General features: G+C 49.0%; 1 protein-coding gene and 1 long non-coding RNA gene across 4 annotated transcripts; both read left to right on the forward strand.

Moving 5' to 3' along the window:
• Positions 1-2,802: 2,802 nt before the first annotated feature.
• On the forward strand, positions 2,803-78,486 carry LOC149325250 (uncharacterized). 3 transcript variants are annotated; one of them, XR_016286595.1, is made up of 4 exons: positions 2,803-3,203; positions 68,995-69,125; positions 76,797-76,905; positions 78,310-78,486. It is a non-coding gene; the product is annotated as an uncharacterized LOC149325250 (long non-coding RNA). The 3 variants fall into 3 exon arrangements; XR_016286596.1 differs by having other exon boundaries at positions 78,315-78,486; XR_016286594.1 differs by lacking the exons at positions 68,995-69,125; positions 76,797-76,905; positions 78,310-78,486 and adding an exon at positions 8,606-12,334.
• Positions 54,274-68,933, forward strand: LOC149325251 (uncharacterized). Its single transcript, XM_089563322.1, has 2 exons — positions 54,274-55,128; positions 68,812-68,933. Exons 1-2 carry the CDS (start codon positions 54,768-54,770, stop codon positions 68,931-68,933), a joined length of 483 nt encoding a protein of 160 aa, XP_089419448.1. The 5' UTR covers positions 54,274-54,767.
• Positions 78,487-144,179: the final 65,693 nt, after the last annotated feature.

Consider the following 144,179-nt stretch of genomic DNA (forward strand, 5'->3'; position numbering starts at 1 on the left):
CATGTTTATGTCGTCCGCGTACATGCTGAATTTTAGATCAGGGATCTTGCTCAGCATGGCCGGGAGACCTCTCATCGCTATGTTGAATAAGAAGGGGGACAGTACGGCGCCTTGCGGGGTACCTTTGCTGCCCAGCCTTATGCCGGGGGACTCTGCGTCGTGGAATTTAATCACCGCCTTCCTCCCTTGGAGAAAGTCCTTGATGTAGTCGTATGTTCTCTTGCCCACGTTTACCTCCTCCAGACCTCTGAGCACCGCCTCGTGTCGGACGTTGTCGAAGGCCTTCGTGAGGTCAAGACCTAGGATCACCTTGGCATCTAATCCTTTCTTGTCTACAATGTCATGTTTGAGTCTGAGCATTACATCCTGCGTGCTGAGCTTAGGTCTAAAGCCCACCATCTCGTGCGGCCATAGGTTTCCATCTTCCATGTATCTCGTTAACCTCGTTTGCACTACGTGCTCCATGAGTTTCCCCACGCAAGACGTTAGCGAGATCGGTCTTGGGTTTTCTAATTTTGGTTCTTTTCCCGGCTTGGGGATGAGAACAACCTCTGCCTGCTTCCATTCCTCTGGCAATTTACCTTCCGTCCATACTTTGTTCATGTACCGCGCATTTGCATCTATCGAGTCGTTGTCTAGATTCCTGAGCATGACATTGGATATTTTATCCGGGCCAGGGGCCGAGCGATTTTTTAGCTCAGCGATAGCTGCTCTGATCTCCGCTACCGTAATGTCCGCGTCTAGATCTTCATTTTCCGCTCCTCCATATTCTGCCTGTCGTACTTCTGTCGCGTCCCCTATGTAAATGTCCCTGAGCCTGTCCATCAGCTGTTTGTCCGTCCCCTGGGAAGCGTGTCTCGCTTTCACTTGGTTAGCGCTCGCTGCCTGTTTAGATTTTCCCGGGTCGACGCGATGCCGCAGTATATTCCACGTCTTTGCTAGGCTCATGCCCCTTTCCATTTCGTCGCACCTGGCGTACCAATTTTGCTCGTTTAGTTCCCCGTCTCTCCTCTGCTGTGATGTCATGTCACGTGGTGTCACGTGGTCACGCTAAAGGTCAATGGTAGCTCCACCGCCGTGCTCGACGGGCTGTAGTGTAGCTCTAGTAATATGCTTCGCATAAAACAAAATATGAAAAATAAAAAATAAATAAAAACAGTGCGCCAGGAAACGCTTTCGCCTTGCAGCAAGAGAGCCAAAGTGCCCCCTGAATTCATTTTTTTAGTCGGCGTTACTGGCATGCTTCAGGCATCCGCCGACAAAGTGCGCTAGCTATGCACCTTTCGTTTTCACAAAACTGACAGACGTTTCACACCACGAATAAGAAAAAAAGTTCAGGGGGCACTTTGGCTGTCTGAAGTGCGTAGGGGCGGAAGCGTTTTCCGCACCACTTTGCTTCTGTGGCACTGGTGGCGTCATATATAATTGAGTGCTAATTACTAAGTGATGACAAGTCATTTAATTAATGGTTATTTGCTGATCAATACCTGAATACTAACTAACTGCTAATTAATGACGCTTAAGCTTCGCCATTAGGAGTGGAACGCGACGGCGTGTTGTAGCGCTGTCAGGGAGTCCACGGAACACCACCACCCGTTAGGCGTGATGCCTTGCCCTTTGAACGCAACGCTTTTTGAGGAAAGGAATTGACGCAGTAATTCTCTGACATCTCGGTGGACACCTGAACCGCACCGTTGAGGAAGGGAGGAAGTGGGAGTGAAAGAAGAAAGACAAAGAGGGCCCGTAATGAAGAAAATGAAATTTCTATTTGAGGAAACGAAATTATGCAGTAACTGTCCCACATATCTCGGTGGACACCCGTCAAAATTCAGGGGGGAACTTTTTTGACCTAAATTGCGGTCACTGATGAGTGGTTAAGATGTTAAGCTTCGCCTCTAAGAGTGGAACGCGACAGCGTCTTGCAACGCTGCCAGGGAGTCCATAGAACGCCATCGCCCATTCGGTTCTGCGCAACGTTTCTAGATAAAGACAGTTGGGAAACTGTGCCGGCGAGCCAGAGAGCAGAGCGGCCCCACGCGATCGCCGTCTAGGCGGTGGCGCTGCGGTCGCTTTAGGATGAGCGCGTCGTCTGCTACTCCCAGCTCAACGTTTTTAGATAATATTATCAACGTAAACTACGAGGAGGCAAGCGGCACGTCATGTTTCTCTAAACCGCGGAAAGAAGGGCTTCCAGTTTTTTTCCGGTATTTACAGCCAGAAGCTCAACCTCGAGCATCCTGGGGCCCGATTCTCGATATTCGCCAATCCGCCATGAGCGGGGCGTCCCCGTGACGTGTGAATCGGGGCGGTGCGAAAATGCGTAACAGCAGAATAGAATGACGACATTGAAGAATAAAGAAAAAGGTATGACAAAAAAATAAACAGTGTCGTCTGCTACTTGGCGCCAAGTACAAAAAATCTCTGCCTATCCCGTAACCGAGAGTAGAGTAAGCATGAAATGTTTACGGGCCTAATGTCATCTCGGTGGACACCCGAACCGCACCGTACAGGAAGGGAGGAACGCCACCACCCGTTCAGCGCGATGCCTTGTCATTTGAACGCAAGGTTTTTTGAGGAAAGGAAATGGCGCAGTAATTCTCTGCCATCTCGGTGGACACCCGAACCGCACCGTAAAAAAAGGGAGGAACGCCACCACCCGTTCGGCACGATGCCTTGCCCTTTGAACGCAGCGCTTCTCCCCCGGATCACGTACGACAACGAAGTGCAACATGCAATTTATGTGGTTTTTGCACGCGTTATTAGAAATCGGAAATTATAATTCCGTGCGTTATCAAACCCACAGCTCCACTGATATCTTGATAAACATTGAGAAGGCACTGGCAGCAGTTATTTTTTGTCTCGTTTGGAGACCAACCAGCGCTTGCATGCCGGTCGCGTAGGAGGGCTTACGGAGTCTCGTTAAATCTCGCTAAGTCTCGTACGGTGCCCGGATGTTCTCGTTTCAGAGCCCGGATGACTGGAATTCAGTGCCCGGATGAGTGGATTTCAGTGCCCGGATGACTGGATTTCAGTGCCCGGATGACTGGATTGCAGTGCCCGGATATCTGGATTTCAGTGCCCGGATGACTGGATTTCAGTGCCCGGATGATGGCTCTCGGTCTCGGCGTGACGTCACCACACTGCCGACAACGGAGGCTAAAAGCATTTCATGCTTAAAAACACCGCCGAGTTGCGGCGCGAAGGTGAGTTAGCACAGTAGCGCCGTAGAGATGGACGGTGAAATGCGTTGCGGCGGCGGTCTCGGCGTACTCGCCGCGCACATTAGCTGAGTGATGGTGCTGAATGCGACGCTAAAGACCCTGTGGCCGGTCGTCACGGAAATAAGAGCGACCGCTTATTGCCCGAAGCCATCGCGCAGCGCGTCGCGTCTCCGCACTTGTGAGATGCGATCAGCGTCACGGGGAGAGGAATTGGCGGAGAAACGGCTGGCTCTCGATCGTAACCTCAACGCGTCAGTGGCGTTGGAAAGCTTTACCTCACCGCGTCACTTCTTCAGGTGCTTAGAACTTAACGCTACCCTTGGTTACGTTTGCAAGCGGCCGCGCACGAAACGCGACTGCGAATCGCGTCAAGTGCAACGCTATGAGCGCGTACTTCTTATCAAAAGCGTCAAATGCGAAAGCAAAATAGGGAGATATTGTTTCCCACCAGTACTTAAAGAAAAACAGACACAGCTAAAAGTCCACTGTCAACAGAAGCATGTATTTCACAGTGTTGGCGTTTCACTTAATCTGAATAGGACATGGCACTCATCTTTTGCTTTGTGAACATTAACTAAGTCTGCCTGCAAGCAGACTTCACGGACTTTATATAAAAGCACCTCACGAATGCATGGCGTAGAGTGGCAGGTACATTATTTCATTCAAATAAAAAAAGGCTCTCAATAATACTATTTAATTTCAATGTTTGAAAAGGCCCTCAATCTCTATAATTCTGTCTAACAATGAGCACACAGCACTTACCAAGGGCATATAGGCAGCTACGCCACTCGTGTGATGCAAGTACGCACCAAAATGTGAGAGGTGAAACAGAATTTGCCATGCCCATCCCTACAATTCCTTTGCTGCAGGACAACAGTAATGCATCTACAGCAGCACCAGGCAGCTCCTTTCAATGCAGCAAGATTCCTTATAAGAGGGCAACGTGTGATGCCAAGACAGGTGAAGTCGGCTGGAAAAAGATATCTTCACATATGCTGCTCAACATTGGGGAGTGGGATGAATATAGAAGATGATAGTGAAAGTGGAGGGTGATGCCACATTACAAACAGCTAATGCAGTGTGCAAGACACTTGCTTTATTTGCTTCATGCAAGTTATTGGTTTGGTTTATTGGGGTTCAATGTCCCAAAGCAACTCGGGCTATGAGGGACGCTGTAGTGAAGGGCTCCGGAAATTTCGGCCACCTGGGGTTCTTTAACGTGCATGCAAGTTATTATCATAGGATGCACATACACGCGTATTATCTAGTGCACATGTCATATTAAGCCTGAACATGCCTCGGTGTCAGGTCAAGCTAGGAGCTGAAGGAGAATAAAAACAATGGTGAGTTAAGAAGGAAGAACAGCAACACAACAAGAAAAGCACAAGCATGCACAGCAGCAAGATAACACACAAAGGGGGCAAGAAATGGAAGGCTAACATGGCCCACAGTATTTGAGGGAGGCAGCATCACAGACAAGCAGTGGTATTCTGGCAGAAGGTCCATTAATGCAGCATGATAACACTGGATGATGTGGATTGGTTTTGGCAAGCCCTGTGCACTCCACGAGCAATCTACAAGAGGCCTCAGTCATGTTTCTAGCCTGATGTGCAAGTGCATGACTTTCCCTCTGTGCACACTCCTGACCACATACATATCAGGGACATTGTTGGTTCTCTTTGAGTGGTGAATCACAATGCTGTTAGGCAACATTTACACCATACACTGATGCAATAAAGACCCTGTGATGCCACTATTGTGCACTACAGGAGAGTAATGCTCAATGAAATGCGTTCACTCTCAAAGTAGTTTCCTTTACTGTGAACTAAAATAGACAACCCTCTATGTACACTCAAAATATGACATCTACAGTTCCGTGAAGGGAACCATACCAGATGTAGGTGCTGAAATGTCGGCAAATGTCTGAAAGGACACTGAGGACCAATCGAAGTTGCTCTGCAGCAGTAGATTACCACATTCCAATAACAAAGGGCTTACTGAGAACAAAGCTTGTGTACAGCTCAGAGATTATTTGTTCAATGAAGCAGTTCAAAATTACTGTGGTGAAGCGCGTTGGCAGGAAGGAGCCCTTGGTTGGCAATAACTTTATTAGTCCCACTTCAGTGGATCAGGTGAGGTTGGGTGAAGGGGTGTTGAACAGGTTGGCGACGCCCCTCAGGCCACTCTAGGTGACCAGGCACTGTTTGGCTGCGGCGACCTTCAAAGCCCAGGCCATGATGCAATGCGCAGAGCAGCCTCCCATCGCTCCTGTGATTCCATCCCTTGGAAAGGAGGTTTCGTTTTGTTTGGGCAAGCCTGATAGGTGCATTTAAAATTACGCTCTGGTGCTTGAGCATAAGTGACAGGTTGGAGATTTCTCCCTTCTATGTATGTATTACACTCTACTGCATGAAAAAAAATAGAACACATAAAATGCCTAGTGGTGTGTGCGCATGGAGGGTAAATTGTTTTTTTGAGCATGATAAAGGCAGCTTGAAAAATGGTAAGCGAGTTTGACTCAGAGTTTCCATGAGGAGAGTGTTAAATTAATGAACCGGAACTATTCATCACCAATATAATGATATAACAGGTAGCAAAATGTTGATGAAATTGGAGTCATTGCAAGTGCCTGTGCATAAAATTTAAGCCCCCTGAAAAATTACCATCTTGTACAGCTTTGCTGGCTAATTTCTCTTTAAGTTCAAGCAGAAGTATGAAACCAAACCAAGTCAGGTGGAAACAGGCTGCTATTGTTTTTTCACACTATAAGAATAATTTTTTTTTTCTGACTACCACCAAGTAATATTATTAGTGCTGTATGGTATGTGATGGCATCACAATTAGTGCTAAGAAGTTATTGGGTGCCATGTGCAACCAGAAAAGAAAGGTACGGAAAGCTTGCACACACCACTGTCAAGGAGAGAGGCTGCGATTCTGCAGAAGACCCAGTGTTATCCAACCGGCATTGTGTCAAAAAACAAGCTTCACGCGTGGATGTCCGCAGTGAAAGTCACTGAAAAGAGGATTTGTAATCTGAATCCAAACGTCAGCACATGTCTGAAACTACTTCACTTTATAAAATAATAGATTTTACGTACAGAAAATTAATAAATTTCTGTCTGCCTTGAAACCCATGACCCCTAGATTGCCAGCCAGGCACGCTACCAACTAGGCCGTGCAGGCACATTGACTTTACTGAGGTACAAAGTGGGAGGGAGTGATGCGCGGGTGCTGTTGGCTTAATTTGAAGCCTAGCATTGTAATTACTGCAGTGAACTAGAGATGTGCCAATTAGTGAGAAACTAATTACAATAACATTATGTAGGTGAACTGCAGTGTGGAAGAGTTCAAAGACAAGAATTAGGAACCTGTGTTGAAGCAACTGTGATAAATGTGTGAACACGAATGAAGAACAGTGACTGTGTGTGTGAAGAGAAACCGCTGCAGGGAGCCATAAACACTGTCGTGTCATACCCATGAATGCTGAGCTTAAGTGTGCCCCTACATTTCTGGGGAGCGAGACAAGTTGCATTGCCTCTTAGGTGTTGCAATTTGCTCAAAAAAAGTGAGGTGTCTTTTACATGCAGAGTGAGAAGTTTGTGGAAGCCATTATTGGCAAAATAATTTATTTCCATCACTGAACTTCATGCATCCTAGAATTAATTATGCAGCCTAACTGCAAATCATTACCTAGTGCAACAATACACATTGACGAATGTGTCTCATCTACAGAGATAAGAATTTTTTTGGGACAGGCCCGTCTTTCATAACCGTTTGACAGTAGTATACATGCACATTAGTGTTGCCTAGTTCGCAAACTTAAGTAGCTAGCAGTCGCCTTTGCTAAACTGAAAAATGGCAGCACGTACACTGATATGGTCCAGTCACACTAAGAGTTCAGGGGGTGAGCAGGTTGTCTCGGATTTTTCATAAAATGACCAAACAGCATCCCCAATTTGCATGAAGCAAAACGCAAGGGAACATGTCAATGAAAATGGGATCTAACAGAGTTTCACTGGGAGGAAAGGAGGGCAGTGATCTTCCAATGCATGCATTCAAGGTTGATGGCCCAGCACAGAAAAAGAACACAGACCACAAATCCTGGAAAGAGAAAAAGATCCCGAACCTGGGAAGACCGCCTGAGTAACCCAGAAAGATGAACAAAGTTTACTACTACTACGACTATTATGATCCATTTCCAGTAGAATTATTGAACCGGATTATGCCCTTCCAACTACAAAATGCCATTTGGAGCTTTATTATTGAAACACAAATTACGTCCAGCTGCATAATTTATACCTCCATTTACCTTCAACTGAAATAATGTACAATTTCTAGGTTTTCGTCACAGGTACAAATTTGAGCTAGAAGATGGGAATGGGTAGACGTGTGAAGACGCTGGCCAGGCCTTGCATTTTCATCTGGGAAAATGACCATGAAACAATTACGTGACTTCTCCTTCAGGAAAAATAGTTCACTGCTGTATAACTACAAGCAGCATGTGAAAGAGGCAGTCAAAAGGAAGCACACAGAGGCAACCAGATGCCAGATGCCATGAGACAAAGCATGTTGCGATTTATCACACAAACAGTGCCACACAAGGCATGTTGCACCCTGAAGAACAGATGTTGTAAATGACTAGAGACACAGCGACCATGCTGTATGTTGAGGATGTTGTGGACTGCTGGCTCTCAACAAACACCAAAGCAAACAGAAAAGCACTGGTGAACGCATGTGCAGTGAACACCCTGGTGCTAGAAGGAAAACATTTTGGTGGTTTCCTGTCTTTCACTGAACTTAAGCACCAAATAAAATGTGCGCTGTGTACACGCAGAACACATAGGGAGGCACCACACGAAGGAAAGCACTTCTTCACAATCACCAAAGCATGTGTTGAAGCACGCACTCAGCAAGTTGGCAGACGGTAGGCTGAAAACACTTGGGACACTTCCTGACTAACAAAAAACTGCAGCACCAGACAAAACTGATTTCTACTGTAATGGATACCACTAATATGGTACAGTTTAATGAAGAACACCAAAATGATGAAGACTTCACTGGCTTCCTAGCAGTATGCCATCAAACTTGAAGCAGAGCAAATGTACGCTGATTACTTGTGGCATAGCTACACGTGAAAACCGTGACAGTGAGTGCAATTCCTGCACGCAGCTGCTGATCATGCACTTCCGGTCTGTCAGGCAGAATCCAAATGGTGCTGTGTCCTCCTCCTTGTTGTAGATGTTGGTGCTCCTGCTATTATCACCACTTGCCAGTGGTGTCATGGTCCTGCAGCTGAGTGTGGATGAATATGTTGGGTTGCACAATGCAAGCTGTGGTGACGTTCGCAGAGAACTCTTGATCATGCTGTACCATGGCCTTTGCAGACACCTCAGGAGCCCGGTATGGCCACCCAGCTGGGTAACCAGTCCAGCTGAGAGGTGACCAAACATGAATCTGGTATCCTGGCTCCAGAGCACATGAGACCCCATGGTGAGGGTGGTCTGCCACATCTGCATCAGATGCACACCATCACCTGCACACTAATCAATGCTGTGCACTGAAATCTCCCAACGAGCTAAGCATTGTGTTCAAAAATAGTCTAGTTTTACGTACAAATGTGAAATATGCTCACTCCAAAACCAATCATTAGTATCAAAACACATTGTTTCTATATAGCTAGAGGTACTTGATGGCAGATTTCCCAAACTGATGCTCAGAAATAATTACTACAGTCTTTTTATACTCAAGAAAACCACAACAGAATGCACTGCAAGGAAGGGCACATGTTTAACTGTTTATGACTACCTTGAGTTTTTTAGTATATGCATGCTTTCGCATTTTGCACCAATCGAAATGGGGCTACCTTGACATTGCGGTCACTGAGAGAAATTGAAAACCACAGAACAACACTGCGTGTCATGCACACCTATCTCCGCTGTCACCTGAAAAGTACAGACATGATTAATTCACATTATTTTCATATGTGGTTCTATTTACACTGTTCTTCCTTGCTCAATAAACTATATATAAATGCAGACAGATATCATTAGCCGCATGCAATCTTACTGCAGGCAAACATGCTATCCCTTCATGCCTGCCACAGCACACTAAGCACGTGCTCACCAGTTTAACGATTTCCATGCGGGCAGCACATGGAGAGAGACTGCACATAAATGGGTCATGGATGGATCCCGCACAGATTCTTGTGAGCTGGAACCTTCACCGGCAGGAACACCACACCTGTAAATAAAATGTACAAGACTCATATATATTTGTTTTCCGTGTGCCCTTAGAGAAATAATTTTTTCCACCCTCCTACGGTAATTTCCACGTGACTGCTGCGTAACTGATGATGTAACACTGTTATGAAAATTTCAGCTTGAATAGCGAAATCACTTTAGTGTGCTTCATTAATAATGCTTAAGACAGGTTATAGTATTCTTTTACAATGTCACGCATTTTTTTTCACACTTAAGGAAACGACGCCTTTCAGCTGATTTCACCGATGCTGCCTTTCACATTCATCAACACCAAACACAAAGAAATCGATCAACGTACTAGCATGCTAGGCTTTGTTTTCTCAACTTGGCGCTGTGTGCAAAAACTGAAACACAGTATGAAAAAAGCAACGCGAAGTGCCGAATACAAATTTCGGATTCTTGTTTTAAAGTCATCTCCAGCATGCATGCGAAAGGAATGAGAATGATGCTACACACACACGGATGTCTCGTCAAGAAGCCCGACACATTCCTGGAGTTTGTTGCTCGGCCGTGCGAACACCTCTCGTGTCATCCGCTCATCACGCGAGGCAAAGCCCATCCGTTCAGCGACGTTTCACAGCTGGCGATCGTCCCTCAGAGCTCGACAGTTCGGCACTGCTTCTCGCCGCAATGCATCCTTGCATAGCCACCACATATATGCCTCGTCAGATGATTGCACAGACGAGCTGTCTAGTCAGAGACAACTCGAAAGCATCGCGGTGACCTCGAAAGTCGCTCACCTTTCCCACTTCTAGGGTTTAACAAACGACGAATGAATGCAAGGAGCAGCAAATCGCAGCGCCGGCACCGCCATTCGAGCAATTTTCGCGCTTCACTAACCGCACGGACGGATGATTTCTCACCGCGAGCGAAGGGTTTGCAACGGGAGAGCAGTTAGCGCCCCCATGCGGCTGTACGCTTAAGCCTTCACTATTAACGCTCTCGAGGGTTGCTTATTTCAGATGAGCTCTCACAACGCGATATCATTACATTGTGCAATCAAAACAAGACTTTTGTAAGCTTAGTTTTGTCTTGAAATAAATACCCGTTAAAATGCGGCTACCTAACGCCGTATAAATCAGCATTTCACTTACTCATTTGCATGATTCGGGTACCTTTCGCCGGGCGAAATGATGGCGGCGAATTTCAGCCATTTTTTGCAATGGCGGCACAACGTAAACGTGATGAAACGTCATTCTGACATCACTCCAAAATGTGTGCCTATCACGTGATTTACGTGATATTGTTCCAACCAATCAGATTTTAGGAAGTTGCCATTTCCGGTGTGCAGCTATTTTCTCCGAATTGGCAAGTCAAGCGCAAGTGCTCTCGCACGGACCGCTTGTAGCTTCTTTTCCCTTCACAATCACATATATGTACCAGCCGGGGACCAAGAATAGCGCTACGAAAATGCATTTTCAATGCCACGTCAAATCGACGTCACCGCGAAAAGTGCTCGCGTAACCGACCCTGATTGACACGCCCATTGACGGCGATTGACACTTCTGACAGCCAATCAGAGAGGCAATATGGCGCCGACAGGCGAATGTGAATATCGAGAATAGGGCCCCTGCCCTCACTTACCCCAGACATAGAGCGCACGCGGACTTCGCAATTCATAGATGAGCGTCTAGAAACAGCCGCCCCCGGCGCAGGCGATGCGAGCCGCGAGCTAACGGTAATCATTCGCGCAGCAAACTGTGACCAAGCGTAGCCAATGGGCGCCGCATGGAGGTGAAGAGAAATCGTGGCCTCTGAGATCAAGCGCGATGATGCTCGGCTGGTCACGGAGGCCATAGGAAAACAAACGCGGTACTCCCACCACCCGAGTGATGGCGCTGGCATCTCTTTGAGATTAAAGTCACTGGAACTCTGAAAGTACCGCAACCAGCGGGCGGCGCGCGGGCAACATTGGGGTGTTGTTGCCAGAGGTGGTCCAGCGCGGCGAGCGCGTCGTCTGCTAGGCAAAGAAGGTCTCCCTTGCGGCCGCCTTGCTCACCGGTTTTGCGCGAAAATTAATCAATGAAAGTATTCATGATTGAGACCTTAGATGAGGTGAGGGTTTCGAAAACCTTGAAAGCGTCGCACGACAGCTGCGCAGCCTCTCGTATTCTTTAGCCCACGGGTGTGAGCTAACAACGTAATAAGCAGGCTTGTCCTATTTTGCTTCCGTGAGAGGCTCGCAAATGCATGTTTTCGGGGCACGGAAAACTTTAAAGCCGGCAGGCTGCGTACATACGAGCGAGATATAGCAAAACGTTTAGTAAATCGGTTCACTTGGAAGTCTGATGCGTATAAAACGTTCCCTGTGCGCTTGCTGTTTCCTGCCTCCTGTTCTTCCCTCCGCGTGGTCAGTCGCCGGTCGGAGGTTTGTGGGAGGTAGTTGGGCGACCCCAAGGTCGACGACGGGTCCAACGCTCTAACTGTGCGGCCAGATAGCCAGATAGCATGCGGTCGCGCTGTGGCTGTATTTCGATGGAGGTGAAATGCAAAAACTCCCGTGCGCAGTGCGATGTAAGTACGCGTTAAATAACTCCAGGTGGCATAAATTCTCCCACTGCGCTCCACTTCGGCACCCTTCATAGCTATCGTGTCTCTTCGGGACGTTAAACTCTGCAATTTATTATTTTTTATTTAATCCTCATTAGGCAATATCGATGACGAGCAGGGAAAAAAAATCTCGTAAAGCGACGTCTTCGAAGACATTTATTGCTGTCACACTCACACAAACACACGACGCACACAGACACACGCGGTGCACAAAGGCACACGCGCACACAGATACGCACGCAGACACACGCACCGACAGATACACGCATACACAGACACACGCGGTGCACAAAGACACGCGCGCAGACACACGCACTGACAGAGACACGCATACACAGACACACGCGGTGCACAGACACGCGCGCACACAGATATGCACGCAGACACACGCGGTGCACAGACACGCGCGCACACAGATACGCACGCAGACACACGCACTGACAGAGACACGCATACACAGACACAGCGGTGCACAAAGACACGCGCGCACACAGATACGCACGCGAAACACACGCATACACAAACACACGCGGTGCACAGACACGTGCCCACAGATACGCACGCAGACCCACGCATACACACACACGCGCGCTCACAGATACGCATGCAGACGCACGCACTGACAGACACACGTACGCACACAGACACGTACGCACACAGACACGCACGCACACAGATAGAGGCACAGGCACGCGCGCACACGCACACAGACACACACACACGCACACAGACGCTATATGAACGCGCTACTTCATAAAACACGCCGTCCAACCACCTCAGTTCACTATAACCACCTCGGAAGCACTGCGCCCCGTCGGCGAGTGGACCATCTATGGAGGCGCCTAATCACGTGATCGCAACTGGCCAATAGGCGGCGCGGCGGCGAAGAGAAAACAGCTGCGGTACTTTCAGAGTTCCAGTGACTTTATTTGAGATGAAATCGGCGACAGAAAGGGGCCGCATACCCGGAGCAAGTTTTCCAACTGTCTTTATCTAGAAACGTTGGTTCTACGCCTCGCTCGTCGGTAAACTGATTTTTGAGGAAAGGGAATGTATCTGTCTATCATATCTCGGTGGGCACCTAAACCTCACCGGAAGGGAAGGGAGGAGGATGGGAGTGAGCGAAGACACCGTATTCACTAGACGCGCCTTTGTTCATTCCAAACCATCGAGCTGGCATGGCGGAGTGGATAGCATGCTCGTCTCGCACTCCGAAGACCCGGGTTCGTTTCCCGAGCTCGACCAATTTCCTACTCGGTTTTATTTATTTACATGGCCTGACTAGAAAAGTTAATTAGGCTATTTGGGTAATTAAGCAATTAACTAAGCTCAGTCCCACTTACTTGGAGCACCACTATACGATCCCTTCAATTGGTTGCATGGTTACTAGCCAAAGTATAATTGGCCCCGTTTGAAATTCGCGCACTGTGACGTCACGACCGTTTCGACCAACTGAAAAGCGTGACATTTCTGTCGACAACTGCTGCTTACAACGATGATACATTAAAGGCTTCCGCCTTAAAAAATTAGCGGAGGCTTAGCTTTGGTTAAGCTTGGTAGGTTGCGAAAGCAAAAGCGTAGCGCCCGCCGCTGAGTGACGATTCAAAGCGTCTTGAACGCAGTGCGCCGCGCCTACAGGTCACGCGCGGCCACCGCTGCGCGACGACTCAAAGCGTCTTGGGTAATTTTAAGGTGAAAGCCTTTAATGGCTCATGCTGCGGTGTCCGTCCATGCTCAAGGTGTCCGTCCGTTCACGCTCGCGGTGTCCGTCGTTGCTCTGGAATCGTGCCAACTGTGGCCTCTCCTCCGCGCAGCGGCGAAACCGCCTCTGTTTTCCTTTCCTCAAATTCATTTTCTGCGCTTCGGGCCCTCTTTACGTTCCGCCTTTTACTTCCACTTCCTCCCTTCCTCTGCAAACGGATGAAGGGTGTCCACCGAGAGATGCGAGACAGTTACGGCGTAATTTCCTTTCCTCAAATAGAATTTTCGTTTTCTTCTTGCCTTTCTTCTGTCACTCCCACTGCCTCCCTTCCTGTACGGTGCGGTGCGGGTGTCTACCGCCACGGTTGCTAGGCAGCGGCTCTTGCAGTCGCAACAACACAAACGCGCGATTCAGGCGTCCACTCACCCAGGGAGCCAGTTATGAGCGCTTCTTATACTTAAAATGATCGCAGTGTAAGACGTCAATGCCATCGCCAATGAACACAATGAACGCCGAGCGGACAACGGCGACGGCGGCGCCGCGAAAGGGGGGCCAAAGAGCACGCTCTAAAGCACTGCAATCAAAATAGAGACCGCAGTCACCAAAGACACTAAAATTCAGGGGCAGTTTGTTGACCTAAAGTGCGGTGAGGCGAAAGCCTTAAGCGCGGTGTTGCTGCTTGTGTCACTGATTCGTTGTCAAGACGTTAGGCTTCGCCTCTAAGACTGAAACGCGACAGCGTCTTGCAATGCTGTCAGGGAGTCCATAGGACGCCATCGCCCGTTCGGTTCTACGCCTTGCTCGTCGGTAAATTGGTTTTTGAGGAAAGGAAATGTATCTGCCTCGCATATCTCGGTGGACACCTGAACCTCGCCGTAAAGGGAAGGGAGGAAGATGGGAGTGAACGAAGACACCGTATTCATTAGACGCTACTTTGTTCATTCCAAACCATCGAGCTGGCATGGCGTAGTGGTTAGCATGCTCGTCTCGCACTCCGGAGACCGGGGTTCAATTCAAGTTTATTTGCATCTATACATGTACAGATGACGGGAGTGCAGACAAAAAGCCAAATGGATTTGGCTTGACGGGGTCTGTACCCCCTACAGAAATTTCACTATGCACAATAAAGAGAACGCAAAGATACAATAATGGATAAACGAAAAAAAAGTATTAGTGAACATTCTATAACATTCTATGCTATAACAGAAATACATACGGCCAAAAAAAAATCAATGATAGAATGCTGAAAGGATTTAAAAAAGCAGAAAGCATAAAATTATACAAATAAAATAGCTTTGAAATTCACAAACATAAATAATAAGTTACTAACAAGCAAAGAAAATTGGTTAGACATTCATGGCGTCAGTGTATACTACAGCAAAGCAAACAAAACAAAAAAACGAATCCACAATGAGCCCATAAAAGGAGAGCTACGTTGTTATTAAGTTTCTAATGAGTTTAACAAAGATGGCAGTGTGTGGCGTAACATTTGTTGACCGTAGTTAGTGCGCGTTTTAGGAACGTACCATGTTTCTCTGTGACGTGTGTTGTAAATGTTAGAACTCATTGTCAATAGAGATAAATGCTCGAAGAATTTGGTGTTCTGTTTTTTCGCAGTAGTGAAACGCTTGAGTAAAATACTACGATATATGGAGGTGACCGGCTGTAAGTTAAGGGCACTGAAAAGAGGCTGCGTATGAGCGTCATATGAGGAATTAGCGATAGCGCGCACTGCTTTCTTCTGCAAAAGATAAAGCTTTGTGATGTTAGACATTGTGGTGTTTCCCCACACTAAATGGCAGTAATTCAGATGGGACAGGAAGAGACAGTTGTAAAGCAGCTTTTTCACGCTCAAGGGAAGAAAAAATCGAAGTTTCGTTAGTATCCCCACAACACGAGCGATTTTGTTAGCAACTGAGTCTGTACAAAGATTCCAAAGTAAGTTCTCTTGAAATACGACCCCGAGGCACTTAATGGATGGCACAATGTTGATAACCGAGGAACCCATTTGCAAATGGCCGTCAATGTGGACATTTTTGTTTTTAGGTTGAAAAAGTACAGCCTTTGTCTTGCTTTTATTTATAGACAGTGAATTCAATGAACTCCATCGATTGAGTTCGCTTAAAGCAGCGTTCGCAAGAGCCAACAGGTCCCTTGCACAACCAGATGTAAAAAACAGACTAGTGTCGTCAGCGTATATGATGAATTGGGCAGTGGTGTCAATATTTATTATGTCGTTAATGTAAATATTAAATAACAAAGGTCCAAGAATGCTTCCTTGAGGTACAACAGAATGAATGGGTAAGTTATCTGAAAGACAGTTATTTATTGAAACCCTCTGACACCTGAACTGCAGATAGCTTTTGATTAAGCTAAGGAATGGGCCCCTGAAACCATAAATTTCAAGTTTTGTTAGCAGTGTGGTGTGATTAATGGTGTCAAAGGCCTTTGAAAAATCGATGAAAATGCCTAGTGTCACAAAATTTTGCTCAAATGCTTGTAATATTAGTTCCTTTTGTGTTAGTAGAGCTAACTCTGTCGAACGACCCTTTCGGAAACCGAACTGACAGTCAGTAAGGATATTGTGTTTTTCGCAGAAAGCGGTCATTCTGAGTGTTATTAATTTTTCTACGCATTTTGAAAATACAGGTAAAATGGATATTGGTCTGTAGTTAGACATGTTGTTTCTATCACCGGCTTTGAAGAGCACTGTAACCCTTGCGAGTTGCATGCGCTTAGGAAATATACTGTTTACAAAGCACAAATTATACACATGCTCAAGAACTGGACATATCAGATCTAAAACGTGTTTTACGGGGCGTATTTGCAGGTCATCAATATCGCAGCTTTTACTGTTTCGCAGAGCGGAGAACGTGAGACAAATTTCTTCGGCGCTAGTTGGATGCAGAAAAGCACTATCGCAAGTTTTGGAATTGACGTACTCTGCGGAGCGAGGATCGTGCAAACTATTCACTAGGGACACAAAATAATTATTAAAAGCGTTTGCTAAATGCGCGCCTGATGAAAGTTCCCCATTAATGATCAATTCTCGTACGCCCTCTGGATGCTGACGTCCAATGTTAAGCACTGCGCTAAGGTTTCTCCACGTGATGTCCGTCCGCTTTACAGCTTCAGGATCAAACAACCTATGAAGGTAATCTTTCTTAGCTTGTCTGAGGGTTGCAGTTAACTTATTCCGAAATTTCTTAAATTCGGATAGATGGCACGTGTCTCTTGTGTCCAACAAACGTTTGAATAGAGCATCTTTTTGCTTGATTAGTTTCAGAAGTGCACTGGTTATCCAAGGTTTTCTAGCTTTTCTAGGCTTCAGTGTTTTAGGGTGAAAAGATTCCGAGTAAGCCTTTTTGAAAAGACACAGAAATGACTCGTACGCGGCGTCTGCGTCAGACTGATTGTACACGTCGAGCCAATTTATTTTTGATATTCTTGTATGGAAATCCTCGAGTGTAGCTGGATTAATATCTTGGATAGGGATCGGGGGACACTGCTTTGGCTCTTTACTCGAGACATACGATTCCAAGAGAAGAAATACTGGCAAATGATCGCTAATATGAGCGCTGATTACTCCGGAGTTAATAGTTCGAGATTCAGTGTTTATAATGAAAACATCAAGCAAACTTTCACAGTCCTTGCTAACGCGAGTTGGAGCAGTAATTGTGTTGAAACATGCATTAGCTTCTAAAAGTCGAGTGAAATCAGTACTCAGCTGCGTTTCGTTCAACATGTTAATATTTATATCGCCGCCCAAGACGAGTTCATACCTGTTTTCATTTATCCAGGACAAGAAGTTTTCCATAAATGTGAAAAAGTTTGCAACGTTCCCGCCTGGAGGGCGATATAGAACAGAAAATATGCTTTTGTTGTGAACGACAGTCAAGATTTCAAAGTCCGCTGTAACCGACGTAAACTCGTCGATTTTTTCACACTGAAAATTCTCCCTGGCCATGAAAAGTACGCCTCCACCGTTCCTGACAGAGCGATTTAAGTAGTGTCTTGTGTAACCTGGGATCTGTATAACTTCGTGGTCGTGTCGGTACCATGTTTCACAAAGCATAATAACATCAAATGAAAAGCCAAAACATGAAAACAAGGCACACAGGTCATCAGACTTATTGCGCGCTGATTGAGTGTTCAACAGGAAGAAAGATGTGCATGGCTTTTCATGATAAATTTTAGTCACATCCGCAGGGTTCACCGATTTGCCAGCCATTGACGGGAATGGCTGTTGGCAAATTGCTCAGAATCCTAGTTCCTCACTTCATCTTATCGATGTCCGCAACGCAAGATATGCGCAGCACATTCGACGTGTCTGTCTTGCGCGCGAAAATTTTGCCGCCCTTTGTCCACGCGTACTTCCATTCTTTTGATTTCTTTCGCTCCACAACTTGTCCAAGAAGTTTCTTCAAGGCGGGGCAAAGGTGCTCATTAATAAATACCGGGGGAGAACTGGAACCATCAGTACTCTGGTAACCAAAATCAGAGGTATAAATTCGATTTTTCCTGGCCTTTTCAATCACCGCTTCCCGTTTCGCACGAGAGCGGAACTGCACGACAATGTTAGGGCATCCTTTGTCTTTCCTTGGCACACGATGACACATTTCTACATCGGAATCAGAAATGGGTTCGCTTATGACGTCTCCTAGTTTGCTCAAGATTGAAGATACGTTCTCGTCGTCGCTGACCGGAACGCCTTTAATCTCAATGTTCCGGTTCCTCGAGTACTGTTCTTGGTTTGTCACCCGGTCTTCAAGATCAGATAGTTGTTGTTTCAGTCCTGTGCATTCCTGTGATAGTTCGGCATTTTCTTTCTTTAGCGCTGAGTTTTGCTTTTCTAGTTTTGCGCAGCGCTCAGCCATAGCATCAAACTGTTCACTAAAGAAATCAACGGATTTTTTCAGTTCTTTGTATTCCTTTCGAAGCTCTTTCTCTAGTGCACTGCGCATATCTCGCATTTCCTGTTTAAAATCTTTCAACAGCTTTGTCACTTCAGTAGGCATTTCAAATTAGCAGTTCAGCAAACACGTACAAGAGCTTGGCAGCAGCGGCAGAAAGAAAAAAAATAAAAATTGGTTACAAATGATTGCACAAACCTGTGTGTAAGATGCGCAGATTTAGTGAACCGGTCGGTACAGCCGCTGCTGCCAAATGACGATCAGCTGCGAGGTGCAGTCCTTTTGTAGTCGGTGCCTCTTTACGGCAGCCAATCCTGGTCCACGGCTCGCTGACGTCACACTGGAGGCCACGACAGTTTATAGATGAGCGGCGATACGTGCGATAGTCGGAGATTCGGCACGTGCAACGGTGATCCGCCGAAGATGCAGACCAAAGCCACCGGGAAAGCGGGTGGTGTCCTGTGTGTAAGATGCGCAGATTTAGTGAACCGGTCGGTACAGCCGCTGCTGCCACGAACTCGGCGAATTTCCTACTCGGTTTTATTTATTTACCTGACCTGACTGGAAAGGTTAATTAGGGTAATTGGGTAATTAAGCAGTGAACTAAACTCATTCCCACTTTCTTTGAGCATCACTATACGATCCCTTTAATTGGTTGCATTATTACTAGCCAAAGGACAATTGGCCCCGTTTGAAATTCACGCACTGTGACGTCATAAGCATTTCGACCAACTGAAAAGCGTGACATTTCTGTCGACAACACCTGCTTACAACGATGAGGCATTCAAGGCTTCCGCCTTAAAAACCGCACATGCGTGAAGCCCACCACGCGCCAAGCGGTGTGGGAAAGCGGCAGTGGGTTGACAAGCCCACTTCAGAATTTTTAATGTGTCTTCAGCAATTTCTTTATACCCACCTCTTGTGGGAGGAGCGCGGCGCGCCGTGCCAAGCGCCGCCGTTACCCGACGAGACGAGTTGGTAACCCGTCCCACGATGATGATGATGATGATAACTTTATTTTCCGCCAGATAAGGAAGCCCCCTACTCCCCGTCCCTGCCACGCAGGCCTCGGTGACGGGGGCCCGGACCTCCGCGATTAGGAGAAGCAGGCGAAGAGGTCGTGATTACTCGCGGCTTCTTCCGCCCGGCGGATGGCTTGTTGCTGTGAAGCAGGGGCCTCGCTCGGCAGCAGGGTTTCCCAGGTTTCTCTGCAATTTATGTTTTCGTTAGCCCCTGGGGAGCTAGCGCATTCCCAGATTATGTCGTCGAGGGTCCCTCTCGGCCCACAGTGCTTGCACTTATCGTTTTCGTTATCTCTATGAACATGATAGGCCCAGACCGGGTTTACGAAGTTCCCAGCTTGGAGGCGTCGCCATGCGATTGCCTCCCTATTGTTTAGACTTTTATCCGGTGGTGGCACCAGTCTCCTCTGTAACCTATGCTTTTCAACAATTTCCGCATAATTTTGCAGACGCTCGTCCATGTTCCGGCAGTCGTGCGGCTCCATAGCTACCCGGAAGTAGAGAGCTCAAGCTAACTCGTGGGCCGCGTCGTTGCCAGGAATGGACGCGTGTGCGGGAGTACAAAGTAGGCTAAATTTTCTGCTTAGCTGTCTACTAGCCAGAATCCTTGCCACTTCCGGCGAGATCCTAGCCTTTCCAAAATTATAGATGGCAGTTTTGCTATCGCTAATTATAATAACTCAGGGGCACTTAGGCTGTGAAAAGTGCGTATAGGCGAAAGCGTTTTCCGCACCACTTTGCCTTCGTGACACTGGTGACGTTACCGCTGGATGACGTCACACATAATTGATGAGGAAGTAATGACAAATTACTAATTAGTGACTAATTACTGATTAATGACTATATACTAATTAACTGCTAATTGATGACGCTTAAGCTTCGCCTTTAGAAGTGGATGGATTGATGGAAACACCTTTATTACACAAAAAATAAAAAAAATCTTCCAGGGTGGTCTCCTACTGGTCCAGGAGTCCACGGGCTTGTGCTTCACTTAAAGCCCGATCCACCAGCCATTTCTGGCCGGCGGGCTGAGCGGTCCGTAAAGCAGCCTCCCAGGAAGAGTGAGTGGGATTGGGGATGGGGGTACTGCCTTTGGGGAAGGACATTCCCAAAGGTAGTGGAAAAGTGTGGATCTGGGCACGCCAAAGGTTGTACAATCAGGAGGAAAGGTGGGGTGAAAGCATGAGAGGCGATGGGGGGAAATGAAAGAGCCTGTCTTTAACTGTCGCCATGCGGCGCTGGATGAGGGCGACAAGGTACTGTAGGGTGGTGGCAGCGTCATGCGGCTGAGTTTGTAGAATGTTGTGATTTGATGATATGTAGTGAGGACCGATGGGGCCTCCTTCGCAGGGTTGGGTGCCTGATCATCCGGGGCCCGGGAGGAGAGTTCTCGGGCCAGCGCATGAACGCGCTCATTACCGGGGATCGAAGCATGCCCAGGGACCCACGACAGAGTAACCGTTCGGTCGAGAGAGGTGACTGTGGCAAGAATACGATGTGTTGCCGGCATCGCCACGCCCTTTAGGTAGTGGCGGTACGCGGCCTGGGAATCTGTACAAATTTCGGTTACGTTTTTGTCAATGGCGGAGTGGGCCACAACAAGTGCGATGGCGGCTCCTTCCGCTTCTGCATGCGAATAAGTCCGGATAGTGGCGGCGGCCCCCACTGTTCCGTCCTCATAGGATGCGACTGCCGTGAAATATCCTGGTTTAGAATTTTCTTCCCCGTCGACATAAAGGATATCCGAGCGGTTGCTGTATGTTTTCGTGTAATAGGTCGCTCGTGCCTGCCGCCTACCCTGATGGAGACTAGCGCTCATATTGCGCGGTAGGGGCTTCTCATATATATGATCGTGACAGCGCAGAGAAATCATGTAAGGTGTAGGACTTGCTGGGGTGGGAATGGGTGGATTGAGACGTAGCTGTCGCCGTAGGCGTTGTCCAGTTTCTGTGCGACTCAGGCGGATTAATTGGTTGGTGCGTTGAGCCTCTATTAATTCGATCACTGTATTGTGGGTACCAGTGGCCAGGAGACGTTTCGTGCTAACCGTCCGTGGAAGACGTAAGGCGGAGGTGACAGCCGTGCGTATTAGGATGTCTGCCTGTTGTGTTTGCCGCTGAGTGAGTATGTGGTATGGGAGGTGGTATATAATGCGGCTAATGATTAGTGCACTTGTCATATTGAGGGTCTCGCGTTCAGACAGCCCATGATTGCGTGCTGCCACTTACCTGATAAGTGCAGCGACCTGTTTGGTCTGTTTTTGCAAGAGCTGAAGGGTGGCGCTGCATCGAGTGTGTTGCTAATGAGAAGGCCGAGAATGTTCACCTGAGGTACAATGGGCACTGGATTCCCGTACATGTGCAGTTCAATCTGGGGTTCACTGGGGAGGGGCTTCAGCTGCAGGAGTTCCGATTTATTTGGAGAGCAACGGAGGCCTGTGTTTGCTAAATGAGTGGTGGTCATGTCTATGGCAGATTGCAGGATATCCTGGGTGGTTCCAAGGGATCCTCTCGTTGTCCAGAGGGTTATATCATCTGCGTATATGGCTGTGTGGAGCCCTGGGATAGCAGCAAGAGCCTTTGTCAGTGGCGCTAGGGCCAGGGTGTCGAACCGGAACCGAACCTGAACCCGAAACCGGAACCGAACCCTAATTTTAGCCCGGAACTGGAACCGAACCGAACCCAAATTTTTTTCGCCATCTTGGAACTGAACCCGAACAGGAGCGATTCAAAGGAACCGTTCCGAACCGGTTCGAGACTCGGTTCAGCCGCCCATTTTTTGCAACACGGCATACTTTTTTTCTTTTTTTCAGGCCAAATGGCATATGCCAGCGGGTAGGTTTATCCAGCGAAAGCTGTCGGCGCTATTGATTGCGAAATTGGCATCCAGTCGAAATGGCATCCAGGTCAACAACAAAACTGAAAGAAGTCTCGTGTCTAGGAAGAAAGCTAATTCGAGTTTCTGCAATGTGCTCTTGGTAATTCTGAAGTATTTTAAATCAGACTGACGTGGAATGCTGGATTTTATAGTATCCCGCTTTGACATGCTTGCGTACAGCTTTGCTCGAATTGTTAACACTGCTTTAACTCGTAAAGCACTGAGTGAGAATGATTTCCTTATTTTGTGTCGAGTACCATAAATATGTGAATCATAGGCGCAATGACCAATCACGTTGTGCAACGTTTACTTTCTGAGGTATTCCTTGTCTCAGATAGCAGATAATGAATAAGACCCCTCACGATGGCTCAGTGGCTGTGGTGCTCGGCTGCTAATGCCAAGGTCGCTGGTTTGATACCGGTGGCGAGGAGCGTTTTTTTAGCGACGAAATGCAAAAAATGCGTGTGTGCTGTGCGATGTGAGTGCACGCTGAAGAACCCCAGCTGGTCTACGCTAATCTGGAGTTCTCCACTAGAGTGTTCCTTATAGACTCCACGCCGCTTTGACGCGTTAGAACACACACAATACTATTATTACAAAACAAAGAAATATACATACGTGTTTTTTTAAAGAATCCGAACAGTATTTGTCGCACGCGACGAAAATAAACAATGAAAAGCGGGCATGTAGCAGCGATACGATACTTAGAAAAAAAAATAGTGATTACACAAAGAGGCAATGCGGAAATACATGCGGTCGCTGAGATGTGAAAAACGCCTAGAAAGGTGCTACTGAAATGAAATGTAACTGCGATGAAGTGATTTTCGTTTATGTCGATGCATTGAAATTGTTCTGCTGATATAAAAAAAATGCTAATCGCTAGCGGGCAGCTTCGTCACGCTGTTTTCAGAATGCTGTATCTTGAATTCTCTGACGGGCCTATATCTGCCTCTCTGCCGCACATGAGGGAAGCCAACAATGACCGAAACCAAGGAGCATAAAGGATGTACTTTTTTAAAAGTAATTTGTGGTGTTCATCAGTAGGAGCTTAATAATAATTAATTTTAACGGTAATTGATTAAACAGAAAAAAAACACATGCCGCCAGTAGAATCCGATCCCTTGACCTTCGAATTTTGCGTCCGGTGCTCTACCAACAGACCTACGGCGACGATTTTTTTCTTTATTGCATGGAAATAGTGCCGAAAAGAAAAACTGGAGTAAGATAATGCCACAAAACACCAGGCTGTGCAATACGAGCCCACCATACCCCTGCACATCCCCACCTCCCTAAACATCAGAAGTCTGAGAGGCACACCCATGCACCTATAGGGGAGCCAGCAAGGCGGCTCTTCCAGGGCAACGTATACTCCCCTCACCAAAGCGCACTGCTCACGGAACAAAGAGTTCCATGACCACGGTGATTCGGCGGCGGTCCATCACACGGCTCTTGACACTAAACAATCACAGCAACACAAATAGATCGCACGGCACAACACAGTTTTTCAGCACTGAAAAAAAAAACTGGTACTAATCCGTGTGATTTCAATGCCCTTCTCAAGTGCACGTTCGCCGTAATGTCCCAGAAGAACGTAGCATCATTGCACAGAATAAAAGAATGGTCAATAGGCTTTGGCGCATTCTGCAGGCGGCAATTTACCGTCCATGACACAAACATCTTCTCAGCATGAAGTAATGCCTTGACAGGCAGCGTCGGTGTGTGAATTTTAGAGAAGAACGCCTTTGCAGCAGAAGCAGGCGAGCGCTCGCGGCGAGGCACGCCAGGGCCCGTATTACGCAACTGTCAAATCAAAAACTTGTGAAAAACTTGTCAAAAATTGGCTGTGGCTTCGCTTGGTTAAGCCCGGTAATTGCGAAAGTAATATCCGTAGCTGCGCCATGATTCAGCTCGTAGTATAGCTGGTGGTGGTGCTTGCGGTTAGACTTTTGGTTATGCATCGGTTATATAATCCAATCCAATCCAATCCAATCTAATGCAATGCAACCCAATCCAATCCAATGAAATCCAATGCAATGCAATGCACAGCAGCTACCAAGCGCGGCCTCGCCTCGCGACGGCACAAGTTGGAGCCCCGGGTTTTGCGGCAGGTGGTATGACGTCATAGCAGAGGTCAAGCTAAAGGTCAATGGTAGCTACCGCGGCCTCGCCACGCGAGCAGCTGAAAGTGAAAGTAGTATTGCTTTCGCAATAAAAAGTGTCAATTAGCCCTGCCATAGCCGCGCTCCTATTGGTCGGGCGTGGCCGGCGGCCATGTTGCTTTCTTGCCTCATAGGTCGCTGTCGTTTACGTCACGGACATGACAGAAGTGGTGACGTTGCTCACCTAATTATGCAGGCGCAATCTGATGTTTTTGTTTTTTTTTAACCGCTTCGAGGCGGTCAAAATTCGACCGTTGCGTTTTTGACAGAAAATGGCGGCGGCGGCGCGCGGTGTATGTGGCGATGGCGGCTGCGCCAGCGCGAGCAAACGGCGAAGGAGGGCATACGAAGACGCGTTCAACTTGCCGGACGAGCTCTTTCGACGCCTTTTTCGACTAGAGAGGCAGACTACGGAGTAGCTGCGCGACGAACTAGGCGATGAACTGAGAGGTGTGCGTGCGAGTGCGCTGTCGGTGCAGCGGCGGGTGCTGTGTGCACAGCGGTTATTCGCGACTGGCGGCTTTCATGCAAGCTCCGGCAGCCGACGTCACCTCTGTGCCACAGCTACATACGATTAAAACATGCTTATGCTGGAAAAGAACTCTATTTTCCCCTGCAAATCGCACTCGTGGTCGTCTTCTGTTTCCCGATCGAGGAAAAAGAAACAGACAACCACACAGCACAAACTGCAACCCGCTTTGACTTTGGTGAGCCACGAAAACGGTGCGAGTTGTTCTCGTCGATTGGGGACGACCATCGAGGGAATTAAATGCAGTGTTAATTCACAAACGCGGCTCGAGTTTGCAACCTGCTTCCCGAAACCTACCTGCCGGCCACACCAGAATTGGCAGGGAGGAGAGGCACCGCTCGCACGCACTCTTCCCTTCAGTTCGCACATGACAATGTGAGCGAAAGGTGCTCGAGAGTAATGCGGCTTTAAAATCCCAGAAAGCTGTAATGCACCAGCGAGAAAGCCGGCGGTGCCTGTGAATGCGGCCGTGCTTGCGGTGGCGGCAAGCTGCGACCCACACGAGCGTCTGCATGCCAGTTGGCGTGAGCGTGACGAATGGCGGTACCGAAGGTCAGTGTCCTCCTGGCTGCTGTGACCTGTGCGTCTGGCCATGTAACATACTGTACCCACTACCACAAGCAGAGAAAAAACTAAGGGCACATATACGCGTCGCCCAACGACGCGTAATGAGAGTAACCTAGTAAAGTTCACAGGTTCTTTATCTTCCTCGCACCAGAGGTGCCCCGCCAGAGACAGTTGGTTTAACTCGAAGACTGAAGCTTGATCTTCGCACCAGAGGTGCCCCGTCAGAGACGCTGAGACGCAGGGATAAAAAGGGAATACTTGGAGATTTATGTACAGATATTTACAATCATATACAAGTTTAGGCACTAGAGACGAACTAAACGGCACAAAGATACAAAACAACGAAAAGATGGAACTGGCTACCCCTAGGGGAGGCCCCTACTCGGCGTAGCTGAAGATGCGTAGCATCTCACCTTAGCGCAGAACCTCGCTTCCGGCTCCGGGGCCCGGTTTTAAAGCTCTAAAGGCCCGGCGCACATTTGGTGGCTTCCAATCATGCTACAATGTTCACATGATTGGTTTATCGAGAGCCTGGCCAGTCCTCCAGCTCCCGTAAGGTGAAGAACCCTCTCCACCACAAAATAAAAATAAGCACAAATACACATTCGTGCCAGTACGTGCGCGAATCGGTACCGCGGGGCGGGGTACACGTACTTCCTGGCGCGTTCAGGAGCGGCCGCGTTCCGAGAAAGGAGACGCTTCGCTTTGAGCGCCTCCAGCCGCATTCCGATGACCCCGCGTACACTAACGATCCCTTACACGCCCTTCCCAAGATTCTACAAAGGGCTCAAATGCCACTTTTAGAATTATAACAAAGGGATCGGTACGGGTCACAAAACCACCCTGTGGGTGGCATAGCGCAGCTACACTAGCACTGGCACCAACAAAACCAAAAGCAAAATAATGCACACGGTCACCAACACAACATTACGGAAAATGCTTACGGGCACCAAGAAAAGATAAGCAAATTGCACACTAAAATACACACTGTGGCATGCCTGCCGTGCGCCGTAACACGGCGTCCAAGTTGGTGGGTTGCACCCAGTACACACCCTCGTCCTGTTCGCGAACGAGCGCACACACACACAGACACTCGCAACTGGAGCGTTCAGTAGCACTGATATGGGGTCCGTTAGCGGCCACGTGAGCGTCCTTGGTCGCACCGAGCGTCCCTGTGTGCGTTCGAGCCCCCACGTGTCTCAATCGACACGATTAACACCTAACTGCCACTCGGCTCATTAGGCTGGTGCCACAGTGGGGCGAGAGGTCGAAAGCCGGTGCCCTACAGGATCAAAAACGTCGCGGTACTCGATGGGTCCAAATCCCTGACCACGCAACGCCCTTGAGGGCACGCTCTCTCCGGCGTACCGGTACGAACCGCGTGCTGAGCAAGGAGCATAGCCCCTGGCCCGTCCAAATATATCAGTACGGTCAGTCTCGCTACACTTGATTTGGCGACCTGTAGCACGGAGCATACTGTTCCTCGCACCGACTTTCAATTTGAAAGCCTCGCCCTTGCCGTCTGGCACTTCGCCTCGCTTAGAGCCATTTGCCCCGTTCCTGCTCGGGCAAACACTGAAATCGCCGCTCCCTGCTTGATAGGCTCTTGCCGGCCTCGTGGCATCGTCTGCTGCACGAGCTGACTCGCCGTCGCATGACCCGAGCTTGCCTTCTGGCAAGTCGTCAAGCATGTCCTTCTCCTCGAATGACCTGGTCGGACGACCATCGGGTACGTTCGACAATTGCGCGGCGCTCCGCCCAGTAGGCGCAACAGGCCCACCTCCGTTCTCTGGCTCAGATGGAACGCTCCTGCCCTCACTAACGCTACGAGGCACTTCCTGCCACCTGCCCGACACCGTCTTCCGTTGCGGCAACGTTAGACTTCTTCCTGACACTAGCTCCGTGTTGAAGGTCACACTCTCATTCATAGAGCCTGCAGGAATTATATCGCTGCCCTGATTGCTATCGGACAACTTGGTCTCGATTGGCCCTAGATCATGAAAATTGGGCTGCTCCTGTTCTTTGCTGGCCGCCCGCGTTGGCGGAAAAGCTGTGATATTTCCGCGTCTTTCAGGAATCCTGTTTTCACTTCCTGAACCTTTTGCGGCGTTTCCTAACAAAGATGCATTCCCGCATGCCGGCTGATTGCTTTCAGCGTCCTCACTGCTCTTTCCCTGACCTGTGCATGACAAGCATACTCCTTTGTCTTCCAGCACAGGCGGCCTCACCTCTCGGGACTCGGAGCAGTTCTCCCTGGCTGATTCACTAGCTTTCCTAGACTCCTTTAGCTCAGCGAGCTCCAGCGCTAGCTGCTGGCGCTTTGCTTCTAATACCTCCAAGACGCACTTAACATCCTGAGGTTTTTCCTCGCACAGCGGCGCCTTTCCTCCATTCACTTTCGCAAGTTCAGCCTGAAAGTACGCTAAGCGCGGCTTCGCTAATTCCACTTGGTACCTCACATCGAGTGAGGGCCGGCATGGATAACTCTCCATACCGCCGTCTATACCCCTCAACTGTCCTACCGGCTCGAACACATGCACAGGGACGTGAACAATCCGACGAAGGAAACTCACAGTTTCGATGCGTCGATCCGCATTGCCAGCTCCTTGGCGTCGCAGTCCACCGCCACTTTCACCGGACGCTGCCATGAGCTGTCGCACGCCGCTGGTCCTGCGCACGTTGTCGTCACTTGCTGTGACCCGCCGGTGACCGTCAAGTTCTCGACGCGCTGCTTTTCTTGACCGGATGCAGTCCCACGTCGCTGGACTACTGCCGTGGTCCTTGCGTCCTCGCCGCCGTCTCTCCGCAGGTCCTTTCTCGAACGCTGCTGTTGCCTGATCGTCGCCTTTCTCCTTGCGTTCAATCTTCTTCCTGCGCCGTTTTCCGATGGCCGCAGGATCCTGTCGGCTGGGCCAGTAAAGTTCACAGGTTCTTTCATTCCTGAGACTGAAGCTTGATCTCTGCACCAGGGGTGCCCCGTCAGAGACGCTCTCGTGATGAGTGGAGACGCAGGGGTAAGGCGAATACTTGAAGTTTCATATACAGCTATTTACATTGCATATACAAGTTTAGGCACTCGAGACGGCAAAGAGATACACAACAACAAAAAGGTGGAACTGGCTAATACTAGAGGCGGCCCCTACTCGGCGTAGCCGAAGATGCATAGCATCTCACCTTGGCGCAGAGACCTCGCTTCCGGCTCCGGGGCCCGGTTTTAAAGCCCTAAAGGCCCGGCCCACATTTGGTGGCTTCCAATCATGCTACAATGTTCACATGATTGGTTTATCGAGAGCCTGGCCAGCCCTCCAGCTCCCGTAAGGTGAAGAACCCTCTCCACCACAAAATAAAAATAAACATAAATACACATTCGTGCCAGTACGTGCGCGAATCGGTACCGCGGGGCGGGGGACACCCGTACTTCCTGGCGCGTTCCCAAGCGGCCGCGTTCCGAGAAAGGAGACGCTTCGCTTTGAGCGCCCCCAGCCGCGTTCCGATGACCCCGCGTACACTAACGATCCCTTACAAACCTGATCGCCAAAAATCTGGAAGATTACTCGCAGTAATCGTCCTGCTATCACAAAGGCAGCATGTATGTACATGCACGCTTAATGACCTGTCGTCTGTATCAATATTCAAGGTGGCTCTGATATCAAGTTTTAACGTTTCAATTTTGTAGCGGCGCATGCTGCAAGCTTATCATAAAATATGAAAAAAAAATGGCTGAGGCTTAACTTGGTTAACCCTGGTCAGATGCGAAGCATATTGATGGCTAGGCTTGGTAATACATGGCTTTCCTTGGTTGAATACTTGGTCATTTTAATACAACCACTAGAAGCCTTCGTCGTGGGGGAAGACAACGGCATGGCTACAGCGGAATGCCGACTAACCCCGAGACGCGCGTTGGGTGGGCGCCTGGATTGCCACGGAAGCCGCGTCTGCCTGCTGGTGAAGCGAGCGTTTCACCTTGATTGTAAAACATTTTATTCGCCGGGAAGAGCTTGGCAAGAGGTCGCGTTAAGTGGTCGAGAGTACATAGCCCTCGACGACTTTGTCAGCCCACTCCACCGCCAAAACTTGCGTTCTGGGGTCAGAGCTAGCCAGCACGGTCTCCCACCGCTCGAGAGAAGGAGCTGTAACTAGATCACCCGGAGGTGGCTCTATTTTGCAGTCCCACAGGATGTGATCGTAGGTAGCACGTTGGCGCACATTTATCCAGATATTTACAACCCCAACTGCGTTTCACCTACACCGAGTGTGAACGCCCGTTCGAAATGCGCGGGAATGCCGCTCGAGGACATTCCGGTGTCTGTGCGATGGCATCGTTCTCCCTCTCCCAGCGCGTGACGGCGATCTGTCGTGACGTCATGCGTCACATGGTATGTCACGTGGTGTGTCGTCACTGTACCACGTGGTCTGCACGGCATGCAACCACAGCGACGGCGCGAGGTGGACCCTCATCTTCCTCTGTCGTGACGTCATGTGTCACGTGGTATGTCACGTGGGGTGACGTCACTGTACCACGTGGTGTGCACGGTGTCTAACCACGGCGAAGGGCTGTAGTGTACCTCCGTGTTCCTCTGTCGTGACGTCATGTGTCACGTGGTATGTCACGTGGAGGGACGTCACTGTACCACGTAGTGTAGGGCTGTAGTGTACCACGTGGTGTGCACGGCGTGTAACCACGGCGAAGGGCTGTAGTGTACCTCCGTCTTCCTCTGTCGTGACGTCATGTGTCACGTGGTATGTCACGTGGTGTGACGTCACTGTACCACGTGGTGTGCACGGCGCATAACCACGGCGAAGGGCTGTAGTGTACCACCGTCTTCCTCTGTCGTGTCATGTGTCATGTGGTATGTCACGTGGTGTGCACGGCGCATAACCACGGCGAAGGGCTGTAGTGTACCTCCGTCTTCCTCTGTCGTGACGGCATGTGTCACGTGGTGTGACTCACTGTACCACGTGGTGTGCACGGCGCATAACCACGGCGAAGGGCTGTAGTGTAGATAGATAGATAGATCTTTATTTAGACAAGGTCCCGGATACAGGGTCCCGGATACCTCCGTCTTCCTCTGTCGTGACGTCATGTGTCACGTGGTGTGACGTCACTGTACCACGTGGTGTGCACGGCGCGTAACCACGGCGAAGGGCTGTAGTGTACCTCTAGTAATATGCTTCGCATAAAAAATATTGTTGCGGCTTCGCTCGTTACCTCCGCTTAAAATTTCATGACAGTGGCACAACCATCTCGCTAAATATAGAGGACAGCTTACGCAGCCTAAAGCCCAATACAGCCATGAGCGTGTTTGAACAGGAACGCCTTGAAAGGGCGCGCGCGTGTACCTCTGCCTCGCGCCTTCGCTGTAATTTCCCGGAGGAGCAAGAACCCGAATATTTGTTAGTCGACGTGGCGTTGTACACCGCGACGCCAAGGATTGGGTGGCGAGTTCTGCGACATGAAGTCGCGCCGCAAGAATTCGGTCAGTGAGTGACTTCCCCATGAGGATGTACTTGTTCGGGGCTCCCCCTCCGTTACCAAGGGGCTTAATTAACTCGCGCGAACTCTGTGACTCCCTACTGTAAACGTGCGTTTAATGCCCATTAACACTTGCAATAGCAAAGGGCATGCGACCAGCAGTCGCTTGCGATTGGGCAGCAGCTCTACGACACTTCCTCACACCTACAAGAGTGACCTGCAGCTCGCCTGCCCGTTTCATTCTCGCGTGAAATGAGAAGTCTTGGGACTGACGTCAGTCGATCGCGCGCTTTGGTTCAGTCTCCTGCGCCCTCGCGCTTCGTCCTCTAAAGTGTTCTGGTCCCTCACGCTCGGTCCACTAAAGTGTTCTGGTCCCTCGCTATTGTGTGCTACGACAACCTGAGCGAAGAGTAGAATGTCGGGGCAGTTTTGACGTGCGCCACTGCCATGCAAGCGTAAGGGCGCTCTTCTCGGGACCGGCCTGCCAGCCTGGATGCCGGCGTCAGAAAAATGCACTGGTATTGTTTGTTCACGTTCATATACTAAGCTCTGCGATAGAGTATCGTTAGCCAATATCGAGTTGTTGGTAGAAGCGATAACAGCAAAACAAATTTTCTCCCCAAGCCGCTTATGCTGCCCATTGCAGCTCGCCTGGCCTCTGCTAGCTCCGCTCCTGAAGGGGTCGCGGAAACCGAGCATATTTCGCTATGACGCGGAGCTCACAGTAAAACGGCGGCGAGGATAGCATCTCAGTGCTAGCCAGTTCCGAATCGCACTCAGCTTAGGCGTCGATGTGCAATCGGCTAAGCTTAGCAACGACAAGGGTAGCTAGAGAGCAGCGCGCAGTTCGTCGGCCGGCCCGCCCGCGGGCGGCGTCGTTACCGAAATCTTGGCTCGCTGAATGATTGGCTGAGTAGCTTGCGAACTGAACAGGCAAGGCTGAAAAATCGAGCAGCGAGCGTCTGTCCTGCGACTGAGCGAGACTTTATTCTCACGTTTGCAGCATAGGTGAACAAATTTAGCACACATATATGCATCGAATATCTGCTGCCTTACGGCGTTTATTAAGCTCGTCCTCGACGTCACCGTTAGCGCGGAAACCGCGGATATCTTTATTTCACTACGAGACATGGTTCACAGTACAACGTACAGTGAAGAGAGTAGCCCCGCAGCGCTAGCCAGTTCGAAAGCACACTCATCTTGTGGGTTTCTACGTGGACACAGGCCACCAACCACCGCGGGTTCGAGCTTCGCGCGAGCCAAGGGCCCCGATCAGCCGTCACCACACACCACTGGGACACCGATGCGGTGCACTCAACCTCCGCTGGGAGGAGAGCGATTCGCCGCAAAGAAATAGGCCTCCAAGTTCACAAAGGAGACGTTTATTCACGTCGTCCTTCAGCAGGTACACAAACACTCAATAGTCACCCCGTCCCGGGGGCGCACGAGGAGCAAGGCTCCGCTGCGCGCACGAAGCGACTAGAGCAATGCGCGCCGCTAACACGCCGCTGCAGGAGAATGTCCCCGCGGCAGTGCTGTGATCTCTCTCTCGTGTCGACCGTTGGGCCGGTTGCGAGAGAGAGTAGGCAATCAACACAAGGTACGCCTGTCGGAGGTCGCTGGACCCCGCTTGACAGGCTCGAGCCGCTGCAGGTCAGAGGACACGTGCGGGCGAGCTCGAGTATGCACTGGTCCGAACGGCAAAGGCCGGCACGGACAAAACAGTTGCGTACGCACCTTACGCTGTCTCGGAGGGATCTCTCTCTCTGGGCCCCGCTCGGACGGTCGCGCGGTGCGCGGCCGCCCAAAACGGGTCCCGAATTCCCGCCAAAAGGCGCCAATGGCAAAGGCCCTTGGGGAGCTGGGGCGGAGCTGTGGCTAAATGACAGTGATTAGTCACCCAGCCGCCTCTCCACCGCCTGAGGCGGGAGCAAGGGAAAGAGGAGAAACAACGCAGGAAGCCGGCACAGCCGCGCAAAGGCAACGCGGAAAGCCAGGATTCCCACATCCCCCTCTCCTTAAATGTCCTCCTACCCATCGGCAAAGCACGCGGCCAAAATAAAGAAATCAATAAACAAAAAATAAGCTACACTTCAGTTCCAAAATAAAGAAATGAATACACAAAAAAAACTAGCTACACTTCAGTTCCAAAATAAAGAAATGAATACACAAACAAAAAAAAACTAGCTACACTTCAGTTCCAGCCAGAACAACGTAAAAAAAAACACTTGCATACGCTTCAGTAAATCAAAACAGCTTGCAGATTATATACACGGTACACAAGAAGATGTGAATACAACTGTACAGCTATGTGACAGGTGGATGTCAGCCTCAAAGTTCGATGGCGCGGCCCAATGGGCCGGTCGGCGACTCACCGCTCGCAGGCTTCAAGTTGAACGGGTTGGGAGGGCCGACGACTGATGGCGGTCTTTCCGTTGATGTAGGGTGCGTTGATGACGACGGGGCCGCGGCAGAGCACTGACCTCGCGCCCTTGGACACGACATCACGTTCGGCACAAGACAGTTAGTACACCCCCTTCACGCCGGCTGAAACGGGCGAGGACGTTCGGCGGCGTCCTGATGTGTAACCTTGGCCACAGCGAGGGGTCCTTCTCATCCTCGCGCTCACGCAGAAGCACAGCAGCACAACTCACAGGCGTCGCCTTGGCTCATGGTTACGCGCGCACACAGCCACAGCCACAAACACGCATACACCGGCACGTGCGCGGACGCTGGTCGGCGACAACGATCCCCTCATCAGAAGCGTCCAGAGGCGCCGCGGCGAGGGTCAAAGGGTGCACTTTCCGCCCCCCATCGCCCCAAACGCCCCGCCAAATTCCCCTCCATGCGGGCCGCACAAAACTCGCACCGCGACACACGGCTCCTTAACGAGCCCACCACCCACAGTCGGGCCGGAAATGAGAAGAGGCGCGCTGTACAAACGACACCTAATCCAATCTATTCCTTCTAGAAGATAAGAGCAAGCACGAGCGGGCTGAAGTTTGCCTATGTACATCTCGGTACGTTAGACAAAAACAGACGAGCAAGCGGGAAAACGAAAGTGGCTAGAAACTGACTCAAGCAAACAAATAAATAAACTGATAAACACACAAGGCTGGAACTGAGCATGCTGCAAAAACAAAAAAAAAAATAACACACCGTGCTTCACCTGGGTAGGGCCTGACGAGAAAGCTCGCCAGCTAGCTGAGGCTGCGTGCCTTCGGTTGCGGAAAAGTCCGCCGTCCGGCATCAATCACACCGGTGACCGTCGCCTCAGATTGTACCGGTGCTCCGTACGCTTGCGTTCCGAAGCACCAGTTGTGCCTTTGCGCTTGCCTTTGATACCAATGGGTACCGGCGCAAGCTCGTCAGACCGTGACGCGTAGGCCTTCAGGTCTGCGATGTGGGCACGGCTGGTTTTTCCCGTAAGGGGATCCTCCAGCAGGTACGCGAGTGGCGACCAGACTCTGACCACTCGGTACGGACCAAGCCACTTAGGAGCGAGCGAGGCTGAGAACCCCTTGCTCGCATCGCTAAGAACGTGGTTGCGCTTCAGGACAAGATCACCCACCTGAAAAGTCAGGCGGCGGTGCTTGCGGTCATATTGAGCCTTCTGTTGGGCTCTGGCTGCCGCCAAACTCTGCCTTGCTCTGTTGAGAGCCCGACCAAGCCGGTCCCGAAGCGTCGACGCATAAGCAGAGCAGTCTGCCCGCGTCTGCTCATCCCCCAGCTGGCTCTGCACGACGTTTGACATCGGATTCGCCAGCTCCCTCCCGAAATTGAGGAAGGCGGGAGAGAAACCAGTTGAGCGATTCTCAGCTGTTCGGATGGCGAACGCAAACTCGCTCAAATGGTCTGCCCAATCCTTTTGACACTCGGCAAAGGCCGCAAGCATTGGCTTGAGCGTTCGGTTGATTCGCTCGGTCAAATTGGACTGGGGGTGGTAGGGTGAAGTGATGTAGTGCTCGATTCCGAGGGAACGGCACGTGTTACCGAACACCCGAGCGGTGAAATAGGACGCATTGTCCGTGATCAGTCTTTCCGGAAAGCCGAATCGACAGAACACTTCCTGGAGTTTATCCAGCACCGCTCGCGCTGACACTTTCCGAAGGGGGTACAACTCAACCCATTTGGAAAAGTGGTCAGCGACTACCATCAGGTAAATGAACCCCTGCTTGCTCCTGGGGAAAGGCCCCATCAAATCGCAGGTGGCCATCTGCCACGGACGCACACTGTCAACCGGTTTCATCATTCCAGTCGGCTTGCCGCCCCGTGACTTCACCGCTTGACAGACATGGCAGGAACGGCAATAGCGGAAAATGTCACGCTTCATGCCGGGCCACGTCACCGAATGACTCAGTTTTGCAAAAACTTTGGAGCCACTCAGATGACCGGCCAGTGGTTCGTCATGAGAGAATCTCAACAGTGCGCCTCTCAGACTTTTGGGGATAACCACCTTGAACGGGTCGATGGACTCGTCATCGGTGGCTATGTATTTCAGCACGAGCCCGTCATGGTCCAGCAAATATGAATCCCCGGGGTTAGCCGCGACACACGCTACCTTCTGCCCCCCTGCGCCCGCTACAATACCAGTAGCGTCACGGCGCTCCGTCTCCCTGAGACCGTCGCTCACCTCGCGACAAAAGGGGTCATTTTGCTGGGCTTTCAGTAGCTCTTTCCGGCTGAAAACGATTCCACTCATCCCAGAGGGGAGCCTGGTCTCGTCCCCACTCAGGTTTGCAGCCAAAATTTCCCTTCTCGTCGGCAAGTCCGAGGCGCTCACGAAGAGCTTTGCCTCTCGTCCGCTTTGCGAAGCGCTGCTTGCCTGGTTAGCGGAATGGGTTAACCCCTTTGCGGCTCCCCCTCCTTGCCGCCCGGCGGCTCGTCCGCTGTTTCGCCCCCTCCGCCTACAGGCGTCAAGGCGCCGCTGGCGAGTGGGGCACGGGATAGCGCGTCAGCTACCACGTTTGTGCTCCCCTTTCGATACTGCACCGAAAAGTCGTAATGCTGTATCAGGAGAGCCCAGCGCGCCAGCCGACCCGCAGGCTCGCGGAGCCGCATCAGCCAACTGAGCGCACTGTGGTCTGTCTGCACCACGAATTGCGTTCCATCAAGGTAGACGTCAAATTTGCGCAGTGCAAACACGATGGCGAGGCACTCCTTCTCGGTCACGGAATAATTCCTCTCCGAGGGCAGCAAGGAGCGGCTGGCAAAGGCCAGCGGTTGCAGCACGCCATCGAATACCTGTAGGAGAACTGCTCCTAAACCAAGATCGCTCGCGTCAGTCTGGTCTACGAACTGTCTGGTCAGGTCGGGTAGCCTGAGCTGCGCTGTCTCGGCAATGGCACTAGACAGGAGGCGAAAGGATCGGTCTTGCTCGGGCCCCCATCGCCACGCTGCAGTCTTTCCCAAGAGCTTGGTCAAGGGTGCCTGCACGCGGGCACAGGACGGGATGAACGACCGATAAAAATTGGCCATTCCCAGAAAGCGGCGGAGGCCACGTACGTCCTTGGGCGCGGGAAATTCGAGTATGGATCGAAGTTTCTCCGCATCAGGCTCAATGGAGCCCTCGCCCAGCGTGAACCCTAGTAACTGAACCCAGGTCCGCGCTATTTGGGCTTTCCCAGGATTCAAAGTCATCCCAGCAGCCCGTACCCTCTCGAGCACGTCGGCAATGTGGCCTAAGTGCTCATCGAAGGTTCGTGAATAAATCACGATATCGTCCAGGTAGCACATGGCGTGGGACCATTTCGCTTCCCCCAGGACGCGGTCCATGAGCCTCTGAAAAGTCGCAGGACCATTGCAGAGACCAAAGGGCATACGAGTGAACTCAAACAGCCCTCTGTGACACGTGAACGCGGTCTTAGACCGGTCAATGTCAGCCATCTGGACCTGTAGGTAACCTTTGGAGGCATCTAGCGTGGAAAAGTACCGCGCGCTGCCCAGGTTTCCTACGATTGAGCTGATCGTCGGGAGCGGATAGGCATCCTTGCGAGTCAGCGCATTTAGACGGCGATAATCCACACACAAACGGTGGCTGCCATCTTTCTTAGGCACCAACACCACCGGAGACGCCCAGGCGCTGGACGAGCGGCGGATAATGTCCGCCGACAGCATCTCATCCAGCAACCCATCAATCACCTGCCTTTTCGCAAGGCTGACGGGTCTAGGGTTGCACTTCAAAGGAAGCGCGTCTCCAGTGTGGATCTTGTGGCTCACTAAAGTGGTACAGCCAGGTTGATCCGTGAAGAGCTCATCGTACTGACGCAATAGCGCTGTCAAACGAGCCTTCTGTGTGTCATCCAATGTTACCGCACTGGCGGCCAGCGGATGTGGTGCCTGGTCGTGCCGCGCCGCTCGGTCCCAATGGGGAGGCTGAACGACGGAACGCTCGACACAAGGGCGTGGCCCTGTCCGCTGAGCGTGGCACTCTCCGAACGCCTTCACTGCGCAGGCAGATAGTGACGCCGGTGGGCTAATGAACGACTTAAGCTGGGAAAATGGTCCGTCGCGATAGCCGCCATTCGCAATGTCCACCACGATCCCGGTTTTCAGGAGAAAGTCCCGTCCGAGAATCATGGGCACACTGAGCCCTGGGAGATGGATGAAACGCGTGCGTCTCGTCCGCTCTCCCCACCTGACAGTCAGCCTCGCGGCGCCAGCCGAATGGGCTACGCCTTTCGCAAGGTTTAATGCCGTACGGCAGTCCCGCAAGCGCACAGAGTGCTTTTGCAAGTGGGACAACACCTCTTCACCGAACAAGGAAGCGCTGGCTCCCGTATCCAGTAACGCCGAATATTCGCGGCCAGCAATGGTGACCGGAATAAACGGCGTGTACGCATTAGCAAGGCAGCTTGCTCTGTACGCAGAGGGAATTACCAGAGATTGGGCCGGTGATCCCTTTACGACCGACCCCCGCCGCCGTTTCCCTGCCTCGGAGGAGGCCTGGCTACGGTGCATTCTCTTGCTAAGTGGCCCCTCTCTTGGCAGCGGAAACAGCGCACACCGCCGCGAGCTTGGTCGCGGGACAATGGCGCCTCTCCCTGCCTGGGTCCGCCCGCTGCACGACCAAAGGGTCGGCCGAGTCGGGTTTCCCCCTCCGCTGTGCGTTGGAGCGCTTGGCGCCCCTCAGCACGCGCTTCAGAAAACGGTGCAGCGCAGGCTGCCCGTCTCCCGTACGAGTAGGGATCGAGAGCTCTGTCGCTCAACTCCCATGCCTCGTTTTGCCCGCTAAAAGCTGCAAAGGCAAGTTGTGCGGGTGGTCGCCGGTTGGGTAAGGGCAAGGCCCCTCTCCATGCACAGCGTGGCTCAAGGGCCTCGCTTGCCGGCGGTGGCGGACGATAGGCGCGCGCGGCGAGAATGTCGCCTTGAATGCGCTTTGCCTCGGCGGCCAGCTCCCCCAAATCTCGGAATCGGCCGCCGCGCAGGTAAGCCGAAAAGGTCGGATGTGCCTGCCTGATCGTCCTTTCGGCACGCTCCTCGTTCGAGGCTCTCGGCTCGGCGATTGAGAAAAGGTCTTCCATCGCACGAACATACTCTTGCAGCGACTCATCCGGAGCCTGAGTACGGAGCTCCAGCTCTCGCCGCATCCTACGCTCGTAGTCAGCGGGCAGGAATTCCCGCAGGAATGCTGCACGGAACTCCTCGAGAGTCGCTGCCCGGTGGCCGGAAAGCCGATGCCACCGAGCTGCCGTGTCAGTCAGCGCTGCGGGGATGATGTGTGCAAGCACCACCTGCTCAGTGAGACCCATAGTTCTTTGATAATGGGTGAGGGACTCAAGGAAATCCCGGGCACTGAGTAGGTCATCACACCCGCGGTATGTTGGCATGGGCAACTTGACCGCGGGGTGAGAAAACTTCGGCGTGGCCAAAAGTGTCCCAACAGCCCCTGACAGCGACTGGATCATCTGGGCAGCACTGGCTAGCAGCGCCTGCGCCCCGGCCTCAGCGGAGGTTTGGGCGGGCTGCACGAACGAGGGAGGCAAGGCTCCTAGTTCGATGAGCGGTGCGGTTTCCACAGGGAACCGGGCCAGCGCCTCGCCGTTCCCAGAGCAGAATTGACTGCTCGCGGGGCACGGCTGCTGCTGTTCGAAACTGCCGGTTGCGGCAGCGTGACACGAACTGCTTTCGCACTCGGCGGAAAGTGTGCACAGCTGAGGCATGTGACCAGCGGATGCACCGCAGGGTGCTTCCGATACTGCTCCAATGGGAGCCGCGTGGTCGACATTTTGGGTTGTGTCGCCGTAAACCCCAATGGGGGCCGCGGCCAACCACGGTGTCTGGCTATTCGAAGGAACAGCAGCCAGCGGATCAAACGACGCTACAACTCCGTAGGGAGCCGACATGTAGCTGCCGAGTGCCCCGCTGGGGCTAGACATGGTGCGTAAGCGTGATCGGCAAGGCGACCTGCTCGGCTAATGTATCATCAAAGGCGTAAGCGCCAATGACTTAGCACGTTGGGCGCCAGTTGTGGGTTTCTACGTGGACACAGGCCACCAACCACCGCGGGTTCGAGCTTCGCGCGAGCCAAGGGCCCCGATCAGCCGTCACCACACACCACTGGGACACCGATGCGGTGCACTCAACCTCCGCTGGGAGGAGAGCGATTCGCCGCAAAGAAATAGGCCTCCAAGTTCACAAAGGAGACGTTTATTCACGTCATCCTTCAGCAGGTACACAAACACTCAATAGTCACCCCGTCCCGGGGGCGCACGAGGAGCAAGGCTCCGCTGCGCGCACGAAGCGACTAGAGCAATGCGCGCCGCTAACACGCCGCTGCAGGAGAATGTCCCCGCGGCAATGCTGTGATCTCTCTCTCGTGTCGACCGTTGGGCCGGTTGCTAGAGAGAGTGGGCAATCAACACAAGGTACGCCTGTCGGAGGTCGCTGGACTCCGCTGGACAGGCTCGAGCCGCTGCAGGTCAGAGGACATGTGCGGGCGAGCTCGAGTATGCACTGGTCCGAACGGCAAAGGCCGGCACAGACAAAACAGTTGCGTACGCACCTTACGCTGTCTCGGAGGGATCTCTCTCTCTGGGCCCCGCTCGGACGGTCGCGTGGTGCGCGGCCGCCCAAAACGGGTCCCGAATTCCCGCCAAAAGGCGCCAATGGCAAAGGCCCTTGGGGAGCCGGGGCGGAGCTGTGGCTAAATGACAGTGATTAGTCACCCAGCCGTCCTCTCCACCGCCTGAGGCGGGATCAAGGGAAAGAGGAGAAACAACGCAGGAAGCCGGTACAGCCGCGCAAAGGCAATGGCGGAAAGCCAGGATTCCCACAAGCTCTGGCATCGATATGAAACCTGCTAGGCTTAGCGACGAATACGACATCCAGGGAGCAGCGCAAACTTCGTCGCTCGGCACGCTCGTGGGCATTGTCATTGCTGAAAGCTCGGCTCCCTCAATGCTCAGCAGCTTGCGACTTGGGCGCGCAAGGCTGGAAAACTGAGCAGCTAGCGGCTGGACGGCGACTGACCCCACGTTTGCAGCACAGGTAAACAACTTTTAGCGCACATACGCTTGGGATACCGGCTTCGTTGCGGCCACCTTAAGGTGATTTTTACGCTCGTCCTCGACGCCATCGTCACCGCTCTTGACGCACTGGCTGAGAACTACTATTCGAGTGCGTGCTAAAACAAACTGCTCGTATTTCTCGGAACAATCTGAACTCGAAAACACAGTTGCTTCTATAGGCTTCCATGTGGGCTCTTGCTTAATTGTGAAAGTACACGCGAACAAGATGCGGCGAGTGCGAGCCGCTATTGCATATCAGCTAAAGTGTGACGCAACTATCGGTGTAGTTTCGTAAAGCAGTTGATATCAAAGAAATCCGCTTGTACGGGTCACAGTTAAGCTCTCAGTTTCAAGTAAATCTCCGACGAGCATTCCCGCATCAGTCAAAGTAATGCGTCGCAGCTGCTCTCAGTCCTACCGCTCAAGTCCAACAAATCCTTGATATGCACCAGCTTGAGATACGGTGCATTTCTTTGCCCTTTTTGTCGCAATTAAAAGATTTTAGCTGGCAGCAAACGAAATTTCATTCCGTCAACAGCGTCGTCTGCACCGTCGTCTGCTCCGTCGTCTCTGCTAGGACATCCGGGGCACCCTGGGTGATGGGATCACAGGATCGCAGCTTCTACAAACGTCATGTCAGCAAAAGTATTTAAAAGCGCTTTAGTGCTCGCATTTAATAAAAAAATAAATTTAGAAAAATTAGGATGTTTTTGTTCTGAACATAATTTAAATATTGAGAATAAGGGTGAAGAAGAAGGATGGCTCGATACGATTTTGCGTGGACTATCGCAGGCTCAACAAAATTACGCGCAAAGACGTCTACCCGCTACCCCGTATTGACGACGCCCTTGACTGCTTGCAAGGCGCCGAATTCTCCTCTCTGGATCTCCGTTCCGGCTATTGGCAAGTCTCGATGTCTGAGTCCGACCGTCCTAAAACGGCATTCGTTACCCCTGACGGCCTATATGAATTCACCGTAATGCCATTCGGTCTCTGTAACGCTCCCGCCACGTTCGAACGAATGATGGACAACATATTGCGCGGCCTCAAGTGGAACATTTGTCTCTGCTACTTGGGTGATGTTGTGTTTTCGCCCGATTTTCCGACGCATCTCCAGCGCTTGCGCCAGATATTGAGCTGCCTCACCAATGCTGGCCTTCAACTTCTCAAGGAATGTCACTCTGGCTCCCGGCAACTGACAATACTCGGCCACCTCGTATCCAAAGATGGCTTCCTACCTGATCCTGACAAAGTCCGTGCTGTGGCTGATTTCCCTAAACCGACCTCTACGAAACAGGTGCGCCGATTTGTGGGCCTTGTTACGTTTCGGGCGAATCGACGAACGACGAGCAAGCGGCGACACCGAAGGTTGTCTGGAACGCCTTTATTCCAACTCGGCAGACGGGCAGGAAAGAGCGGCGCAGCGCCGTGGCGTTTAAATAGCATCCCCAGAACGCCGGCGCGCGTCCCACACGGCTCGCCTAGAACGCCAGCACGGGTCCCACTCGGCTGGTCCAGAACGCCGGCGCGCGTCTCACTCGGCTGGCCCAGAACGCCGGCGCGCGTTTCACTCGGCTCGGCCAGAACGTAGCAACTCCTCCCCCTTTTAGGAGGGGGCACCACATAAACTGAACAAATTCTTCGCTGTTATGCCAACAGCTGTGAAGAGCTGCCTGTCACCAAGACTTCGCGCATATTTAGTGGGAAGCTCCCAGACACCCTTAGAGCGTGTGGGGGTAGCGGTCTCGGACTCGAAGGAGATGCCCTCGACTCAGCGTGGCAAGCTCAGCGGAGACCAGCTACCAAGTGACAAGAGGTTTTTGGGCGTTCGGTGCCCAGCTTTCGCTGGTCGCAAGCCAGAGAATGGGTCGGAGCCAAAGGTTCACAAACAAAACAAAGTTTATATAGCAATTGAGACGATACAGAGGGTTTCACAAACACTAGTACAAACACATACCAAGTGATTAACAAACAATGCAATTCGTGCAAAGTTAAACTCGAGAGAGAGACTACAATACAGAGGAATTATTGCACCTAAAGTGCACTAACACACGAGAGAGAGGTAAACAAACAAAACACAATTTGTTCACCGGGCACTCCGGCAGTCCGACGAACACAGTTCCACGACGATGCCGTCCCGCAGACTGGCGACCGTTGCCTCGTTGGTCCGATGCTGGCCGAGTGGTGTTTTCCCGGGACTCGAACGGGCGCGCTTCGATGAAGCTTAAACGGCGGTCCGGACTGACTTTACAGTTGTTGTTGTTGTTGTGACTGAGAGAAGGATGAAGACGAAGTTGCACGGGCCTGCTACTGGCTCGAGCCAAGCCACTACCGCTGCCACGTGCAGATAGAGGGGAGTTAAAAGATCAGAGGAAAGAGAAAAAGGAAAGAAAAGACGCGCGTCGCAGCTACAACTGCGTCCGCCGGAGCGGACGCTGCTCAAAAAGAAGCGGCCGAAGCCGCGCTCGCCGAAGCGAGAACAGATACTCTACTCCTGACTTTACAGTTGTTGTTGTTGTGACTGAAAGAAGGATGAAGAGGAAATTGCACGGGCCTGCTACTGGCTCGAGCCAAGCCACCACCGCTGCCGCGTTCAGATAGAGGAGAGTTAAAAGATCAGAGGAAAGAGAAAAAGGAAAGAAAAGACGCGCGTCGCGGCAACAACTGCGTCCGCCGGGGCGGACGCTGCTCAAAAAGAAGCGGCCGAAGCCGCGCTCGCCGAAGCGAGAACAGATACTCCCACGCCTGACTTTACAGTTGTTGTTGTTGTTGTTGTGACTGAGAGAAGGATGAAAAGAAAATTGCACGGGCCTGCTACTGGCTCGAGCCAAGCCACCACCGCTGCCACGTGCAGATACAAGAGAGTTAAAAGATCAGAGGAAGGAGAGAGAGGAAAGGAAAGACGCGCGTCGCAGCAACAACTGCGTCCGCCGGAGCGGACGCTGCTCAATAAACAGATAAGCGGCCGAAGCCGCGCTCGCCGAAGCGAGAACAGATACAACTTTTTTACAGGGTCAACGTCCTTCTTTTATAGGCTCGCTCTCCCGTCTGTTTGTTGCAGGCGCCAAAGTAGGCGCGCACATACACGCAGCCTTTGCAGTGCTGTCTCCCTTCCTTCTTCTCACTGGCCGCGCGTCCCATTGGTCAGAGGTCGGGGGTCGCATCTCGAAGTTTCGAGCGTGTTCATGAGCGGCGCCGTCGCCGACGGCCGAGGGGGACGTGTCTTAGTGCACGCAAGGCTACGCCCTTTCCCCCCGTCAGCTGCAGAAGCAACTCGTATGTTCCAGAGAATTCGGCGTGGATGACTCATTCCTGCACGCCGTGGCGGTGGAGAGAGAGGCACGCGCTCGGCGGGGGCTTTCCCTCTCTCCCGTTGGTCTCGCGCCGGCGAGACACCGTGCGCGCGGCGGTTTTTCTTTGTTTGTTTTTAAAATGCGCCGAATTTTGTGACACTGCCCCACAGTCGCAAGTCAACAATAACGTAGTTCGTGAGTGCAACACGCACCGCTGCTCCATATAACAGTCATGACAACCAGTTCGGCGCTGTTGAAATCCTGCTTCCGAGATCTGGTGCGGCGGAGTCCACAGACGAAAACACCAGCACAGCACAGCAGCACACCGTTCTGAGGTCTGGCTGGAGGAGGGGGTTGTAGCACGAGGATGAATTCACCCACACATCATTGTGACGGCCTCCATGCCGTTGAAGAGATGTGGACTGCACTGGTCAGGCATCAAGGGTTGCCCGACGGTGCCTTTTGGACCTCTGGCAGAAGCCACCGGTGTCCCATTCTTGAAAGAGGCTGATGGCTGGGCAGACGGGGAAACAAACAACAACCAAGCCCCACAGAAGCCACCGAGGTGCCCAATATGTGAATTCTGTTCACCGAAAATGGCTTTGTTTGCCTCATTATACTGCCCAAAAGTCTTCCTAAATGCAACCAGATTTTTGCCCTAAAAGAAAAATATTAGTAGCGAACATTTGAAAAGAGGAATAAGCATGAATGATTGTCTAATGAGACTATGTACAGCGATGCAGATGCGCCAAAAGAAACAAGAACTCTAGATGGCGTACTTATTCGTGCGCCCGACTTAAGAAGTCTGCGTTCGCATGAAGTTTACCTCTCTTATGCTTTACCACAAAAGCATATTCCTGGGGAGTTAAATTCCACCGGAGCAATCTGCCGTTCTTTTGAGACAGTTGCTGGAGCCATGTCAACGGTCGATGATCAGTACTATAAATTCAGAGCCCAAAAGGTAACAGCGAAGTTTCTCGACAGCCCACACCAGGCAAGAGTATTCTTTTTCAATTGTGCTGTAAGCTTGTTCCCTCGAAGTAAGCTTCCTGCTGACAAACAACATCGGGTGTTCTTCCCTTTCGTCGTTTTCTTGGCTTAGTACCACGCCCATACCTCATTAGCCAGCGCAACACTGCACCAGGAAAGGCCTCGCGTAGTCTGGGGTGGCCAGCACAGGCTGAGCTGTCAATGCCAGCTTCAGGGACTCAAACGCTGGACGCTTACGACCGTCCCATACAATGTTATTGGGCTCCCTTTTCTTGAGGGCATCCGTAAGTGGACTTGCCTTTTCCGTGGGCCTGGGAATGTACTGATGGTAGTAGTTCACCAGCCCGATGAAAGACATCACCACTAGCACCATCGGCACCAGGGTAATGGGTGCTTTTCGTCGCTCGTTCGGACGTCGCGTCCTCTGACACGTGTCACACGAACGAACGAACTCCTCAACGTCCTTGAAACAAATGGGCCAATAATACTCTGCCAATAGCCTGCACTTCGTTTTCGTGATTCCTAAGTGCACCGACCATCCTTCCTTATGACCAAGTGCCAAGGGGTCACGCCTGTACTTGCATGGAACTACCAGCTGGTCTACTTCATTCCCTCCTTTGTCCTTAAAGTGGCGATAAATAATACCGTTCTTCACATAAAACGAGATATTCGGTGTTACACTTTTTCCCAGCCGCCGCGGTGGCTCAGTGGCAACGGTGCTCGGCTGCTGACCCAAAAGACGCGGGTTCGATCCCGGCCGCGGCGGCTAGAATTTCTTTGGAGGAGAAATTCTAGAGGCCCGTGTACTGTGCGATGTCAGTGCACGTTAAAGAACCCCAGGTGGTCGAAATTTCCGGAGCCCTTCACTACGGCGTCTCTCATAGCCTCAGTCGCTTTGGGACGTTAAACCCCATAAAACCAAAACCAAAACCAAACTTTTTCCCAGGCTATCTTGACATTTTCTTAGCGTAGGGTCCGTGGCCTGTTTTCTGGTAAGTGTGGCCTTATCAACAATTACCAGAGCACGGAAGTTCGCGCTTTCCGGCGAAACCAGCGTGGTTACGTCTGCTTCTTCGAGCGTATCCTGCGGCATCCTTTCTGCCGTTTCGTTATCTGACTTATCAGCTTCTGCCCTCGTCGCGAGCGTTTGCGGCTCAGAGCTGTTCGCTGACGTCATGGAGCGAGTGACTACTAGAACGGGATTTATGTCAAGCGAGACGCCCGAGTCATCGAGCTGCCTTGCCGTTCTGTTCGAAAGAATGTACGGGCAGTTTGGCAATACCCCGTCGGACACTGCTGCCTCCGTGTCTACTACACCGGAAGGCCCGTCTAGTTTCTCTGGCTACTGGCAAGCTGGTTGTACGATCTTCCAGGGCCTGTCCAACCCACACGCAGTCATCTGTGAAATCGTATTGTTCACTAGCGAGGAATGAACCAGGACGTGTGTGGCTCCTGTGTCTCTTAAAGCCTTGCAAGACTTACCATTTACTTCTATGTCGTACAAGTATCGCTTAAGCAGGTCTTCTGCCTTATCCATGCACAAGTTAATCGGCGACACTTTAGGCACACGACAGCCTGAAGCCACATGACCCGGCTGGTGACATTTGTAGCAAAGAATAGGCTTTCTTGCCTCAAACGACTTTGTTTTTAGCTTTTGCTTTTCTGGATCCAATGCTTCCTTTGAAGGTGGAACAAGCGTCGAACTCTCTGCGTTTTTGGATAACGCACGAACCGTTCCTCGCTCGTGGCTTCGGACAAAGCTAGGCTTTTCGTTATTAAACTTTTTCCCGTGTCTGGAGCAATACAGGTCTGCGTAATCTGCCGCGAGTTGTATGGTTTTTACATCTGGCCTGTCCTGAATCCAATCCTTCAGGGTTGAAGGAATGGAACAGAAAAACTGCTCAAGTGCAATCTGCGCTAGCACCTTTTCGCGGTCCTCATAAGAGTCTACACCACGGAGCCAACTCTCTAGAAAGCCCAATAACTTGTAAGCGAACTCGGCATAGCTTTCTTCCGGCTGTTTCCTTGCCTCTGGTAACTTTATTCGAAAAACCTCAGGGGACAACCTGAACTTCTTCAGTAGACAGGTTTTTACGGACGAGTAATCATCCGCCTCTTTGCAATCTAACCTTGCCAAAACATCAGTCACTTCCGCTGGCAGCAAGCTCAGAAGCCTTTGTGGCCAGCTCGACTCTACGAAGCCCCCTTTTCTGCACACCTGCTCAAAATTTACTAAGTAGAGACCTATGTCTCCCCCGACGCAAAAGGGCTGCAAGAGACTTCGCATGTCCAATTTTGTCGATATATCGACCGCCATGGCTTCCTCGTCCTTCTTAACCTTTTGCTTAAGCATTTCTAGCTCAAGTTCTTCTTTCTTCCGTTTCATCTGCACCTCGGTCCAGGGTTATTGAAATTTCATCGGCGTCCGCGCCACACTTTTCAATGGCCGAGATGATCTCGGGCTTTCTCGTGGCTTTCGCCACCTTTACGCCCAGCTCTTCGGCTAAGAGCATTAATTCGGGCTTAATAATCGCACAGAGATCCATTTTGCTACGACCGAACTTTTATGAGGAAAAAATCTGGCTGCTTTCCACCCACTGCCCTTTCTAGTCAGTTACAGTCTACTTTCATCTTTCAAGCTACCTGGTGAACAAAAGAGACTTTTCAGGCACTCACTGACCACCGCCGCGGAACTCGGAGTCGTCGATCCCCACCGGCTGCCACCAGCTGTTACGTTTCGGGCGAATCGACGAACGACGAGCAAGCGGCGACACCGAAGGTTGTCTGGAACACTTTTATTCCAACTCGGCAGACGGGCAGGAAATAGCGGCGCTGCGCTCTGCCGTGGCGTTTATATAGAATCCCCAGAACGCCGGCGCGCGTCCCACTCGGCTCGCCTAGAACGCCGGCACGCGTCCCACTCGGCTGGTCCAGAACGCCGGCGCGCGTCTCACTCGGCTGGCCCAGAACGTAACAGCCTCTGCTCCTATTTTCGGCGCTTTGTCCCTAATTCCGCCCCTTACGAAACTCCTCAATGGTCCGGCCGACCTGTCTACGTGGGACTCTACCTGCGATGAAGCTTTCGCTGCGCTCCGTAGTCTTCTTACTTCACCCCCTATTCTTCGGCACTATGACCCCAGTGCTCCTACTGAGGTGCACACCGACGCAAGCGGAATTGGCCTCGGTTCTGTCCTGGCCCAGCGCAAGCCCGAATTTTCGGAATACGTTGTTGCGTACGCCAGCCGTGCTCTCACCAAAGCAGAGTCGAACTACACCGCGACTGAAAAATGGCCGCCTGTTCACCGTCGTTACTGATCACCACGCCTTGTGTTGGTTGGCCTCCCTCAAAGATCCCTCAGGACGCCTTGGCCGCTGGGCACTCCGTCTTCAGGAATTCGATATTACCGTAGTCTACCTGTCGGACCGCAAGCACTCCGACGCCGACGCCTTGTCACGCTCGCCGCTGCCCTCTCCTGCGCCCTCTTCCCTCGGATCTGATTCTCTACTCGCAGCGCTCACTACTATCGACATGCCCAATCAACAACGCCAGGATCCATGGATTTCTTCCTTGCTCGATGCCCTTCGTGCACACTCTACGTCCTCCTTCCCTCGGGCCCTTCGTCGCCAAGCTTCCCATTTCGCCATCCGCGACGATCTCCTCTACCGCCGCAACTACCGTCCGGACGGCCGAAAGTGGCTCCTCGTGATTCCCCGCCATCTTCGGTCTGAGATCTGTGCGCACTACCACGCCGACCCTCAAAGCGCTCACGCTGGATCCTTAAAAACCTACGAGCGGCTACGCCAGAGGTACTACTGGCGGGGCATGTACAACTTTGTTCGTCGTTACGTTCGCTCATGCACAGCCTGTCAGCAGCGGAAGTCGTCACCTCGACCCTCGACTGCCCCGTTACAGCCATTACCATGCCTGGCTCGCCCTTTCGATCGTGTGCGCATCGACCTATTTGGGCCGCTCCTCTTCACGACCGCCGGGAATCGATGGATTATAGTCGCCGTGGACCACCTTACTCGGTATGCTGAGACCGCTGCCCTACCTGCGGCTACTGCTCGCGACGTCGCCTCGCCTTCTTCCTTCTTCATCACTTCGTCCTGCGTCACGGCGCTCTGCGAGAACTTCTCAGTGACCGCGGCTGTGTTTTCTTGTCTGAAGTTGTTCGCGAGCTTCTCGATGCGTGCCACTCAGTCCACCGTACCACAACCGCTTACCACCCCCAAACCAACGGCCTCACCGAACGATTCAACCGTACTCTTGGGGACATGATCGCCATGTACATTATCTCCGACAGCTCTAATTGGGATCAAGTCCTTCCGTTCGTGACCTATGCGTATAACACCGCATCTCAAGCAACCACTGGCTTTTCCCCATTCTTTCTTTTATTTGGACGCCAGCCTTCCTGTCTGCTGGACACAATCCTTCCCTGCAACCCCGACAGCTCAGAATATACTTCCCTTTCGGACATTACCCGCCATGCTGAGCAGTGCCGCCAGTTGGCTCGCTCCTTCACCGGCGAACGTCAAGGGCTCCGGAAACATGAGTCGGACCAAGACACGCCCGCTACACACTTCTCCACTGAATCATTGGTCTGGCTCTCTGTTCCGGCTGCGCCCAAATTTTCGGCCAAGCATACTGGTCCTTACCGCATCTTAGACCGTACGTCACCAGTTAACTATATCATCGAACCGGTGACACCTTCTTTGGACCATCACCGCCGTAGTCGCGACGTCGTTTATGTCAGCCGCTTGAAGCCTTATTACAGCCCTCTCGTCGTCTCCTCGCCTTGAGTCACCAGGATGGCTCCCTCTTTCCGCCGGGGCAGCTGGAATGAAGAAGATGGCTCATCACCGCCACCAACGACGACGAAGCGCTAGCGCCGCCCTTGAAAGGCTCGTGCTGGCGAACTGCCCGCTTTTGTGCCGGGCTCTCGCCTCGCTGGTTCCTAGACGACTAGCGCCCGGGTCTTCGTTGCCAGCGCTTCAACGTGCCAATAAACCACTCTACAGTAGTAAAAAAGCGCATTCGAGTTGCATTTTTTTAACGACGCATAAACAAGGGCAAAACCGCTGCCGCCGGCGCCATGGCAGTGCCTGCGTTGCTTCACGTTTTGTGTTATTTGGCTTTTCATGGCATTGTTTGAGTGCTTGTGCGGCAGACATGTGCGAAGAACAGAAGTGTGTTTTGGAAGCCAACGACGAGTATTACGCCCAGTCAACATCGGTGAGTTTGGACGGGCAAAGCCATCAAGAAAGGCAGCGCTACGTCGTCTTGTCATCTGTGAAGGCAGTGAAGACGACGGCGCGGTTTTACTAAGCCTGGATGAGCCGCATGGTCGGTGAGTCCCGTCAGCACTTCTCTGCTACTGATCTGTATTCACACGCGTTATTAGTGTGCGGCTATTTAGGGATGGCAGTGGAGGCAGTCTGCGTGCGGTTGCCTCAGCTATAATGCGTTGCCAGAAAAGAACGGGCGTATCCTGCATGACAAGTGTTGCTTCATAGTCTGTCTGCGTTTACTACTCAGGTGCCGTGGTAAATAAAAATGCCGCAGAGATCACAACAGTTATGCGGTCGCTTGCTAGCGCTGCGAAAAACTACAGACAATGTTTACTACATTCAACTGGCATGGATTTGTACTGCGTAGAATACGAAGATCAGTGCCGCGGGTGAGAGCGCTTTTGCTTGGCCAGCTGTGAACAGGCAAGGGAACTGACAACGGGCGATTTTGCTCGCGGCTGGTACCCATCGAATGGATATGTGCTATTTAGAAGATTATTATGAGCGGCAGTGCTGCTCGATGAAGCACTCGCGCTAGGCGAACGGCGAACAGACGACGGATGATTTTGCTCGGTGTTGGCCCCTACAAAAATTTTTGATTTGATTTGATTTATTCTTTAGAAAGTCTTTCGACAATTGTTAATAGAACCTATCAACATTGAACAGAAAGTCTTTTGAACGTCTTTATACACTCTAGTAACAACCTATCAACCGTCTTCCGACAATTGGCCACCGATATCCAAAAGACTCAAGTACATAGAAAGTCTTTATACTTCCTATGATCCCCTTATCGACAGTTTCTACACTTCCTATTGACCCCTTACCGACCATGTCTACCAACACCCTATCAACGGTCTTCCGACAATTGGCCACCGTTATCCAAAAGACTCAAGTACATAGAAAGTCTTTACACTTCTTATCAACCACATACCGACAATGTCTACCAACACCCTATCAACGGTCTTCCGACAATTGGCCACCGTTATTCAAAAGACTCAAGTACGAAGAAAGTATAATTCCTAAATCAACGTTTGGAAAAGTGTGTCTTAACTACACAGTACAACACTTTTACCAACATAGTGTAATCACTTCAAAATCATTTTGTGAACACTGTATCCTGGACTGCTTAAAGAACAATAGAAGCAAAATGCAAATTATTACATTCATTGTGCAGAAGTGTACATACACGCTAGAAGATATGCATGATGCATCAAAATATTTTATGGAGAACAGTAGAGGAAGAGAATATTGCCTTCGGCACAGTTCCCCTCAGTTCCCTCTTAGTAACAATGACTGACACATAGAAATTGAAAAACATAACAGGTTTTAATTCATGATGTTTCGGCTAGAGGACGAGCCTTTTTCGAATATAGTACAGCATTCAAAATAAAAGCTGTGTGCTTCAAATGCAGTAGTACACTTGAAAACGGCTGGCCCTCCAACCAAAACGTCGTGAATTAAATACCGATAGGTTTTTCTTACATATATACGAGCTGTTTCAGGGAAGACTAAGTAATTTTCAAAAAAACAGGTATTTTGAGATGAATATATGGCTTTTTCAGCATAGTATTACCAGTGTTGGCAGGCACCAGAAAACTGGTGAATCGTCTTACCTAGTAAGCTGGTTAACTAATTTTTTATTAATGAACCTTTTAACGATCAGAGTTAGGCGTCTAGTTGCAATTAGAGATTTGTAGCAGTTACATGAACTGGAGGGGTTGCTCTCCCTGTGTCCTTTTAAAAGCGCATGCATTTTCGCACGATGCAGCCAAATTTTGTCGAGCCACAGCGGCGAAAGTAATCATGTTTTGTATATTCTAAAAACTGATATGGCTACTAATAACGACTGGCTAAAAGTCTCTAACTGCAACCAGTTGCAAACCTGTGTTAGTTAAAGTTAATTATCAGAAATTAGTTAACCAGCTTACTAAATACACCTAACCAGCTTTCTGGTGCCTGCTAAGGCTGGTAATACTATGCAGCAAAAGCCATATATTTGAAAACTATTTATGCTTCCCTGAAACACCTCGTGCATATATATACTGCTCACTTTCCTGTACAACACAGAAATGAAATAATTTCTTCTGTAACATGAAGGTTCCATGAGCCACATAACAAACCCGTGGAAAAAAAACTGTGCATGCATACACACACACCTCTCCAAAAAAGCTAAAAAATCCCACACAGTGAAACAATGCTTACACTGTCTTAAGACCAACCTTGAAGGCTGCAAACACTAGTCAATTAAAAGTCAAACAGGATGCCAAACATATGCTAAATGTCCACATGGATGTAGATATCAAGCTATGAGCTGATTTTAATAAACATACATCAGCACAGAAATGCTTAAGCAACTTTGTTGGTGCACTATCTTGACACTTGTCCTCAATATCAGGCAGCCTGCTTGTTCATCATAATCATCAGCCCGACTACGCCCACTGCAGGGAAAAGGCGTCTCTCATGTCTCTCCAATTAACCCTGTCGTTACTTGTCTGCATCACCAGCGGAAGAGGTAGCGTCCTAGTGATGAGACGTGTGCACCAATTAACGGGTAGCCTCCTCCATGGCGGAATTCAGCAGCAAGAGAACTGCAAAAGAAACCATTCAAGGTATACAGTTATAGTAACTTCTAATAGAATCAAACACAGAGAAGCAATAATCAGTTAAATGAGCACTAAAATGCAGCACTCCGAGTGCGTTTGATAAGGCTGCTGAGTAATAGCATAAGCAGCAGTCACAAGACTAGAGCTAAATGCAATGCTTCCTTGAACAAGAAAAAGCTATAACATGCTGTTGTGTTCAATTCTGCCCCCACATTCAAAGACTGAATGATATTCACAGGAACTGACATTAACGTGTTACGCCTAATTAGGCTACCACAAAGAGATATTTAGCCATTGCAGTCTGTGAAGAAAAGATGCAGGCCATCAAATATGAAAATTGTTTTGTTTTTCTGATTTGTCTGCACAAAAATTCAGGGAGCTTTTCTTTTCAAAAGTGATGCCACAAACACATTGCAATATAACGCATATGTTTCTTTCCCTTAAAGCGGCTAGGAGGGAGTAACTTAACTTTACTTGCTGTTCATTTTATTTACCAGCTTGTAGATAATGTAGCATCATTTGGAGCTATGCCAGGTTTTAGGGAAAATGTATGAACACAGAGTACAGAGGTGAGCAAGTTCTCAGGGGAAGAGTGACACACTCTAAAGCAAATGAATCAAAATATTAAGGCACACACTGCGTCAGATATAACACTTGTAAGTACAGATGCATAGAACTACAAGCGATAAAAGCCTCAGCAACGTGCCCCTAAGGGAGCAGCTGGACTGGTAGTTTTTTAATTGTCCCACAGCACATCCCTTCAGTGCTGAGGCCTGCTCATATCTGTTTAAGTTAAGAATACAAGGGAAACAAGCAAACAAGTGTTCCAAAGGAGTACTTAGGTTGTTGTTTAGGAAATTACCTGTTACTAATTGCAGCAATAAATACCTCGAGAAAGTAAATTAAGTTATTTACACAGCTTATTACAAACCTTGATGGCACGGGAGAGAGGCAACATCAAACGCATTGGTTCAAGTACAGCAAGGGGTCATGTTAAGGTCACAGCAATATTTGTTGACTTAGGCTCAGCTAGTGTAATGGAACCCGTAACTGAACTTCGGCATGAATAAAAATAACCATCCACCAATACTCAATTCCAAATGCATTTCAACTGTACAGTGCAGCCGGTTGTGACAAAGGGAGTGTGAAAGAAAACCTCAGCAATGCTCGCTCATGACATATCGAATAAGCACCTTTCTTCTGTACAGCTTCAATATAAGCTTTACAGGGTTTCATGTAATGCAAGGATAATCTGGTAAGGTATCAATTATTGATGCTAGCAACACCTATGCTTCTAAAGCAGAGTGCTCCACTTGAACGCTAATTGTTGTACCCTTGTTTCAGTTTCGTTTCTTTCAGTGTACATATCGCCATCGTCATTCAATATGATTTCCTATATAAGTGGCTTGACTGTGACGAATAAAGGAGAGTGTTTCTGCATACTGCGCTTGCGTGGTCCCGTGTCATGCGTCTGGTCTGAACCAGACACCACATATTGGCGACGAGGATGAACCGCCTACGGTGCAAGGCGACACGGAGCCCTTGCAGCCACGATCTCATCGGCGGCCAGGAGTAGCGCAAGAACGCCGGAGGTGCGCAAGAACGCCGGAGGTGCGCAAGAACGCCGGAGGTGCGCAAGAACGCCGGAGGAGCGCAAGAACGCCGGAGGAGCGCAAGAACGCCGGAGGAGCGCAAGAACGCCGGAGGAGCGCAAGAACGCCGGAGGAGCGCAAGAACGCCGGAGGAGCGCAAGAACGCAGATAAGTGAAATTTGCTCACACCACATATTGCGAGGATCAGTATCGGAGCCATGTCACTCGGGTGTTTCCCAGCACCGCCCCCTTTCTTGCCTGCACCCGGTGACCCGGCTGTGCCTTGGCAGCAGTGGAAACGCGTATTCCTGAATTTCCTGGAGGCCATTGGCGGCGATGAACTGAAGCCGAAGCGTTGCAAGGCAATTCTGCTAAACTCGCTCGGGGTTGAAGGCCAGCGAATATTCTACAGCATCCTTGCACAAGGAGCAGACGTGAATGCGGACGCCAAGGCCGGGGACAAGGAGGAAGAGGCGGACCAGTTCAAGGACGCGCTTGCTGCACTGGATACGCATTTCGCGAGCGCTACGAATGATTTGGTGGAGCGGCGCCGGTTTCGCCAAAGACGACAATTGCCTGGTGAGACATTTCAAGCATTTACAAACAGTCTTCGGGACCTTGCGTCTACTTGCAATTTTGGCAGTGCTACCGATAGCATGATTCGAGACCAATTACTGGAAGGCACTTCGTCACGAACAACACGTGAACGCATGCTTTATGAAGGGTCTTCGCTTACATTGCAGCGTGCTGTTGACATCGGGAAGCAAATTGAGCAAACACAACAAGAGCTCGGGGAATTCGCGCATAGCACTGTGAACAAGATTCAAGATGTGCGAAAAAGGTCAGACTCTGAGCAAGGAAGTTGCTACAGGTGCGGCTCGTCATCGCATATGGCTAATTCGACTGCATGTCCGGCGAGGAACAAGCGTTGCCACTCTTGTGGAAAAATTGGTCACTTTTCAAGCATGTGCAAATCGAAGAAAAAGAAATATGCCGTTCGAAAGCCCGAGAAGGCCAACGCCGTCACGGTACTTCAAATCGGTGACCGTAATGCGTCGGCGAAAGATATTCGAGCCAACATTTCTATCGGGAAGATAAGATTGTCGTTGATTGTCGACACAGGCGCTACGGTTTCTTTGCTCAGTGAAGAGCACTACCACAAATATCTAGCCGACACGTACTCATTACGACCGCCGACTGCCAATTTGTGCAACTATTCCAGAGAACAAATCAAGTTAAGCGGTTGCTTTCTTGCTGACGTATCTTACAAGGGAAACAGAGCCAGTGTGCTTTTTCATGTCACAACCAAGGGCACTTCGCTGCTGGGGCTTGATGCCGTTCGGAGCCTGGGAATCACTATCAACGGCTCAACCTTGAATTGCTGCCAGGTGACATGCCCTGATTCACTGCCTTCAGAATTTACGCACCAGTTTGCGCACTTGTTCACGGAACAGTTAGGGCATGTGAAAGGCTTTGTTCACCATGTTAAATGCCGTTCATCTGTGAAACCAGTCGTTGCGAAACTCCGACGCCTGCCGCTCACGCTACGGCAACAGGTATCGGTAGAGATACAACGCCTGCTGGCCGAAGATATAATTGAACCTGTCGACGCATCGGAGTGGATTTCACCGATCGTCGTCGTGAGGAAGAAGGACGGTTCAATTAGGTTGTGTGTGGACCTACGTGAAGTGAACAAGGCAGTAATTGCCGATGCTTTTCCTCTTCCGCATACAGAGGAATTCATGAACTAGCTGGAGGAACGTGCTTCTCAAAGCTCGACTTAGCGTCGGCATACCACCAGCTAGAACTGACTCCGGAAAGTCGGGGACTAACCACCTTTATCACACACGAAGGATTGTTTCGTTTTAAGAGAGTGTGTTTTGGCCTTGCATCTGCCCCTTCAGCCTTTCAGAGAATGATGCAGCATATTTTGAAAGATTGTAAAGGCGTACTTTGTTACATTGATGATGTGATTGTGTGGGGCAAGACACGTTAGGAGCACCACAAGAATCTACACCAGGTGCTAAAACGCATTGGTGATTCAGGTTTGAAGCTCAACCAGAAATGCACATTTGCTGTTTCAGAACTATCCTTTTTAGGGCATACGGTGAGCTCAAAAGGGCTCACACCATTGCAGTCTAAGGTTGACGCTATTGTCAAAGTGCCTGCTCCTCACGATGTTGCCACTTTGAGGTCATTTTTGGGTCTCGCTGGTTACTATGCTCGATTTGTGCCGCGATTTGCTGATCTCGTCGAGCCGCTTAGAAGGCTCCTGCGGTCTGGTCAACAGTTCACGTGGGATGATGCGGCTGAGCGTAGCTTCCAGCTTGTTAAGACAGCTTTGTCTTCAAGCCCAGTCATACAAATGTTTAACCCAGACCTTGATGTAATTGTTACGACAGATGCTTCTGATAAGGGTCTGGGAGCCGTTCTTCAGCAACGCGATGGTGACAGCGTACGCACGGTGGCCTTCGCATCACGTGCCCTGACTCCTGCTGAGCGGAATTACTCCGCTGGGGAACGGGAGGCCCTTGCTTGTCTCTTCGCGTGCGAGCGCTGGCACGTCTACTTGTGGGGTAGAAAATTTTTGTTACGTATGGACCACCAGGCACTGGTGACGTTACTTTCAGCTGCCGGTACAGGACGCCGACCTTTGCGTATATCGAGATGGTCAGCTCGACTTTTGTACTATAACTTCGACGTAGAGTACCAAAAGGTATCGCAAAATGTCGTGGCCGATGCGCTTTCACGCCTACCTCTTGACTGTGATTCGCAGCAGACGATGCAGGAAGAAATTGTGTCCGTTGTATCAGAGTGCCTAACAAAGGAACGGCTGCAGGTGGCCACTGCTGCAGACAGCACACTGCAACAGGTTGTTGTGCACGTGGTACATGGTTGGGCGCCTAGAAAAGCTTTGCCAGCAGAAGTAATGCCGTACTTTAACGTGCGGGAAGAGCTTTCTTTCGTTGATGGCCTTTTGATGCGCGGCGAGCAGGTAGTTGTTCCGAGTGAATTAACCTCGCTCCTGGTTGGTTTTGCGCACGAAGGTCACCCAGGAATTGTGAGGACGAAGCAGAGACTACGTGATCTTTACTGGTGGCCGCGTTTGAATAAACAGGTAGAAGAAGCAATTCATTTTTGTCATATCTGCCAGGCCGCGGACAAGTCCGCTAAACCGTCGTTTGCACCGCTGCAGCCGGTGACGTTTACAGCGCTACCATGGCAGAAGCTAGCAATGGATATAGTGGGACCGATTGACTGGGCCCCTTCAAACTGTAGGTACATGATATCGCTGATCGATTATCATTCCAAGTGGCCTGAGGTTGCCTTTTCATTTACAGTAACGTCACAGAGTGTGGTCGATTTTTTGCAGACTGTGTTCAGCCGAGAAGGCTATCCGGAAGAAATTGTCACAGATAATGGGCCTCAGTTTAGATCGCAAATGTTTGAAACATTCTTGAGAGAGAGGGGTATTGCGCATCGTTGTTCTTCTCTGTACTATCCACAGGGAAACGGCGCGATTGAACGTTTTAATCGCGTGCTGAAAGATTTCATGCAGGTTGCCCGATTGGAACAACGGCCCCTCCAGGCTGCTGTGGTTGACTATCTCGGCATATATAGGTCCACGCCGCATGCGACAACGGGTGTGTCGCCAGCTAAGTTGCTCCACGGGCGTCAGCCAAGGACAAGACTCAATACAGTGGGTTTGCCGACAAGATAGAGTGTCCATGCCGGTTCGAATGTTCCTGCTAGGGTTAAGGCGAAGCAGATGTATGCAAAACAGTATACGGACAGGAGGCGAGGTGCGAAAAGACCAGCCTTTAGAGTAGGGGACTTCGTTCGTGTACGCAAGCCAGCAGGCGGTGGGAAAGCGTCGGTAAATTACATGGGACCTTTCAAGATTGTCGGCAGAAAAGGCAAAAATAGCTTTTTGATGAGCGACGGTCGTTGCTGGAACGCGTCTAAACTAGTTCGGGTTCCCTGCAATCAATCGCAGACAATAGAACAATGGGCATGGGAATTGCCTCATCACTACTCGGGTACCGCTGGGCCTGAAAGCCGCGCAGGCGCTCAACAGGGTGAATTGTTGCGATTGCCGAAAACAAGTGCTGAAGTTAATGAAGTGGTTGCTCCTTTAGAGGATTCGGTGGAGCAACCTTTGCGTCGAAGCACTAGGGTACGCCGACCTGTAGAAAGATTTGGGTTTTCTTTACCTGAACAATAAGTGTTTAGTTCGTGTTATTTTGGTTGTTGTAAATTACTATGTTGTATTTTCAAGCGGGAGGCGATGTTGTATCTTTGTTTCAGTTTAGTTTCTTTCAGTGTACATATCGCCATCGTCATTCAATATGATTTCCTATATAAGTGGCTTGACTGTGACGAATAAAGGAGAGTGTTTCTGCATACTGCGCTTGCGTGGTCCCGTGTCATGCGTCTGGTCTGAACCAGACACCACACTAATACTCAATTATGCAATTATGCCCGTTAAGCTATGCCTGGCATACAGTTACCACACCACTGGTTCACTTCAAACATGCCATACCTTGTAAGAGGTAGGTACTGCTGAAGTAAACCTATAAAATTTATTTCCTGTTCTTAGATTACTGTATAAAGGTCATGAAGCAGATAATTGTTTTAATTTGGTCTATACTATGATCAAGATTCCCAAGCACGAGAGGCATGAGGGAAAAAACTATAAAAAAATTCAGGGCGCACTTCGGCTCTCTAAAGTGCTGCAAGGCGAAAGCGTTTCCTGGCGCACTGTTCGTTTTTATTTACTTTTTTAGTTTCATATTTTTTTCGTGTTTTTTTATTTTTGCTCCTTTTATATTTATTTTTATTTTCATGTCTTATTTTTTTTATTTTCTTAATTTTCATTTTCTTGACTTTATTCCTTTTATTTTACTTATGAAGCCTGTGCATTCACAGATGCGCCTTTATTCATGCTCGAACCTTGAGCCTTCGTGGCAGAGTGGTAGCATCTCTGCTTCAAAGGCGCTGGTTCCATTCCCACCCTCGGCGCAGTTTCTTTTTAAGCAGTGACGCCGGAAGGCGGACAAATCTGCCGACGCGTCTGCCGACACGGCTGCCGGCGCGTCTGTCGTCACTCCTGCCGACACGGCTGCTGACGCGTCTGCTAACGACAGTATGAGGCATTAAAGGCTTTCGCCTTAAAAGCATTTCACACTATAACACAATGCACTTGACTAGGGGAGTGCTTTCATGATGCCCGCAATATCTTTTCCCTTTCTCTTGGTCCTCTTTTAAAAGAAAAAAAAACGAAAGAGAGAGGGAGCCTGGACCAGAAGATTTTTGGCAGGCTAAACAAGACAAGGAAAATATACCCACTTGTCTACCTATCCTTTTAGAAGTGGCACATGCTTGATATCCAGTGTCAATGGCTGATAGGCTGAACCAGCAGGTCTTGATGTCATTTGCCTCTGGTTGAGGTAGCACTGGCTCGATGATAGATGAAAGCTGGTGCAAAAGTAGCGTGATGATACCGGTGGAGCAGCTGTACAGGGCTTGACTGTGGGTGCATTTGAAGAAAGGCTGCATTAGAGCCATGCTTTCATAAACATCATCACAGAAGCCACATCCCATTACAACCTCTAGCTGTTCAGTCCAATGTGTTCATGAGTGGAGGCTAATGATTAATTACCTATGCCTCCAATAGTTAGCAAAAAATGGTTTACAAAGCTTGTCATACTTTTCTTAAAGCTATTATTCGCGAATCACGTTATACTTTTATCGCTTCAGACTGAAAATGGGGGAATGACATAAATGTAGTGAACGTAAAAAAATAAAATGACAACAAACCTTCCATTGTGCGATTACCTCAGCTGCACTGCAATGGAATGGTTCTGCTATTTTTAATCGTCGTTACGTTGACCAGAGGTATTAAGAACTACAGCACTTGGTGTGACTGAGATGTGAAAGGGGCAATGCTCCATATCCAGTAAACACTCAGGCAGAAGAATCAAAAGACGCACGCCGATACAAGCACTTTTCATTCATATGGTCTCCTTTCCTATTCACGCGCTGCTCCTGTTCAGTCGGAATAACGAATCAAGCAGCACCCCATAGATCTCAGCGGGCAACCAAATTCTATCACATAACTTCTCCGCCGAGAAGCTGACGCAAAGAGCGCAAGGCGGCGGGTTAAAAGTTGCATAGTTGGCAAGCGAGCGTGTCAGAACACCTTCTCTCTGCAAACGATCGTGTGGTGCTCGCATTTTGCATCTCACTGCGAACAAGACGTGAAGACCAACCCAAATGCATTCGCAGCCCTCATGCATCCCCCCGACACATCGCAGAAGTCACTTTCCAGTTCTGTACTTACATTCGTCAACGTTCGCGGCAAGCCGTTTCTTCTATCGGGCATCGGGCGCCGGCTGCTCTCGGCGTGGTTGGGTGCAGTACGTCACAGGCGTTTTTGAGCACTGCATGCGCGTAAGAACGTCTTCCGCAGCACTGGAGCCATCTGTCACCTTCCGAGTTCAGTCACACTACCACAACACTAACGAGGCCGCACATTCAACACAAACAAACCGAAGAAAGGCACCCACAACTCACAACCGTCGCACCCCGTCAACAAAAGAGTCGTTTCAGCGTACTAACAAAGTAGTGTAGCACGCGGCCAACATGATACGCGGAATCCGCCGCCAGCGAACGGAAAGGGGGCGCAGAAATCGCCGAACGTTACACACTAAAAAAAAAGCATTGTAAAAACTCTTTGTGTACATACTTGTGCATTAAATGACAAAATATTTTGTTTCAATTACAAAGTCATCAAATTGATAATATTTTGGCAAAAAAATGCAAGAATTCACAACCATCTGCTTCTGGCGGCGCTGCGAACGAAAGCTCGCAGAGGCGGGCAGCTACACGCGACGCAGCTGGGCTCATGCGGGAAGCCGTAGCCGCTACATGGCTGCACTAACTACTTAGTTCTAAGACTATAACCGAGCTCCCCGTAACTGCGCCGCAGAATCAGGAATGATGATGATGTTGGCGAACGCTAATGGTTTCGGTTTTGATTTTCTCATATTGTGTCGCTTAGTGTACAGAGCTTGGCTCATGCCATTTAGTGTAAGTGCGTCTGTGTGCCTTGGGAACGAGAGCGTTCGCACGCCGCTCTAGCGTGACATGCGAAACTTTCAAGGCCGCGCTGCAGCATCGCCTCGGTTTTGTGTGTGTTTGTATCACGCCATTGGACACCTTGCACGCTCTTTGCTCGAGCGAGCCGCGCCGACAGTCGCGCTACCGTAGTATTTTTGTTTGCTACCTTGATTGATTTTTGCCTCTGCCTTTCGCGGTCCTCGGCTTGGCCTCACGTTCGCTGATGCCAGTAAGAAAAGGCGAAGAATGAATACGTTTTCGCGCGTCTGCTCGCTATGACTACGTTAAAACCCAACACTTTATTCCAAGTTTTCTTAGTCATTGTATTACGGGAAGATAGAAAATACAGCTATCGCCACGTTTTCCCTCGCCACAGCTTCGTTTCGTGTTTGCGTTGAAGGAGATGCAAGTGAAGATGCGGAAGAGGCACTGCGCCGGTGCTTTAGCGGTGCTCAAAGCGGGGGCTGCTCTCATCTTAGCTTTTCCATACTGGAAGCTCCTCTGTGGCTCAGTACTAGTGAAAAATGTAACAAGTCAAGAATGAGGGCTTAAACTGCTCCAATTGCCGTGCACCTTCCTCATGCAAAGCCCTTGTTACCGGAGTTGAGTACAGCGGGCCGCTGTCACCTATTTTGTTTCTCTATACTTCTCTTTATAGTATCGGCCGCCGAACATCAATAAAAATTAATATTGCCTTGCGCGAAATTTCGCATGTACAGTCGCTGAGGAACAAAGCAGCTTGATTTCTCGAAGCTGTAAGCCTGCACACGTTACACAGAATTTACTCAGAGCGCGAAGCGGTGCGGCCCTTTTCGCGCGTGGTTTTCAGTCCCGTGCGATCAGCCATTGCTGGTCGCTCGAGGAGGAGGGTAGTGCGACGGTTTAAATTGGGCGCTCCCACGTGGAGTGGCATAAAGTGTACGGGGCACTTTTTCATAGCGGGCAGGTGCAGGGTGTTGTGAGGGGAAGAAAGTGTGCTTGCGGTGGAGGTTCAGGAAGGAGTTCTCCTGAAGCTGGTGATATATCTTGGGCGCCTTTTGAGCTAGCGAGAACGTGTCATTCAATGAGTGCGGAAACACATCGGTGCAATGCTAAACTTGAATTTTTTTCTAGCTCGCAACAATAATCCCTCTGAAACCTCAGAGCGAAACGCTCTTAACACTAGTGTGTTTTAGCACCGTCGTACGGTACATTACTGTTCGACTCCACGTTAAAATATGACCTATCAAGAATTGCAACAATAGCAACACCATCGTGTTATCGAATTGGCAGAGTGGTTGTACAGCTCTGCTGAAACTCTTTGTTAGTTCTGAAATGTTAAATCTGATTAATGACTGCCTGAGTACAGAATTTAAGGCCGAATACGCAGCAGAAAACATTGTTTTCGTGTAGAAGGAGCCATCAATGAAACTAATTGGCTGTAACGAAGTCATCAATGCGCTTATGTAACTCAATATGTCACTAACTCCTATTTTTGCTTAGAAAGTTCTTTTAATTTCCTTGAAGTGCGAGCCAATAATACTTGAGTATTCTATGAATTCATTCACTTGGTACCAAAATTATTTCGTTTGGTGGTAACTTTCTTCGTACAATACTTCATACAATGAAAAAGTGTCACTAAATATCTTCGATTCAGGGCGCATTTCTGAATTTCAGGATGAATGTTCTGTTATGAACTTTGCCCTTTTTCCCGCACTCGAAAATGCGAAAGCAGTAAGGCTAGCAATGAGAAAATTGAACTCAAATTTCTAAAAAACCAAAGTGTGCTTGGCTATGAGAATGTGATTGCAAATATTTGTTTCGTCTTCAATTTTAGTTTAGTGGCCGCTTTGAAGTTTTCGGCTACAGTACTTGATTATTTTAGGCTTTTATTCGCATCACCAAAATGCTTTCTCGGTTTGTAGTATATTTATATTGACAGCAGTATATAAGCAGTAAGAAAATTGTATGAACTTTCTATCAACAAATGTTGATAAAATATGCCCGGCTAAGAAAATCTGACTGCAAATGCTTGTTTCGAGTTCAAGGTTGCTTTAGTTGCTTTGACATGTTAGGCAAGAGTACTTAATTAATTTAGGCATTTATTCCCATGATAAAACGTTCTGTCGGTGTCAGTATGTTTCTACTGACAGCAGTACATAGAAAGCAGTATGGAAGTTGTATGAACTTCCTATCAACGATTGTTAATAGAATATGCTCGGCTAAGAGAATGTGACTGTAATGTTTGTTGCGTGTTCAAGGTTGTTTTAATAGCTTTGAAGCGTTCGCCCACGGTACATGATTTGAGGCAACTATTCGCAAGACCAAAAATGTTTTGTCAGTTTCTAGAGTATTTCTGCTCACAGCAGTCCGTAAAGTACATTAAGTATTAAAATGGAATATATCTTCCGTTTTACAACGTTTTCCCATATCCTGATTTGATTCCAAACGCATTTGCTGCGAATGATGTTGGTCGCTTTTCGATATAGTGAAATTGTTGACTAGCTGCAACAGATTCCACCATGCAATCAGGCAAAATGTCGTCACGATTATGCGAACTAGATAGTGTTAATCACCTCGAACACCATGCAGTTTGTTCATTTGTTTCTCTCGATGTGTGAAACTGTACCCAGATTTTCTAGTAACTTTCTATTGACGGGAGTAATTACAAAGAAGTAACAGTCTACCAACATTGTATTAGCAAAGGTGCATAGAATGTAAAAATTATTTTCTAGTAACTTTCTATTGACAGGAGTACATACAAAGAAGTAACTTCTACCAACGTTGTATGAACAATTGTTGAGAGAATGTAAAAGTTGATATAAGGTTACTAGAGTCAATAGAGTGTTAATATAAATTCTAAAGAAAGTTGATATCCATTTTTGTAAGGGGGTGCTCATCGGATCAGTGCTTACTTCTTAATATTCGTCATGCAAATTTTTTCGAAGACAGTGATCGCATGTGGAAAGCTGGCGCATATTTACTAGTCATTTGTAAACTTTTTATCTGTGCTTGCCCATTGGAACAGAATTTGGCAATATTATGTCAGCTAGGTCGTTCTTGCGTCTTCCCTGAACTGTAGGCGTCCATGCTTCCTCTCCTTCAGGGCACTGAACTGTTGGGGATGGAACTGCACACTTATTTGGGATTTCAAGCTTTTTGCTGTATGCCTCGCTTATGCGGCCCGCTTTCAGGTCGTTCGCAATTGGTGATGCTTTGTTATTCATTTTCACTTTCTCTTATTTATTGTTGGTTGACTGCCGGCAGTAGTTCTCCGTGCTCGGAACTGTTCCCAGGCACGGAACCCTACCCACAGACCTCCCTGCACCACACTCACCAGTGTTCTTCGGTATTTTTTTTCTCTTGCCCCTACTTGCATTACCAGTGGACAAATTTTTTTGCTGTTTTTATTTGTGTGCAAATTTGTTAAATGCACCACTAATTTTCGTATCATGCCCAGTTGTGACGTGAGATATCGGGCTCCTTGCTATTGAATGCATGCCTTTTCCATTCTCTCTTCTCATTTATGCAAGGTAAACTGGTCGACTGGTTGCTACGTTCAATTTAAGAATACATGAGACGCTGGTGCAAGGTACCCTAGTAGTAATTAACTAAAGCTTGCGCATGCTATATTCGAATAGTTGGGCTCTTTTCATCATGCATAAAAATAAAGCGGTATTTCAGCCAGCTCATCTTTCAATGTGGTTATGACAGTCATGTAAATGTACTCAAAGAATGTGTATGGGTGTTTCACATACAATCTCGTTATTTATTTTGTTATGGGCCACCTCATTGCTGTTTGTGTTCCTATATTAATACCTTATTTTAGTTTCTGAAGCAGTCGATAGTTTGTTTTGTCGTTATTCATGACATTGTCACTGGCACTGACAGCTGTTGGTCGGGACGTATTTATCTGCAGTTGCCAGCTGCCAGCATCTGTTGGGCCATGCGTGCTTCCTGCCCTCAGCTGTGTCATCCCTCCAAGCCATTCATGACAATTATCTTTTTCAGTTACGCATACCTTACCTGCCTGTTTTCAAAAATATTTTCAACATAGGCTCACTGCTGTGCTTAAAAATGCATGCAGAACTCTACATGCACTTTACAGCAGTACCTCAGCTTATAATTACATGAACTGCAGATTTGTACGAAATATAGCTGCTCATGTAGCTCCTGACACTGCGCTGTTATTATAAAGGATTTGAGCCTGCTTCAGGTGCAGTGACTATTACACACCTGTTGCCTGTTATGCATGTGTGTCCTCTAAAAGGGCCAAAATGTTCGTTTATCTTTTTAAAAACATTGTGCTGTACAATAATACTTTAATGGTATTTCTTGCTTGCACACTGAAATCATAAATGGACATAAGCAGGACATACATTTTTTAAAAGAAGCTATCCTTTCGGATAGTGGAGTAGTTACTCACATCAGGAAATTGTGCTCTTGCCTTCATTTTATGGACATATGCTTTGTGTCTTACGTCTCTTGGCTTGCCATAGGTAGCATATGCTCATAATAAATTTTTACCTGTCTAATTACGTGGCATAGGGAGAATTGAACTATATAACCTCATCAATGCACACCCTCTCTGAAGTGAACTTTGTCAACCCCGTCAGTCACCACATAGTCACCCCAAATGGGAGCCGTCATGGTGGCTGAGTGGTTATTGTGCTTGGCTGCTGACCCGGAAAAGGCAGGTTCGATGCCAGCCAGTTTTGATTCCAGCTGTACTAGTCTCATTTCAATGGAGACGAAATGCTAGAGGCCCAGGTACCGTGTGATGTCAGCACATCTAAAGAATTTTCCAGTCCTCTACAATAGCGCCCTGTAGAGCATGCGCCGCCTTGTGGCATTAAACCCTTTAAAACAAAGTAAAGTAATGGATACATCATTTCCAAAAATTGTTTAAATTTATTATTTTCTAAACGTTCACAATTTTCTGCACCTGTTTTCCTTCGCCTTTCCCTCTTATTTCCTTCCTCATGCTGAGTAACAGGTCAGTGATTTTAAGTGCCAGCTAAATATTTTTTTCATTTCATTAGCAAACTTTCTCTGTCTCTCTCTATTGCTTTCTTATTTGTATCTGCAGTATAGTATTATGCAAAAATATGTCAAGCTTAGATCCAAGAGATATGGCCTGGATTTTAAGTTCTATAGTCGACCACACTGACATTACTTATTACGCTATCGAGGCTTTTTTTTGGCATGTGCTACCTGGTACAGAATTGAGGTGGCCTACAGCGGTAAATGTCGTTTGAATGTGCATAAATTGAATAGGAAGGCAAATTTCTCATTTGCCTATGTAAATAGACTCGGCAATTATCATGTGCTCACAAAGCTCATAAACTTTTCTGTTTCCAAAACTTTCTGTAAAAGGCACTGACTCACTGAAATACACTACAGTTACTTTTGCCTAATCCTGATATTATTTACTGAAGATTGCTTTGAGGGAAAGTCCACTGAGCTCGAATGAGTGCACGGCAGCTTGTCTTTGTCCAAAGTATTTGGAGAATAATGAATTTTGTTACCTGGCAGAGATAAAGCAAGGATGGCAGTGTTTTGTAATGTCCACAGGTCATTCTTCCAAAGCCCAGTATGCATGTAATTCCTTTCTTTTTGTGCAACATAAAACGTCTTCCCTTTACACTCATGGTTGAAACAAAATGCTGAATACTTCACCGCTCTAAAAATGAAGGCCATTGTGCTGCTCTACAAAATATCAGGCTGCAGCGGTTGTTGCGAGGCAAATTCACTAGGTTGTCATCATCATCAGCCTGACAACACCCACTGCAGGGCAGAGGCCTCTCCCATGACTGTCTAATTAACACTGTCCTTTGCCAGTTGCAGCCACCGTATCCCCACAAACTTCTTAATCTCATCCGCCCGCCTAACTTTCTGCTGCCCCCTGCTACGTTTGCCTTCTCTTGGAATCCACTCAATTTCTCTTAAGGACCACTGGTTATCTTGCCTTTGCATTACATCTCCTGCCCAAGCCCGTGTCTTGCTCGTCATTTGGGCTACAATAATAATAACCCACGTTTTTTTTCACAGCTATTTGTCAGGCTCCGCGTTCTTTTCTCACCTAATCATCAAGCTGCAAGCCACTTGCACGCTGTACAAACCTATTTAAAGTACAATATCCAGCAGTTTTACCATGGAGTGTGTAGTGCTAAAACAAAAAATAATACAAGTAACAGCTGATGATCTCCTAGAGCAACAGAATTCCAAGAGTTTGAGAAGGGCAGTGGGAGAAATAGCAAGGCGGGATAGCGAAATTCGACTAGTAGCGGACCGGCAAATTGGAGACTTATGGAAGGGGCTGTAGTCTTTAAGTGCACCTATCTGGGCTTGTGATGCAGTGTATAGGGCCCTTTGTTTTTGAGTAAAACTGGTTTCTCCTGATTGTTGCATTCCAGAAAGATTCATCAAGATTGGGTTAAACCCAATTTTCGCGTGCAAATGTGCCTGTAAGAAAATGTAGATTAATAATGCATGAAGCTAAAGAACCACTGCAGAGTAGTGGATATTTCTCGTATTTCTTCGTAGCTATGTTGTTTAAACAGTGCCGGCTATTTTAATTCCTTTTTAATGATTATTGCTCGTCGAGTTGCATAAAATTTTAGGGTAAATTGAAAACTGCAGGTAGATTTAATTACAATGATTACACCCGTATTTATGAAGCTCTGTTCGAAGAGAGGTCCAAATTTTGTGTGCATGCTTTGAATTTGATTATTTTCACACTGCAAAATGGAGCACCGGCTTGCTGTGCGAGTTTTTGCAATGAAGCAAGAGCAAGTGGTGCGGAATGCTTGTTACTGTGTCATCCTGCCGATATTTCTAGAACCCCTGAGACCACTGAGCTTGTGAGTATCTATGACTCAAAAGCTCGGAGCTGTGATTGCCCATTCTGAGGTTGTCTGCATTAACCAGTGCAAGGCCAAGGGCATAGCTAACAGGCATTTGACACCATAGAACTAGATGCAGTCAGGCTGGGACTGTGCAGTATGACAGTGTTAACGAGGTCGTGATAAACGAGGTTTACTCTGCGAAGCTAGTGTGAAATAATAATTGTTCTTATGGAAAATATCGTTTTCTCATAGTCATTGCAGCAATACAAGCATATCAAATCTGATATCTCTCACTCATCCCTCTATGTTTCAGTTTCAAGGGACCAAGTGTTGCGTGGAAGTCGTGCAAGTCACAAAGTTGCGTGCGACTTGAGCCAGCAACCAGGAGCAGGCTGGGAAATAATTGTTCTTATGGAAAATATCGTTTTCTCATAGTCATTGCAGCAATACAAGCATATCAAATCTGATATCTCTCACTCATCCCTCTATGTTTCAGTTTCAAGGGACCAAGTGTTGCGTGGAAGTCGTGCAAGTCACAAAGTTGCGTGCGACTTGAGCCAGCAACCAGGAGCAGGCTGGGAATTTGCGAATTGCCAGTGGTATTCGCTCAATCAAGCAGGCTATACTGTAAGTACAGTGTTTTCGGCATAGCATTTCTTTGCGCAGTATGCATTGAGCTTGAATAGAACAAGCTGTCAGTCTAGTTGGTGCTGATCATTTGTGGTGGACAGTGCTTAGAAAAACAGACTGGGGTCAGAAAGAAAAAAATATGAGGGCGCAGGTGCTGACTACAAATTTATTCCAGAATCACCCAAACACTGCATATATAACCAAAACACAGGCGCCAACAGGTGGCAGTTTTATGCACTCGTGGCAACAATAAGTGATATGACCAATAGTGGGAAAACAACACAAACTAGAAACAGAAAACCAGACTATAGAGCAGGGAAGGATGAAACCATACCAAGGTTAAAGGAATAGCTTTAAGCAAGTCATTTTTAAGACCACCAGCACGTGAAACAGTGGAACGGTTTGACCAAAATTTTTAAGTACTGGTCCGATAACACAGAACTAAAACACTACACGCAAACAGAGATCAAGGGTAGTGAAATAAAAGTAAAATGGCAAGAAAAAACATGCGGTGAAAAGAAAATGGTGATTGGGGAAGCAAACAAGAATTGGTCTACAAAGGTGAAGTGAGCTAAAAAACTGAAAGAATAAAAGGGGAATAACTGCGCATGAGCAACAAAGGAGACGCCAACAATTAACATGGCTAAAGGAGGAAGATGAGCTACTGTAAAAACGAGCGAGATAAAGAATGAAAAGATGAAATTCAATGAGTATGAAGGATAAAAGCAAACAAAAACGCGAAAATAGAGCATTTGGCAGAAATGTCAAGGCATGCAAGATGTTTATAAAACCAGGGCTAGGTCAAACAGATCCTGAAGAAAGGCAATCTTTTTTTCTGAGGTGTTCTCGCCCATTAATCCTGGAGCCTCCAAATCCCGGCCGCTCCCACCAGTTCGTCATGTCTGTTTATTCTGGTGCTCTTTTAACACAATGGCAGTTTTTCGAACATGGGTGGCATGGCTCTTTCAGTCACAGTTTTGGCAATGGACTTGCAGATTTCGAAGGACGTGGTTGTAGGCCAGTTGGTAGGACATCGTGAGGAGCAAAACCGCAAAACAGGATGGGACAAAGGCAGGCGAAACACAAGGCGGTACGACAACTGAACATTTATTAAAGAAATGAGTGCTCATATGGATCAGTTGCGCATGTAATCTGCAAACAATCGTTGCAAAAACAGCCTAGGGATGGAAACAGAAATTCTAATTGTTTCTGAAAAATGGACACAGAAGGCATGCTAACACACTTATCTGGCTTTGGCATGAGGAAGGCATCAGCCTTGAGAATTTGTCTTTCCAACTGGCCCTTTATTCATCCAATCATAATGTGCAGTTCAGTTTAGGATAACAGTCTTTAGAACTGCGACAGTGAACGAGCAGGCAAGGTCGTCCGGGCCTACCCGAGGAATGCTGATACTCTTGCAAGGGTATGTTTCACCATCTACCAATTTGGCCGGTATAAAATCGACCACAGCTGAGAGGAATCGTCTACACCACCCCGTTGCACATGGCACGAGGCATTAAAAAACGTAGCGCCAAAGGGTGTGTTGTACAACATTCCCCTCAGCTGTGGCCAGTTTTATATCGTCCAAAGTGGTAGATGTTTACACATTTGTTTGCAAGATCATGTGTGTTCCTTGAGTAGACCCGGAGGCATTTGCCATCCCACTCACTGTCTCATTTGTAGACTGCTATCCCAAACTTAACTGCACACAGATTATTGGAAGAAGAAAGGAGCAGTTGAAAAGAGAAATTGTCGAGGCTGTTGCCATCTTGCGGTCGGAGCCAGATAAGTGTGTCAGCACGCCTACTGTGTTCATTTTTCAGGAAAATTAGCGTTTATGTCTGTGTTTCCCCCGGTTGTTTTTGTTTCGTTTTTGAGCAGGTGATTGTCGTATTTGCTCAGCTCCATGGTTGCCATTGATTTTTTTGTCTCTTTACGATTGTTTGCAGATTACACACGCGACTTGTCTATATAAGCACTGCTGTTCTTCAATAAATTTCCAGTTGTCAGTACGGCCTTGTGTAGTCACCTGCCTCTGTGCGATCCAGTTTTGCGGTTAGGCTCTTCACGACTTGCAGATTCCTGAGAGATGTACCCGATAAATCAATCTTATGCTCCCTTATCCTTTCATTGATGCCAATGTATACCTTGCGGGAAGACAAAGGGATTGATTAAACGCCCTCCGCGCATGGCGCTAAGGGTTTTCTGTGCCGCGTGGTGCAGCGTCTTTTTTTTTCATTTAGGATTCCACAACTGCGATAGGTGCTAGGGGGTCAGAAAAGGCAATGTCTACTCCTGCTTTCTCTCCGATTTTCTTAAGGTTCTGTGAAATTGACCTTTACAAAATTCGAGAGATAGAGTACATGCTTCACCTTTGTGGCTCATGAGCGTTTTATTCCCCTTTTATCCTTTTTTTTAATTTTTAGCACTCTTCCCCTTCACTTCTTGCTCAATTCTCGTTTGCTTACCCAATCACCATTTTGCTTCTATTGCGTGTTTTTTCTTGCCATTTCTCCTTCATTTTTTTCACTACGTTGGTCTGTGTTTGTGCGTACGGGTTTTAGTTCCATTTTTTCAGACCAGTTCTTAAATATTCTTTTGGTCAAACCTATCCACTGTTGGCAGTCTTTTAAAAATGACGCTTATAAATTTTTCTCTCACCTTCTTCTGGTTTTATCCTTTGATGTGTCCTCTGGTTTTTGCTTCTAGCTTTTGTTGTTGTTCCACTACTCTTACCACTTCTTGTTACCACTAGTGCATAAATCGCTGCGTGTTGGTGCCTGTGGTGTGGGTATTCATGCACTATGTTGGCAATTCTGGAAAAAGTTGAAGTTCAGTGCCTGTGCCATCGTCTTTTCTGTTTCTGTCCCTTGTCTGTATGTCTGAGTGCTGTCAACCACAATCAGTGCATTGAGCTGACTGCTCTGCAGCTACCCATGTGTATGCAATGAAGTGGCTTCAAGAATAATGAAGTACACAAAAAAATTGATTGCTTAAAATTTCTGGTATGTTTTTTAGGAAAACATTTGGCATTTAAAGGGCTAAGAGTGCTCTGAAAACCTAGAAAAAATTATGTGCTTCTTGAGGCCTTTCCTCAAATTTCACATCACCTTGTAGCGTGATGCAAGACATTCAAGTTGTTACCCACAGTTTACTTTTTTGTTGCCCACTTATTGGCTGCCACCTTCTTTGGGAGGCAGTGTCATGGGGTTTGGAAGACAATCTGATTTCTGTGCGATGGCCTGAAGTGCAAGCTTTTGGATGTGGGGAGCAGGTTCACGGTGCCGACTTTTGGCTGTAACTACAGTTTGGCCATGACTGTTAGTCCTTTTCTGTGATGCAGTGTCATTTATGTAATGCATAATTTGATGATGAAGCAGTCTCAGGAGTTGCGGTGCTCACCTGTTGACTTCAAAGACACAGGATCGGTCCTGGCCGCGGCAGTCGCATTCTGATGGAGACAAAATGCTGGAAGCCTGTGTACTGTGCGATGTCAGTGCGCGTGAAAGAACCCCATGTGGATGAAATTATCAAAGCCCTTCACTATGGCATCCCTCATAGCCTGAGTCACATGGGACATTAAACCCCATAAACCCAACCCCATTTTACTACTTCTCAACTTCACCGCTGGCCTCTGCATGCCAGCGAAACCTCCCACAAGTTGACGAACGGCAGTTTTTTACACCATTCGTGGCAGTTTTTCATGCCATTCGTAAATGCCTACATAGACGCTACATCATTGGTGGCAAAGGTTGCCAGATGTGCAAGCGTTCCCGGTAGTTTTTCTCTTGCTTTCGTGACGCAGCTTGCAAAAGATGTTTTACTAGGCTAATAAACAGTGAGGTTCTTTGTGTTCTTAAGGTGGCGCAGCGTGATAAAACAGATATTTAATAGCCATGCCATAGTTTTTTGTAGCCAAAGTCAATTTTTCGCCTTATTCTCACCTTCATTTGCCGTTCATGCTTCCTCGAGGGATGGCGGTTAGAAGGAGGTCTCTAGAGCAGCTCCTCGTCTGAAGAAATGCCGAGTGGCATTCTTCAACCCTAACTGCCCATCAAATGGAAAAGCAGTTGTTTTCTCCACTCTACAGAGTGGAGACGGAGTGTCGAGTTGAGGCGCACTTCTGAATTCGGCGGTTAGCCTTTCATAGACAGCAGAGGTGCGCAATAAACTTAATTTGCTGTTAATCTTCCAGATAAACACTAAAACCTCCTCATTCCTCATCAATGCACACTCTATGTAAGGAACTTTGTCACTCCATTTGTCACCACTTTGATGCATGCCATCCCAAATTCAGGGGCTGTATAATTTTTGAAACTTTGTTGAAATTGCTTGAAAACCTTTGCAATTTCCTGCACCTCTCTCCTGTTTTTCCCCCAAGTGCCAAACCTACGCAGAGTGCAAGTGGGTTTTTAAACTCCAGCTAAATTTTGTTTTTCATCAAAGGGCTTTTCTCTCTACTGCTTTGCGGGGGTATCTGTAGTATAATATTGCCACGTATCATTGTAGCGTCCGTTCGTTCGCGCAAGGCCGCAGAAAATGGGTGTTATCACTTTTGTTCGTGACGCGAGAAGCCACCAGACTAATCTCGATTGATCGCAGCCAAGAAAGGCTGCATCTAGGTTTTTCCAGATTACTGTAGATGATCTTGTCCTGTTATCTCGAAGTTTCCTTGCCGGCTTTAAATTGAACGATGCCGCGAGCAGCGGACATTCGTAGTTCGACGACCGCCGAGCACGCCTGTTGCTTACGCCGCCGCCGAGTGATTCAGTTCTTTTGAGGGCGCAAGTCAGCCCAAATAAAGAGCTTCGTTTGCAAGTATTTCTGGTGTCTTCCTGACCGCTGAACTGCCGTCACTACAACGTGACATCTGGTGGAGGTGCTGGGTAGCCTCCCATGTTCCGGACACCCCCTACAAGTCGAGACGCCAGCCCTTTGAGTCATCTACCGCAGGACCTGAGTCCAGTCCACCGCGCAAGCCGACGCCTGCAAGGGGACGCACCTGAGTTCGGGACCCTGCCGGACCCTACCCGGAAGCGAAAGCAAGTACCAACGTCCATCATGACCTTGCCCCAGACGACCACTCCAATCATTCTGCAGCAGCCCCGGGTGCCACCAACCTTCGACGCTTCGCCTGGCGCCGACCCCGAGGAATGGCTGGAGCAGTTCGACCGTGTGGCTGTCTTCAACAACTGGGACGACGCCATGAAATTTAGGTACGTCTTCTTCGCCCTGGAGGGACCAGCAAGAGTCTGGTTCGAGAATGAGGAAGCCAGCCTTTCCAACTGGGAAACCTTCAAGGAACAGCTTCTGAAGACCTTCACAAACGTCGTGCGAAAGGAGAGAGCCCAGCAGCTGCTACAGTCTCGCATACAACACCCAAACGAGACCGTTGCAGTGTATACTGAGGAGATGAAGCGTCTCTTCCGGCGTGCCGACATGAACATGAAGGAAGAAGAGAAGGTGAAGCTGCTTATGCGAGGAGTTAAAGAGCAACTATTTGCCGGCCTCGTTCGCACCCCACCGAAAACCGTCGCTGAATTCGTAGAAGAGGCATCCACAATGGAGAAAACTCTCGACGCCCGAGCCCGCCAGTATGACCGCCAGCAGCGCTTTTTGTCAGCAAGCTGCATGGACACCGCTAACAATGCTAACCTGCGGGAGGTTATACGTGAAGTTGTGCGAGAGGAGCTCCGACGGTTGCTGCCAACGGGAACGCAGCCGCAACTTTCATCGCTTACTGACGTCATCCGGGACGAGGTTCAACAGGCCTTGGGTGTGACGCCGACACCCACGCAGCCTCTGCAGCCCCCAGCCATGACTTACGCCGCAGCTGTGCGCCGTCCTGCACCTCGACGACGGGACCCAAGCCCCTATCGCCCTCAGCCAGCTGCGTTGGACCGCCGCCCACTCGCCCCAACCCGCCCGTCCTACGAGCGACGCGCGCAGCCGAGGAAATGCGACGAGTGGAGAACTCCCGACCAGCGCCGCCCACTATGCTTCCACTGTGGCGAAGCCGGTCACGTCCTCCGGCACTGCCCATACAGAAGACTGGGCATCCGAGGGTTCTCTTACGACGCTCCACGACCCCGACCCGGCCAGCGACCAGCCGAAATCGAGGAGTTTTTACGTCGGGAAGAATACTCATCGCCGAGCCGCCTATCAAGTTCTCCGTCGCCATCGTCACCGCGCTAAGTATCTCCTAGCCGAGGCTACGCAGTGCGTGGACGCTCCCCCAGCCCCCGAAGGTTAAACTAAATGAATCAGCCTCTGGAGGTGAGGTTGCTTCTGAGCGCAAGAACTAAGATTCTCCATCGACGAAAACGCAAGACCATGCCTCAACTACGACGAGAACTACGACGAGAACTACGACGAGAACTACGACGGCAACTACGACGGCAACTACGACGACAACTACGACGACAACTACGACGACAACTACGACGACAACTACGACGACAACTACGACGAGAACCACGACGACAACTACGACGAGAACCACGACGAGAACCACGACGAGAACCACGACGAGAACCACGACGAGAACCACTACGAGAACCACGACGAGAACTATGACAACACCGACGACGACGATGACACGGCCAGACTTGAAGCTTTTTACCGCTGCCCTTAAACATTATTATGAACGCTAAAGGACTCGAAGTTTGCATTCTCCGTGTTTATTTTCATTTTAAAGCATCGAGGCGACGCTTCTCTGAGAGGGGGGTAATGCCACGTATCATTGTAGCGTCCGTTCGTTCGCGCAAGGCCGCAGAAAAGGGGTGTTATCACTTTTGTTCGTGACGCGAGAAGCCACCAGACTAATCTCGATTGATCGCAGCCAAGAAAGGCTGCATCTAGGTTTTTCCAGATTACTGTAGATGATCTTGTCCTGTTACCTCGAAGTTTCCTTGCCGGCTTTAAATTGAACGATGCCGCGAGCAGCGGACATTCGTAGTTCGACGACCGCCGAGCACGCCTGTTGCTTACGCCGCCGCCGAGTGATTCAGTTCTTTTGAGGGCGCAAGTCAGCCCAAATAAAGAGCTTCGTTTGCAAGTATTCCTGGTGTCTTCCTGACCGCTAAACTGCCGTCACTACAACGTGACAATATTATGCACCAGTGTGTGAAGCTTTGTTCCCAGGGCTATTAGCCCGAGGTAGTAATTTTAGAGCATTGCGTTGCGTTCTGAGCCTGGTTGTGTTTTGAGCCTCAGAGTTGTGCTGATTCCACGGAGAGAATCCAAGATGGCAGCCTGCAATGCAGCAGTGTATCCCAGTATTTCCCATGGGAACCGAGGTGGTTACATAATGGAATAAAATAATAGCAGGTGGCAGTGTGATGCTCGAGCACCAGAGCTCGAAACTAAACTATATCGATCAGTATATGTATACCTGTCTGGCAGGCATTAAAGTCTGGCTGCTTAGTCTCGACATTCAAGCAAAATTTGTGGGTGAACCGTTTGGCATGAATGTACCAGATGGTGTCACGATTCAGCCTGTCGTGCAGCATAAACTTACTAGTTAAGTTAGAGCCTATCTCGCAGCACGGATTCGAACTGACAACCTATGTTAGGAGTATTAATTCTCGTTATTCGATCACTGCCTCAGCATCTGCTCATTTTTTATATTCAACCACACTAACATTACTTATTACCCCATCTGTGCAGATTCCTTCTGGCACTATTTGAAGCTGAAGGGTTGCTCGGCTGAGGATCTCCAAAAGCGCCACAAGAAGGTCACGCGCTACCGGGCACAGAAGTGCTGTGACCTGCGGCGGTAAATAGCTGTTCAAGCCAATAGTCTCTTATTATATGCACGAATAGATTGGGTAAGCTCATGTGCTTAGAAAACTGGTAAACTAGACTGTATTTCCTAACTGTCTGTATGGTACACTTAGGCACTGGAATAACCTGCAAATCTGACTGGAATTTTCCTACTATAGTGAGATACTGCTTTACCTAAATTCTGCTTAAGGGTAGTCGACTACTCAGATAACGCACAGAAGATTATATTTATGAACCAGACTGTTAACAGCACTTATGGACCACATTAGCAGACAGATAAAAGCAAGGATCGGGAGTGTTTTGTAGTGCTCACGGGGCATTATTGAAGATAGCATCCTTGTGATTATTTTCTTGTCATCTAAAGTAAACGATCTTCCCTTTGCATTGATGTTTTGAGACTGTTCTGAGACCGCGCGGAGCCAGGCTTTTCAGCGTGGAAGAGGCGGCTTTAGACAAGGCAGGCGAGCGCTCGGTTCCTGCACGTTAAGTCGATGTCGGATGAATCTCGAAAAAATTATATGAACGACGCGCCAGGAATATGACTACTCCAACCCTTCGGAGATGTGCAGCGCACAGTATACGGCCGTGCCAGCGACATGTCTTTCTGTTCAAACTTTCTCTAGAACCGCTGTCACTACGCAAAAGCAGGTAGCAGTATCTATCTGTACTAAGAATTCGTATCTTAAAGGAAAAAAGAAAGCCCAATGTTCAGCTTTGTCACGATTTCTGCAGTGATGTGCGTTCTGTCGGCTAATAGTACACCGCTTGCGTGGTGTTGTAGGCCTAACCTGTGCTTTACTCAAGCTGTAGCGGGAAGGGCTTTTGAACTAGCCACCAGCGATCACAGAAATATCTACTCTTTTTACCGCCTCTACAATAACTTTATGGTGGTATGAACGTGCAGTTTATTTCCCCAACGTCTTCGTAAGTGAAGCGCACGGAAAAACGGGCCAGGCGGACCGCCTCGCACTGATGGATGCGAGTTGCATGCACGGACTCAGTCTGAGTCGTCGGCAGAACCGTCATTACAGGTCATGATGCACTTGGTCACACTTTTCATGGACGTCTACATCTTGATTTCTATCTGGAAACAGCTTGGTTTACCTCACTTCTGCCAATAAAGTGCTCTGCATGCCAATGTCTCTACTATTCCGGACGGTTCCCGCCAGCCATCGTATGAAGCGGGGTGTGCATATTCTTCACTTGTATAATTGAGGCTTTTAATGGATTATTCCTATGGGTTTATGTCGGGCCTGTGCCAATTTGACGTTAAATGTGGATCGTTGCATGAAAGGGGAATGCATAATCGAGATTCCACTGTAAGACTTTTGTAACATTTGCATGCATTTGTTTTGTATGCATACTATATATATCACTGTTCTTTTTCTTCACCTAGGACAGTCTGAACGAGAGAGACCTGCTGAAGAAAAATTCTGTATATATGTAAATTGTAAGACGGGGGTTTATTAACGGCACTGGGACCTTATTAAAGGAGCAGGGCGGCAACAGTCTGCGGTCAGCCAAAGCAAGCCCAAAGCACGCGCAGCGATGGCACTGCCGCCGCTGCACAGAATGTTCGTCGTCTTCTTTACAATTGCCCCCGGGGAGAAAAGGAGCCAACCTGGCGACTCAGGGCGCAGGCAGGACGGCTGGGTCGTAGAATGGCTTGAGGCGCTGGACGTGAACAGTCTCGCGTCCACGGCGGCGGCGATCAGAAGATGGGTGGAGAGGTTCGACAGTGTAATTAACGGGAGATGTGCGCTCCAGTACGCGGTATGGGCCATGGTACTTGACAAGAAATTTTGATGACAAACCCGGAGTATTTGTCGGAATCCAGAGCCACACAAGGGAGCCGTTGGCGAAGTGTGGTGTTGTTTGGCTGAGGTCGTGGCGGGATTTCTCTCTGCACTGGGTGTCAGTCGTGAGGGCACGGGCGATGCGGCGACAGTCTTCGGCGTGCTGGGCGGCTTCAGATAGAGGCGTATACTCGGAAGCATCGGGTTGGTACGGGAGAATTGTGTCGATGGTAGCAGAAGGGTGACGGCCGTAAAGGAGAAAGAAAGGAGAAAATCCGGTAGTGGACTGCGTTGCGGTATTGTACGCGTAGGTTATGTACGGAAGGACAAGATCCCAGTTTGACTGATCTGAGGAGACATACATAGACAACATATCACCGAGGGTACGATTAAAGCGCTCGGTGAGACCGGTGGTTTGCGGATGATATGCGGTGGTGGTTCGATGAATTATATTGCACTAGGTGAGCAGTGATTTCACAACATCCGACAAGAAGACGCGGCCTCGGTCGCTCAGCAGTTCGCGAGGGGCGCCGTGTCTAAGGATGAATCGGTTTAAAATAAACGAGGCCACCTCTGAGGCTGTAGCGGCTGGACGGGCTGCGGTTTCGGCATACCTTGTCAAATGGTCAACCGCGACGATAGCCCAACGGTTGCCGGCCGAAGTGTACGGGAGGGGACCGTATAAGTTAATGCCGACGCGGTCAAATGGGCGTGGCGGGCAAGGTAGCGGCTGCAATTCTCCAGCAGAACGATGAGGAGGTGGCTTGCGACGTTGACAGGTAAGGCATGACCGCACGTATTTGCGGATGAATGTGTACATGCCACGCCAATAATAGCGTAGTCGGATGCGATCGTAGGTCTTGAAAACTCCGACATGACCGCACTCCGGGTCAGCATGAAAATGGGCGCAGACTTCCGAGCGAAGGTGACGGGGAATAACTAGCAACCACTTGCGGCCGTCTGAGGTGTAGTTGCGGCGATAAAGGAGGTTATCACGTATTGAGAAATGGGAAGCATGGCGCCGAAGAGTGCGCGAAGGCGAACCAGCCGTAGGGTTGGTGAGGAAGTCAATAAGAGAAGAGATCCATGGGTCGGCACGCTGCGAGGAAGGCATGGCACTGATGTGAAGCAGCGGTGAGGAGGCAGCGAAGGCGGAAAGGCTGGAAATATAGGCTGGAAGTGGGCAGCGGGATAGAGCATCGGCGTCTTGATGTTTGCGGCCAGTACGATACACGACGCGGATATCGTACTCCTGGAGGCGAAGGGCCCACCTCGCGAGGCGACCGGATGGATCTTTCAGAGAGGAAACCCAGCATAGCGCATGGTGGTCGGTCACGACTTCAAACGGGCGGCCGTAGAGGTAAGGGCGGAACTTGGTAAGGGCCCAAACTATCGCCAGACACTCTTTTTCAGTGACCGAGTAATTAGATTCAGCCTTTGTTATCCTGCGGCTGGCATAGGCAACGACGTATTCGATGAAGCCAGATTTGCGCTGTGCGAGTACGGCGCCGATGTCTACCCCACTGGCGTCAGTATGGACCTCGGAAGGTGCGTTTGGGTCGAAATGGCGCAGTATCGGCGGTGCGGTGAGGATACGGCGCAAAGAATCGAAGGCGTCGTCACAAACTTGGGACCACTGAGAAAGATCGGAACTGCCGGACAGAAGTTGTGTCAAAGGTGCAGCAATTTAGGCAAAGTTCGGTATAAACCTACGGAAGGAGCACAGACCCAGGAAGCTGCGCAGATCTTTGATAGAAGTAGGTCGAGGAAACGCAGCCACAGCACGAAGTTTAGCCGGGTCCGGACGGACACCGTCCTTAGAGACAACATGGCCTAAAATGGCAAGTTGGCGGGCGGCAAAATGACACTGCTTTAAGTTGAGCTGAAGGCCGGCGTCAGAGAGGCAGGTCAGAACGTGTTTCAGTCGGGGGAGGTGAGTGTCAAAGTCAGGCGAAAACGCGACGATGTCGTCGAGGTAACAGAGGCAGGTCTTCCACAGGTCTTTCAGGATCTGCTTTATCTTGTCAGCTTCCGGCATGCTGACGTTCACTCGGTTGCAGAGGGCGATTACATCTTCTATGTAGCTAGTGAAGCTTTCGCCGACCTGCTGCGACCGTTCACGCAAGCGCTGTTCGGCGCGGAGTTGTCTGACGGCTGGGCGACCAAACACTTCGGGGAACTTCGTCTTGAAGGCCGACCAAGTTCCGACGTCCCCTTCATGGTTGCGGTACCATAAATTGGCGACACCGGTAAGATAAAAAATGACATTGTTTAGCTTAGTCTCGTCGTCCCATTTGTTATAGAGACTCACACGTTCGTAAGACGCGATCCAATCTTCCACGTCCTGCTCATCTGTTCCGCTGAAGACAGCCGGGTCCCGCTGGCGAAGGGAGCCGGCACAGATGCCAGTCGGTGGGCCTGCTTGCACGGCTTGATTTTGGGTGTCCACAGGCATAGCAGGTGGTGGAAGAGTGCGGTTACGGAGCTCCAGAGCCGATATCGTTACCCAGCACCTCCACCAAATGTAAGACGGGGGTTTATTAAAGGCACTGGGACCTTATTAAAGGAGCAGGGCGGCAACAGTCTTCGGTCAGCCAAAGCGAGCCCAAAGCACGCGCAGCGATGGCACTGCCGCCGCTGCACAGAATGTTCGTCTTCTTCTTTACAAAATAAATAGTTGATTTGCTCCAAGTGAGGTGTTTTTGTGTCTGGCTGTACTGCAGAAATGCATGGAATGTTCAGAGTCAGACTGATGCTCTGTAGCTTCATATTAATTGACAAATAAAGCGTACTTGGTAATGACTACAGGAATACAACACACTACAGAAATGCACTACAGAAGACAGACTGCAGAGGTACGACACCACAGAAGACAACTACAGAATTACGTCACTACAGAAGACAGACTACAGAAATACTACACTACAGAAGACAGACTACAGAAACACTACACTACAGAAGACAGACTACAGAAATACGACACTACAGACTACAGAAGACAGACTACACAATTACTACATGCCCAAAATACGACAGACTACAGAAGTTTTCTGTCGTAAATTCCTGTTGTGCTCTTTGATTGGAATAAGCTTTTGACAGTTCTGTAATACGGCCCCAGGTGTGGGTAGTGACGTCACTTGCTCCTAGTGCTTGCGCATTATGGTCGTGCAAGAGCACGCAAAACGGCGAGACATTGGGCACTGTAGCTCACGCAACAAAAAATTCCGAGGCACTTTAACTGTCTAAAGTGTGTAGAGGTGGAAGCGTTTTCCGCACCACTTTGCCTATGTGACACTGGTGATGTCACCACTGGATGACGTCACACATAAGTGATGAAGTAATTACTGACTAATTACCGATTAATAACTAAATACTAATTAACTGCTCATTAATGACTTAAGCTTCGTTTTTAGGAGTGGAACGCGACAGCGTGTTGTAGCGCTCCCAGGCAGTCCAGGGAACGCCACAACCCGTTCTGCGCGAGGCCTTGCCTTTTGAACGCGACGCTTTTTGAGGAAACGAAATTGTGCAGTAATTCTCTGTCATCTCGGTGGACACTCCAACCGCACCGCAAAGGAATGGAGTAACGCCACCACTCGTTTCTGCGCGAAGCTACCGGCGCTTGTATGCCGGTCCTGTAGGAGGGCTTAGAGAGTCTTGTTAAATCTCGTGTGGTGCCCGGATGCTCTCGTTTCAGCTCCGGGATGTGTGGAATTCAGTTCCCGGATGAGTGAAATTCAGTGCCCGGATGTTGGCTCTCGGTCTCGGCGTGACGTCACCACACTGCCGACAACGGGAGCTAAAAGCATTTCATGCTTAATAGTCGGAGTGTAAAACGTAGAACGCGCCAACGCCAATCAACACAATGAGCATAATGAACGCCGACGGCCTACGGCTCAGCGCCGCGTTTTTGATACAACGCTGTTAATCCTGCAGCCCACATCTCTTTCTCATCACCCTACATACATATAAGCACGATTAAGGCGTCCACTCAGCAAGGGAGCCAATATGCTCACTTCCTTTCCTTGAAATGGTCGAAGCGTATAACGTCAACGCCAACGCCACTGAACGTAAGGAACGCCGATGGCCTATGGCTTCGGCGCCCCGTTTCTGGCACAACATTTTCAATGCCAACGCATGCAGCGCACACCTGTCACTACCACCACTTACCTTAAAGCATGGTTGAGGTGTGCGCTGCTCGAAGAGGGCAGTCATGCATCTTCCCTCTGGTTCAGGTGTCCTGCCACCATCCCAAAGCCACTCTGGACCATATCCTCAATCTGAGGCCCGAGCCCGGCCTGGGCCCATGACCTCAAGCCCGAGCCCGGCCCAGGCCCGCGGCTTTAAGCCCGGGCCCTCTAAATTATCGCTCTAGCGAGCCCGGCCCGGCCCGTGAATGCCGGAGTGAAGCCCAGCCCGGACCCGGCACGGCCCGTTTCACAGTAACGCTTGAGGTATACTGCTCACTCTGAGCAAGTAGACTGCTACTACACCGATAAGGAACTGGCCGACAAAAGTCTGAAACCGCAGTTTGGCTTCCAGAAAGTTGGTTCTTTTTAACCCAGAAGGAAGTGATTAAGAGTAGTGCTCACCAGGCCCGTCTTTTGGAGAGTGATCTCGTGTAGGTGGGCAACGATAAACTCGGAAGTTCCGAGTGCTAAATAAAAAGGGCGCATACACGCGTAGTAGTCCACTTCATTCATTCATTCATTCATTCATTCATTCATTCATTCATTCATTCATTCATTCATTCATTCATTCATTCATTCATTCATTCATTCATTCATTCATTCATTCATTCATTCATTTTATTTCTACTTTTGCCATACAAATTACCAAAACACTGACTGAACCCATAGCCAGAGGCTAGTGTGGGGTTCAGAAACAAAATATATCAAGGCAATGACACAGCACTTGTGAAAAATGAACAGCACAAAATCACGGCGAAAGACCCAAATACATCATACAACAAGGAAAAAATAAAATAATGTGCATTTTACAGCAGAAGGAAAAAAAAATCTTTCATGAACAACATGGTACAACAGACACAAACCGAAGACAATTGTCACATATGTCAAATAAGGCTCATAAAGTATGTTCGCAATGCTCTATTTGTTTCATGAGACTGTTTTATTTCTGGGGGTAAAGCATTCCAAACCTTGGCTCCTGAAAACTGCACCAATCTTTCGCTGTAAACGTTATAATTCGGTGGTAGATTAAAGTTACATGTGTAAGGTTTCTTGTGAGTCGAGAAGATGAGCGAAACAGGGAGGCATTGAAAGGTTGATTATATTTGACTATGTTGTTTACACACACCGCTATCTTTAAAGAGCGCAAAAGGTCAAAAGGAAGGATATTTAATAACTGGAAAAGTGGTTTACTTGGCTCGGTATACTTGCTTTGTGTTACAATTCGGATAGCCCGTTTTTGTAATCGCCGGATAGGATCAAGGTAAGTATTGTATGTCAAACCCCATGATTCTATACAGTATGTTAAATGACTATTAATAAGTGCAAAATAAACGGTACGCAGTGTTTGTGTGTTAAAACAATCGCGGGCCTGTAGTAAGCGGGCCGTTCCCCCATGATTTTATCAGTTATATTCTGCCGCCCGCGAAGTATAAAAATTGAAGCTGCCTTGCAAGCAGTAGGATGACATTTTTTAGTGAGCGTGATCTCACAGGTTGATCTCATAGCCGAAATGGTCGCCGTTCAGCAGAAACGACAAGCTAAAAGGCTTGAGTTCACGGTATGTGTTTGAAGACTATAAGCGCCCTAACTAATATGTTCTTCCCGAATGCATTTCTAATAGTGTATAGGTATGTTTTGGGATGACGAACGATAAATGGCCAATAAAGGCCGGTTGAATTTTACTCTTACTGTAACGCGGTGTGGAAATAAGAAAATAAATATGTCAATGAATAAAGATTAGTTTTTTTCTGAACGCGTACTATAACTCATAGCTCATCCGTGTCGCTGCTTCATTGGCGCTGTTGTGTACTCCACTCTGCAATAGTGAATGAAAAGCCGGACACCAGCCGTTTCTGTACGGACACAAGCCCGGCTCGGGCCCGCAGCTTTAAGCCCAAGCCCGGCCCGGGCCCGGCAAAACAAATCATGTCCCGGCCCACGGGCCGGGCCCGGGCTTTCGGGCTGGCCCGAGCCCGTGTAGTGCATTATACCCTGGTGGAAAAAAACAGCGCTAACTAAGACAGAAAACACAGAAAAGAAGGGAGACACTACAAGCGCTGACTCGCAACGAAGGTTTAATAGAAAGAACAGAACAGAATATATAAAATAACCACCCACGAGTGCGTACGTCATAACAGATTGCGTGCAAGGCGTGAAAGATGATCTAAACAGGAGCAGCGCGCGTGTGCACCCGGTTATTAAGTACCTAAATTCCAAATCTGACAAGGCCACTGAAGGGTCACTGACGCACCGTTTGCCGTTTTTTCGAATAAAGAACGCTTCCATCAGCTCCCGGGTCACCTTATCTGAGTGGCAGAAAAGCACGTTAGTTTTCGAGAAAAGGGGTGTGCATTTGCAAACCAGGCAGTGTGCGGGAAGGTTGTCTCGAGATCACTGCCGAGTAAGTTGCGGTGCTCAAAGAGCCTCACATTTACACAGCGCCCCGTTTGCCCGATATACTCTTTACCGCGGGACAGTGGCAAACGATATACAACACCCTTTTTGCAAGGAATGAAAGGCGCCACATGTTTTGTTGTACAGGCCTTGCGATTCTTGTGGACACCATCCGCCAGTTTTTCGTCCACTTGTGGGCAAATTACAGCGAGCTTCTTAGGAGCCGAGAACACCACCCTAACATCGTACCTCTTTGCCACGCTCTTTAAACCATGGGAAAGCCTGTGAGCGTACGGAATGGCAGCCGGCCTACGGCGCTCACTGTCAACACGGCCTCTTCCGTTGGCCCCTGTCTTAACCCACCTCAGAACTTTTCCTCCTGCCCTGGAGATGACGTGGTCGGGAAAACCACTACTTTTCAATCGTACCACTTGCTCTGACACACTTTCCGCAACACGGTGGTGGCACGACCTAGGTGTGGCGTCCTTAAGGCACGAAACAGCGATACCGTCCTTGATCAGTTTTGAGTGCCCTGACTCATAACCGAGGAGTGGCTTGACGGTGCGCGGGCGATACATCCAGCAAAGGTGTCCCGGAGTAGCTCTCAAAGACATGTCAAGAAAGCGTAGCTGGTTGCCAGCAGAAACCTCCGTAGCAAAACTTCACGACCGAACTGTCTGAACACCCTCAGAACATCAGCCATTTTCTCTGCAGGGTCACACCCTTCCACGATGACTAAAAAATCATCCACGTATCTGAAAGCCCTCAAGAACAATCCCGCCGAGGCCGCAGCTACGTTCATATCCATGTCGCTCAGAAAAATGTTGCTAAGCACAGGTGCAACCCTCGACCCAATGCACACGCCTGCCTTCTGTACAAAGAATGAACCGTTTCATCCGATGACCGTCGATTTAAGGTAAAAAGACAAGATTTCGCAAAACGTTTCAGTGCGTCAATGATCCTTCAGTGGCCTTGTCAGATTTGGAATTTAGGTACTTAAATAACCGGGTGCACACGCGCGCTGCTCCTGTTTAGATCATCTTTCACGCCTTGCACGTAATCTGTTATCACGTACGCAGTCGTTGGTGGTTATTGTATATATTCTGTTCTGCTCTTTCTAATAAATCTTAGTTGCGAGTCAGCGCTTGTAGTGTCTCCCCTCTTTTCTGTGTTTTCTGTCTTAGTTTGCGCTGTTTTTTTCCACCATAAATTCACACCAACTAGCCCAAATGTCTGCTTTGCTACACTATACACTACTGCACTCCGACAACCCTGCCAAGCAAGCCATCGCCGTAGGCCGGGCTGCCAGCGTCATGAGCCTCCGGGACATGAACGTTTGAGTGCAGTGGGGCCGTGCGGGGGCCCAATGACCTGTGTGTCCCAAACTCCCCAGCTTCAAATAAAGTTTTCACCACCACCACCACCGAGATGAAGACACCTCGCCCTCACCTCATGTTACATATATCCTGGCATAGCATAGCTAAGCCACTGCCAATATTTTTATTGGTATTGTTGCACTGATGACCTCTTAAATTCACAAAACCGGTAGGCTTGCATTCTTGGTAAAAGTGATACTAAGTGCTAGGTAACTACTTTCTGTGCCTGCAAGGTTATAACCAGTAAATTCTATTCCTTCATGTCGCTGCATATCAAGACCTACACGCAGCGAGTTCCTCTTATGGTGCTGCGATATAATAAATCTATACCAACTCGCTCAATTTGTTATCCTTCTGACAGTTTTATTTGCTCTTTCGTCCATTTCTGTTCTGTTTTAAGAAGAGGGAAGTTCGCATTTTTGCCACGCAGGTGTATTCAGAGAAGTGGAAAAAGGTCCGAACTTTTCTACTTTTGCACTGCCTCAAAAATATCGAGAACAAGCCCATTTCTAGCTGGTTTTCTGCATTCGAGGATAGATATCACAAGCTTCCTATAATACTTCTCGTTATTTCAGCAATAGTTGGCGCTGCTGAAATATTTCATGATAGTTCAGTCACATTGATTTGACTGTTGGGACTAGTTCTTGGAGCATCAGTAGAAAATCGTACAGCATCTCGAGGAATGGAGAGCAGATGACGGCACGAGACCGAGAAACATTCACTTCAAACAGTTTATTTAGAAATACGGAGCACAGAAATCCATAAGAACTCTTTAGACATCACGCACCCATAAAAAAATAAATTCTATATTTATTCTAATTTTTAATTTTTCTTTTTTTCAAATCAGTATTTGTTTGTAAATTAATTTTTGTTCTCAAAACCAATTTTTAATCGCAAATGCCGTTCTAAATTATTCATCGTATTGAACATTGCCCCACACACTGGGCACGGCAGCGTTCCATTGCTGTGTACAATTGTCACATGCGTCTTCAGCCCGGTGGTTGTGGAGAACAGTTTCGCGCATATGTGACAGGTCGTCTTCGAGAACTCTTGGCCCCTGCGCACATCACGACGTACAGAATAAGTAGCGTTGCAGGAAGAAAAGCCATGGGTGATACTGATCAATCCTTTAGCAGCACCAAGGCATTAATTAACTGCTGATGGTCTTTTTTACCCCCGACATTCATTTCAGCATTCTTCGTGGACGTTTATATCTTATTGCTTGAAGTTTTCTTCTGAAGAATAAATGAAATCGAGTTTGCTCTTTCGCAGCATAGTATAATAGAATGCCTCCACGTTCAACATAGTGTCAATGAGAGCGCTCCAGGAGATCTAAAAAGGGGACACTCTTGAAACGTCGTATATAGTGTTATGAGTGTAGTTGACATTGAGCAGGATTTTAATTCTCTAGGATTGGTTTCTCTCATAGGCCAGAACAGAATTGGAAAATTTACAGCTGTCGAGAAAACGCCTAAGAAGGAATGATAAATATATGTAAGAATTAAGATATGATATGAGGCATTGAACAGTACACGGCCCAAAGTATTCTGCGTCGCGGTGGTGGGTAGGTGTCCGGAAGTCCTCAGCTTCGGTCGAAAACGAGTGGCTCTGAGCTATTGATTGGCCTGGGCTTCTCGCAATACAAAACGGTCCACACTGCATAGGTAGAAACAAGTCTGCTGGACTGTACGCTGTTGACAAATACTGTACTCAGAATGAGAACGTAATGATGGGCAACGCTGTGTGTTTCTGCTCCTTTGCCGTTCTGTTGTCCTGCTCTGCTACTGCTCCCTGGTATGAGCCACCATCAAACCCAAATTTCAGCGCTGCTCATTGCAAGCAAAATGACCGTGAATTTCACCATCATGCGAGGCGAAGTTGCAACGAAGGGCGCACAGCACTCACAACAATATTGAAATTGTACAGGCCCACTAAAATAAGATGAGAACACAAGGCACTCCCCAAAGAGGACCCAGTGCCCGCAACCCCCTTGGACCATATGTCTCCGGAGTTCCGAGGTGTAAAACGCGCAGTGTAAATTTCACTTCGTTTCTTTTGGCTGTGTAAATTGCCTCAATTTAGGTCATTTATTTCATAAATAAAACAAAATGTGTTTCGACGAATCCTGTGCGTGAGGCGGCATTTTGAAAAGGGCAAAATACGGTTCAAGGAAGGCGTAAACCCAAAATTAAGCAATGAAATCGATAAAGGCATGTCCGATGGCTACAAACTGCTTCTGAATCCCATATCACACAAGGCACAGAAAGTCACCAAAGTTACAATTCGATGACGCCTCTGTATTGTTAAACAAGGGTCAATAAATAACACAAGCTGCACCTAGAGATTCCAGGAGTAAAAAAAAAAGTACCAGAGAATGTGTGATCTACCGTCTCCTTCCTAAATGAGCTAACTATAAAGTTTTCCTTCATGGAGACAATGCAGTTTTGACTGTAATAATGTTCGCTGATCTGTTCTAGTCGTCACGCCTAGGCAATCAGGTAGTCTTTGTTCTGCATCCAGAGGCAATTACGGATAACGGTTTATGAATGTGATCGGCAGCTTGGCGGGTCGGTACATTGTGTTTATGGCAGCAGCTGTTAGCGTGTTAGCGTGTCTGAAAGTGCTGGTCGCTGAAAAAAAAATGCACTATTAAAAATGCGTTATGAATTTGCGCTCGCATCAACTGAAACAGAACTGCATTCAGACCAACTAAACAGTGGCATTGGGGTTCACTTTTGATTGCTCGAATATTCGAACACTGTGCACCTTTTCCTTGCACAGTGATCATGTTGCTGTGACGGGTTGGGCCTTTGCTGCTGCGGTGTGTGTAAGGTTGGCGCCATTCAATCGCCTCTTTCCATTTTAACGACCGAAAAAGCCACTCTGCGAGCGGCGCGACGACAGGGGCGCCGTCTTTAGTCTGGACAGCGCTCGTTGTTTCGCCAAAAGCTTGTTTCCGTGGTCTTTTTTTTTTTTACCAAAGTGAACGAGAGATCTCCCTTATCAGTTTGAGGTCGCGTTTCCGCCCGGTCGCGGCTTGCGGGAAGAAAGCATCCTCCGTGGCCTTTTGCGGATCGCCCACATGTCTGTTGTGGGGAGTGGGGAAAGGCAACATTCGCGCCTCGCTGCTTTTTTGGAAGAGAGAGAAGCTCGCGGAGGGCGCGCTTGCGGTTAGCGAAAGCATCCCTTCTTTGACAGGGCCGGTGCCACACGGCGTGGCGCGGTACGGACAATGCCCGCTGTCTGCGAGCAATGTTTGCTAGCCACATCTGGGAACGTTTAGCGGCATCTTACCATCCCCCAGGAGGGCGTCGCGGGCCGATGTGCGTGCTATCCCTTGGCCTGTGGGCGATTCGGTGCTTCTTGTCCTGTTAGGGAGAGAGCAAAAACACACGTTGTGAACCTGCCTGGTTTGACGAGACTCCTCCTGTTCGCGGCTTGGGAACAATTCAACTTCATGCTTTTTCTTTTCGCGCGCGCTCTCTCCCTACGCGAAAATAACTTAAAAGAACGCTCTACTTCATGGTCCCGCCGCTAGGCGCACACGTGACGATGCGAGCGAAGGAGAACCGCAAGGCAGCCGGATGGCATTGAGGAATTACACTAAATTGTTAGCAGGAGCCATTCCGAAATTCCCCATTGGTGCGGAAGTACCTATTTGGTTCGAATTCATGGAGAGCTCACAGGAGGCGTACGGAGTGCCGAGAGAGTTTTGGGGACAGATTGTTTTCCCATTTATTGGGGAGAGGGTGCAGTACCTATCAACGCGACTCACGTCAGCTCAGAACCGTGGTTACGAGGTGCTGAAGAAAATTGTGCTTGAAGAGCCAAGGCTGTCTGCAGCCGAATATCAAAGACGGTTCCAGTCAGCTACCAAACGTGCAAGTGAGACTTGGAAAGTGTTCACGACGCGTCTGCGCAGCTACGCGAACTTTTACGTAGACGTACGCGGCGCGAAGTCTTTTGAAGACCTTTTGGAGCTTCTCGTTAGTGATCAGCTGAAGGCGGGCTTAAATGAAGAAGCCAATAGGTACGTAAAGCTTCGAGAAGGCGAAAAATGGTTTAAGGCTGAGGAGCTAGCTCGCCTTCTGCAGACCTTCGAAGAGGCTGGGGGAGAGGGTAGCCCACAAAAGAGGGGCAGCGGCCTTAAGCCAACTGAACAGAAGGGCGTGGCTAAAGGCGAGCTGAACAAACCGCTCAATGCACAATGGAGCGTTAAGCCTCGAGCAGAAGAGCCACGAAAGAGCAAATTAACCAAGGCAGCTCAAAAGTTAGCTCGACGGGGCGAATGCTTCCGGTGCGGTGACTCCAGCCAGTACTCTGCGCACTGCCCACTTCTTCTGGAGGAGACTAAAATCAGATCAGTAGGGCCCGCGAATGAAGACCGGCTAGCAGCGAGAGTAGCCCTGGATGACTACTGCTCTCTGCGTACTAACTTGAGGGAGGTAAAACTAGACTGCAGCGGCAAGGTAACTGACGCTATTGTCGACACCGGCGCCGATATCACTATGATTCGTGGAAGCAGTGTGCCGGAGGAGCTAGTAACACCCCATGGTAGCGTAGAGCCGGTGCCAACGTTTGGCGAGAAAGTGAGTGCTAAGCTAGCACTGGTGCCTCTGGCTTTAGTTGGCGAAAAATAACCAATACAGGAGGTAATGGAAGAGACACAAATAATGTGCGCTCTTACAGACAAGCTGAAGTGCACCGATTGTTTAATAGCGGGTGACAAATGGGAGCAACTGCTTGACGCATGCCAGACCAACACCGAGGCCCGGGTGCTAGCAGGGACGGAACAAAACAAGCTGAAGGGGTGCGAAATCGGTAGACCGGAGACGCCAGAGAGAGCGGAGCCGGAAAACACCGCTGGTAACGTAGGAACTCAGTCAGAAGCGGTAGAACTGCGGAGCGAGGCGCGCGAAGCTGAGCCGATACAAAGCAGCGACGCGCAGAACTTCCTTGCGTCATGCCTGGCAAGGTGCAAAAAGGGGCAAGGCGGGAATGTTTACGGTTGATGGGCTTCTCTATCACAAAGACTACGTGCTAGGAGAGCGGGTGCATCAATTGGTACTACCGGAATCGCGCCGCAAAGCTGTGCTTAGTCTGGCCCACGAATCTTACTGGGGAGGCCACCTTGGTGCCCGCAAAACTAAAGCGCGCATTAAGTATTCTTCCCACTGGCCAGGCATGGAGAAAGACATTCGAGACCACTGCAGCAGTTGTCACAGCCGTCAGGTCCGCTCGGACAAGAGACAATCTGATCGAGTGCCGATAGCACCACTCACGCGGCCGAAAGTGCCATTTCAGACGGTGAATTTTCAAGTGATCGGACCTCTCGATCCACCTTCTTAAAGTGGGCATCGCTATGCACTCTGCGTAATTGACTTGTGCACACGCTGGCCGGAAGTAGTTTGCCTGAGATCTCAGTACGCTAAAGCTACGTGCGAGGCCTTATTGGCAATCTTCAGCCGCACAGGCGTTCCTGAGGTGGTATGTTCCAACTGCGGAACTAACTTACCGCCGCCTTGACGAGAGAGTTTCTCGCGAGATTGGGTTGTTCTCCACGATTCTCTACTCCTGACCACCCGGAAAGTAACGGATCGTTGGAAAGGTGGAACAGAGTGTTCAAAAATATGCTGTTTCACGTTAATGAGAGGAGTGCGAGGGACTGGGACAGATTAATTCTGTTTTTACTGTGGGCAAATCTAGAGGTGCCCCATGACACAACCGGTGGGTCGCCTTTCCGGATGGTGCACGGTAGGGACCCGGTTGGGCCACTCGCGATACTAAAGAACAGTTGGGCAGGTGTAATTGAGCTGCCGGCAGACCTCGCAGACTGGCCCGCTGATTATCTGAAAAAGTTAAAGGTGCAGCTCGAACTCGCAGCCGATGCCGCAGAGCTGACAAGCACAAAGCAACAAAAAGCTTGCGCTTCTCAATACAACAATCACTATAGAATACGCGCTGTATTCGACCAGCACAAAGCACTCTTCGCAGCGAAACCAGGCGTAGCGCGTGTTGGCGTGCATCACATAAAGCTGGTGGAGGGCGCCAAGCCGAAACGAAGTCGCCCGTACCGAATCGCTGAGACTCTGAAAGGGGAAGTCGCCAAGCAGATTAAGGAGTTGCTAGACTTGAATCTTGTATACCCGTGTAAGACAGTCCGTACGCGCATCCAATCGTATGCGCGCCTAAGAAAGATGGGTCGATCCGTCTGTGCATCGATTACCGGGCACTCAATGCAGAAACCGAGACGGATGCCTACACAATGGGATGCCCACAGGAGCTCATTTTACGTGTAGGAGCCGCGAAGTTCATTACACTCATCGACCTAAAACGAAGGTATTGGCAGGTGCCCCTAGATGCGGGCTCACAACTTGTAACAGCCTCCGTGTCGCATTGCGGCTAGTTCGCATAGAGGTGTAGTGTTTGTATCACGATAAGCAAACGGCGAACTCACGGCCACGTGCCGGTATTTGGGCACCGCCCCCTTGCCTGTCTGTATCTCGATATAAGCCCATGCGTTTTGGTTTGCAAGGGCAGTCGTCGACCAGCGGGACGCGCGGTCTGACGGCCGGTTGATAATAAACCCAAGTTCTTGTTGCACCTCGGCTACAGTGTCGTTTCCCCTCGCAAGACACGACAACTTTTTGGCGACGAGGATGGAATTCTGAAGCAGAATGATGCCCGGTCCCACGGGGACCGTGAAGACAGATATTCAGCTAAGCGTACAAGAAGGACCACGACGGAGCGACTCGGAAACAGCCAGGATGGTCACGATTGGGCAAGTGGAATCTTCCGATGAATCTCAGTCAGATTGGGAAACTACGAAGAAAGGATTAATACATTCCTTAGAGTGAATAAGATTCGAGACGAGAACAAAGTAGATGCCTTCCTGAATATTGTGGGTCCGAAGACGTACAAGTTATTGAAGAGTTTGACGGCCCCGAACGCTCCTGTTAGTCGGTCTTTGTCAGAACTGCAGAAAGCATTACGAGAGCATCTGTCACCCAAGCCATCGATCGGTTATTGCGGAAAGAGCAAGGTTTCACCGAAGAACGCAACAACAAACGGAGAGCATCGCGCAGTTCGTGGCAGGCCTCAAGCAATCTGCAGAAACATGCAACTTTGGAGCTAACTTAGAAGAAACTCTGAGAGACAGATTTGTATGTGGTATTGCTAGCGCTGGCATCCAGAAGAGGCTTTTTGTTGAGGATGCATCTCTGACTTTCAAAAAAGCGATTGAGATAGCCTTATCAGTTGAGGCGGCTTCCAAGAACGTCACAGAGTGCCGACCTAGCAGTGCAACCCAGGAAGACTTTCAGAAGTTTTCTGCAGAAGAGTTCCTTGCACGGAACGGTTCACCATGCACGCGATGTGGCTTGCGTCATCGCAACCGGGCTTGCCGGTTCCGAACAGCGACTTGCTTTAAATGCCACCAAGTAGGGCATATTCAAAAAGTCTGCCGCTCCCAGCTTGAATCTGATTTCCACCTTTCGAAAGCGAGCGGGCAAGATGCACGAAAAGGAAACTTCCGGAGGCAAAGCTTCGGCGTGTTCGAGACCGAGGAAGACATCGAGCCACTGTTGCAAACAACGCTCGAGAAACCACGTCAAGAGCCGATACGCTTTACGATGTGTATTCAGGGAATGCCGCTTGACATGGAGCTGGACACTGGAGCAGCAGTGTCAGTGATGCCGTACAGTTTATTTCGCTCACGCTTCCCACAGATGAAGTTACGCCCGGCATCGGCGTTGCTTCGTACGTACACAGGGGAGTGCCTGCGCCCGAAAGGAGTGGTAACAGTAAACGTGAAGCACCAGCACCAGTCTCTCCAGCTACCTCTGCACATTCTCTGCCAGGAGAGTCCTGCTCTCATAGGACGAGACTGGTTATATCAGCTCAGGCTCAATTGGAGTAGCGTTAATCACGTGGGTGCGCAAGAGCACCGGGACTTCGAACAAGTCTTAAACCGACATCCGCAGTTGTTCAACGAAGAACTCCGCGAAATTCAAGGTGAGCAAGCTCAACTTTCCCTGAAGCCAGAACAGCATCCAAAGTTTTGTAAAGCTAGAAGCATTCCGTTCGCACTTAAAGAAGCGGTGGAGAAAGAACTGGAAAAACTAGTTAGTCTGCGCGTGATCGAGCCCATTTCGAACAGTGCTTTCGCCTCACCAGTTGTACCTGTGGTAAAAAAAGATGGCAGCGTACGCATCTGCGGTGATTATAAGGCCTCTTTGAACCCTTGCTTAAACATTGACAACTACCCCTTGCCCAAGATCGAAGAAATCTTGGCCACACTTTCGGGAGGGCAGGTGTTCTCGAAGATTGACCTGAGTAGAGCGTATCAGCAAGTGGTAATGGATAAGGTTTCGCGCGAGTACCTCACCCTCAACACGCACAAAGGACTGTATGCAGTAAATCGCTTAGCCTTCGGGGTGGCGTGTGCGCCTGCGATTTTTCAAAAGATAATGGACAACATGTTAAAAGGGTTGAAAGGTGTGATATCCTACCTAGATGATATTCTCGTCACGGGCCGGAACGAAAAGGAGCACCTAGTGAACCTGGATGCGTTACTGAACAGGTTGCACGAAAGAGGAGTGCGGATTAAGGCAGAGAAGTGTGAATTTTTGAAACCAGAATTACAGTTTCTGGGTCACGTGGTCAGTAAACAAGGAATTGCAGCATCACCAGAGAAGGTAAAGGCCGTATTAGAAGTCCCCGTCCCAGCCGATAAAAAACAGCTGAGGACGTTTACGGGCATGGTGACATACTACGGAAATTTTTGCCAGAGTTATCAACAGTCATCTTCCCACTGAATCAGCTGATGTGCAAGAATGCGCCGTGGGTCTGGAGTGAACAGTGCGACATAGCATTCAAAAAGATAAAAAGGCTGCTAATAAAAGCACCGGTGCTGGCACATTACGATCTGGAAGCTCAGCTTCAGGTAGTGTGCGATGCCTCATCTTATGGGCAGGGTGCAGTCTTATCGAAAGTGGAACAAGATGGTTCCAGGCGGCCGATCGTGTTTGCATCACGCACATTAGAGAGTTTTAGTATAGCGTTAGCGTGATAGCGGACCTAAGGGAAATTGCGTTAGCGTGCCGCAAGCAGCTTACCCCAAAGACAGTTTTAGTATAGCGTTTTGAAAACGTTAAACGCCATCTGCTTGACATGGATCCGAACGGCCCTTCTAAAATGGTCGACACTGCCGCTAACTTGCCAAAGTATAATATTTCCGAGTTTTTTATATGAATTATTAGTGCAGCGTTCATTTTCGTCTGCAAAATGACCCCGAAATTAAAATAAAATTAAATAAAAACGTAAAATAGTGGCGCCATCTAGTAAAGGCAATGTTAACTACAAGCCGTTGGAGCAAGAGTATTTGCCATCACATGACGTAGAATGTTCAAAAAACTTTTGTAAATTTATGATAAACTCTCTTTACATAATTTAAGCATAAAACACCGCGGAAAACCTCCAAATCTATTTTTGTCTCGTTCCAGACGTTTTTGCTAGGTGTCTGCTGCGTTTCGGGCCGTTGCAGACGGTAGCAGTGCAGCTTGAGGTTCCATTAGGCTTGCGCGCTCCAGAATCGAGAGCGTATAACAAAAACTGGGCTGAATTGCAGCTTAAACTTTATCGTCGAAGCAAGGTAGGTCATAGTGAAAAGCAAAAACACCAATAGTTGCCGGTAAACACGCCGAGCGGAATCGCAAGAGCTGCTGAATCGGCTGAAGCGGGCGGCTGTCGCTTGAAAGGACGCCGCCATGTTCCCACGCTAAGGGCGCAAAAGCCGCAACTGCCGCAACGCTAAATTCAGACAATAGAGAGTTTTAGTATTCCGGGCTTTGCGTAATTGCGTGCATAGCGGAATAGCGGGTCCAGAGTGCGCATGCGCAGAACGCTAACGGGGAAATAGCGTTAGCGTACGCACGCAATTTTCAGAATTTAGCGTTGCGGCAGTTGCGGCTTTTGCGCCCTTAGCGTGGAAACATGGCGGCGTCCTTTCAAGCGCCAGCCGACCGCTTCAGCCGATTCAGCAGCTTTGCGATTCCGGTCGGCATGTATACCGGCAACTACTAGTGTTTTTACTTTTCGCTTTGACTTACCTTGCTTCGACGATAAGGTTTAAGCTGCAATTCAGCCCAGTTTTTGAGATACGCTCTTGATTCTGGAGCGCGCAAGCCTAATGGGACCTCCAGCTACACTGCTACCGTCTGCAACGGCCCGAAACGCAGCAGAAACCTAGCAAAAACCTCTGTAACGAGACAAAAATAGATTTGGAGGTTTTTCGCGGTGTTTTATGGACTTGAATTATGTAAAGAGAGTTTATATTAAATTTTTCTCAAGTTTTTGAACATTAGACGTCATGTGATGGCAAATTTTCTTGCTCCAACGGCTCGTTGTTAACATTGCCTTTACTAGATGGCGCCACCATTTTACGTTTTCATTTCATTTTATTTCAATTTCGGGGTCATTTTGCAGACGAAAATGAACGCTGCACTAATAATTCGTTTAAAAAACTCGGAAATATTATACATTGGCAAGTTAGCGGCAATGTCAACCATTTTAGAAGGACCGTTGGCATCCATGTCAAGCAGATGGCGTTTAGCGTTTTCAAAGCGCTATACTAAAACTCTCTGAGGGGATAAGTTGCTTGCGGCACGCTAACGTAATTTCCCTTAGGTCCGCTATCACGCTAACGCTATACTAAAACTCTCTAATTTCGTGCGTACGCTAACGCTATTTCCCCGTTAGCGTTCTGCGCATGCGCACTCTGGACCCGCTATTCCGCTATGCATGCAATTACGCAAAGCCCGCAATAGTAAAACTCTCTATTATCGCCGAGTGAACGGAACTACAGCCAGTTAGAGCGAGAAGCGCTCGCCTTAGTCTTCGGAATTAAGAAGGTTCATTACTATAATTACGGTAGAGAGTTCAGCTTGGTAACTGATCACAAGCCTTTACAGACGATACTCGGTCCCAAAACAGGAATACCAAGCATTTCCGCGGCTCGTTTGCAGAGGTGGGCAATTACGCTGTCGGCCTACCGTTACGATATAGTATATCGTTCAGGGGAAAGCAACGTAGAGGCAGACTGTCTGTCGCGTCTACCGCTGCCCGGGAGTGGCGAGAAGGAAGAGGACGACGAAGTAACCACCTGCTACGCACTTCGGTGGGAGACGTTCCCGATAACAAGCTCGGACATTGCGCGGGAAACATCACGTGACCATACCTTACGGCAGGTTCTTCACGCGGTAACGGGTCAATGGCCCGAGCGAGTGGCTGATGAGGAGATGAAACCATTCGTTTCAAAAAGACTGGAGTTGTCGGTTAACCAAGGATGTTTATTTTGAGGAATGCGCATTGTGGTTCCCCCTAATTTACAGAAGACAATCCTGGACGAGCTGCACGAGGGGCATCCTGGAGTAGTGCGGATGAAGGAAGTTGCCCGGAGCTACGTCTGGTGGCCAGGAATTGACGCCGACTTGGAGAACACCGTGAAAACGTGTGCGGCCTGCCAGCAGCAACGAGCGCTGCCTACCCAAGCTCCCCTTCAACCGTGGGCTTGGCCTACGAGGCCATGGGCCCGACTCCACTTGGATTTTGCTGGCCCGTTTCTTCAGCGCAACTTTTTGGTGGCGGTAGACGCTCATTCAAAGTGGCCGGAGGTTTTCCTGACGCCGTCGACCTCGGCAGAAGCTACCATCGGTAAGCTGCGTGACTTCTTCAGCCGTTTTGGATTGCCCGAAGTCATCGTGTCAGACAACGGGCCGCAGTTTTGCAGCGAAGAATTTCAGTTATTCCTCAAGATGAACGGAATAAAACATGTACGGTCCGTGCCATATCACCCGTCAAGTAACGGTTTGGCTGAAAGATTTGTACGAACAGTTAAAGAAGCCCTGCGAAAGGACAACAGAGCCCGGCCCATTGAAGAGCGACTAGCCAGTTTCCTTCTAGCGTGCCGGAATACACCTCACGCAACCACCCAGCAATCTCCGGCTTCGCTTTTGATCGGGCGACCTCTCAGAACTCGACTCGATTTACTTAAGCCTATACTCGTTCAGTGGTCGAGCAAAAGCTATTTCGACAAACTGGCAGTCGAAGAGAACTTCAGAGAAGGTTTTTCGTTGCGGACAAAGTGTTTGTGAGGAACTCTAGAGTAGGTCCAAGATGGTTAGAGGCAACGGTGACGTCACGCTCGGGGCCAGTGTCTTATGTGCTACAGGTGACAACACCACGCGGGGTCATGGAGTGGAAGAGGCATCAAGACCACATACGCACAAGGCAGGCAGACCCGGAGGCAACGTCTGCAGATCACGGTTGTGGCGCCCATGGTGAGGACTCCTGGCAGCCGTGGCAATCATCTGGGTCATCGACGGGCACTGATGAACAGAGTGCCGTGCAGCCGCCGAAACAAGCAGCACGCACAGCTGAGGAAGATCCAGGGGCGTTTGCCGCAGGAGGCGGAGTATCGACGGAAGCTCTCGGTTCCGAAGACATCGATCACGACTCGGGGTCTCCTCCTGGCGACAGGGGCCACGAAGCCTCAACACGACATCGGTATCCGACAAGGGAAAGACGTCCGTCGGATCGGTGCACAGCAGTGCCGTGATTGTGTCAACCAACTTTTGGAACTAGAGTTTGAACTGTTCACTTGTTTCTCTTATTTCTGTATAAAAACTAACCGTTTGTTATAAATGTCAACCATGTGTAATGAGAGCATGCATCGTCTAGAGAAGGGGGAATGTAGTGTTTGTATCACGATAAGCAAACGGCGAACTCACGGCCACGTGCCGGTATTTGGGCACCGCCCCCTTGCCTGTCTGTACCTCGATATAAGCACATGCGTGTTGGTTTGCACGGGCAGTCGTCGACCAGCGGGACGCGCGATCTGACGGCCGGCGGACAATAAACCCGAGTTCTTGTTGCACCTCGGCTACAGTGTCGTTTCCCCTCGCAAGACACGACAGAGGGGCATGCCCTTCGGCCTGAAAAATGCAGCTGCCACTTTTCAGAGGGATATGAACACCGTGTTGGCGCCGCATGAAGAGTACGCGTGCGCGTATTTAGATGATATAGCCGTCTTCAGTCAATCGCTAGAGCAACACGTGGAGCATCTGCATGGGGTTTTCAGTACTTTGGAGAGCGCAGGATTGCGCGGTAACGTAGAGAAGTGTCAGTTAGCTCAGGCTTCAATCCGGTATTTGGGATATATTGTAGGCTCGGGCAAGCACAGCCCAGACCCTCAGAAGTTGGAAGCGATTGAGAGGCTCCAGGTCCCTAAGACAAAGAAAGAGTTGAGGAGCGCGCTCGGTCTCTGCGGCTACTACCGTAGGTATACATTCCGAAGTTCGCGGCGATAGCTCCCCCGCTAACGCAGCTGACGGGAAAAAGTGTACCGACCCAACTGCGGTGGTAACCAGAAGCCGATAGCGCCTTCGAGGCACTCAAGCGAGATCTCTGTGCAGCCGTTTCGCTGAGTACACCTGACCCACAGAGGCCATACGTACTCTACAGGGACGCCTCAGCTGTGGCTGCAGGTGCTTGCTTATCGCAAACTGCCGATGACGGTTCGGAATAGTCGATCGCCTTCGCAAGTCATCGTTTTACACCGAAGCAGATGCGGTGGGCCACGATGGAAAGAGAAGCACTTGGGGTCATTGGGCATTAAAGAAGTTCGAGACGTGGGTATTCGGTGCCCAGGTAACTGTTGTGTCCGACCACAATTCGCTGTCGTACCTCACGAGGAGCGTACCCCGGGGTGCGAAACCTACCCGCTGGGCTTTGGCGCTACAGCACTATGATGTGACGATCCAGCATCGCAATGGTAAAATTCGCGCGAATGCAGACGCACTCTCGCGTTCTCCCAAATGGTTGTTGGGAGTAATGACTGACTCGAGGCCCGGAGCGTTCTCAAGGGGCATAAACAGGGCGACGCTGAAGCGCGTGTCATCGCCCCTGTGCCGCGTGAACTGAGACCAGTGTGCGTCCCGGGACATCAACCTGCCAGCTGCGCGCGTGCGAACGGTGTGCGAAATGCGGTGCGAGAACTGTAACCATAGAACGGGTTTGGACACTGTTTGCATGTCGCCTTGTTGATGTGCACATGTTTGTCATTTCTTTTTTGTTACCTTTTAATAGTAATTTTGTATTACCTTGTATAGGAATGTGTTACGGAAAGCGGCGTTGGCGTCCCTCCTTGTTATCTGTGTAATTCAATGAATCTATTTAGTGATTATTGAATCTTTGGAGGCAGGTGTAAGGTTGGCGCCATTCAATCGCCTCTTTCCATTTTAACGACCGAAAAAGCCGCTCTATGAGCGGCGGGGCGACAGCGGCACGGTCTTTAGTCTGGACGGCGCTCGTTGTTTCGCTAATAGCTCGTTTCCGTGTTCTTTTTTTTTTTTGCCAAAGTGAACGAGAGGTCTCCCTTATCAGTTCAAGGTCGCATTTCCGCCCGGTCGCGGCTTGCGGGAAGAAAGCATCCTCCGTGGCCGAGTGCGGATCGCCCATATGTCTCTTGTGGGGTGAGGGAAAGGCAACATTCGCGCCTCGCGGCTTTTTTGGGAGAGAGAGAAGCTCGCGGAGGGCGCGCTTGCGGTTAGCGAAGGCATCCCTTCTTTGACAGGGCCGGTGCCACACGGCGTGGCGCGGTACGGACAATGCCTGGTGTCTGCGCGCCCATTGGCTAGCCACATCTGGGAACTTTTAGCGGCGTCTTACCTGCCCGGAGGAGAGTCTTGCTGCCTCCGTTTCTGGTGGGCGTTCGACCCCGCTTGCACTTGCTGCGGATTGCGCAGAGACTGGCGCTGTTAGGGAGAGCAAAAACACATGTTGTGAACCTGCCTGAATTCAACTTCATGCTTTTTTTTTCTTTTCGCGTGGGGAGAGAGCGCGGGGCGCGCGATGCTCTGCCGTCATCGCAACACAGAGATTTTGGTCTCGACCGGAGCCAGGCACGCAGACCGCGCTCTCGAGCAGCCGTGGAGTGGGTCCACGGGGCGGCTGGTGAGACATCATGCTGTCGTGTATATACTCATTGTAGATAGTCGTCTGTGTATGAAAAACCTATATATATCAGTGCTCGACAAGAGTCCTCTGTCTTTCCTGCAAGTCTCTTCCTACTGGCTCAGTACCTCGTTGGAAGAAAGAAGAACGGAGGAACAACCTCTCAGTACATTAAGAAGATAAAGAACAACCCTTTACTGGGTGCCTTAAAAGAAACACCAAATTTAACATATAAATCGCAGGCACATCGCAGCTCGGATAAGAAAAGCCACAAACACACATATATATTTATCTAAATATGTGTGCGCGCGCGCGTGTGTGTGTGCGCTCGCGCGAGGGAAGCAGTAAGGATCTTTTTCAAGTATGGCATCATAACAAGCGCCTTTTTTCCTAAAGTCATATTTGACGATGAATCAACGAATAATCAACGAATAATCTAATCGAGAGGACATGTCGGAACCATCATGGTAACGTCATTGAAACCCCTAATCTCTTTTCTACAGCTTGGTGCGCAATGCCCTTTAAATTTTAACCCAGTGTTAAGGTTCATTAATGTTTTTCCATGCCACTCTGAGCCCTTCTCGTTGATTGATGCGGCTTGAAATGTGGTTTTCCTTTTGCTGACAATGGTGGGAAAATTGATTCAAGGCCTCCTCGTATTGAACAAATGCAAAAAGCCCTACATTCCTCGAAAACAGCGTTTCTCCATCGTAGTCATCTTGGGAAATAAAAGTTAAGGCCAGATTCAATCAGCGGAATGACACGTTCAGTGACATTGCAAAGCACACAGGAACTTGATCTGCTATATTCAGAGGTCAGTTCTTTGAAAGAATTTCTAATCAATAAATTAAAAAATTTGAATGTAAATGTGCTTCTTGGCGCCAATTGTCGGCACAGATGTTGTAACCTTCTCCTGCTTGAGCAACACTGCTGCTCTGAGTCCTTATCGTTGATTGATGCGGCTTGGAATGTGGTTTTCCCTTTGCTGACAATGGTGGGAAAATTGATTCAAGGCCTCCTCGTATTGAACAAATGCAAAAAGCCCTACATTCCTCGAAAACAGCGTTTGTCCATGATAGTCATCTTGGGAAACAAAAGTTAAGGCCAGATTCAATCAGCGGAATGACACTTTCAGTGACATTGCAAAGCACACAGAGGAACTTGATCTGCTATGCTCAGAGGTCAGTTCTTTGAAAGAATTTATAATCAATAAATTAACAAATTTAAATGTAGATGTGCTTTTGTGCGCCAATTGTCGGCACAGATGTTGTAACCTTCTCCTGCTTGAGCAACACTGCTTCCAGGAGTATTTTAAAATAAATAAATTCATTGTTTTTCAGTGTTTTGTTTTGAATTATTTCCTCAACTCTGGAATCAATTTTCCTGTAACAAATTATATTTTAGCGATAAAATACAACACTTTTACTTGTGGTCAATCAACACACATCAAATGAAAAGCTCATTATCCACACGCGCACTTCAACAGAATGCTAAATGTTATCTCGACATGGCGCCGTTAGAGAGTGTTCTTCGACACAATATCACCATAAGAGAATCCGCCTGTTACCTCCATGTTAGAAATTTTATTCGTCCGCTGTTGCATGGGTTATTTCACCATTTCAGCTTTTACGGTAGCTCAGTAAATGACGAAACCACACTGAAAAAGAAACTACGACGAGGGACCTACAGGCATATCATCATGATCAGCTTGACTGCAACTCCTACAAGAGAACAGCATATCCTATATCTCAAATTACCCTCTACTTTATATATATATAGGTGAGAGGTGCAGGGTATCGACCACGGAGCATTCCATCTACCGAAGGAGCCGTAGACTCGCAGGCTTCCCACCACTGCCATCGGACATGCCTGGAGACGACAATGCCGAGCAACCCGGGATATCCACAGCGAACAACTGGCCACATTATCGAGAGCCCCGCACATTTTTTGGAAAACCTGAAGAGGACGTTGACGAGTGGCTGAAACACTACGAGCGGGTGAGCAAATACAATCGCTGGAACGCTGCTACTAAACTGGCTAACGTGGTGTTTTTGCTTGCCGCCACTGCCCTTGACTGGTTCGACAATCATAAGGATACACTTAATTCATGGGCTACCTTTACGACCGAGATCAAGAAAAATTTTGGGGATGAATCGGCAAAGAGGAAGCCTGCGGAAAAGACATTTCTTCACCGCGCGCAAGTGCCCGGAGAAACTTTCACGGCATACATCAAAGCCATCTTAAAGTTATGCAAGCTAGTTAACTCCAGTATGCTTGAAGAAGACAAAGTCGGCCACCTTCTAAAAGGAATTGCGGAAGATGTTTACAATTTCCTGATTAGCAAAGAGAGCCTGAGCACCACCGCTGACGTTATAAAACATTGCAGAACATTTGAAGCTCTTAAGCTGCGTCGAATCACACCTATACTTCGAAGATTGGCCAATGTCACCTCTATAGCCAGTGTTGAAGCCTGTCCTCCAAATTCTATGGCTGATATGATTCGAGAGATTGTGCGCGAGGAATTGTCCAGATCCCAGGACACCTTCTGACGCACAGAATATCTGCGGCACAGTTCTGCACCGGAGGAAGATGTTGCCGCCCTGTCGACTCCGTGGGCTCAACCTAACGGCACTTTGCCCATGGACGATCGGAACATTGCCCAACGTTATGGCCACCAGCCGACGGAAAGGAGGCCCACCTACCCAGAAGACGTGGTTCGTCAGCAGCGAGATCCTGGCTCCAGCCAACGTCGCGACTTTGTTCGCCAGGACTTTTATGGCGGTCGCTGGCGCTCTCAACCTTTGTGCTACCGGTGTGGCACTGCAGGGCATATCGCTAGATATTGCCGCCGTCGTTTCCCGACTTCTCAAGACTGCCAACCCCCGGCGCATACTTACGGACAACTGAACACCGCGAGCAGCGACCCCCAACGTCCGCTTGGGACCCGTACCGTCCGAGCAATTTGCGGAGTTCATCACCTGCATCTGACCCCAGTGTGACGCCGCCACCTCAGCGCCAACGGCGGTCACCTTCTCCTCGACGTCGTGCATCCCCTCCGCCTCCAGGAAACTAGGAGGCGCGGCCGATGGAGGTGAGGCCGCCGGCGTGTCGATGACGTCCAATATACCTCTGCCCGCGTTTATGTTGAAGAAGAAACTGTAAGTGTTTATTGATGGTGTGAAAACAATCGCTCTTGTGGACACTGGTGCTACCGTATCCGTTATAAGTTTGAGGTTTAAGAACCGTTTAGGCAGGAAAGTGATGTTTAGTGCTGACCGTGGAGCGTTATTCCGTGGTGTCGGTGGTGAACTTTGGGTTCACCTTGGTGTGTGTGCTTCGGATGTTGTTATTTGTGGTCTAACGTTTAGAACAGAATTCGAAGTGCTACCACGGTCAACGCATGATGTGATTCTTGAGATTGATTTTCTGCAAGAGTGCGGTGCAACTTTAGACTGTCGTACGGGAGAAATTGCTTTGAATTCTTCACTACTTTCAGCTCTTGTGGATAACTCGACACCGGATTTTGGAGCATTTGTCCCGCCTTTTTTGCGCTGTTCACCAGTATGAATGCATACCAACTCGCCCAGATCTCAGCCTTACACTATTGTACCAGCTATCTCCGCAGCATTGGTGCGGGTTTCGTCTATTCACAATCAGTGTGAATCTTTTGAAGCTGTGGTAGAGCCTACGACACTCGCCTGCTCTAAGAAGAGTATCGTCATGCCTCGTTGCGTCGTTCCCGTGGTGAGAGGCCGTACCGAGCTATGGACAGTGAACCACTCTGAAGAGCCAGCTGTGTTGCCCCGGGGCCTCAAACTCGCCTGTTTCGAGGAAGGTGTGTCAGGTTCCGTCGCGACGTTAACCAACTCTGTCAGTGAGCAGCACGTGAAAAGAGATATGGAGACCCAAGTTAAGGTTATGTTTAATCAGGCTCTTCCCACAACCGAGCGTCGCACTCTAGTGGAACTCCTTCTGAAGCACGTGTTCGTGTTGGACTTTGCCAAAGACGATTCAACACCACCGCCTACCAGTCGTATTCATCACACGATCAACACCGGCTCCGCACCTCCTATACGCCAGAAGCCCTATCGAGTCTCAGCCACTGAACGTAAGTTAATAGATGACCAAGTTCAAGAGATGCTAAAGCGAGGCATAATTCGAAATTCTTCCAGTCCTTGGGCAGCTCCAGTTATCCTTGTTAAGGAAAAAGATGGCTCATGGAGGTTCTGTGTTGACTACCGTCGCTTAAATACGGCCACGAAGGACGTCTACCCGCTTCCACGTATAGATGACGCAATTGATTTTCTGCACTCCGCTTCATACTTTTCTTCTATTCATTTGAGATCCGGCTACTGGCAAATCCCCATGCACGCTGCAGATAGGGAAAAAACGGCATTCATAACACCAGACGGACTTTACGAGTTTAACGTTAAGCCTTTCGGATTATGTAATGCACCTGCAACATTCGAGCGGTTTATGGATACAATCCTGCGTGGCCTCAAGTGGAAAATTTGTTATTTGGACGACGTTGTAATTTTTGGCAAAACGTTTAGTGAGCACAACAGCCGCCTGAACGATTTGGCCTTATACTCAATTCCAAGTAATGTCATTTAGGGAACCATGAAACAATTGTTCTTGGTCATTTAGTTGATAAAGAAGGTGTTCGACCAGATCCAAAGAAAATTGAAGCTGTCAAAAGTTTTACGGTGCCTCAATCAGTGAAAGAGCTGCAGAGTTTTTTAGGGCTCTGCTCGTACTTTCGACGCTTTATAGCTAGGTTTGCGGACATCGCTTACCCACTCACATGTTTGCTGCATAAAGATGCACCGTTCAATTGGACCAGCGAATGTGACGCAGCTTTCCGACATCTGAAAATTCTTTTCACCTCGGGCCCCATCCAACGCCACTTCTGCCCATCTGCACCAATTGAAGTGCACACTGATGAAAGTGGTATCGGTATCGGCGCTGTACTTATACAACGCCATGGTCACGATCAGCACGTGGTAGCATATGCCAGCCGTTCATTGAGTAAGAGCGAAAGAAATTACACGGTTACTGAGCAAGAATGTCTCGCCGTTGTTTTCGCTGTACAGCGCTTCCGCTCCTATCTGTACGGGAATGCTTTCACCGTCGTGACTGACCACCACTCGCTTTGCTGGCTAGTGAGTCTTCGTGACCCCTGTGGCCGGCTTGCTCGATGGGCTTTGCGCCTACAAGAATTTAATTTCACTGCGGTGCATAAAAGCGGCCGTAAACACTCAGATGCAGATTGTCTTTCCCGTTTGCCGCTTCAAACAACTGATGACGACGCAGACAATTTTGATGAATACTTGGCGTCACTTTCACAAGCCTTCCCCGATCTTCAAGTTTTCCGAACCGAGCAACGCAAAGAACAACATTAACCTCTTTGTTTGATGCCGCTCAAGATTTTGTAAAGAATACTTTATGCATTCGCGACGGTTTGCTCTATAAGAAGAATTTCGCTTCTGGAGGAGCACGCATGCTTCTTGTCGTACCCGAAAACCTACGCATTACAGTTCTTGAAATGATGCACGACGACCCCACGTCTGGGCACTTGGGAGTGACACGCACACTCCACCGCACACAGCAACGATTTTACTGGCCTCTCTAACTCTAACTGACCTCTCTAACTTATCTCTAACTTCAGTTGCGTGCAAGACACTCGAACATATTTTGTTCACCAGTATAGCAGCACATATGGACGCACATTCATTGTTTAATCCTCGTCAGCATGGTTTTAGAAGGGGCCTATCGTGTACTACGCAGCTGAATGAATTTACGCACGATCTGGCTGTATCACTGGACAGGCGACTTAGCGTGGACTGCGTGTTTTTGGACTTTAAAAAGGCCTTTGATACCGTGACGCATTCTTTACTAATTCAAAAAAATGTCTTTTTACAATATTAGCCCTCAAGTGATATCATGGGTAAAAGATTATCTATGTTTACGGCAGCAGTTTGTGGTTATGAATGGCGCCGAGTCTCAAAGAGTGCAGGTTGTGTCTGGTGTTCCCCAGGGCTCCGTGTTAGGACCATTATTGTTTCTGCTCTACGTGAATGACATTGGTGAGGGAATAGTATCTCAAATGCGGTTATTTGCGGATGACTGCGTTCTTTATAGTGTTGTCACTAGTGATCGAGATGTTGAAATGTTCCAAGAAGATTTGAACAGAATCTCAGAGTGGTGCGTTAAATGGAATATGAACTTGAATTTGTCCAAGACTGTCCATATGAAGTTTACAAGAAAGAAAAACCCTGATGTGTTTTCATATGTTATTAGGAACACAATGTTAGAACAGGTGTTCGAATTTAAATATCTAGGCGTTTATTTTACTCCTGATTTGAGCTGGCGCCGTCACGTCGATTATATCTCGGCTAAAGCATGCAGAAACTTGGGATTTCTTCGCCGAAATGCAAGCACTTTTCCACTGTCATGTCGTGACATTTTATTCAAAACTTATGTCAGGTCGGTTCTGGACTACGTGTGCACTGTCTGGGACCCGCCTACTGCTAGAGATAAAGATAAGTTGGAGAGGGTGCAGAACATTGCCTCTCGTTTCGTGTCGGGCACACGCGGGGCTCGTTACAGTGCATCGCGTACGAAGGATGCACTCAACTGGGAATTGCTTGACACGCGCCGAAAGAAGTTGCGTCTGAAGCTATTTCATGCTGTTTATTATTCAACTGTTCGGGTTGAACGCGAAAGGTACGTGCAGGAGCCTTTTTATAGATCCAACCGTGTTGACCATGTTTTTAAAGTCCGCGAATTCGCGGCAAAAACTGAATTGTTTAAAATGTCTTTTTTTTCCCGAAAGCCATTAGAGAATGGAACAGACTACCGAGCGATGTTGTTAGTGTGGCATCAAATGATGCGGTCTTTCGTTCTTTAATGATGTGATGCGATTGTGATGTGTTCTTTTGAAGTGAGATGTACATGGCGAACGCTTTATGCTTGTAACTCTGCCTGCGAGCGGAGGTGTCATGTGTGCTTCTTTTTGTACATTGCCCCCCCCCCCCCCCCCCCCCACTGTAATGCCACGGCGCTGTGGGTTCCTTACTAAATAAATAAATAAATACTAACATGCGTTCAACCATCCTGCACTATGTAGCCAGCTGTGTGCAATGCCAGCGCTTTAAAGGGCCACTGACCAGGGTCCGGACATTTTTGAAAAACAAGCCCACTGCATAGATGAGGCATCGAAGATAACCTCTGCAAAATACTAGAGCCATGCGCGCCCCGAAAAGCTGCGAAAATTCAAATCAAAGCCCGTTCATTCTTTCCTTCCTTCAAAAACGGGCCCCGCCCACTACTCTGCACCCCGCTGACGTCAAGGGTGGCTACTTTCGCTAAAGGCACTCCATTGGTGCATCGTTCTGACTGACGGGAGAAGGTTGGGCGTAGCCTTGGCGTCGCGTCGTCTGCACAAGGCTTTCCGCAGCGCCTTCTGTTCTGGCTCATGCCTCCAAATCCGCATGAAGGAAAAAAAAAAAAACTGCGGAGGGAGCGTGCGGCGACAGCCTTGAACCCTTGCCATAAAAAGTAAAAAATAGTAAAACTGAGGGAGTTGGTTCGCCCCCCCCTCCCCCCCCCGCCGTGATCACGTCACGAGAAGCTCTGCGTGCGCGCTCCCTTCTCAGTTTCTTTTCTTCTATGCGAGCCCCCCAAAACAAGGTTTTAATTAGTAGTGCAGCAGAGCCTTTCCCTCGCTCGTCCACTTGAGCGCTCCGCATAGACACCGCTTATCCTCCATGCATCTTGCGTACGCCCTGACTCCAATGAACGACATGGGCTTCGGAGCGGAGAAAAGACACAAACACACAGAACACAAACACACATGAAGAAAAGCAAACGGGCGGTTGCCGGGTCCGCACTTCGCCGTGTGTTTCGAACAGAAACGACTTCCGCCCATCCGCTCGTGAAACGGTGGGGAGGCCTAAAAAAAAAAATGAAAAGGTGGCTCGCTAACTGGGAATGACAAACAGATGTATGAAAGGGTGCGCTCGCTAACAAGTCTAGGTGGTCGAGCCGATCGCGCCTCTCGATCGTTCAGTGTGCGGAGAAAATGCGACGACGCTGTTTCAGCCCCAGCAGCAAAAACCAAGAAAAGAATTCTATTGAAGGCGGGGCCATGACGTAGCCCCGTGACGCACTCCATAGACACCACGCCTCCGGCTTACGTCGGAGAAGGAAGGGGTGATTTTGCCTTGCCGAGCCTACTCGACGAGGAGCGGGAGAGAAGAATTTCGAGGAGGGAATGGAAGGAGAGGAGGCTCGCTGAAAGAGAGGTAGAGAGTGTCTGCTGAGCTGGGGTGGTCCGTGGCCCTTTAAGCTGCCGACTTCAAGTCCACCGGGCAAACTGCGGCCGATCACACCTCCAACAGCCCCGTTTGAGCAAGTTGGCGTTGACCTCCTTGCACCTTTCCCACGGTCCTCTAAAGGAAATCGATGGATCCTTGTGTGCGTAGACCACTTAACCCGTTATTGTGAGACAGCCGCGATACCAGCTGCTACTGCGTCTGAAGTATCTAACTTCTTACTTCGATTCGTCATTCTTCGGCACGGCCCTCCTGCAGTTCTCATTAGCGACCGTGGACGCCAATTTACAGCGGACGTTGTTGAAGAACTTCTCCGCCTCAGCAGCTGCAGTTTTCGCCACTCCACGCCATATCATCCCCAAACGAACGGTGTGGTAGAACGCACTAATCGGACGCTCACCACCATGCTTGCTATGTACGTCGCTACAGATCATAAGGACTGGGATGGCGTCCTCCCGTTCATTACTCATGCATACAACACAGCGCAACATGAGACAACTGGCTACAGCCCCTTTTACCTGCTCTATGCTCGCTCACCTCGCTGCGGCCTTGACGCCATTCTAACATTTTTCATCCACGATGAACCTTCTCTTGCGACCACACTCTGCAGAGCTGAAGAAGCTCGCCAGCTTGCCCGCGTTCGAATTTTATCTTCGCAAGAGCGTTCCAAGAACCGCTACGACGTCCAACACCAAGAAGTATCTTATGTTCCTGGTGACATTGTGTGGTTGTGGACCCCTTTACGCAAGCGTGGTCTGTGTCAGAAACTGCTATCCCACTACACTGGACCGTTTGTTGTGTTGGAGTGCATAAGTAACGTTAATTACGTTATGTCACGACTAACTGCTAGTGGTCGACGGTCACGCTAGTCTCAGGTGGTGCATGTAGCCCGCCTCAAGCGATTCCATCCCAGACAGTCTATTTAACTCGCCCGACGGGATTCGTCTGCGAGGAGGGAAATGTCACGTGCTTCCACAGAACATCGACGGAAGAAGCAGAAGATGGACTGACCAGCAGGCAGAAAGGAAGATAAAGAGCTGAAGGACGCTGGTAGGCTTCCTGCTTCCATCCTGCTCCGACCGATCCCCTCTTTGAATAAACCCCCATGCGTGCTAAGCACGTAACTATTGTGACGAAGACGAAGCTGGCAGTGGCGCTCGACGGAGCGCTAGCCCTAGGCCAGCGGCCATTAAATCATCTCTCGTTCATGGTTCACCACGTCTCATTCTTCGGCTGGCCGCCACGTAACATTTGGTGTGAGGTGCGGGGTCCCTTCATCGCCATCCTGGTCCCGGAGCTTCGGTGTCCTGCGCCTGCCGTGGACGTCGGCCGTGAGTGCCTGGTCCGCGCTGCCCGGCCATGCCCCAGCCCGCCTGACCTGAACCGACCTCGCCGCTCACCCCAGCCCCGTCCCCCGCCCGGACCACAAGACACGACGACCGAAGACCCGACCGACCCGAGACCTCACCGACCCAAGACCCACACGTGATGACACCGCCCCCCTGCCCCTGCCGTCCGGTGCGTCCAAGGACCTCGGCCGTCAGCTCCTGGCACCCTGCGGCCCGGATGCTTCGTGGACCGGGACTCATCCTTCGATCATCTCATCCACTGTGGCGGCCAGCACTGCACCATCTTCTACATACTGTTCAACCCTCCACTCAAGACCATCGCCATTCCGCGCATCTGTTCGTCACCGATCGGGACGATCGCTCGGAGGCCCCGGGTAGTGTGACGAAGACGAAGCTGGCAGTGGCGCGGGACGGAGCGCTCGCGCTAGGCCAGCGGCCATTAAATGATCTCTCGTTCATGGTTCACCACGTCTCATTCTTCGGCTGGCCGCCACGTAACAATATAATAACTTTTTTATTTCCATCAGTGATGGGGGACAATGCGGATAAAGGCCGCTTGACAGCAAGCGACTTGACTAAAGCCCGCAGCCTCCTTAAAAGCAGGCAGCGATAGAACAACAACAAAAAAAAAAAAACTCGCAGAAAGCACAATATTCAAAATTAATGCACGAACACTTGGTAGTCACCAGAGGTAAATAAGAAAAGGCAAGATAACATTTTAGTTGTTATTGTAAGCAAGGATTGTTAACGAAATGTTTGAGTAGGGTTCGTACAGAAATTTATGCAAATCTATACCTGATTTGTGGAATGAATTTAAAATATGTGTTTACGTATCGACTTAATCAAATCAAATCAAATTCTTTATTTCTGCCTTGTAAAGATACAAACAGCGGAGGCGCAGAAAAAGCAGTGAGAGACAGCTTGACTAAGCCGCAGCCCCCTTTCGCTTGGCAGCAGCATGACAGCAAGGCTTTTAACACAAAAGGCAGTTGTAAAGCTTGATAACAAGTATACAATAATGAGCAGGTACAACAGAAAACGAAAGAACATTATACAATATTGACGCAATATTCACATTGGGTAAACACAGGTAATGGCAGCAAATAAAAAAAAGAAAAGAAAGGAAAAAAAGACACAAAACAAAAGTCCTACATGCCAGCATACAAAGCACGCAAAGACCTGTTTGACGAACTGAAAAGGTCAAACTTATTATATACATGCGCGTTTAGCAGGGAAGGAAGAGTAAACTGCAGGCGTTCTCTACCCGAGTTTAACCGTGGGGTCGGGACTATCCATATCTCCGCATACCTTGTTGTGTAGCTTGCATCTCGGGTATGTAGTTCAGCAAGTTTACGTATGTGGTTTACATTTCTACGTGTTTCGAGTTTAAACCGGACACTCGGGCGATATTTATACAAGTTGTGTATTTTTAGCACACCACTTTGTAGAAAAAGATCTTTGCTTGGCGAGTCCCAGGGGACATTGTAAACATGACGAAGAAACATTTTCTGAAAAATGTAGATACGCTGAAGACAGCTAACCGTAGCTGTGCCCCACACTAGATGGCAGTAGTTTAAATAGGAGTAGAAAAGTGAATTATAGAGGACTAACTTTACTGTTTTTGGAATGACGTATCTGAGCCGACTTATGACTCCGGTTATTTGAGCCAGTTTCGTGACAATATGGTCCGTGTGGTGTTCCCAAGACATGCTGGAAGAAAAAACTACTCGAAGGCATTTAAATTGTTCAACTATGTCTATACATCGTGAGTTTAGTTTCATCTCGATGGGGGAAGAAAGTACTTTGTTTTTAGGAAGAAATATGACAGCTTTTGTTTTCTTCTCATTTATACGCATGTATCTGGATTCGGACCACTTTTGTAATTCACTCAAGGTGTCATTGCATTCCCGAACAAGGAGATCAAGATCATTTCCAGTAAAAAAGATGCTAGTGTCATCAGCGTAGATAATAAATTTAGCGGCGGAGTTAATGTTGGAGATATCATTTAGGTACATATTAAAAAGTATTGGTCCCAATATACTACCCTGGGGAACGCCAGAAGTAACAAGGTTTAGTTCAGCACGTTGTCTATACTTACAGCCTGTTTTCTATGCGAAAGATGTGATTTCAGGATCATTTGAGCCAGTCCACGAATACCACAACGGTCCAAATTTTTCAGGAGTACACCGTGGTTTACTAAATCGAATGCCTTCGAGAAGTCCTCGAATACACCAGTAACAAAGGCCTTATTTTCAAACTGTGTTAGTATATATTCCTTTTGTTCGAGTAGTGCTGACTCGGCAGATTTATTTTTACAAAACCCAAATTGATTAGGTGACAAAACGTCATGTTTATCAATAAAATCACAGAACCGTGTATACAGAACTTTTTCAAAAGCTTTCGAGAAGATTGGGAGTATCGATACTGGTCTATAATTTCCTAAATCTTTGCGGTCTCCTTTCTTATACAAAACCGTTATTTTGGCTATTTGCATTTTTTTTAGGAAATGTGCCCGTAGTAAAGCATAAGTTAAATATATCTGCAAGAACAGGGACAAAAACTTTTATAACATGCTTGACAGGCCTCACTTGAATGCCGTCAATGTCACAGCTATGGCTGTTATTTAGGTTTTGTACGACTGATATAGCCTCCTCTGTCGTAACTGGGTTCAGAAATATTGCGTCCCTATTGTAAGAGCTTAAATAGGTGTTGAAATCACTTGACGGGGTGTTATGGGCAAGAGTGGTAAAAAAGTTGTTAAAGGCATCTGCCAACTCTCTGCCGGATACATCTTTATTTTCAAGCTTTAAAGTCCGCGGGGCATCTGTGGTTGCTACGCCTCAGTAAGAAATTCAACCTTGAAGACAACAGATCATGGCGACCATTTTTAATTTCAAGAAATGTCGCGAAGTATTCCGCATGAGCGAGACGTAGCTTTTTTGTTAATCTATTTCTGTATTTCTTAAAAATGCTTAGGTCATCTGTTGAACGTGTGTTTAAAGAGATTTTGTACAGTTTGTCTTTCGTTTTAATTTCTTGGCGCCACTGAGAAGATATCCAAGGTTTGCGAGCTTTACGCCTTATTGCACGCACTTTTAGCGGGAAAGAGGAATGGTAGAGCTATTTAAATACTCGGAGGAACTCATCGTAAGCCTCATTTGCGTCACTGGTAACGTCAATACTATCCCACTCAACTTGTTCCAGTGAGCTGTGAAATGAATTGAGGGTAGCATTGGTTATACTTTGGTACTTCGCTTTCTCCTGTCGGTACTTTACCAGTCTAGTCTTATTTATGCATGCAAACACTAGAAGGTGGTCACTGATCGCACATGGTGTTACGCCCGACTAGACTATCGGTTGGGAAGTGTTCGTAATCAGCAGATCAAGAAGTGACTCACTTTCTTGTGTTACCCTTGTTGGATCGTTAATAAGATTAATAAATTCGTTCGAAGCGAAGACGGCGTTAAAGTCTCTAGTAGAGGTGTTATCCTTCAACATATCGATATTAAAATCACCTCCAGCTATTAGAGTGTATTTGTTATCTGTTATAAACGAAAGAAAACAGTCGTAAAATTCCAAAAACCTAAGCATATTTTCCTTCGGTGGACGATAGCAAACCGAAAACAGGAACCTGCCGGTACAGCCTGATAGCACTTCAAAATCTTCAGTAATAAGACTGTACGAGTTCAACTTGTCGCATTCAATGCATCTGACACCAGTAAAGCCACTCCACCCCCCCCCCCCCCCCCCCGGAGGCCGGAGCGGTTCCAGTAATAAGTTTCGTAGGTGGTCATCCTGAAAACGTCGGAATAATCTGTGCTCCAAGTCTCACTGAGCATGATCAAACAAAAATCAAATGAAAATTCGCCAAAGAACTCCTCTAAACACATTATCTTGTTTTTTGCAGAGCATGCGTTCAGGTGAATAGCGTTAAGCTTTGTCGGCGCAACACACGAAGCAGTGCGGTTCAAGTCACTCGGCAGATAATACATCTGCTGCATGTAGATTATGTTTCAAGAAGAAACTCGGAAGATACCATGCTGAGTGCTATAGCCGATCCAAATCGCTCTTTCCCGTCGCATAAATGGCACTCATTCCCTCACTGCCTAACGAAAACCTTTCCATTGACATACCAAGTGAACTTATAGCCTTTTTCTTTGGCACAGACTTTAGTTGCCTCAAACAGTTCTCTATTGCGGCGTGTTAAATTTTCTTGCATGAAAATGGGCGGGGCGCTATCCAAGGTAAATTGAAATAGGTCGCGAAGTCGGAGCTTGAATGCGGTCCAGAACCAAGTGCTAGCGACATCAGATTAGTGGTGGAACTAAAGCGCCAAAATGAAATGAGTGGACAAACACGACTAGAAGAGGAAAATGATTAGGAGATATTTTGTGTTTCAAAAGCATTCAAAAACAATTGCAGTGATTCCTTTTTAAAATGTTTTAGTTGTGTACATTTTGTTAGAAAGTATAGCGCTTGCTTTGTAAAAATTTTATCACAGCATTAGCTCAGAGCAGCGGCAATGGCAGCGAGACGATGCCAAGGTTGACGGTGCTCTGATGTCATACCCTTGTCATATCTTTTGACCATTCTGCTTGCTTTTGTTTGAAACTCGATTCTGCTAGCCCTACTTTTTCCTCGTTGCTTGTTGCTCGACTTCTTGGTGTGCATCGTTCGTGTACAGTTTCCGCTTTTCCCTTTTGCCAGCGCTTCTGTGTAGTTTCGTTCGATTGGGTGCGGTTCTGTCGCTTTTGCCCCAAAAGGGCATCGTCTGTGGCCATGGGGCCCCCGTACGCAAAAAAGAGGTGTGCGGTTGCACGATGTGCGAGCGATAACTTGTCTGGCGGCGTCACATTTCATCGCTTTCCCAAGGACGTGAGCGCGACACCTGAGGCGAGGACGAAGGAAAAAGGCACGAGAACTGACTACCTAAAATAGCGTTGGTGGTCGGCACTCGTCGTGTCTTCTTTCTTCGTTCTCGTGTCGGGTGTCGCGCTGAAGCGTCGCGGCGTTCAGCAGTTTATTTTTCCCGCCAAGCAGCACGTGACGCTGACGTCACGAATATGACGTCACTAAAACACGTGACTTCGACGTCGCGTTTTTGTTTTAATTATGACGTCACCTTTTAGTTGTCCACGCATTTCGAAGACGGCGCTGGCTGCGCACCATGAGCCTCCATGTTTTGAACGTATGGGCTTCTATGCAGCCTACGCTACCATAGTACATCTATCTTGCGCTATATTTTAGGTTCGTCTTATTCTTGAACCAGTTTTCTCTTGTAGCTTGGTTCGCAAAACGCACAATGATGCCTGGCGTCTTGTCACGTTTATCGGGAAGCCGATGAACAGTTGCTATCTCCGATTCCATCAAGCGAGGCACTCGAAGTTTATCAGCCATGTTATTTAATATGACTGTTAGATCCTCATCCTGCACTTCTTGTATGCCATGCAGTTCCAAGGTCAGCTGCCTGCTTCGGAATTCAAGATCGTGTATCTCCTTTTCAAACTGAGCTTGTGCTGCCTGATTTAAGTCATCCTTTTTCTCAAGCTCCGATATCCTCTTTTTTAGGTCCATGATATCAGCCTCTTGATGGCCGACCTTTTCCTCAAATTCATCAAACTTCGAAGATATGAAGCTAAGAGGTTCCTCCATGCTTTCAATTTTTTCTGCCAGGGTCTTCAGCCATTCTAACTTTTGGCTAATTGAGAAGAGCGCAGCACATTTTCCAAAGTGATAGTTGCTCTCGCATTTGGAACATTCCACAAATGGCTCATCCTCAGTGATGATCACATCACACGTGCTACAGGAATCAGACATTTCTTGAAGTGTACAGAAGTACTCGCAAAATGGATCTCAGTAATGCAAAACGCATAGCAAATGCCAACAAATGTCAGCAAATGGCAGCAGCAGCAGCAGCAGCAGAAATACTATTAAAATGGATATTATGGAAACATAGGCTACTAACCTGTAAAAGAGCAGTTTTTCAAATGGTGTTCACGGCTTGCTGCCGCTGCTGCCAAGTCTAGAGGTAACCAGAGATAACCTGCTGCTAGAGATAACCAGGCAACGGTGGTTTGTTTCTCAGCAGAGTAGAGAAGCGCTTAGGCAGGACTTCAACTCTCACTCTGTGTAAAGGCGGCGAAGCCATATCGTGATGTTCAGACACCTTTAGATGCCGCGCGAACACACACACACACACACACACACACACACACACACACACACACACACACACACACACACACACACACACACACACACACACACACTCATACACACACACTCACACACACACACACACACACACACGCACACGCACGCACACGCACGCACACACACACAAACACACACACAAGACACTGACTCACTCATGCACGCTTTGAAATACACGCGTCTAGCAGGACTGAATAAGTAAAAATCGTACGCTTACCAGTAATGGTTACCGTCGCCGGACTTCCATTACTGTGGGGCTTGTCCTTCCTCTTTCCCCGCACTGAAGATTTACCGCCCTTCTGGGAAGAAAGAAAAATTGATCGGACACTGAAGCTCTGAAGCAAGAATATGACATGATCGTGTAAAGAGTTTGTAGCATGCAGAAGGTCATTCTCTACTTTACATTCATAGATCCCTAGCAGTTCTCATACCCCTCCTGGCGCAGCGGTGCCAAGGCGAGGTTATGCGCCACTGCACTGTGCTAGCAGGGTCGCCCAGCGGTGGATCTTCAGCAGCCCAAGCGGCTGTTCCCGTGCGGTCAGTCTATTAAGGCGAAAACCTTTAATGCCTCATACTGTCGTTAGCAGACGCGTCGGCAGGAGTGTCGACAGACGCGTCGGCAGGAGTGTCTACAGACGCGTCGGCAGCCGTGTCGACAGACGCGTCGGCAGATTTGTCCGCCTTTCGGCGTCACTGCTTAAAAGGCTCAAGGTTCCAGCATGAATAAAGGCGCATCTAGTGAATGCATGGGCTTCATAAATAAAATGAGTAATGTCAGGAAAAGGAAAATAAACATAAAAATATGAAAATAAACAAAAATAAAAACAAAATAAACATAAGATGTGGAAATAAAAATAAAAAACAATAAAATTAAGAAAAGGAGTAAAAAAATTAATAGAGAACAAAATATGAAAAATACAAAAGTAAATAAAAACAAACAGTGGCCAGGAAACGCTTTCGCCTTGCAGCACTTTAGAGAGGCAAAGTGCCCCCTGATTTTTATCTAACTGCTACCTGCTTCATAACAACATAAGGAGCGAAACCCGTCTGTCTGCGTGCGTGTGCGTTCATGTGTGTGTGCTTTTGTGTGCTCACTTCACGGTATGTAAAATTTAAGCTTACTGCGGTGACTGGCATTGCGAGAATGCGAAAGCAATGACGCCTCCTCGGCACTCGTCGCCTCCTTTTGCCTCTCTTTACCATTCTCTTTCAATTAATTAATTTAACTACTTAATTAGCGTAATTATCTTATGCTTTAAATATCGATTTACTTACTCTGATAATATACCTTCTTTTATCTCAATCCACAATTCTGGTTTTTCAAACTTGGTGTCATGGTTGCTTTCCCGTACACTTACTATATCTGTATCCTGCCTATTGAACACTGCAGTGGTTTTTGCTGGTAATTGAATAATTATGAAAGGTCAATGAAACTTTTTTCTTCGATCAGATATCACTCATCAAATACATTTCAATTGATTTTAAAATTTTGACCCCTTTGCCTATTTTTCCACTATTATTACGTCCACGGTTGGTTTCCTGTCCACTCACTATTTCCACGTCTGCCGTGTTCCGACATTGTTTCATTATTTTTGGCTGTCTTAACTCGTCATGCTGTCGACATAATTTTTTTTTTGCTCAGCATCCGCGCACCGTCCTCTATTCTAACTATTCGTTTGATGCTACCACTTCTGAGAACGTTACAAGTCCTGCGTTGACGGTGACAATATGAGATTGACGGTGACATTGTGCAAACAGTCGGGGTATCTGAATACAACATGTTGCGGAAGCTGGTGGGGGAGCGGGGCGCGGGTCGTGGTAGGGCGGCGACTGACTTCACCAAGTTAGCATACAGATCAGAAGGGGCACGGCAGCTTCGCGGCGGTAGCTATGTAGTCCAGTGCAGAGGTACAATTGCCAGCTGCGTGGCACCGGGTTATAACTATAGTCACAGCGTCAACTGTGTTCACAAAGTGAGCGCGCGGGTTTATGCTTCCTGACACGTAAGCCGAATTAAGTACTTCGGTCGACTTTTTTAGCTCGAAAAATTTCGCAAGTTTACTGCTGCGTTTTACGCTTAAGGTTCAATGGATCTCGTAAATATTATTAGACCTAAGCTGACTGGTGCTGCTTGTAGCGCCTAGGAAGCGCCAAACTTGTCGTCTAAAAGTAAACATGGTCATCATTAATTAGTGCACGCGCGAAACCTGCGCGAAAGCAACGCGGCTGCATCGATAGGAGTTGACGTCAGAAATGTAGCGAGGGCTTCAGTGAAAATAGCTTTGTTTCGAGTACATATGCGTGGATCACTGATCTCGAGACCTGTAGTCAAAAAATTTTCAGAGCACTGCGATCCTCTCTTTCTCGCTGCGGAATATGAAATTATTCATGGCTGCCACTTACTGACATTTCGAACACTGCAATCGTAACACTGGTACCCTGTGTATCCACGTTCGAAAAGTAGATTTTATAAATGAGAACTTAAAATTCATCACTGTTTACACAGCCAAAATTGCAGATAAAGTAACCGTACACTCGAAGAGATGAAAAAGAATTTTTTTATACACCTTGGAAGGAACACTGTCTGCAGGTACGCGCTTTCTTGCACAATGAATAGTGAATAGCACGCCCGTATTAAAATTTAAGCAAATTATACTGTTCGCTGTTTTGGCAACACCAAGTCATGGCAGTCATATTTATTTATTTTGTTTTAACATAATGCTAGGCTCACATTTGAGGCCGTCGCAGGAGAGGGACATCATATACATTAAACTAACACAGTTCCTGCATGTGTGAACACAAAGACAATCGTAGTCCAGAAAGGCAATACACATTATACAAAAGCTAAATCTTCTTTTTCCAAGCCTGGCGGCATGGACGTTATCCTCTAGTGTGTTCCACAACCTGCTAATCTGGTTTCCTCAGAAAGATAACATAGTAGCACCACAGCGACAGCTGGAGGAGGCTGCCAAGCACAGGCTTTCAATACATTTGTTCAGCGTGCATGCGGCACGTATAATGCCGCACATCAACAGCCGGCAGTTACTATGCGTAACAAATACAGTGCTCTCCAGTGCGGCGACAAGGACATTCACAGTTCACGTGGTTCTAAAAGTACACTGATCGCTGTTACTATCACAAAACTTAAAGCAGCACTCGTTCAGTGATTTACGGGCAGGATGCTCAGGAAAACAAAAACGTTATCTCCACATTTCACTCCGCTCGTTAAAAGAGCGAGTCTCGGAAGCAGCAGATCTATTCCAAGTGTTTGAGACCTTGGTTACAGCATCACAGGATTGGGTTTCAGGTGGCACGTCATAGTTGTTTTTCTGAACCATGGATTGTAAGCGGATTACTGCGGCGTGCAATGTTCGTCGTATATATAAAAGGAGTGGAGAGCGAATTTTCGAAAGCAAGCAAGAAGAATGGTTGCATGTGTCAGAGCGTTCAAGGCGGACTGAATACAAAGTGCCCGTCGGCTAGGTGTCTCCTAGCAAAACAGCGGTACTCTGTATTAGAAACTTGCAGACGTGTTATCATCTAAGAACTGACTCATAACATACGAAAAAACTTTTTCATGCCATTCTTCCGGAGAGAGCCGACTGCGTGCAACGGCCTCTGACTTCAGGTCTTTCTGGAGTCTGGAAATGGAACATTGACGGGACATTACCCATGAATGCGATACGCTCATCCGTGTATGAAATACGAAGCAGACGTGAGAATCAAATGGAAACCCGCCGCAATGTGCCTATCAGAGCATGCCGTGCGTGAAGCAGCTCGTGCTAATCGCACCAGAACTCTATCTCAATGGTGACTGCATACTATCAGTAATGGAATATTAACAGGTTGTTTCCTCCAGCTCATTACCTAACCAAATGAAATATCCGTTGCGCAAGAAAAATAGCTGCGGTTTTACTGCGTTTGAACAGGGTTAGACTGCGAAAACGGCGGTGTATTGGGCAACTGTACGTGGCTTAGCGTCTGTAACCTTGAGTGCGTTCCGGACACTGCATTGGCAGCGCGCCAGTCCTCCCCACCCTGGAAGTTGGCAGTTAAATTAATAGTTGGTCGGAAGGGATTGCTCACCCATGAACGCTGTCGCCTATTGCTGTAGTTGGTCGGAAGGGATTGCTCACCCATGAACGCTGTGGCCTATTGCTGCAGTTGGTCGGAAGGGATTGCTCACCCATGAACGCTGTGGCCTATTGCTGCAGTGCCTCGTGTATGCCATAACATGCTCTGCGCTAATGCATGCAGCCCACACTTCTCTCTCAGCACTGCCGTGTACCGCAAAGCGCGATTAACGCGTCCACTGACCCAGGGGCAAGTTATGCGCCGTTCCTTTGCTCAAAATAATCGGGAGAAAGAACGTTGTTAACGCCAACGAAAAGAATGATCGCGGAAAGCCTATAGTTTCAGTGCGGCTTTTCTGCCACAAAGTGTCAAAGCCAACATATACAGCCATCTGTTGCTACCGCCACGCAGCTTAAACTGCGACTGAGGTGTCCACTGTCCGAGAGAGGCAGTTATGCGGCTTTCTTTTGCTATCGACGCTCCCGCCTTTCAATGGTTTCGGCGCAGCTGCGGAGCTGCTGAAAGTCACTGAAAGATAAAGCAGCGGAGTCGGTGAATCTCGCGGTCATAGCTAGTGAACCTTTCGGCTCGAAAATGATTCATAGCTCAGGTGAGACGGCAGACGAGCTCGGTGTACCTTATCCAGCATTTCAAATTTTTTGCGCTACCTATTTTTCCATGGGAGTTAACTAACTTGCCCAACAACATAGCTTGCTTATTACCTAGCGCATCGTTTGAGCTCCAGCGCATTCATAACGCCTCAGCCGCCCTATTTCCTCCGTGAGCTAGCGGACAAAATGGGCTACTCAAGCAGCCTTTCTACGGAAGCTGCGGGGCGACAATGCAAAGGCGAACAATACCTGCGCGTCCGGCTTGGACGGGTCCTTGCAGATCGACCGATAATAGCGCAGCTGCGCTGCTGTGGCCACCCAAGGCCCAGGCTTAATCCGAATGTTGCCCGGAAGGAGGACGTCGGGATATTCTTTAAAATCCTCGCAGCTTGCACAGGAGTCGCCACTATCCCTTCCGGCCATTGGGAGCCTGGGCCTTGCCCCAGCAGGTCGGCGCGCCACGCCCAATGACGATGATGATGTCCACGCCCAGTGCATCGAACGTGCCCTTTTGGGCCAACGTCCTTTTCTTCGTGTATTCTTTCTCAGGTATTATTCGTGTAATTCAGGAGAGAACATGAACTTGGCCGTGAAGGATGGAATAAATGACCTTTCAGACTAAGTGCAATATCGAGACGTCGAAGACAAAGAGCAGAGGAAATTTTTTTTTTCGTGAAGATTCGACGTCTTAAGCGACTCAGGCTATGAAGGACGCCGTACTAAAGGCCTCCGCAAATTTCGGCTATCTGATGTTCTTTAACGTGCACTATCATCACACAGCAGGGGTCTCTATATTTTCACCTCCATCAAAATTCGACTCGCATTGTGGTGGAGCAGCGCAAAGGACGGACAACAAGAAACAAGGAAAGACGTGCACAGGCACTGACTATCAACTGAATTTTTATTTCGAAATACAGAGAATACATAGCAATCATAAGGGGGTGGAACATAGATAAAAGGGCCGCTCGGTCACCGGAATCCAGAAGACAGTCACGTCAGTAGATAAAACATATTGATAAATCTAGTGGCGGTAAAAGACGATAAAGTGAAGTGGAGGGTGTATAGGGCCATGGCGCGAAATAACGGATGATCGATAATGAAAGATGAGGTCGCCCAAAAGGGGCTAAAAGCTATAGACAATCAATAATTGAAATGATGGCATGAAAAACATATAAATTCGTTAAGAATAATTAAAAAAACACTTTAAAAACATTAATAACTGGTAGGCTGCGAGGTGTGAAGGGCCGGCAATCAAAAACATTAAGGCCTCACAGAAGATGAATTTTAAACAGGCAAGAAAGGCTAAAAGCACGAAACAACTAAATGGAGGAGTAAAGGCCTGCGACGAATAAACTAACCATATGTCACAATTAAAAGACCAAAAACATGGAATAAACAATAAAAACAGGATGGAATAAAATCGAACAACGCAAAGAGTCACAACGCAGGCCCTGCTGTTCTCAGGAAATCAAATTCTTTCTGAGAAAAACTAATGGATGGTGTACTGACACAGTGGTCTTTCGCACGAAGGATGTTGTAAGCCTCAATTAATTCTCTGGACGTACGATCTCGTACTTTCCCAATGATTGCACATTGGTCATATATTGGGGCGCAAGTTTTGCTTTCACATTTTTTACAGTGCTTGGCCAGATTTCCTGTGATGCCTATATTACCTACATCGTTATTATGTTCTTGAGGTCTGACATTGACGCACCTTCCCGTTTGACCAATGTATTCCTTCCCGCAGGATAAGGGCACAGAGTACACAACACCAGAGGTACAAGGCATATGGGGATAACTGTGCGTTTGCCCACAACAACGGTGAACTTGCTGGTTGTTAACTCTCCTGCAGAGAGAGGCGAGCTTGTTGGGCGCAGGAAAAACCACGTCGACGCCTGCGCGTTTCCCCACCTTTTTTAGATGGTGGCTAACATTGTGCAGATAGGGCACATCAACAACATTTCTGCGGTAATCCTCCTTCCGGGTGGGCAAACGTTTTTTCTTTATGCTGCTTGCAACTGATATCAGGAGAGGCTAAGGGCAGCCCGCCGCGAGGAGCCACCCCACCTGCCCGTGAAGACAGTCATGAAGCCGATGTTCACAAGTTTTTTGAAGGGCATTGCGGAAGCACAGGTTGATGATGCCTGGCTTTACCAACTTCGAGTGTGCTGACGCGTATGACAAGAGCGGCTTTTTACCTCTGGGTTCGTATGACCAGCAGGAATGCGCAGGAGAAAAATGAAGATGTAGGTCAAGAAACCGCATGCTGTTATCCTCTGGGAATTCAGACGTTAATACGAGAGGATGCAAACATTGGTGAAACAAGGACTGAACTTCGGGAGCTGCAATTTTGAATTCTTCACTGTTGCAGTTTTCTGAGGACCGAGTGGCCTCTTCTGTGAACCGAGTGACCTCTTCTGAGGTCCGAATGGCAGAGGCAGTCTCGCCTCTACAGAGAGTCCCTTCACCTTCGGTTGTGCTCCAGCCAAGCATCTAACGGAACTCGGAAAGAATGTGCACGAATGCTGGACAGCACAGTTGAATTTCTCTGGCAACAACGCCTGAGCCAGCTACGGGACTGGAAGCCGAAGAAACCCAAGCGGGATCCGAATCCCGTGCACACCGTTGGCGATGTGGATTTACCGGACGGCATGCAAAATGTTCTCAGCCAGGGCCCAAAATTCGCCGTAGAAACGAAAAAAACGCCAGTGGAACTCTAAGCCTTGTGAGGCAAGTGGGACATCAAGCTCCAGACTCGGACAAGGACAGGTGCGTTTCCGAGGGCGTGGAGGTTCTGGTTAAGCATAAACCGTCTTCTAGGTGACTGCCTGTCCGCCGCACCGTCACCTTTCTTCGAACCCATGGACTTTTCTTGGTGCCCTCTTCACAGTGCTTACCACCGGCGAGTACAACTCGAGAGCCATCTCCGCCTTAGATTCAACTTTCCACAGGAAGGACACCATAAACCTGTGCATGTAATGCCCCATACCAGGGGCCTTTGAGGTATCAAATAAAAAAAAGTAAAAAGCCTAGCCCTGCGCCTATGCAAGACCGCAAAACTTGACGCGCTAGCCCGTACCTGAAGTCATAGAACCGTTTAACAGTAAATGTCTTTTTTTCTGCCAAGACACACAAACCAGGTTATCCGTTTAGGGTCATTGTTTCCGAACGAGAGTACTGGCAGAAGCAACTCGCCACCTTCATTAAAGACTAAGACATTTAGTGATTGATGACCCTTTTGTGGTTGATAGCGCAGAACAGATCATCACGTTTTTAACCTCTTTTCATCACCAAGATCATAATGGATTCTCCGTCGACATCAAAGACTTGTATTATTCGTTGCCACACCAGGAACTAATGAGTTGAATAGTTGAACTAATGAGTATTGAAGAAGCTATCGACAGCCATGGCACTGTTCGCTTCCAAAATAAAACAGGGCTTTCCGGGAGCGATTTTCTGCGAATCCTAGACTTTTATTTGAAATCTTCCTTTGTCACGTGGAACAAACAAACCTACACCCAGAAGAAAGGTGTATGCATAGGCTCATGCACAGCCCCTGTTCTTAGTGAACTTTCTTGCCCACTATGACAGACTGCTGCACAAAAGAATCGGTAGTACCTGCTTTGTCAAAATCTTTCGATATGTAGACGGCTATCTCGTCCTTTATATTGCAACAGTGAAGAATTCAAAATTGCAGCTCCCGAAGTTCAGTCCTTGTTTGACCAATGTCTGCATCCTCTCGTATTAACGTCTGAATTCCCAGAAGGTAACAACATGCGGTCCTTGACATACGTCTTCATTTTTCTCCTGCGCATGCCTGCTGGTCATACGAACCCAGAGGTAAAAAGCCACTCCTCTAATACGCGTCAGCACACTCGAAGTTGGTAAAGCGAGGCATCATCAGCCTGTGCTTCCGCAATGCCCTTCAAAAAACTTGCGAACATCGGCTTCATGACTGTCTTCACGGGCAGGTGGAGCGGCTCCTCGCGGCGGACTACCCTTTACCTCTCCTGATATCAGTTTAAAGCAGCATAAAGAAAAACGGTTTGCCCACCCGGAAGGAGGATTACCGCAGAAATGTTGTTGTTGTGCCCTATCTGCACAATGTTAGCGACCATCTAAAAAAAGTTGGGAAACGCGCAGGCGTCGACGTGGTTTTTCCTGCGCCCAACAAGCTCGCCTCTCTCCGCAGGAGAGTTAACAACCAGCAAGTTCACCGTTGTTTATTTATTTATTTATTTATTTATTTATTTATTTATTTAGTTATTTATTTATTTCACATATTTTCAGGGCCCGAAGGCATTACAGAAAGGAGTGGTACAACAAAAAAAATACAGTGCATAGTTATACAAAACAAGTTATATGATGGCAGAAAACACAGTTTTCTTGAAGTTCTCAACATCGGTCATGGCAGCGATGGAGGGAGGAAGGTCGTTCCAGTCAACGCTGGTTTTAGGAATAAAAGAATCATGACACAATTTGGTTCTCGAAAATGGAACACCGACTTTAAATATATGATCGGAACGGGATGAAATGTATGAAGGGGTCGAAAAAAGATGATCCTTTAACAGGGGGTTATGGTGATACAGTCTGTGGAAAAGACAGTCGAAAACACTTCCGGCTCGAAGAAAGGTCTGGTAAGGCAAGTGTGTTTTTCATAGAAGTAATGCTGGCGTAACGGGAATAGTTAGTTAAGATGAAACGTGCTGCACGATTTTGAATGGATTCTAGTGTGTTTATCAGTGTGATTATATTAGGATCCCAAACTGCAGATGCATATTCTAACTTTGGTCGTACTAATGTTTTATAAAGGGTTAGTTTTATCGGCAGAGGCGCGGTAGAGAAATTTCGGCGCAAGTATCCAAGAGTCCTGTTGGCGTTATTTGCGACATGTTCGACGTGTCTATGCCATGATAAGTTACGTGAGATATGAACACCTAGGTATTTGTAGGAGTTAACTGATTCAAGTGGAATGTCGTGAAGAACATAAGTACGCTTGTTATCAGTGATGTTAGTGCGACGTGACACATGCATCGTTTTACATTTATTAACGTTTAGTCGCATGCACCACTTATCACACCAGTTAGATACGCTTGTGAGATCATCCTGAAAATAAATAGAATCAGTTTGGTTAGATATTTTGTGATAGATGACGCAGTCGTCTGCGAAAAGCCTGATAGAAGAATGAGAAATGCATTCAGGAATATCGTTAATGTAAATTAGGAAGAGAAGAGAAGAGGTCCCAGTACCGACCCTTGTGGTACACCGGATGTCACAGAGGTGTGAGAGGAGGAACAGCCGTTAGCAGAGACATATTGAGTTCGATTCGATAAGAAGCTTTTAATCCAGTTCAGTACGTTAGGGTCAATGTTAAGCATGCTAAGCTTAAGAATTAGGAGATCGTGGGAAACAGTATCAAAAGCTTTCGCGAAGTCCAAAAACACACAGTCTACATCAATGTTGAAGTCAGTGTAAGCAAAAAGGTCATTAGTAAAACATACAAGCTGTGTTTCACATGAAAATGTCTTCCTGAAACCGTGTTGTTCTGCTGAAAAGAAGGAATTAAACTCAAGGAAATCAATCAGATGAGAGTATATGATATGCTCCAAAATTTTACATGGTATTCTTGTGAGTGATATAGGACGATAGTTATCGGGAGAATGAGTGTTACCTGATTTTGGTACTGGAAAAACCTTGCCAACCCTCCAATCGCCTGGAAGTACTGAGGAACAGAGTGACTGGGAAAAAAGCATTGAAAGCATAATAGAAGAGTAGGGTTCAGAAAGTTTCAGCATTTTAGAGCTGATTGCATCGTCCCCGGGCGAAGAAGACATTTTCAAGTTTTCAACCAACTTTTGCACACCGACCCAGTCAATACTGATAGGGTCCATTGGCAAATAAGAGAAAGTAGTTACAGACGGTAAAATATTAGCACTTTTCTGGAAAACGGAAGCAAACACATCATTTAAAACGGAACAACACTGGTTCGGAGGAATGGAAATATTGTCAGAACGGGTTAGTTGAATTACCTTATCTTCTTTGCCCCCAACAATATTCCAGAATTTACGCGGATTAGATTGCAGAAGTGATGGGAGGGTGTTGTCAAAAAAGCTCTGTTTAGCATCTTTAACAGCCATTAAATATTCAGCATGAATGCGATGATATGGTGCCCAGCGTTCAGGAAGGTTAGATGCTTTAGCCCGACGAAAAATACGCTTCTTTTTGTTGCATAAGCGGCGTAGGGTTTTGGTAAACCACGGAGAGGTAGTATTTGAGACAATCCTAATTTTAGGTACGTATCTATCTATTAATTCTATCAGTTTATTTTTGTACAAGGACCAGTTTTCTTCAATAGTAAGTTCGGAAAAGTTCTCAGTGTAGTCGGCAATGAATGATTCTAGTTCAGCTGTGATGGACGTGGTATCGGCGGCATTGTAATCACATATGGTCTTAACTATTTTCTTAGGACGAACATTCTTCCTAATTGTGAAGTGAAGCAGTGAGTGGTCACTCAGTCCTTCTAGATACGTTGGCGGAGAGACCAAATCTGGAGTTGTAGTAAAACAGAGGTCTAAAATATTAGACGATGTGCTGGTGGTACGTGTGGGTTTGTTAATTAGCTGGGTTAGATTAAAATCGGCGCAGGTGTCTAAAAAATTAGTGCACTCGGAGGATGGCTGCTTAAGGGAGGGAATACAGTTTCGCCACACTATGTTTGGGAAGTTAAAATCACCCAGTAGGAATAAGTGTGATTTCGGGTGTCGAACAATTAATTTATTCAGGGCATCATGAAGGTCGGCGCAAAAAGTAGTCGGTGAGGATGGGGATCTATAACAAGCGCAAAAGATAAGGTCACCCGTTGGAAAGCTAACATGGATGCAAACGATTTCTAGTGGTGAATCGATAGAGATAGCAAAGGAATTGATAGCAGAGCTCACGGCAATCTGTACACCTCCGCCTGTTCGGAAATCGCGGTCGTATCTGTAAAACTTGTTTTTTCGCAGTCTAGTATTTCGCTATTCTTTATTTTTGCTGAAAGCCAAGTTTCGGTGAGCACAACAATATCAGCCGATCATGCATCGATATGTGACGATAGTGATGTACGTTTGTTGATGACACTTCGGACATTAGTGAAAAGAAGCGATATGTAGTCTGTTTGCGTTCGATCATGAGATAGCTATGCTGTGCTCGAATGTGCGGTGGGTGAACCTGGTGGTGTGATGTCTCTTTTTGGGGTAATTGCACTTCTGGCTGGTCCGATTTCGCATACTTCGTCAGTAGCTGCACAATAAGCGTAGCATTTTTTACCTATGATCAATTTGTTGTGGCGTAAAGAATAGAATTGGCCGCTAGCCTTGCCGAAATCACTAAGGGCTTTCCGCGATTTACGGGTTGCTTTACAAAAATCTTCGCCGATAGAAACGCCTTCTTCTTTAAACTTTTATTTTTGTGAAAGTATATATTCTCGAGTTTTATAGGACGCAAACTTAGCAATAACAGGTCGTGTTTTGCCATTTCCAAAGCTGCCTAACCTATGAGCCCTGTGAATCGCGACTTCCGAGGAATTCAGATTGAGACACTTCGAAAGAAAGTGTTGGATCTGGGCTTCCGATTGTGCCCACGTTTCTGACGAATTGTCAGAGATGCCATAGAATATTAAGTTGTCGCGTCTTGACTGGTCCTCCAGCTCGTCCAGTCTGGACGCGAGCGCAACGCTCTCATTTGAAACAGCCTCTTGGACTGCTGCAGTAACATCGCTACTAGAAGGCATGTTTTCGAGACACTCAACCGCGGCTTCCACAGCAGTCATCCTATTAGAAAGGTCTGAAACAGTGTCGGACAGCGCTTCATGGTTAACCTTGAGTTCAGCTATGGCATTCATCATTTCTTCATGTCGTGTATCAAACTTGGACGACAAAGCAGCTATCGCGGCCATAACTTCACTATGCTGACGGTCCACATCCTTGTTAGGACCAGGATTTAGTTCTGCATCGCCGGAAAGTAACAGTAACATTGCAGTGGATACACAATCATTCAAGGTGGCAGCAAGCACTTGTGGGCAAGGGAAGAGCAGCAAACATACATTGCTTGTACGTTTGCAAAATAGCGATTCAGATTGACTAACCTGCACAAGAAAGCAGAATGGAGAACTTAGCGACCGCATGGTAGCCGCTCTCTCATGCCCACTGGAAGCGCCTCGTAGATGCCAGCTGCTTAAGTAGGGGCGGTGCAGTGCTTCCGCTGACGGATGCGTCGATGTTCCACGAGACTCGGACGTGAAGGTGATGACGTCTACTGTGCTCAGATAAGGCCCGTTGTCAGCTGTTGGTAGTCGCAGATCCAGGCCAAATTCCCAAGCAGACATCGATGCATAACACGTGTCAGTCGGTGAGGACGGGAAGCCATAGACAGCAAGCTGCACAAGAAAGCAGAATGGAGAACTTAGCGACCGCATGGTAGCCGCTCTCCCATGCCCACTGGGCAAACGCACAGTAATCCCCATATGCCTTGTACCTCTGGTGTTGTGTACTCTGTGCCCTTATCCTGGGGGAAGGAATACATTGGTCAAACGGGAAGGTGCATCAATGTCAGACTTCAAGAACATAATAACAATGTAGGTAATATAGCCATCACTGGAAAATCTGGCCAAGCACTGTAAAAAATGTGGAAGCAAAAATTGCGCCCCAATATTTGACCAATGTGCAATCATTTGGAAAGGACGAGATCGTACGTCGAGAGAAATAATTGAGGCTTGCAACATCCGTCGTGCGAAAGACCACTGTGTTTATCATAGTTAGTTTGTATCAGAAAGAATTGGATTTACTGAGAACAGCAGGGCATGCGTTGTGACTCTTTGCGTTGTTCGATTTTATCCCATCCTGTTTTTATTGTTTATTACGGGTTTTTGGTCTTTTAATTGTGACATATGGTTAGTTTTTATTCGTCGCAGGCCTTTACTCCTCTTTTTATTTGTTTCGTGCTTTAGCCTCCTTTTTTGCCTAGTTAAAATTCATCTTCTGTGAGGCCTTAATGTTTTTGATTGCCGGCCCTTCACACCTCGCAGCCTGCAAGTTATTAATGTTTTTAAAGTGTTTTTTAATTATTCTTAACGAATTTATATGTTTTAATGCCATCATTTCTGTTATTGATAGTCTATAGCTTTCAGCCCCTTTTGGGCGACCACATTTTTCATTAGCGATCATCCGTTATTTCGCGCCATGGCCCTATACACCCTCGGCTTCTCTTTATTGTCTTTCACCGCCAGTACATTTACCAATATGTTTTATCTACTGACGTGACTGTCTTCAGGATTCCGGTGACCGAGCGGCCCTTTTATATATGTTCCACCCCCTTATGATTGCTATGTATTCTCTGTATTTCGAAATAAAAATTCAGTTGATAGTCGGCGCCTGTGTACGTCCTTGCTTGTTTCTTTTGTCCCGTCGTTTGCGCTGCTCCACCACGATGCAGCAGTACCAACTAGACCAGCAACTTGCACTTCTGAAAATTTGACTGCCGCCGCCGTGATCGAACCCGCGTCTTTCGGATGAGCAGCTCAGAGCCATAACCTCTGAGTTGCTGCGGTGGCTGTAGAAACAATTATTTAACGGTAACAAACAAAGACTAAGCCATGAAAAGAAGGCAAGGAATTTAACATATGGGCCGAAACATCCCGTATAGGCAACCCAATGTTCCACACTAGCAATCCCTAGCTATGCACTTTTTGATGTTCACCTGAGAACAACTCCGCTAAAAGAGAAAAAAAACTCGTTGGTTCCCAGCAAGTTACAGGAATCCTGAAGTATTGGATGAATTATATGTGGTGTGACGAATCGCACGAATTGCACAGGATTCGTAGAAACACATTTTTTTTATTTCTTAAATGAGTTACATCAATTGAGGCAATTAACAGAGCAAAAAAAAACGAAGCCCCGCCGTGGTAGCTCAGTGGTTACGGCGCTCGGCTGCTGACCCGAAAGACACGGGTTCGATCCCGACCGCGGCGGCTGAATTTTGATGGAGGCGAAATTCTAGAGGCCCGTGGACTGTGCGATATCAGTGCACGTTAAAGAACCCCAGGTGGTCGAAATTTCCGGAGGTCTTCACTACGGCGTCTCTCATAGCCTGAGTCGCTTTGGGACGTTAAACCTCATAAACCAAACCAAACCAAAAAACGAAGGGAAATTTGCACTGTGTCTTTTACACCCACAAACTTTGGAGACAAGTCGTCCAAGGGAGTCGCGGGCGCTGGGTGCTCTTTGGGGAGTGCCCTGTGTTCTCATCTTACTTTAGTGGGCCTGTAGAATTTCAATATCATTGTGAGTGCTGTGACCCTTCGTTGCAACTTCGCCTCGCATGAGGGCGAAAATCACGCTCGCAATAAGTAGCGTTGAAATTTGGGCTTGATGGTTCATACCCGGGACCAGTAGCACAACAGGATAACGGACCGGTGAACGAGTGGACGCACACAGCATTGCCGCTCAGCGCACAGTCCAGCAGACTTGTTCCTACCCATGCACTGTGGCTTGTTTTGCATTGTCAGAAGCCCAGGCCATTCAATAGCTCAAATAATTCAGGGGGCACTTTGACTGTCTAAAGTGGGTAGAGGCGGAAGCGTTTTCCGCACCACCTCCGCTCTCTGTGGCACTGGTGGCGTCACATATAATTGAGTACTAATTACTAAGTGATGACAAATCAGTAATTAATTGTTAATTACTGATTAATACCTGAATACTAATTAACTGCTAATTAATGACGCTTAAGCTTCGCCTTTAGGAGTGGAACGCGACAACGCGTTGTAGCGCTGCCAGGGAGTCCACGGAACGCCACCACCCGTTCGGCGCGATGCCTTGCCCTTTGAACGGAACGCTTTTTGAGGAAAGGAAATGGCGCAGTAATTCTCTGTCATCTCGGTGGACCCCTGAACCGCACTGTAGAGGAAGGGAGGTGGGAGTGAAAGATAGATAGATAAAGAGGAGCCGTAATGAAGAAAATGAAAATTGTACTTGAGGAAAGGAAATTCCGCAGTAACTGTCTCACATATCTCGGTGGACACCCGTGAAAATTCAGGGGGGCACTTTTTTGACCTAAAGTGTGGTCACTGATGTGTGGTTAAGATGTTAAGCTTCGCCCCTAAGAGTGGAACGCGACTGCGTCTTGCAACGCTGCCAAGGAGTCCATAGAACGCCGTCGCCCATTCGGTTCTACGCCTCGCTCATCGGTAAATTGGTTTTTGAGGAAAGGAAATGTATCTGTCTCTCATTTGTCGGTAGACACCTAAACCTCGCCGGAAGGGAATGGAGGAGGATGAGAGTGAGTGAAGACACCGTATCACTAGACGTGCCTTTGTTCATTCCAAACCATCGAGCTGGCATGGCGGAGTGGATAGCGTGCTCGTCTCTCACGCCGAAGACCGGGGTTCGATTCCTGAGCTCGACCAATTTCTTAATCGCTTTTATTTACTTAACCGGGGTTCGATTCCTGAGCTCGACCAATTTCTTAATCGCTTTTATTTACTTATATGGCCTGACTAGTAAAGCTAATTAGGATAATTTGGTAATTAAGCAATTAACTAAGCTCAGTCCCACTTACTTGGAGCATCACTATACGATCCCTTCAATTGGTTGTATGTTTACTAGCCAAAGTGCAATTGGCCCCGTTTGAAATTCGCGCACTGTGACGTCACGACCGTTTCCACCAATTGAAAAGCGTGGGATTTTCTGTCGACAACTGCTACTTACAACGATGAGACATTAAAGGCTTCCGCCTTAATAATCACTCGTTTTCGGCCGAAGATTAGGACATCCGGACACCTACATGCAACCGCCACATAGAAAATTTTAAGTCATGTATTTTTCAAGGCTTTATATCTTAATCCTTTCCGCTGTTTATCTTTCCTTCTGAGGCTTTCTCTCGAGAGCTGTAAATTCTGCACTCCTGTTCTTGCCCATGCGAGAAACCAATCCAACAGAATTGAAATCCTGCCCCATGCCAGCTACACTCATAAGACTACATACAACGTTTTTAGGGTGTCCGCTTTCTAGATCTCCTTAAGTGCTCTTATTGGCAATATAGTGGACGTGGAGGCATTCCGTTATAATATGCTGCGACAAAGCAAACTCGATGCCATTTATTCTTGAAAAGGAAACTCCAAGCGAGAACTTATAAACTTCCTCTCAGAATGCTGAAATTGCTGAGTTGCCAGAGGGAACGCACATAACTGCCTTCTTTGAACAGTGGACACCTAAACCGTGCTTTAAGCTAACTGGCGGTAGTGACAGGTGTGCGCTGCATGCGTTGCCATTGACAACGTTGTGCCAGAAAAGCGGCGCTGAAGCCATAGGCCGTCGGCGTTCGTTGTGTTCATTGGCGTTGGCGTTTACAATGTTATACAGTTCGATCATTTTAAGGAAAGGAAGAGGGCATAATGGCTCCCTGGGTCAGTGGATGCCTGAATCGTGCTTACAGGTATGCAGGGTGATGAGAGAGAGATGTGGAGTGTATGGTTTGGTTTGGTTTATGGGGTTTAACGTCCCAAAGCGACTAAGGCTATGAGAGACGCCGTAGTGGAGGGCTCCGGAAATTTCGACCACCTGGGGTTCTTTAACGTGCACTGACATCGCACAGTACACGGGCCTCTAGAATTTCTCCTCCAAAGAAATTCTAGCCGCCGCGGCCGGGATCGAACCCGCGTCTTTTGGGCCAGCAGCCGAGCACCATAACCGCTCAGCCACCGCGGCGGCAATGTGGAGTGTATGCGTTAGCAGTGACAATGGTGACCGAACTCTGGCGATCAAGCATTAACTGCCACCTGCCAGGGTGGCAGGGTGGGTAGCCCACAGCGGCGAGCGCGCGCGACGAGGCACGCCAGCTCTGCATAGTGTCATCACTTTCTCCTCGCGCATGCGCAATATTGACACGTAGTGGTGACTGCAGTACGGCGAACAGGAAAATAACGAAGATGTCTTCATAACGGAAATCTCTATTTTGGCTGACTTGCGCCGGCAAAGGGCTGAATCACTCGTAAGTGGCGTGGCAACAAGCGTGCTCGGCGGTCGTCTAACGGAATGATCACCGCTGTCGGCCGTGCTCTTTTTAAAGCTGATAGCAAACATTCGAGATAAGCTTCGAAAGTTACTAAAACATTCTGGCGCAAACTAGAACCGGCTCCGCCTGGCTGCGATCATTCGAGATAAATCTAGGCGCGTCTTCCGTCACAAACGAAGCGATAAAGCGGCGTGTCGGCAGCCTCGAAGCATGAAGAAACAAACACTACAAACAAAGGCTACAAAGATTCGCGGCTTTACACTCCTCTTAAAGAAGCATCGACTCGATATTTTAGAACATAATGCGGCTATAAACAATTAAAAACGGATTGTGCAAAAATAAACACGAATATGGAAACACCGCGTCCTTTAGCGTGCATGATACGGCTTTAGGCGTACGACGTGGACTACTTCTGGTCGTATCCGTCGTCGCTGGGGTGCAGTCATTTGATCAGGGACGACTTCATAGTCCAATTCACCTAGCCGACGAAGAACCTTGTACGGGCCGAAATAGAGGCGCAAAACCTTTTCACTCAATCCTCGGCGGCGAATGGGCGTCCAAACCCAGACTCGGTCTCCTCGGTTGTATTCAGCGTTACGTCTTGGTAGGTTGTAGCGTCTGGCGTCGGTCCGCTGCTGGTCTTTGATCCTTAATCGGGCAAATCTTCGGGCTTCTTCTGCGCGTTGAAGGTAGGCGGCGACGTCGACGTTATCTTCCTCGGTAACGTTCGGCAGCATGGCGTCCAGTGTGGTCGTGGCCTCTTTGCCGTGGACGAGCCTAAAAGGCGTCATCTGGGTGGTCTCCTGCACTGCGGTGTTGTAGGCGAAGACTACGTAAGGCAAGATGACGTCCCAGGTCTTGTGTTCGGCATCGTCATACGTACATGGCGAGCATATCGGCGATGGTTTTGTTGAGGCGCTCGGTCAGTCCGTTGGTCTGCGGGTGGTATGCAGTTGTTCTCCAGTGGCTGGTTTGGCTGTAATGGAGGATGGCTTGCGTCAGTTCCGCCGTGAATGCTGTTCCTCTGTCAGTGATGAGCACATCGGGGGCGCCGTGTCGCAGAAGAGTGTTCTCCACAAAAAATTTGGCGACTTCTGCTGCTGTTCCGTTCGGTAGGGCTTTCGCCTCGGCGTAGCGGGTCAGGTAGTCGGTCGCTATAATGATTCACTTATTTCCAGATGTTGATTTCGGGAAGGGGCCAAGAAAGTCCATGCCGATCTGCTGAAAGGGCGTTGAGGGTGGTTCAATGGGGTTCAGAAATCTTGCTGGTCGGGTTGGAGGGGTCTTTCGTCGCTGACAATCTCGGCACGTTCTCACATAATGTGCGACACCCGCAGACAGTCGGGGCAGTAATACTTGTCTTGAATGCGGCGGAGGGTGCAAGGAAACCCGAGATGTCCAGCTGTCTGCTCGTCGTGTGATGCCTGAAGAACTTCTACGCTCATACTTACAGGTACAACCAGGAGGTAGTCTGTCTGGTTCGCTGCAAAGAACTGAATCACTCGTCGGCGGTGTGGAAAGAGAAGTTTATTTTTTTCGAAAGGAGCTAAAATACGAAACAAAACAGTTGAACTGAAGTCTGATCAGTCAAGCACATCCGCAGTGACGCAGCACTGAGCACGTCAGTAAGGCAGTAAGAAAGCCGAAACTCGACCGCCGCGCAGGACAATAAAGTATGTCGACCATTTGCGCAAGAACTCAGCCTCGCTCATTGACAGTGCGTGCACTCATGCTTGCTCAAAGAGGCGCGTGCGGAGGCGCTGCAACATTGGAAATATTGCTCTTTGCGGACGCCCATTCAAGGAAGCCGCTCCACGCTGACGCCACAAAACGAACATGCCGACACACAAGAGCATATTTGTAAACAGTTCGCGTGAACTAGTGCGCGCTTCGAGGCGGGTAAAAAACATCCGTGACACTAGTACCCAAAAGGTGCGCGCAACTACACACTCAAACATTGCGTGTCGCAATGTTTCTAAGAGACCACATTGCGGGCACCGGGCGGAGGGCGCCACGCCCCACGCCGCAAGGCGGTCTCTTGTGGGCAGGACCCGCTAGCCTCGCAGCCAGCCGAAGTCCCTGACATCTGCAGGAAGCGCAGCTGAGGTCAGTTGGCGCCAGCGTGCCCGTCTCGTTTTCTGGAGTTGTTCGCGGGTCAGCTGAGCGACCGTTAGTGCTTCACACATCCTGGAGGGGGGTTTCATCAACATCCAGATCGGACACGCTGGCAGTCAACGACGACAGTGTGCGACGCACGTTAACGAAAAATGCCGGCGGCTGCTCGGCTGTAGGGCCAACCACGTGTTGCGTAAAAAACACGTTACGCGCTGTACCCAGAAAGTATGCGACGAGTGCTCTCCCGGGATAGTCTGGGTTGCGTACAAGATCTCGTACTCCTCGCAAGGCGAGCACATTACACGTGGTGCGGATGCAAGGTATACTAAACCCGCCCATGTACGATGGAAGGCGCATGAACATTCGTGACACAAGTTCGGTTTTGCCCGCCCAAACGAAAGAACCACAGGCCGAGGTTAGCTTGCGAGCAAACGTGCGCGGTGGGTTTGCGACGCGGGCGACAAAAAAACATGCGGCTAGGATTGTGGATTTAACTATATAGCTGCGCTCTGCCATTGAAAGCCGGAAAGTTGACGCCACCGAGAGGCGTTTCTCAGCATTCGTGCGGAGGTAAGTCCAGGTCTCGCGGGCTACTTCTCCGCTGGCGAGGAATACTACTCCCAGGACTTTCACTCCCTGCACCCACTCCACCTCGCCCGCAAGGTTCGGTGTGAAGGTGCCAAACCTTAGCGCCTTGCTCTTTCCCCTGTTCAATAGGGCCCCCGATATCTCGCTGTACTCGAGAAACAGCCGCGAAAAGGCGGCGTAGCTATCCTCGTCCTTGAGGAAAAGCGACACGTCGTCGGCGTAGGCTGAAACTCTGATTTGGCCCTGGCCAGGCAGAGGGAAGCCGCGTATGGATGGACTGTCGTTAATGCGCCAGATGAGTGGATTCAGGCATAACACGAAGAATGTTGGGGAGAGAGGGCATCCTTGCCTTATGCCCCGGGTGACTGAGAAGGGAGCGCTCTGGTGGCCGTTTACGGAGAGACGAGCGTTCAGGTCTGCGTAAAGTAAGCGCAGCCTGCTGACAATTTGCGGTGGGAATCCGAAGGCATCGAGGACTCCGAACAGATACGAGTGTTCCACCCGAACGAATGCTTTCGCCTGATCGAGCGAAACAAAACACCCGGTGAAGCCCGTCCTGCTGGCAAATGTGAACAGGTCTCTTGTGAGTGCCAATGCATCAAACACAGAGCGGTCAGGCACGCTGCTGGTTTGAGCCCGGTGGATTAGGTGAGGCCGGATCGTCCGCATTCTTGTGTTCAGTAAAGATGCGACTATTTTGTAGTCTGCGTTTAAGAGGCTTATGGGCCGCCATGCTTGCGGGTCGGAGGGGTCACCGCCCGCTTTCGGAATGAGTATGATGCGACATTCGCGGAAAGAGTTTGGACGTAACCCATCCGCGAGGAAGCCGTTGACCATCTTCAGCAGCGCTCCTTGGACCTCGTAAAAAACGTTGTATAAAAACTTGTTGGAATGCCGTCTGGACCGGGGGCAGAGGCTGCATTCATACTCTGCAGGATGGCGTGCAGCTCTTGGCGTGTGGCTGGTGCGCAAAGGGTTTCATGCAGCTCTTCAGCTACTCGTGGCAAGTTTCTAAAAAACCTTTGTAGAAGCCCGTCATAGCCTTCTTGAAGATGTAGCAAACTGTCCGTAGAGAGCAGGCTCGAGAAGTGACTTGCGAAGATCGTGCAGATATCGGACGTGGTTTTGCTCTGTGTGCCGTCTGGGAGGGTCACAAAAGGCACAGTAGCGGGAGCGAATTCCTCTGCCGTGCTTGCGCGTACGTGTCGTAGCACAGCCGGGTCTGATATAGGCCGCCCGAGCTGGTGTGCGCGACAAGCTGCCCGTGATGACTGGCAGAGCAACACGTGGTAACGTGCTTTAAGTAGGCTCAAATAATCGCTCATGGCGAAGGTTAAGGGTGCTCCCCTTTGCACTATACGGATGCGCTTCAGGGTGTCATTCAGTGCGTGAGTTACCCGGCGTATGCGGTCTTGACCGGCCGCCACCACAGTTGCCTGCCAACGAGTATTGAGTGTGTCCCATGAATCAGTCGCAACGAAGCTCTGGCAAGGTGCGGCCAACGCCGTACGCAGCGACGCCACGCTTTCCGGGTCTGCCAGTAGGCTCGCGTCCATGCGCTACGTAACAGTACGTGGGGTGTCCTCACCAAAGTCGAGCCTGACTGACAAGGGGTGGTGATCGAAAATCACCGGCGTGCCTGCAGGGAACGCGAGAACGTCGCAGCTGACGACAAAAGAAGCGAGCTCTGGTGTAAAATAGAATTTGTCTATCCGACTGGCTAACTGCGCTCTCCCCCACGTCGCTCCAAAGGCATCCCCGTGAAGCTGCACCCACGCGTCAGACAAGCGGAACTGAGTCACGAGATGGCGGAGCGCGGGGGCACCGGAATAACGGCGACCGTGACCCTGTCCGCGGACGTCACGGTCGATGTTAAGAACACAATTGAAGTCACCGACTATAAAAGTGGGGTAGGGATCAAGGAGGAATGAGTCGAGGCGCTCAAAAAATCGGAACTACTAGACTGCCGTGCTGGCGCGTATAAAACCAACGCACGTACCCGCCGCTGGTTTAGTGTGAAGTCGACGGCAAGAGTGCGGCCGTCCAGCCCGAAAGTGCAATGAGCACCCGCGCGCAGGCAGGGGTTTAAAAAGACGACACCAACACCGCACATGCGGGAGTCAGTCAACGAGAAATAAGCAAAAACAGAAAACCGGGTGGTGAAATTCAGCACATCAAGGAGAGTACGAAAATTGCATTCCTGTAAAAACTGGATGTCGACGCCCCTAGCCCTGGCAAAGTGCATCACCTCTCTCTGTCTGTCTACGGATTGAAATCCCCGAACGTTCAGGGAGAGGAGATGCAGAACCGCCATGACTGCCAAGAGCACCGACGGCATAACATACAAGCTAAAGAGTGCTGCTATGGGCGGCGCTTGACGCGCGCGGCACTTTTTTGCTGGAACGTTCGTTAACAGTCCCTTCCGATTCCGCTGATTGAGGGTGGGCACGTTTGTAGTCTGGTCGGGAAAAGTCCATATTTTCGGGGTCGTCGGCGCTTGTGGCCTCGCTCACCGGTTGCTGCGTGGTCTTGGCGACGCTCGCAGCTGAAGCCGATGCCGACGCTAGGGTCGCCGATGGGAGGGTGTGGCTTGCTGGTGACGGCAAGCGCGCGTCGTCCGCACCTCGATCAGTCGTCAGTCCTGACGCCTGCCCGCAGGTCAAGTCGCCTGTCAGGCGAAGCGGCGTGACTTTGTCCGCCACCTCCCCCAGGTCGTCCGACGTCACGCTCGACTCGTCGCTGCGGCTCACGGTGTCATAGGTGTCTGTGCCGGGTGGCGGCGGCAAGGGTTCCGCAAAAACAGCAGCGAACGGCTCCACCTCGTTTGAAGGCGTCCCCTCGCGCTGCTCCTTCACGGGCACCTCCGTCGCGGGGGCGGGCTCGGGCTCCCTCGGGCTGCTGGTCGTAGGGTCCACGTCGGCAACAGGCGTCCGGAGGGTTGGTGTGCTCCGTGTTTCTGCGGCCACGTTGTCTTTGCTCGGGGCTTTCCTCGAGGCGGCGGCCGCCGCATACAACCGTGGCCGCAGGCAGTCCGCTGTGGCGTGGCTTCCACCGCAGCGCCTGCAAGCCGCTCCGCATCCTGCCGTGTCGTGGCCGAACACCTCGCAGCGAGCGCACCGCGGCGTTCGACACGCCGCGCCGATGTGGCCGTCCTGCCCGCAGCGGGAACACACCTTCCGGCCGCCTCGGTAGTCAAACATGACGCGGTGGCCCTGGACGGTCAAGAAGTTCGGCACCGCCTCCTTCATCTCGATCCGGACCACGCGCGTCCCGTTGCCGACGTGACGATGGCCCTTGAGGACGGCGTGGGTGATGTCCAGCACCTTGCCGTAAGAGGTCAGTGCTGCCGCCAGCGCCGCATCTCCCACGTACAGCGGCACAAGTAAAGCCGTCACGTGGACCACGGCGGGACCCACGCAGGCTACTGTGACGGAAGTGCCGTTCACGTTGAAGGCGCCTTCCACTAGCATCTTCTCCGCCGCCGCAGCCGAGGCCAAGGCGACGCAGAACTTCATGCCTCCATGGTGTTGGAGGCTCTCTAGCGCTTTCGGACCGACAACCGACTCGATGCCGTCGACGATGTCGTCAGCCGTAGCGTCGGAACTAACTTGAAATTGAAAACAGTGCGCCTTTGGGGGCGGCGCACGGAACACCGGAGGGGCAGCAGGTCCCGGGCCTCCCATGACGTCACGGGCGGCCGACTGGGCTGCTGCTCGAAGGTCACGAAGTTGCCCGAGCACCGGCAAAGGCACGGCGCCTGGGCGGGGAGGCTGGTTGCGGAACCTCCGGGTCGCAGTGGATCCGGGGCCCGCCTGCACTTGTCGTTGAAACTTCTCAGGAAGCCAGCGCCGAAAAAACTTCGCTGGTTCTGGACGTAGAAAGAGAAGTTTATTTTTTTCTAATGTCAACAAAAATACAATGCAAAACTGCTGAACTCAATGCTCTGATCAGTCAAGCACATGCGCAGTGATGCAGCACTGAGCACGTCAGTAAGGCAGTAAGAAAGCCGACACTCGACCGCCGCGCAGGATGATGAAATATGTCGACCATTTGCGCAAGAACTCATCCTCACTCATTGACAGTGCGTCCACGCATGCTTGCTCAAAGAGGCGCGTGCGGAGGTGCAGCAACATTGGAAACATTGCTCCTTGCGGACGCCCATTTAAGGAAGCCGCTCCACGCTGCCGCCACAAAACGAACATGCCGACACACAAGAGCATATTTGTAAACAGTTCGCGTGAACTAGTGCGCGCTTCGAGGCGGGTTAAAAACATCCGTGACACTAGTACACAAAAGCTGCGCGCCACTACACAGTCGAACATAGCGTGCCGCAACGTTTCTAAAAGACCGCATTGCGGGCATCGGGTGGAGGGCGCCACGCCCCACGCCGCAAGGCGGTCTCTTGTGGGCAAGACCCGCCAGCCTCGCAGCCAGCCGAAGTCCCTGACATCTGCAGGAAGCGCAGCTGAGGTCAGTTGGCGCCAGCGTGCCCGTCTCGTTTTCTGGAGTTGTTCGCGGGTCAGGAGGGGATCCGTCATGGCTGCCGAGAGGTGCGGACGTGTGTCGCATTGCCTCCGCAGTTTTTGACCATTCCGAACCGTACCAATCCACAGCGCCACCAGATTTTATTTGGAGCTGAAAGAACTCACAAGCTGCCCCACCTGGACACCAGGTTCCGAACGGTAGGACCAAATTTTGGCTCCTCATCGGACTTGACTCTGCGATTCGGACGGCGTCTCGCCGAGCCTACCGGCAGGGCATCTTCGCCTACGGGAATACATGGGCCAGTAGGCCTGACAAGGCAGCGGTGGTGCGGCCTGAAATCGACCCCGCTCTGGGAACGACACATTCGATCAGACCATGGAAGGATTGCCCCAAAACTTGCCGGACGCCCAGGAGATGGATGAGGACGACCTCAACACCACTGACTCCGAGAGCCCGGTGAGCAACGCTGACGCGGCGTCCGCCACGCAGGAGCCGCCTAACCCTTACAACAACGACGCCAGCTGGGAATTGGCATTGTCCAAACGCCAGAAGAAACTCCAGAGGAAAAGCAGACGGATCGCTGCGGGGAACAATTCGACCACCCAAAACAACCCCGGCGAAAACAACTCAACTCAACTCACCCCAACCGACGTAGGGCCAGCCGCCGCCGGCAGAAACGCCAACGGACAAGGAACAGGACACCAGCCAAGGCGCAGGCTGCCTCCGCTCCCTAAGAACGATTTCAAAATTATCATTCGACCGAAGAAAGGACTTGCTGTCAGACAGCTTCACACCCACCAGGTAGCCCGCGCTGTAGTTGCAGCGTGCAACCAACAATGCAAAGACGAAGATTTCATCATACGGCTCCGGCCAGGATCTAACATCATTATCGTAAGCACCCCACATGAATCAGCTGCCCAACTCGTGAGACGCATTACCAGCCTCACCTTTGCGGGACGCGCATTTGAGATGAACACCTACGTGGCCGCGCCGGACGATGTCCAACGTGGCGTGATACATGGAATTGATCCCGGGACGACACCGGAAGAACTCAAGGCCCATTTACGAGTGCGCACCCAAGGAGTCACCATACTCAGCGCCCGGATGTTAGGAAAAACCAAGACGGCCGTCATCACCTTTGACGGTCCCATTGTCCCAAAATATGTTATCTACTACGGGGGCGAGACGGCATGCTACCCGTACCGCCCCACGAGACAAGTGTGTTATGTGTGTTTCCAGCAAGGCCACCGCTCCGACGTGTGCCCCACACCTAATGTGCGCGCGTGTAGCCAGTGCGGAACGCAAAACCCGCCGACTGGACATTCCTGCACTCCAAAGTGCGTAATTTGTGGTGAGGCCCACCCTACCGGGTCGAAGGACTGCCGCGAACGACTCAAGAAAGTCAGAAGGCAGCAAACCAAGACCGCCCTCAGCAACGCTACAGGTGAAAACGCCAGCAACAGCGGCGGACGCGACAGCAGACGCCGCAGCCGCGGTGACCGCAGCAGACGGCCGCGGTGGTTCAGCTCGGAGGGAGAGACATCACGGAGCCGCTCGGGATCCCGCTCATCACGGCATCGCTCGCGGTCCCATTCGTTTCCCCCCCTGCCACCCCCTGCGGGGACGAATGCCGGGAACCAGCACCGGAAGAACGAAGACACCGGGTCCGCCCAGAAAAGC

Source organism: Amblyomma mixtum, chromosome 10 (assembly GCF_055824585.1).
Source record: "Amblyomma mixtum isolate Tamu chromosome 10, ASM5582458v1, whole genome shotgun sequence".
NCBI classification, from domain to species: Eukaryota; Metazoa; Arthropoda; class Arachnida; order Ixodida; family Ixodidae; genus Amblyomma; species Amblyomma mixtum.

Excerpts from the sequence above, each read along its gene's own strand:
- LOC149325251 (XM_089563322.1), top strand. The coding sequence starts at position 54,768 with ATGTCACTCGGGTGTTTCCCAGCACCGCCCCCTTTCTTGCCTGCACCC. Across the intron at positions 55,129-68,811 it reads CCAAAGACGACAATTGCCTG|TTTCAAGGGACCAAGTGTTG; the intron begins GTGAGACATTTC and ends TCTATGTTTCAG.